Raw genomic sequence first — 123,940 nt, forward strand, 5'->3', positions numbered from 1 at the left:
AAAAGGTCCACTTTTTGTCTTGATGATCGGTACTAGATTTGTGTGCTAGTTTGAGGGTAAGGATATGATTAATTCTTTAGTTGGCTTAGATAGCAACACATTTGATGCCGGTCCACTCAAAAAGGATTCTAGAGTTGTTTTGATTTGCATGATCATTTTCTTGATGTGTGGAGGACCATACTTGCTTGCTTGATGTTGAGATTTTGGGAGATTGCTTAGAAATGTTTGAAAAATTGCATACTTGAGGTAGTTTTCTCCCAATGCTTGTTTGCAATATTGGTACCTCTTTTGAAAGAATGAGCTTAATGTTTGTGGGTACCATTTCTGGAAACCCTTACGAGACTTCACTCGTCCACTAGGGGTAACCTAGGGGTTTAAAAGGCTTGTTGCATGTGCTAAGTGCAATCGTGTTCCCTACGAAAGTAGCGTTATCCATTTATTATTTTCTAGATTCATACTTGTATAGTTGTTCATTTCATTCCTTTACTTTTTAGTTCATTGCTAGAGACTAGCAATATTTAAGTTTGGGGGTGTGATGAGCACTGAAAAGTGCGTATTTAAACCCCTTAAGCTTAGGCATTCTAGTACCGTTATCTATTTTACTTTACCGTTTTAGATTGATTTCGTATTATTTCCATTTTCTGGCACTTATTCCGAAAATAAGCTAACTCAGCCAAATAAGAGCTTAATTGAAGCAATTCTGGGATGAATCAAAGAAAGGAGCCAAGTGGAAGCAAAAGGAAGAAAAAGGTGGAAATCAACATCTTCGATCGATCTCAGATCAAAGTTCAATCGATCCAACATGATCGATCTCAGCACTTCAAGATGGATCAGAGCCATAATGACATTTTCAGAGATCTCAAAAGTTCGATCGATCCAATACCATTCTTCGATCGATCGAACTACTTTATTCTTATCAAAATGATTGATCTTATCTAGTTGTACCACCCTACCAACCACTTTTGTCCTTCTCCCAAAAATATCTTTAAAATATCTCAGATTTGTCTTTATCCAAAAAGCGCCACCAATGAAGATCGATCCAGCCTAAGTTCGATAGATCTCAGCCATGTTCGATCGATCCAAGTCCAAGGTTCGATCGATCGAACTTCCTCCAGTGCGAAAAAGTTAAATTTCCAGCTCATTGAAAGTTGTCCTTTATCCAATCATTGGGGAATATTGTGTGCACGACCCCAGCTCATTTTTTGGTGTCATTTGACCTACCTATATAAGGATAGGGATTGCTTTTTACAAAAAGAGCTAATATCATATCATATCATCTCTTGGAGAGCAAGCTTAGAGGAGGAGGAGGTTAGAGACACCATTGAAGTTCTTCATCAACAAGGAGCAGATTTCTTCCATGGAGTTAGCCCTTGAGGGTTGGAGCAACATCACCATGAGTGGCTAGACATCCTCTTGGGGCTAGAGTTAGCCCCAAACATGCTTTCTATATCTTAAACTTGTGTATTATTGAGGAATTAGTGTTGTAATTAAAGTTTTGACACTTTGATATATATAGATCTTGATTGTTCAATAATTTATGTGGTTAAATGCTTTCAATTGATCATTTTATTCTATCCATATGTCTATGTATGTTAGAATAGATGTTCATGTGCTTATCTCTAGATTTTGTGTTATTGATGCATGTTTATGTGTATTGATGCTATAGATTTAGAGATTGTCAAAACATAGTGCTTAATGGAATGCTCTTGTGATTTTCTTGATGGTTTATACTTATTCCTTGATGGATTGTGCCTCTCCCTTAGTTTATTTTCATGCTAGTAGTGTAGTTGTAGTGTAGTGTTAAATGGGAAGACAATCCATGCTTGTTGTTTGATGATCCATGCTTTTGAATGCAAGTAGCATATGTCTCTAACCTTGTGTTGTATTTGGATTGTGAGCTTAATGAAAGGATTAATGAGATACCCCTCGGATCCGAGACACGGGTTGATCAGGCCCAAGCCCAAACCCGAGGGAATATCAAACAATTAATATTTTATAATGAACACGGAATACAAAATAAATTAAGAAATGAAATTAAAGCTGGAAGGAACTAAAAATAGAATCCGCAAAATATTATAATTATTAAAATCCATCAAACCCAAACTCCAAAACTCCATCAGTTTACAACTTGGGAATCCATCTCTAGTGGACCCCTATTAAACATCCAAATGGAAGATAGAACAACTGTAATAAACGTCCAGAAATAAAACTATAGAGAGAGCCCTACATCGTCGGAAGAGTGAATAGAGACCTCTGCTCAGCACGAACACGTCTAAGCCTGGAACTATCGTGTACCTGAAAAATAGAAGTGGGTCAGGCCCACGCGCAAGTTCTACACCACTACAATCCAAACAGAGGCCCGATACGCATGTACATCCTAAACAATTCAACAATAGCTAATAGTCCGTAAATTATATATATATAGTCACACTAAAGGACTCTCACTGGACTACAGGCCGGTCTCAACCTGAATAGAGGTAACATATTAAAACGTACACGAAGTGGGCATATGTACCTATACCTAAACAGGGTACACCTCCAACCATCGTAGCCAGCTACACATCCCGATGCATATACGCTCCCTAGCCATCGGTCCTGAGGCTCAAGCTCATACCGAGGCACCATAACAGTACATATATAAAATCCATCCAAAATCCCTGGTATTGCCGCTCAACAAGTAATTGCCATGACAATACAAATCCATGGGACTTAACTTTTAGTTAATCCCATCCTTATTCCAAGTAGGTGGGTAATGGTATTGTTTTAAAAACCAAACCCATCCTTAGTATGCCACCATCCCATACCGGTGCCTACTTCCCAATCCTCCAGTAGTCAATAATACCAATAAATCAAGTATATATTAACTAAATTCCAACATCCAACATTCAATGTTAGCAGTGATAAAATAAACATTGATAAACAGGATCACAACAACAACATATACATGCCCAATTTAAGTTGTTCCCTTTAGTCTGATATAAAGACAGAATTAATTAAAACTTCCATTTAACACCTTACAAATGACATACAGATATGTAGGGTATGTATCACAAAATCCTAACCTCCACAGTTGATACTAACTGTGATAATGTAAGCATCAAAACAATATTCACAGTATATATGTAGACATGCTCAAATTATAGTGTTTCCACAAAACCGATCTATTGTTAAACTCAAATCCTCCTAGTATTTAAGTTCCAACAGTTGCTATTAAAGAAGTTAAGATAGCTATCATCTAGACCCATCCTTCCAATAATTTATACTAGCAGTGGTAAGGAAAAACGTGAACCACAGAACCACAATGTATCCACAAACATGCTTAGTCTAGATTGAACAAGCATACAACACTACTGTAACTACCAGTTTCATAGCAAAACAGATATCATTTTAGTTTGGTTTAATCTTCATTAATCCAGGAATCATTTAAGAGTGCAAAGAGTATGAAGCCTAAGGAAAAGAGTAAGGATAGAATCTTGCCTCAGAAACTTTTGTTCAAAGTTTCAACGTCGTCTTCTTAAAAAATCCCGGCAAGTTCCAAAACCTGGTTACTATTCGCCGGTACGAAACACTATTCCCAAACTCAAAATCTGATCTTCACCGTTCAGATTGTGCGACACTGAGTCATGAACCTATCCTCCAAATTTCATCTCGATCGGACCACGGACGAAGTGGGATCAGATGTTTGATGAAATCTGGGCAGAATGGAAAAAAAAACCTATGCGACCCTATTACTGTTCACGAGTACGAATCCCTGTTCCCGAGGTCAAACTCTAATCTTCACCGTTCAGATTGTGTGTCACTGAGTCGTGAACCTCTCCTCCAAAATTCAGCTCGATCGGACCACGGACGAAGCGGGATCGGATGTTTGATGAAATCTGGGCAGAATGGAAAAAACCTGTGCGACCCAGTTACTGTTCACGAGTACGAATCACTGTTCCCGAGGTCAAACTCTGATCTTCACCGTTCAGATTGTGCATTACTGAGTCATGAAAATTTAGCTCGATCGGACCACGGACGAAGCAGGATCGGAGCTTTGATCAAACCTTCGCAGAATGTGAAAAACTGCGTTTTTCCTTCTCCACTTCCACAAAACGTGTGCTTTGTTTAAAAAAAACCCTACACAGACGTCTACCTTATACTTATAGAGTTTTCCTAAACCCTAGGTTCATTTAAGTCCAATTCACAATCCTAACCGGCCCATCCAATTAACGTAGAAACCTACGACGGCTATAATATAAAACCCTAATTTATACTGTAATTAAAACCCTAGTTAGATGTATTTACCTAATTACCCTATTCACCATTAAATACTTAACAAATAATCTAATTGAACAAAATAATAATTAGTAAACCCAATTAAACCAAATAAGACACACATAAAATAAGACACACATAGAATAATTAAACCAATTACACTTAAACCATTAATGCCAATTAAATAATTAAAACACTAACAAGTAATTCCAATCAAATAACTAAAAATAAATATCATTTAAATAAATTAAATCACCACAAAAAAAAAAACAATTAAGCACCTAATAAAAAAAATAATGACACATAATCAAATAAAATGCACTTAAATAATAAATTAAATACCATTAAATACCAGGAATATCCTTTTTAAAATTAGGGATATTACAATTAATGATTTGTTTTGATCTATTGTGCCTTTCATATGTTATTTAGACAATATATGCTTCATTGCTTAGATATATTGTGCCTTTCACATGATGTTTAGACAATACATGCTTAACTAGTCATCCTTGCTTGTTGAATCAACCAAACACACACACACACACCAATATTGCAACACATCATTTGCCCTCATTAGTCACTTGTCAATGGTATAGAAATGCATTGCTTGGTGGTGATCTCTAAACCCCAAGACTCTTCTCTCTCTTATTTGCTCTTAGCTGCATTCTTTTGTTATCACTTAGTTTAATTTTGTTGCTCTCTAGTTTAATCAACTAACCAACTATTTGTTTGATCACTCGACCTACTAACCCTAATAGTGATTTCACAACCAAGTACGACTCCAATCCCTTGGGACGATCCCTACTCACCCTAACTATATTCTTAGTGAAGGTAGTAGTGGCTTCTATAAATGTAAAACTTGGTCCTCGCCTTAATGCACACTCTTTAAGCTTGTGGTGCGGCAACACCACCAACCCTTATAGGAAAAGTAGTTAGAATGACAATATGATAAGATTTAAAATAGTGCCTGAGTTTCCTTTTCGCATTCAACAGTGATAGGATCACTCGTTCTGCCTTTGAATACCTTCTTTCCAGCTCAGCCATTGTTTTGCTAACATAGAACACTGGGAACTGCTTACCTTCTTCGCACCACACCAGAACAGCACTTGTTGCAACGCTGGACACGCCAAGGTACATGAAAAGCTTTTCATCTTGTTTTGGGGTAGATAAGACTAGAGGCTTCCGCATATACTCTTTCAAACTACTCAGTGCCTATCATTGCTCATCCTCTTAGGCTTGCCTTCTATGGCCTCTTATTGTATCGAAGAACGGTTTGTAGCGATCTGACAGCTTAGAAATGAATCGACTCAATGCCGCTATTCGTCCGGTGAGTACTTGCACCTCCTTTACTGTTCTTGGTTCTGCATTTTTTATTAAAGCTTTTGCTTGGGCTGGGCTAACTTCAATCCCTCTATTATTGATCACGTGTTTAAGGAACTGCCCAAAACCCACACCAAATGAGCATTTGGTTGGATTTAGCTTCATACCGTACTTCTTTAATACCCAGAACATATCTTGCTAGTGTTTTAAATGATAGTCCTTCTTTTTACTCTTCACCACCATGTCATCAATATAAGCCTCTAGAGTCTTACTCATTTGACTTTTGAAAATTTTGCTGACCAGCCTTTGGTAAGTGGCTCTAGTGTTTTTTAATCCGAACGGCATGACTCTGTAGCAGTAGATCCCTCATTCGGTGACAAAGGAAGTTTTCTCCTCATCGTTTGGATCTATAGGGATTTGATTGTAGCCTGAGTAAGCATCTAGAAAAGTTAACCATTAGTATCTAGTAGTGGTATGCACCATTTGATCAATCTTCGGTAACAGAAAACTATCTTTCAGACAAGCTTTTGTTCAGATTGGTGAATTCAATACAAACTCTCCATTTCCCATTCTTCTTCTATACTACAACCACATTTGAGAGCCAAAACGGGTACTGAACTTCTCTAATGAATCCTGCCTCCAGCAATCTGTCAATTTCATCAAATATGATTTGATTGCGCTCTGGGGCGTACTTCCTCTGCTTCTATCTTATAGGCTTGGCGTTTGGATCTACATTGAGGGAATGGCAAGATACAGAGGGATTGATTCTAGGCATATCTAAATGGCTCCAGGCAAACACATCTGCATTCTGAGACAGGAAATCAACTAACTGCTGTTTCTCCTCCTTTGCAAGCCCTGACCCTACCTTTGTGGTTCTGTCTGGCCTATGAGGATCTATCTACACATCAATGAGGGGCTCTTCAGTAAGAACCAAAGGCTCTTCCTCCTCCCTAGTCTTTTTGGGTGGAGGCCCCAGTAATTGCTATCTTGGGCTATCAGATCGGGTTGGAGCTTTTCCCTTCCCAGCAGCTTTCAGCGTTACAGAGTAACACTCATTGGCTGCGACCTGGTCCCTATGGATATCAATCACCTTGATCCCATCCGAACTCAAGCATCTCATCACCTGGTGCAAAGTCGACGGGACACCCTGGACCTTGTGAATCCACCCTGTTCCCATTAGAAGATTGTAAGACGGATGGATCTCGACAACCACAAAGCTTTCAATCAGATCTCTTTCAGCGTCTCATACTGGCAATTCTACCATACCAATAGGTTCCACTTGTTTCCCATTGAATCCAAACAAGGGATTTCCAATGGGTTTGAGCTTTTCTGGCTTGATCTCGAGCCAGTCAAACGTTATTCTTGGCATGACATTCGCGTTGCTCCCTAGATCGATTAAAACTCTTCGCACCAAGTATTCTGCCACTGTCAAGCTAATGACTAGAGGATCTTCATGAGGGATTTGAACTCGCAGCAAATTCGTTCTGTCAAACTTTATCTGAACTGATGTGCTCTGCTGGTGCAGAGCATTTACACTACCTATCCTCTTCTTCATTTGTGTTTGACAGAGGCGCATTCGGAGCAGTTCTTCTGACTCCTCGGTCGGCTCAAGTCAGCCATGAATTGTATTTATAATCCAAACAGGTTGAGCGTTATGGTAGTTTGGCTTCTGATTTCTTTTCACTTGCTCAGTCAGTCGGTTCTGCTCTACTGCCGGCCCTTGAATGTATCCTGCATACTCTCCCTTTGCTATTAGCATCTCCACTTGCCTCCTTAAGTTCCTACATTCATTAATCTGATGACCAAAATTACTATGGAAAGCACAATGTTTAGATTGATCTCTCTGTTTGAGTGGTTGTCTGATTAATAGGGGAAAACGAAACTTATCTTTATTTTCTTGATACAACCTCGCTAGGGTGACTTTGAGTGGAGTGACCGACTCCTCCTCTCTAGGCCTCTTTTCTACTCTCTAGGAAGTCTGACGCTATGGTGGAGCTTATTTTTGTCGGATCTTTACTATGGTCTTCTCCTCCATCGTGACCACGGACGTCTTCCTTGCGTTGGCAGCTTATTCTTCTTCCAAGCACATAAAACCATCAGCTCTTTCATTTAGCTCGTCCATGGTTCTCGACGTATTCGCCACTAGACTTGTGTGGAACGGTGTCCCTCGGTTCACTGGTAGTTTGAATGCTTGAACCGCTATGGATGGATGGCATTCTATTACCATGCTCTTGACGAGGTTGAACTTGGTGAGGAAAGCTTAGAGACGTTCATCTTCATGTTGTTTTATTGTGAACAAACTTGAAATATCTTTGGCCAGACGCTTGTTCTCGTAATACTGGCTTATGAATTTGTCACGCAGGTCCCGGAAGCTATCCACTGAGCCTCTTGCCAAGTTCTTGAATCAATTGAGCGTCGGTCCAGTCAAGCTTGTAGGAAAGCACTTGCACATTAAAGGATCATTCTCCGTGTTCAGAGCCATTTTCAATTGAATATGGTAAACGTGATCGATCGGATCTCTCGTTCCGTTGAACAGAATGAAAACCGGTATGGAAAACTTTCTCCAATTCGGAGCATTCAGGATCTTATCTGTAAACGGTGAATCAACTGTTCGTGCTGCTGAACGGAGGGCTTCATTTTCCCTCCGAAAACCTTGGGAGTATCTTTTGATCAGTAGACCTCCTGTCCGAACTTTTATAGTCATACGTGGCCATTGACAGTCGGTAAGGAAGATCGAATGACCTTTCCTCCATCAACTCCTTTTGCCACGACGGTGTGGCCTTATTGCGACCGAACTCCACGACTTTTTCTCGTCTAAGCTTCTCACGGTGTAGATCAATCTCCATGAACTCTTCTCTTCTAATCCATTCGCGATGTGGATCCAAATGGACAGATCCTTCCTAATCTTCTACATAATGAACATTTGGCGGAATATCGTCGTGCCTGATCTCTTCGTGACAGAAATCTAGGTGAACGTTCCTTTCCTGTTCAACTTGGTAAGCAACATTCGTTTACATAACTCTTTCGCCTACCAGAGGCGGTCATGGAATAATCGAAACTTCTCGACACTCTATTCCAGCTCTCAATTCCGCATTCTCTCTTCTTAGAGCTTCAATCATGCTCACGAATTCGTCGAGCTTCGTTTGCTGGTCATTCTCCTGTGGATTAGAACTCTCACCTCCTATCATCGTTCCTGATCGGAGCAGAGTCATCAACCGTGAATTCCTAATCAAACCTGAACTCTACTAATGCGAATGCACTAGATCTGGTCTCGGACTGGCTGAATTCCGATCTCCTTCGGTTGGATCTGAATCTTTCCTACCGTGAGCTCATCAGATCTGGCTCCATAAAATAGATTGTGATTGTGCAGATCCGACTCTAATTTCCAAAGATCAATTAGAACTAAGCCTCTGCAAGACAGATCATGATCTCGCCGATCTGAATCCAACTTCCAGAGATCAAGCTTTTTCTTCACGAATCAATCTCGATCGTTTAACACAGACAGCGCCATTGAAGATGCAAGAAATATCATCTCTTAATTTGGACAGAATAATTTTACACTTCAAGAAAATTTCCAACTCCTTTTCCAGTCTACTTATAGACCTTTACCAACATTCTAGAAGCTTCCTAACTCTTCACGCTGGGCTGATTCTTTGGGCTCATTTTGGATATGGGCCCATTTCTTTTGCTCTGAGATCGGGCTTCCAGACTGATCCTCCAATTTTGGGCCTAACAAGTGATGATTTGATTGAACTAAGTCTTCTTTCCATACCTGTTTCCAGTAACATAGGTCGTACTCGACCCAAGTCATTTTTGGTATCCTCAGTACTGCATTGCCGGAAAACCCGAGTCACAACCACGTCTAAATCAGCTCCAACTCTGTCCTCGTCACCTTACTACTATTACACCAAGCTCGCCGAACTCGTCAAGAAGGCTCGCTTGTTACAGACACTAAAGGAATCATTGAGTCAACACAACATCACCATCTTCACGCCAAATAACGAAGCACTCGAACGCGACCTTGACCTCGAGTTCAAGCGGTTCCTCCTAGAACCCGCCAATCTCAGGTCCCTCTAGACTAGACCGTTCAATGGAGCGGATCCTAATCTGAATCCGATCTGATTAGTCAAATATGAATTGAACAAAAAAATTGGATAATCGAATTACGATCTGAATCCGATAATCCGTTAACTTAACAAATCGGATATGGATTATGCTAATCCAATCTGTTAATAATCCGATCTGATTCGATCTGATTAAAATTATATATATAAATAATTATATATATAATTATTTATTAATAATTTTACATACATATATATATATATATATATATATATATATATATATATATATCAATACTCCTATTAAAATTGTATTAGAGGTAACCCAAAAATAAAAAAATAAAAAAAAAAATTATAATGCTATATATACAATAGTGTGGTGTTCTCATTCACATGCTAATAAATCTCTTAATATACATACTAATAATATCATACTCTTTATTTATTAACAAAGAGTAAATAATTTACAATATGCTATATATCAATGTTACATATATTAGTTATATATTACTAAATTTATATATATTAATTATTTATCATTATATTCATTTAGTTGCATAGTTATATTATGTAGCATTCAATATATTAGAAATTCTCCGCTTCATCTAACTTTAAAATTATATATGTTAGTAAATATGATTTTAATTCGAATTCGAATCCGATTCGATCCGCGTCCGAACTAAATAGGATATGGATTGGGACTTTCAGTCCGAGAACCCGTTAGTGATCCGAATCCGATAATCTGTTTGCTTAACAAATCGAATATGGATTTAATCGATCTGATCTGTTGACAGGCCTACTCCAGACCCTTTTGCTCCACCACATCGTCCCTAAAATGATTCATTCAATCGAATAGGTCGACTTAATTTTCGAGCTAACTCAGCACTTCATGCTCGCTCACCAGACCGTCGGACTCAGTGGCATAGCCACAAAGGGACAAGTTGGGGCAACTGCCTCCACTGAACTTTTAATTTTTTTTAATTTTATATGGAAAGATTTTTATATTTGTATTGTTGCCCCCTCTAAAATTTGACAGTTCACACATAATATACTATATGTATATATAACCAAAAGCCCATTCACGAGAGGATATAATCGTGACACAATTGTAAATATATATAATATATCTATCAATTTATACTTTCCAAAAAAATATGATATTTTTTCCACCCAAAATATTATATTCTTTAACACTTTCCAAAAAAAAAAAAATTCATCAAGATATTCTACCACACTTTTTGACTTCACCATAAACAAATGGATTATTTCCATCACATCTTCATCTTCCTCTTCAACATTTTTCACAATCCAAATAAAGCAAGCGGAGCAACCATTTACCAGTAGACAGAGACTAAGTCAATAGTAAGCAGACAGGAAATTTGATATTTTTTTATCATCTAAATTTATTATTATTTGATATTATAATTTTAATTAGAAAATTTATTAGTTATTATTATCAAAATTATTTTAGGGCTTGTTGTCCTTTTAAATTTTAGTTTATGTTTTTATTTTTTTTCACATATGTGATATATTAGAACAGTTAGGTAATTGTATTATTTTCTTTTTCATATCTTATTCTTGATTCATTGAATATGATTTTTTTTTAGTACATTTAATTGAATGAACTCAATTTTGAAACAATAGTGAATAATTTGAAAAATTGTTGTGAATGTATTAAATAGAAATATTATGAATTAATGATTTAATTTTTACATATATTGTTTTGGTTCAAATAATATATATATATATATATATATATATATATATATATATATATATTATTGCTATTAAAGATTACCCCCAAAAGAAGAAAATTTCTGGCTACGCCACTGGTCGGACTCAATGAAAATTCGAAGCACAAGTTAGTCGGTACTGCGAGGGTGGTCATCCCGACGATGTGGTCCATCCAGATGGAATAATTCACGGAATCGAATGGCTATTAATACCCAAATCAGTACAAGATAGTTTCAACTAGAGATGGAGTTTGCGATTGATCTCCGCTGTTAAACCGGAGGTAACGCTGCAGGTTGATCCGAGGATGAACCGGCTGAAAAAACCTACACCACCGGTAGGCGATCGATCAAAAACTCATTTTACAAGAATGTTACTTTAGACGTAGATGGTAGGAGATATCTAACTCCAATCTAGAAATTCACCAGTAGTCTAGTAAGAAAGAGAAAGGTAAGAAACAGAGAGGTCAACATAGACAGTTGACTGACGTGATAAGAAATTTGGATTAATTCCACCTACACCTCCTAACGTTTGCCTATATTCCACACACACCTCTCTACGTTTCATAATTCCACCTACACCCCCTACCAGTAACCACCGTCTAGTTTACCAACGGAAATGTGTGATTTTACTGTTTTACTAAAATTCATAACTTAAAAGAAAAGACTTTAACACCCTCTGTTTAACACCATTAAATTTCTCTCTCTACTCACACACACATATATATACAAGCACTATATATATATATATATATAGTGCTTGTATATATATATATATATCTTTTTTCTTTTTCTTTTTCTTTTTTTTCCCTTTCTTCTTCATTATTGCCGGTGACAAAGAAACTATGCCACCAATATAATACACAAATAGTAAGCATAAAAAAGGATGGTTCTTATCACAGCTGAGGCGTTCTCCTTACTGCTTGCTGTTTAATTGCAAGGACACACCGCCGTTCAAATTTCAATCCTTACTGCCAGCCATTCAATTGCAAGGATAGTTTGCTGGTTCTTATCACAGCCGTCATCCTCCATTACAAGACCACCAACGTGCAGTGAACAAACTACGAAGCTTCACCGGACTGAACTGAGCTTCACCGGACTTGGGATCGCTGGACTGAACTAGGTCGAGGTAGCTGTGAACTTCGCCGCCAGCGTCTTTGATCCGGCTTACCCCGTTCTTGTCCAACGTTATGAAGATGACTACGCGGCCGTAGATTCGACGGCGTTGAAGTCCGGCATTTGGACTGAACTAAGGATTCCTCCTTTTTCAGTCCGGCGAGCAATAATTCAGTCATACGAAACCCAGTTCAGCGATTCAGTCGTTCTCAAAGCTAAAACAAACTAAGTTTGACCAAACCCAGTTTAGTCCGGCGAGCAGCGATTCCTCAACCCACCTTGGTGAAACCTAATTCAAAACGGCCATCCACACGCTAGAGCTCTGTAGAAGAATTCAGCATAGCTCTATAACTTCGTCACCATCCGAACCATCACCATTACAACCCCAAGAATCTGATTCCATTCCTATGAAGAAAAACGAAGTCGATGTCGACTCCTCCACCGCCACCACTGCCGAAATGGAAGTCGATGGCGAAGAATCGAAGGCGAAGTTGATTGCGAAAGACGAAGCTGAAGAACAAGTTGATGTCAGCGGCAGGTGTTGGATTACAACCTTTACGGTATCACAATCAATATCTCTCGGTGACCGGACGTCGGATTACAGGCTCGACGTCGGAACCCTCGACCATGACTTTCTAGCTTACGTAAGCCTGGACCCTTGGGCAAACTGAAACTTTGGCCTCTCTCAATCGACAAACCACTTTAAGAACACAACAATTAGAGCTTGAAGCCAGCAAAATGAAGGACCAATTTGGGCTCCACAATTGCTTCGAGGGTAGAGAGAAAACGATGATATAACCAATCCCTGACCCTAGAATAGAATTACATGGGTCTGTGTGCGGAAGGTTGAAAATGATATATGAATATATATATATTTTGAAGTGAAAGGAAGGGTATTATTGTACACTTGAGTTAACAAATTAAGGACAGTTTTGTAATTGCATATTGGTGAACGAGGTTAAAGACGTCATTTTAAACATTAGAAGGGCAAAATTGACTTTCTAACAATTTGCTGATGCTGACATCAGCACACACCGTGAGTTGCTTAACGTCAGGGGATAATTTGCTACACAGACCAAAACCTCAAGGGAGGTAGGTGGAATATTAAAACGTAAAGAGGGTGTAAGTGGAATATAGGCAAACGTTAGAGTGTGTAAGTAGAATTAGCCCAAGAAATTTTTATAAAAATGTTAAATCTAAGTAGAATACATGACTTAGAAAAAGTGAAAAAATAAAAATAAAAATAAAATAAAAAAATAAAAAAAAAGCAAACAAACGTGGTTGACCCATTTATAGGAAATAAAGACAAAAATGATAATAATTACTACCATTCCATTTTTATTGTTTGTAACTCACATAATTGTGAGTCACAGTTTATGAAGTGGATAACAATTGGGACAGAGGGAATATATAACAATATGTTAATGTAATACATAAAACACGTTATACGTCGCAATTTCACATTATTTTGTGAATCTTGGATACTTAGAGCTGCCACTTAGACATCCTCCTATCAATTTAATTTTTTAAATGAAATTATTATTTATTACTTTATAATTAAGAAAAAAAAATTATTTTCCCTCCCACGCCTGATCAAAAAGAGAGGTACCATCCAGGAGCGGAGTCAGGATTTTATTTCAGAGGGGGCACAATGCACTTGTTAATTTTTTTTTTTTAATAAATATGGCAATATAATTTTTTTAAATTAAAAGGGCAAATAAGAAAAAAATAGTTGTAAAATAATATATTAAATAAATACTGTAAAAAAAATATAGTTACAAATATAAGAATCAAAATATTAATTAATAATATTTTAATTAAATACAATCATAAATGTCATCGATAAAAGAAATAAGTTTAAAAAAAATAGAAAAATACATAATTATACATAGGTGAAAAAAGAAATTTTTTGAAAAGGAAACAAAAATTAGAAAAAGAAAAATATATTGTATATTTGAAGAAGGGTATGTAATTTTTTTTTTTTCAAAAGGAAATTAAAAAAATTTGAAAATTTGAGGGCGGCACTATTTAAAATTACCATGTAAGTATATATATATATATATACCAAAAATATGTACCTATGTATAGTAGGTTGGAGTAAAGTAAGGGGGGCACGTGCCCCCTTTGAGCCTTAATTGGCTCCGCTCCTAGTACCATCCCACGGTCCCAAGCCGCGTACGTGGGTGGAGCTATAAAAATATAAGAAAAATTTTTGTCAAACATTTTTGTATTACTTGGTGGTTATAAGAAAAATATTTGGAATTATATAAGAATGTTTATTGGCGAGCCCTATAAATATTAGGAATGAAGAAAAAGTAAAGTATTATGAGATTTCAATATCAACGACAATATAATATATGCTAATACTTTTCTAAACGAGAAATTATATAACTATATAAGTTACTAAAATAATTCTTACTGTGAAAAGGCTTACCTGAAGAAACCAACCCATGAAAAGGCTTGATATAGATCAATAGCAGAACCAATCAAAAAAATAAAAAATAAAATAAAAAAATAATAATAATAATAATAATAATAAAAATAAAAGAAGATGGGTCTAAGGTAAAAAGGATAATCACATTCATTAATCCAGAAACAAGGGCAATTTAAAGTAGAATTGCAGGACTAAAAGTATAAGAATATTGACCCAACCGACCAGAAATAAGTTAAAAAATATCCAAAAACATGAAATTTAAGGTAGAATGTAACCGGCCCTTAGAGAGAAATATAACAGTAGACCAACAAAAGTTTTTCATCTTGCAAATAAAAAGAGATTAATTGTTTGGTATCATGAATGTGTCTCTAAGCTCAGTCCACATTTGCTGGACCCATGACAGAGAGCTCTCCACGGTCTTCTCCGTCTCAAGGGTTGAGATCTCCTCAAGAACAGAGGACCTAGACTGTTCTAGATTAACCATCTTCCCATGCAGTTGCTTCATCTCTTTCCCAGCACTTTTCTTCTTCTCGGAAATCTTAGCCAGTTCAGCCTGCAGCCGCTCAACCTCTTGTTGAAGCTTTGCCTCCTCCGAGATCAAGTCCTTGTGAATAGCTCTCTGCATTTGGAACGCGAATGCATTAATTTTGACTTGCTCAACCAAACACTTCTGTGTTCCTCGCTTTTCTGCTATTTTTTCCTCGACCTCCTTAAAAGAATGGTTGGAAGTCAAAGTTTTGAGAACTGATGGAAACTCAACCTTGAGGGATTTCAGCTGTGCAAGCTGGGCTGGAGTGAGGTCATGACACTCTGACAAGACACGGATGGATTCTGTAATGTGTGCGGCAAAATCAGGAATTTCTGATAGGTCCCGAGATAACATCTTTATAAAGAATTTTTTGGCTTCATCAACAGTTGATTGAGGAATGGAGGCGACGACCGATCCTTCAGTAGTGGAGTCAAAATGTGCATCAGTCTCTACTACAGACACCAACTTGGAGGTATAGGCATCCATGTCATCAAATGAAGATGACTCAAGAGGAGAACCCATTGGAAGACTCCTTGGCAACTCAACTTCCTACAAATATTACAAAAGAAATTTCTTTTTAGCAACTGACTCTCAGGTCAAAGAGTGTTTTTTTTTGTATTATTATTATTTTTTTTCTCTCTCTCAAAGATTTAAAAAAACAAAGAAAAAAAAGAACATTGTTGATTGACTAGAGAAAAGCTGCTGACCGGATCTTGGGCGTGAGGGGAATTAACCATTGATTCCTTTTCAACAATTGGAGTGGCTGGTGGGACCGAAGACTTGATCACTTCAGTTGCTGATTTACTGGCAGGAGTAGGGCCCGAGGTATCAGTCTGAGGCAGGGTTGTATCAGTATCAGAATCATTCTGTCTAATCCTCCCATCAATATCCCCTTGAGATGAAGAATTAGAAGTTTCATCTCTGCCTGAGGCAGTCTTTGCCGCCTCAACCTTAAGTTCAACTGAACGGAAGCCAGGGAAATCAGCTTCAACAACACATGTATCGTTCACAAGATAACCTCTACCAGGGTCATACAGTTCACTAAGAGGCGCTAATTCAAGCCCACCCCAATCTCTTTCTCGTGCATTGAACCGGTGTTTAAAGTCTGCATAATGGAAACAGTCACAATTATCACAAAATATAACACAAAAAGGTCAAAGGCTGTAGGCTACAACTAGAAGTACAGTGAACCTCAACAACTAGGCACACACCTATAGTTTCAGTATATAAGACATATAGATTATAGACTAGTAGAGGTATGGTTTTGAAAATGGAGTGCCAAGTAAAGGATGGAAAAGAAATTGAATTTAGGATTGGAGATAAAACTTTGCAGGGGCCACCTTAATTTCTTTTAAAAGATGGCACTGAAAACTTTGTTTTGTTGGTGGTGGGGGACAATGCCTCCTTATCATATATGCGGCTCAGCCAATACATACAAAGAAGTAAAGATATAATTTGCATGAAAAATTTATCCGTTTAACATTATCAGAATCAATCTATTTTAGGGTCGATTATCCAGTGAAGTATTATGCCATATCAATCTGATAAGCATTTAAAGAAAATTAAATGTTTATATTTTTCAACACCAAAACAAAAAACATATAGTATCTCCAGTGAATACAGTCAATGCATCAACAAAATCAGTTTTGTCTCCAATATGCCTTACATTTGGGCAAATTCTAGCCTGAAAATTATAAAACTAAGGATATATTTCCATGCCATTCAACATGTGATTGCATTTCATTACAGACAATTTATACATTAACCACTTCTAAGAAAGGCTGCAGGATTGAGATTCTTACTGTCTGAGTGGCAGTTAATTGACTGTAACTAATGATGCTTATTCTGACTTATTTCTTCTCCTTCTTTAGGATGAATGTTGAGTATCGTGTTTGGCCTTCTACCACTGGTAAGGGAGAGGAGCCTTTGGTATCAGTGTAAGCTGATAGAACAGGTAAATTTCAGATTAGATCAATTGAGAACTTAGTCAGCGTTGTTGGAAAAATGGTCGTGGAGACGTATCCATTGCGGAGAAGGTTGATGAATAGGTGACAGTATCGAACTCAGTAACAGTAACAATCAGGTGGTATGTAGAGATAATTATCATTTAATTATTTAGTACATCATGACCAATTACTAAAGTAGAGGTTCACCTTATTTAATTACTTAGTCAATCCTTCACCATCACGAGGAAAGAAAAAATCAATTCACCACATCTTTTCTAATTAAAACTTATGCTAAGTTCCAAGTTCCACACCTGTGGCATTCAATAATTGTAAATTAAAATGAACATATAATTAAGAGTAGTAAAACACAGATTAGAATCATAATACCAATAGAATGCACAAATTCTGCAAAGATAAATAATATATTTCCACACAACATATAAGCCTATGCGTACATATATATATATGGGTTAAGTGCAGTAAACCCCCTTGAACTATGACCCAATTGCAAAAAAACCCCCTAAATTAAAAGTAACCCTGAACTATAAAAATGTTGCATTCCAGTGCAATCCGTCAACCAGCCGTTAATAAAAAAATAAAATTACCTTTAAGCCCTTTAGTGTAAGGGCGACGTTTTTGTGTTAATGGGAATTAATATGTTGACGTGGCAAGGAAATTTCCAATAGCCAATAGAAAAACGACAGCACACATACTTACCTTATCCTTACACAAAAACTGGCACCAAAGTGACCAAACCAACCCTTACATCAATTTATGGCACCAAACAATTCTTCCCCATCTCTCTCTCACACAGATGGCATCCAAGGGGTGGAAAACGATTCCCTCAGTCAGATATAACAACAGCGACAGCAAAGGGATCCTATCTAGGGTTTTAAGTGCTATCTCACAGTCCTCAATCGAGTACCGAGGCAAGCAAACAAACGTCGAACACTGCCTGCGCAACGATGCGCCTGATGAAGAGCATAGAAAAGGGTGCCTGGATCGCCGATTCGCCGGCACGACGTTCCTCATCGTCGTCTTGCGCTTATCGTCGAGATGGATCGCGGTCTGCAGCTTAATGAGCTTGAGTTACAGCAAGCGAGTTTACTCGGTACCCTACTTGCCTAGTACGAATTGCCCTCTTTGCTTCATGAGGTGCTCCGGCTCCTTTGGTATGGACATGGTCCGCATCTGTTCTCTTCCTTCACAGATGCAATTTCAAATTACACTCTTCTCCCAAAAAAAGAAACTCTTTGTCCTCACTCACTTGTCTATATGATTTTTTTTTTTTTGCCCTTTCTGTGAGGCTATCTCTTTGGGGATTACATAATTAGTAATCCATTGTCATAGATAAAACAAGCGTAAATGAGAATTGAGAAGCAAGATAACAAATGAACTAATGCCCAGTCAAATAAATAAGATAATTGATTCCCATGAACAAATTGTGGAAGATGGATTGAGGACAAATAATGGATGATTAATATGCCAATTACCAAGTGAGCATTTACCGATATATATATATATATATACACACAGATAGAGATATATAGAGAAAGAGAACACAAGTTGAATAATTCTTAAGATTTGTTGTTGAACATAAATTGTGATTCTTAAAGATTTGTTGTTCAACATAAATTGGGGATTTTCACGTAGATAGATAGATAGTGTATATGTATATATAATAATGGGTTTAACTGTCAAGGGTAGTTTAGGCATTTTCAAATTGGGCAAGTCATGTGTGTCACGTGCCTTAAGGTGCAAGAAAATTCATCTGCACTTTCTATAGTGACCATTAGATCTAATGTAACTGTCATTATAGAAATCCACTTATATCATTTCCTTTTAATACAAAACCACTGATACTATTTTAGTTTCTAAATTCAATATTTACCAATACCACTAATTACAACAATAAAAGGTAATTATTCCAAAAAAATTTAAACCTCTTCACCTTTGAAAATCATGTCTCTCAAACAAATAATTAGAAAAGACAATTAGAAAAAATAGATTTTAATCCATTGAAATTTATGGGGTGAAGTGTTGTGCAGAGAAAATAACTTTTATTTTTATTTTTTGAGTCGATGTTTTATATGTCATTAGTTTGATATTCCTGGTGTGAATAGGTTGACGTATGTATGACTAGGACTATGATTTATTACGAAATTGCTAAAAGGATTTGGTGAATAGTTTGTGGGAGTTTTGTAAGAATCAGAACTTAGAATTAAAGGGAGACAAATGAGATAAAGAACTTGCAAATTCAATCTATAAAAAGTGCAGATGAATTTTCTTATTCCACGGGAAGGAAGAGATCAGCACTATATAGTACAAGATATATAGATACTTGCAAATTAAACTGCAAAACACACACCTTGCTTCTTTGTGGAATTGTTATCAATTTGATTGATCACAGATAAGCTGAATTGCGCGAATTTGCTCCACCCAGATGGCAAAGTTACTGAACTTGCAGAATCTAAATAGATCGATAAATGGTCCACATTGTTCCCCTTCGGAAATATAAGCAACCGCCTTTCCCAGACCAAAAAAAAAAAAAAACTTAAAAATCAAACATAAGGATCAAAATCAAAATCTAGAAAGAGGGTAGAGATGAAAAACTTTCAGAGTATAGCTTCTGTGTATTCAGCGTGGAAAAGTTGTCAACCCTCCATGTGAAGCGTGCTGATGATGGATCATCAACTGTATTAACAGTTTTTGCTGGTGCAGCAAACAATGATTTTGGAAGAACAATAAAAAGAATCAAAGCCCAGCAATTGAATCAATTCTACTACACACAGACACATATACAAACACATAGTCTGCTTGACTTTGGGTGAACTGGTTCTATTGAAACTGAAACTAAACCCAAAATTTGAAAACTAGATTAGAGGCAATACCTTCCATGGGGCGAGGGATTGTGTTAGAATCGGAGAAAATTCACTTGAACATGTTGGAATCTAGAGGGATAAGATAGAAGTCCAAAATGCTTTACCCTTTTGTTTTTTTGGGGGAATTTGCAATGCTTTAGTTTTTCCGTACAAAGAAAATTCAACCTCATTTTTTTTTTTTTGAAGTTGATACGGAGCACGAGAATAAGCGAAGGGACACTGTTTAGAGTCCAGTTGTTCAAACTTCAAACCTGGACACAGTTCTTTTTAAAATCATTTCATATTAAACGCCGAGTGCATTTGTCACTTACAAAATTCATAATTGTAATTGTGAATTTAAAAAATAAAAATACCATATGAGATCTTCTAAGAGATAAAATAAACCATCACATACCAGATTTACGCCTCTTTTTTTTTTTTTTTTTTTTTTTTTTTTTTTTTAAATATGTTGGTATTAAAAATTAGGACAGCAAATGAATCATTTGAAATTGATTCATTTAAAATTCGATATGTGCTCATTTAAGGGCCCGTCTATTGCCGCTTTCATTTTCTTATTTTTATTTTTTCTTTAAAAGTAAAATTATATTTTTATTTTTTTCAAATGAAATAAAAGTAAAATTATGTTCAATAATTTTTTCTATTTTTAATATTTTGAAAGGATAAAAATAGAAAGTAAGTTTAATAAATTATAATTTTATTTTTGTTTCTTAGTCATCTTTCTCTCTCTGAAAAAGGTGTCTGGGTATTGTTTGGCTTCCTCAATGGCGAACTAAGCAAGCACAAATTTCAGCAGATGTATACAAATAGATGTATCTGCCTTGTCACCGAGAAATCCTATTTTCAGATGAAAGAATAGTCGGAGCTAAAGGGAGCCACATATACATATATATATATATATATATATATATATATATATATATATATTTATTATAGCCTAACGATAGATCCCTTGATCCACTCAGATATTTGGCATACAATCAAGGAATTGCAATATTAGGCATACGCTTATACATCTATACATGTATATATATGTATAAATCACAGATCATACGAATTAAAACACAGAGATTCAGAAGAAGAAAGAAGACTGAAGACATCGAATTCAAACATGGAATAGAGAACAAAACCCTAGAGCCTCAGCTATTATAAGGTGCGAACACTCCCTGCAACTCTCGAAGTCTCAATCAACTGAATGTTATATTGTCGGCAATGGCGATGGTGGCGGGTGGTTGTCGACGGCGAGGGGTTTTTTTTTTTTTTTTTTTTTTTTTTTTGCGACTAGTTGAAGTTGATTTGGATATATTGTTGATGCCTTTTGATGTGTACGAGAGAGGAGAGAGATGGTTGTGGTTGTGGCTATGGTGGGAGGAGGGAGGAGGTGGCAGTGGCAATGACCATGGTGGGGAGGAGGTGGTGGTGAGAGATGGTTAGACACTTTTTTTTTTTTTTTTTTAGTGCTACAGTCCAGGAAGTAATTTATGTGGATAGTGTATTTAAAGTGAGAACTTTCCCTTCTCTTCATAAAATTAGAAAGTACTTTCTTAAAATAAAAAAGTGAAAGTATTTTATTAAACATGATTTTTACTTTTACTTTTTAAATTTAAGAATTGACAGTAGAAATCAGGAATCATTTCTGTTAGTAAACAGGCCCTAATTAGTAATAAAGAAGCAAGTACAAACTCGATTTTTGGGGTTGGAATTGATTCCAAATATTATTAGGTTTGACTCTTAATCACACTAATAACTAAATTGTAGGCTCGTACATGTTCATAAATATAGACTCTTGAACATTATCACGAATATAAGATTGTGGAGAGTTGATTGAATAAGTTCATGAATATAATATTGAACACGAGTTCAAATTAACTTTAAACGAATTTCTTAAATAATGACAAGCCGAGTGTGTAGTCTGCACTCAAATTTTTAAACTCGTTAGAAAGTTCGAACTGAACACGCATTTAAGCAAACCCTATTTCAACTTAGCTCGAGAATAACTTGATTTTTTTCAAATAATATTATTCTTGGGATCAAATCAGTACTGTTTGAGATTTGTGGAATAAAAACTCTCTCACACACACATATATATATAAGTTATATATGCAAGTATACATATTATAAGTTTTTACTCTTGATGATAACACCATACCCTTTTAAATGTGCTTTAATAATACAAAAACAGTACCTCATACAGATCATATGATTTTGTGTTCCCTTTTAGGATAGTTCAATTAATTTATAAAAATGAAGTGGATTAAAGTAGTCATTCCTTTATTTGGTGTCACTAGTACATTTACAATGCCTTTAATAAAAAAAATCATTTAGTACAAGTATGTTTGTAAATGTAATAAATATACGAGTAGTGTTATTATGAGAGAGCGCTATCGCAAAAAGTTTACAAAATTCGGAGCTTATAAGCCATACAATTTCTATTTTTAAGAGTTTGGGAGAGACAATTAATTAAAAAAGAATCATTCGCAATTAAAGAAACAAATCAAGCTTTTTTCTCTCTCTTCTCTCCACGTTCTCTTTTTCTCTCATTGGTTGAGTCATTGGTTAATACCCTCAACTAATCTGTCTCTTTCTCTCAATGGGTTAACCCTCAAAGGTGACATATGGGGTTCTAGTAAGTTAAATTTCATTTATTATGTTCGTGACACTATTTCATTCTATTTGAGATTTTTTTTTTTTATATTTTTTTATATGTTTGCGTTTTTGAATTTTAGAATAACCTCATCACAAAAATTTTACGTCAAATTGGTTGAGGGTTAACCAAGAGAGAGAAAGAGAGAACGTGAAAAGAGAGAGAAAAAAACTTAATTTGTTTCCTTACTTGCAAATGATTCTTTCTTAATTAATTCTCTCCCCCAAATTCCTAAATATAGGAATTATGTGACTCTTACAATAGCAATGCTCTAAATATAATATTTTATACTTGTCATTATTTGACAATCTTGTATATGTAAAGCTGCCACCTTTTAATTTTTTTTCACCAATTTTTAATTCTCTCCTTCTAAAGAGTAACGAGTCCAATCCACCCATCTCTATATTTTTTTTTTCGAGTAATGATATTTACACTGATTTATTGCATCGAATTATTATACCAAATATTTCTAAATTTTTTTTCGAGTAATGATACTTGCATCGATTTATTGCACCGAATGTTTCTAATTAATTATTTATGCATAGTACATGTAAGTGGAGGGTCTCACTTATTTATTTATGCATAAATGGATCAATTAAAATAAATAGGTCTGGCAATTCATTACAACAAATCGCATAAATAAAAAAGTAGACCCTCCACTTACATGTACTATGCATAAATAATCAATCAGAAATATTTGGTGCAACAATTCGGTGCAACAAATCGGTGCAAATATCATTACTCTTTTCTTTATATTCCACTCCTGTTAAATATCCATCTCATTATATATATATATACACACACACACACACACACATACACACCATATCTATCTCCTTTTTCAAAACAAGGGGCTGCATGATCGCACTCTACTTATTGTTTATAACTTCATAATTAAGAATATGATTTATTTTTTTTACCTTAATCTTCCATCGGAGATTGTTTATAAATGAATCGATTAAAAGAAATAGGTCTAACAATTCATTACAATAAATCGCATAAATAAAAAAATGAACCCTCCACTTACATATACTATACATAAATAACCAATCAGAAATATTCGGTGCAACAAATCAATACAAGTATCATTACTCATTTTTTTTTATATTCCACTCCTTTTAAATATCCATCTCATTATATATATATATATACACATACCATATCTCTCTCCTTTTTCAAAACCAGGGGCTGCATGATCGCACTCTACTTATTGTTTATAACTTCATAATTAAGAATATGCTATATGTTTTTACCTCAATCTTCCATCGGAGATTGTTCCCGCCACTTTGAAGAAGTCGGCAAGGCCCACTGGTCGGCCCATGGGCGGCCCACCCGACGATCGCCCACGGTAATTCAGCATCCGCATTGCATTTTCCATAATGGGTTTTATGAATTTTCTCTCAAAGTTTTGATTTTTGGTAAAAATGTGATTAATTTTGTAGATTTTACAGTGGCCCACCGCGGTTTGAAGGTGATAGGCCGAGGTTTGATGACCGGGATGGATACCGTGAGGGTCCTCGAGGGGGCCCTCCCGATGAGTTTGGTGGCGAAAAGGGTGGTGCTCCGGCCGACTTTCAGCCCTCTTTTAGGGTAATTTCTATTGACTAAATAAATATAGATAATTTATTGATGTAGATTTGATTTGTGTTATTAGGGATTCCAAATGTTTTACGATTGATGTATGGTTGTTATGTTATTCAATTGAAGCTGTTACAAATAGAGGACTGTTGCGCTAGTGTGTGGCAGTTGTTAGATGTTAGTCTTTTGAATTTAACTAGAAGATCTTGTGATGTGTGTGTTCACTCGTAGTAAGTTATGCCTTTTAATCATCTCTGCTTTTATATTTCAGAACACTCCTTTGTGACTCATATTTATTTGTCAAACCGAAGCTGGTCTATTACCCAAACCACTAATGAATGGAAAGTGGGGATGTTAATTAGTAAGATTTTTTTGTTTGTTTGTGTTGGAAATCTTATCTATAAGTTGACTCAATGATTCTGCCAGATTTATTGGGTCTTCAATATAGGCTAATTTTTAGGGATTTTATTTTTATTCTGATTTGATTTGATTTGATTTTATTCTTTTTATTTTGGTTTGATTTTATTCTATTTTCCATATTTGTAATTTTCCGCTTGTATATAATGATAGTCAGGCTCTCAAATTGAATACGCCAATTTTACTAAGTTACTTTTTGGTATCAGAGCCTCAAACCTACGCCTCCTTCATCTCTCTCTCTTTCACCGCCTCTTTTAATATCTCTCTCTATTTCATTACAGCCCCTTCCCTATTTTTTTTTTTTTCACAGACCTTCTCTCTTTTTCAGGTCGCTGTTGCGACAGTCCTAGGGGGAGTCAATCTTCTCTAGGTTCAACCCCTGTAGGGGTATTCCCTTAGTCTTTTCATGCACTAAGGGTCAAAAGATGTGTTTGTAATTTTTTGGGGCTGTCGGGATATTCGGCAGCATTTTCGAATCAAACCGCCGTGTCTCCGGCTTCTTGGTTTGATCAAAATCAGGTTTATTCCTCCTTTATTTGAAATTATTGGTAATCTGTTGAATTGATCTATTTATTGTTATGGCTGAATCAAGTAATAATAAAGAAACTCTCTTTTCGGCGCAACACACACCGGCTCAACGAGTTACTAGTGTGCTGTTGAATGGTCATAATTTTGCATCCTGGGCTCGTTCCCTCCGCCTCTATGTTGGTGGAAAAGGCAAATCAGGGTAGATTTTGGGTACTGAAAAGAGGCCAGATATTAAAGATCCTAAATATGCTCAGTGGGATATAGACAATTGCACTATTTTAAGATGGATGTTTAATTCTATGGAGGAACGCATTTATAATATATTCATGTTTTATAACTCTGTTAATGACTTGTGGACTGCTTTGAATCAAATGTATGCTCATTCTAAGAACAATGCTCGTATTTTTGAATTATATCAAGGTATTGCTAAGGCCTCACAGGAAGGTCTGAATTTGTTTGTAACTGATTATTTTGGGTATTTGAGATCTCGTTGGAAGGAACTAGCTCAATATGAGCCTCTCAGTGAATTTCCTTCTAAGGCAGCCTCTCTTCTTGTCAAACGTCTTGATCGTCAGCATACCTGTCAGTTTTTGATGGGATTACGCCCAAAATTTAAACCACTAAAATCTCAGATCTTGAATGCATCACCAATGCCATCCCTGTTGGAAGCCTTTACTACTGTTAATGGTGAAGCACGCAGGCACCGTTTAATTCAGCCCTCAATTATTCTTGTACCAGTGTCTGAGCCTGTTGGGGATAGTACGACTTTTGCAACCAACTTTGGATCACGAACTTCTAGAGGTCAGATTATTTGTCACCATTGTGGAAGGGTTGGACATGTTAAGGCTCGTTGCTTCAAACTTCATCCTAAACTGAAGCAAAAATTTTCTAGGAACCGTTTATCTGGAACTGGTTCTTCTCGTACTGCGGCTGTTGCAGAAACTCCTGTTACTACCGGTGGATCTACTGTATTTCCTGGACTGAGCCAGCTTCAGTCTCAGATTGGGCATATCCAGGACCAGCTTGGCTCCCTTGCTTCTAGAGTTAGTGCTCCTTCAACTGCTCCCACTGCAACTATTGCTACAGGTACTCCTACTGCATTTCATGTTAAGGCCAAGCAGCCCATTTGGGTTCTGGATTCTGGAGCCAATGATCACATGACTGGTGAGTTATCAGTTTTTTCTTCTAATATCATAAATATTACCCAATCTGTGTATCTTGCGGATGGCTCTACATCTTACATTCACAGTAAGGGTGTTGTTTATCTGTCTCCTGATGTTACTCTTTCATCTGTCCTTTATGTACCTAAATTTGCCTTTAACCTTTTATCTGTTAGCCGGTTTGCAAAAAAACCTCCAATGTGCAGTTATATTCTTACCAGATCACTGTTTGTTGCAGAACCTTTGTTCGAAGAGGATTTGTGGCAGGGGTTATGAGCGTGATGGGCTTTACTACTTTGGGGAACCACCAGGAACGAGTCTTCAAGCTTCTGTCCTACCTACTTCTAGTGTTTATGATGTTTCTTTTCGCACTTTTAGTCTGTGGCATGCACGTTTGGGGCATGTAAACTTTCAATATCTATGTCTATTGTTTCCTTCGTTAAATAAAGCATGTAAGGACCATAAGTTTCAATGTGAAGTTTGTGAGCTTTCTAAACATACTAGAACTAGCTATATTTCTCATATGAGTAGTGCTCCTAGTATGTTTGATCTTATTCATTCTAATGTCGAGGGCCCTTCCCCAGTTACTACTTTCTCTGGACATCGATATTATGTGACATTTATTGATGATTATTCTCGTTCTACTTGGGTTTATTTATTGAAAAAGAAATCTGATGTGTTTCTTTTATTCACCCAGTTTCTTCAAATGATCAAAACCTAGTATAACACTGTTGTCCGTAATATTCGTTCTAATAATGGACGAGTATATGTTTCAAATAAGTTCTGGTCTGAACTTAATAAAAAGGGGATTTTACATCAACTCACTTGCCCCTATACTCCTGAGCAAAATGGCGTGGCTGAACGCAAAAACCATCATCTTATGTCTATGGTCCGATGTCTTCTGAGTGGTATGCATGTGCCTAAATTCTATTGGCACATGGCTGTTCTTACAGCTGCTTTTCTGATTAATCGTACTTTCAGTCGAGTTTAGGTGGTAAGACACCACTTCAGATTCTCTAGCCTGATTATACATTGTTTCACCTTTTGCCTCGAGTTTTTGGATGTACTTGTTTTGTTCATAACCGTAGTCTTTCTCGTCATAAACTTGATGATAAATCTATTAGGTGTATTTTCTTGGGGTATTCTGCTATGTCAAAGGGCTATCGTTGTTACGATCCTATGACCAAACATATGTATCATTCTCTTGATGTGACATTTCATGAAACTGTTCCTTTTTATAGTACTAATTCTGTGGTACAGGATTTTCTCTCTTGTGATTTGGAGAAGGAGATTTCTCCCATTGCCCGTCCTATTCCTCTCTTTGAAAATCACACTGTCCTAGAATCTCCTTCTCCATCCATGCAGGGTTCCCCTCTACCTTTGCAGGCTTACTCTCGTCGCCATCGCACTCAACCTCCCCTGCCAGAATCATCTTCAGAACCAGGTCCAGGTAACTCTCCTTCTCGTATTGCTCCTACAATTCCTGAGCGTACCTCCCGTTATCCTACCCGTGATCGTCATCCTCCTAATTGGTATGGTTTTTCTAGTAGCACTAACCACCCTATTTGCCAGTATGTCTCCTATGATAGTCTTTCAAGTGCATATAAATCCTTCCTGGGCAAGATTATGACCGTTTCTATTCCTCAATCTGTGTTAGAGGCCCTCCAGGATCCCAATTGGGTGTCTGCCATGACAACAGAAATGGATGTTTTACACCATAATAATACATGGGAACTTGTTGCTTTACCTTCTGGAGAGAAAACGGTTGGCTGCAAATGGGTCTTTAATGTGAAGTATTTAGCCGATGGTTCTATTGATCGGTATAAGGCTCAGTTGGTGGCAAAATGCTTTGCTCAGATTCCGGGCAAAGACTTTAGTGCTACCTTTGCTCCTATGGCTAAGTTGACGTCTGTGCGACTGCTTATCTCTTTGTCTGCTGCCCATTCTTGGCTTCTGCATCAGTTAGATGTCAAGAATGCATTTCTTAATGGAGACTTACTTGAGACTATATATATGGATCCACCCGCTGGATTTCGGGCTGAGGGGGAGTATGCTGGGAAAGTCTGTAGGCTACGGAAGTCTCTTTATGGTCTGAAGTAATCTTCTAGAGCTTGGTTTAGTCGTTTCAGCGATGTTGTTTTATCTATGGGCTTTGTGCGCTGCCACTCAGACCATACTTGTTTTATTCGACGTCGCTCTGATGGTCGTTGCATTATGTTATTGGTATATGTGGATGATATCATTATCACAAGTGATCATGCTTCAGGGATTGCTCAGGCGAAACTTCATCTTCAAAAGTCCTTTGATGTGAAAGACTTAAGTCCTCTTCGATATTTTCTTGGAATTGAGGTTGCTAGATCCCGTCGTGGAATTTCTTTGTCTCAAAGGAAATATGCTTTGGATCTTCTTCAAGATACTGGCATGCTTGGGTGTCAACCCGCTTCCACTCCTATGGACCCCAATCTTAAACTCTCTGTTGAGCCAGGGGAATTACTTCTAGATCTTTTGGTGTATCAACGTTTAGTAAGTCATCTTATCTACTTGACTAACACAAGGCCCGATTTGACATTTGATGTTAGTGTGATTAGTCAATTCATGCATGCCCCTCGCTCAGCTCATATGGATGCAGTCTAACCATATTTTAAGGTACCTTAAGTCGTGCCTTGGTCTTGGTCTGTTCTATGCCTCAGGAAATCAATCTGGACTCTCATGCTTTACTGCAGACTATGCTGGATGTAAGACAGATAAACGTTCTACCTCTGGCTTCTGTACTTTCTATGGTAATCATCTCATATCATGGAAGAGTAAGAAGCAGGCTGTTGTTTCTAGATCCTCTGCTGAAACTGAATACCGAGCTATGGCTCAAGGTACTTGTGAGCTCCTTTGGCTTCAATCAATTTTGGGAGAGTTGGGTCTTGTACAGAAAGGTTCTTCAAAGCTGTTTTGTGACAATAAATCAGCCATTATGCTTGCTTCTGATTATGTTTTACATGAAAGGTTGAAACATATTGAGGTAGACATTCACTTTATTCGAGATAAGGTTCGTTCAGGTATCATTAATCCTATTTTTGTTCCTTCTTCAGAACAGACTGCAGATGTGTTCATAAAGTCTGTTGGGCCTTCTCTTCTCCAGTCTTCCATAGTCAAGCTGGGTTTAGTCAACATATTTGCTCCAACTTGAGGGGGAGTGTTAGAAATCTTATCTATAAGTTGACTCAACGATTATGACAGATTTATTGGGTCTTTAATATAGGCTAATTTGATTTGATTTTATTCTCTTTATTTTGATTTGATTTTATTCTCTTTTCTATATTTGTAATTTCCCGCTTGTATATAATGATAATCAGACTCTCAAATTGAGTACGCCAATTTTAACAAGTTACTTTTGTTTGTTTGTTTTCATACTTAACAAATTCCCTAGATTTGATCATTTATATTTGTTCAAATTGCTAGACGATACATTTGAAGGTGGTTGAAGTGCCCAAGTGTTGTCTTGGGGATGATTTGCTGTTTATTCCTTGACACCGTAGCAAAATGACAACAACCGGTTATATTGATGAATGTGTTTCGAATTTCTTTTCCTACCTGCACTATTGCATTGTCTATATAGATAGGCTTATGGTAGCACCTTTTATTTTAACTTGATGGTAACTCTATATCAGCATTAAATATAAATCAGCTGAATAAGTGAAAGAACAAACTTTTTTTTCTCTCATGGTTTGCTTATTCTCTGTTCTTTGGTTTCTGTTAGGGTCTTGATAGTGATTTGAGTTAAATTCCTAAATCTGTTTCTATCTTCACCGTAGACTGCCTTAGTTCATGTGCATCCAAATCGGCACAATTGTTTTTACAACCCCCAAACTGACTTCATAAGGGTTCCATTATCGTGAACAAGCACCTCTCTCTGTCCACCTGAGCTTTCAAAAATAAACCCACCATAATAGGTTTCTAATGCTCAACAAATTTAATTGCACGTCTAACTTTCCGAATAGTACTCAGACTTTGATCAGTTTCAAAAGTTAAAATCAGTGGGCCTGATACTTCAGTTGTTCTGATTGAATGGGTTTAAATTTTTAGAATTTTGATAGCTCAAATAACTAAAAACCTCAAGATATTGAGCTCAAGGAGCCCTTTCGTTGTGGTACATATGAGCAAATAAACTGGTACTAGAAGCTATGATAAAAGGTATATGAATCTACAAGAAGAAAGCATCTCAAAAGCTTTCAATTAACTTATTTACGAGAGGTTGGAATTTTGATCCAAGTATTGCTAACCCTTGGTGTTTAATAGTTGTCGATCTGTCCTCTCAATGAGCAGGCTGTGATTTATGCCATTTGAATTCTCTTTCCACTTAAGGAATTGTAGAGTTGTCTCTGCGGAGACTAGTGTGTATCAGTCCATTAGCGTGGATACTTTGTTTTACGTGTTGTGTCAACGGTGTCAGACATGACTTCTCATATACTCTTCGGAATGTATTTTACATGACATCAGTGTTGTTAAAGGCGTGTCCAGGGTCACACCTAGGCGCGCTTAGGCTCGAGACTCAAGTTTAGCGCTTGTTATCATTCCAGACTCACTGATGTTTATTAGGCACTTGTCTTGGTTGCGCCTCGTCCTGTTCGTAAGGCGTGCCTCACTGATATTTGTTTAATAAAATACGATTGTTCTATTTCTTAAGCCAAAAAGGGTATTTTTGGCAACTTAATAAACGAAAAACAAAAGCACAAACATACGATAGAAGTAACTTTGGTACAAAAGAATAAAAAATAAGAAAACCCAAGAGTCAAAGTGTTAACCGAACAACGATAGAATGAAATTGTGAGATGAAGACGAAGCCCTAATTGCAGAGATAAACGACAAAGTCACATCAATTCTTTCTTTCTTTCTTTTTTCTCTCTAGATCTCCCCTCTCTTCTTATCTTTGTTTACATCTCTCTCTTCGACTAGTTCTCTTCTCTTTGTATCTTTTATTTTTTTTTTGGCTCTAATTTTTCTTTTCTTTTCTTTTTTTCTAGTTAACAATTTTTTTTTTTTTTTTGTTAACATATTTATTTCTTTTTGTGCTTTGTTTTGCCATTAAAAAAAAACACATTTTGCTTTGCCTTTCAAGAAAACAAATTTGTGCTCTGTTTTATAGTTGTTGGATACTTGTATAGTTGATGGATTTACTTTTTTATACTACTATTTGATATTAATTTTTAGAATATTAATATGACTTATGAGATATGAATATTATTATGGTAGTTTAAATTTTTAATTGTGCGCCTCACGTCACTTAGGCATGCGCCTCGCACCTCGACTCCAAAGGACCTTTAGCGCCTTGGGCCTTTAATAACACTGCAGGGCATGCATGTACGCATAAGTTTTTTTTAGAAGTTCACGTCACCAAAGCAAGTGAAGCATGCAACTGACGCCCCTTTTAAAACAGGAAAAGGAACATGTAAGTCTCACAATGAGATATGTTGACTGGAGATCGCAAAGAAAATTTGTATCAGCATATTGAATGTTATCTTCCAAATTATGCAATTTTTAATATGGAAAAATGAACAAAACGAGTAGATATAAATATATAAATTTATGTTTCTACAATATAGTCTATTTTAGAAATTCCCACATCAGCTTATACATGTTAGTTTGTGTCCATATCCTTGCATGCTTTGATTGGCTTTTGATGTGCTTTGGGTCATATCTATGTTGTAAATTATGTGTTTTCACTGCTACCGCATACTGTTGCAGTTTATGTTATATGGACCTGACTGCTAAGAATATGTTCTATGCCCATCTTGCAACTTATCATTTCATACAATTTTCATGGAAGAAGGTTTTTCCTTTAAGGCGGCTTGTTCCTCATTCTTCATACTCGTATTTTTGTGATTGTAATGAGGTTAAGAATTTGAGTTTCGCAAACACCAGTCACTGTTAATTTGTATTCTTCGAGTGTTTTAGGATTTGTCCTAGTATGCATTCAAAGTGAATTGTTTTCTGAGATTTAGATCTTTATCAAAATGAGTGAAATGAGTGCAGATTCTTCCAAAGCTTTTTTTTATCGCTTCGATGCTATCATTTGGCTTACTACTAGTTTCAATCTTTCAGGGAGCTGGAAGGGGTGGCTTTGGGCGTGGAGCTGGAGGTTACGGTGCGGCGCCTCCCAGTTCAAGCTTTTCTTGATTGTAATGTTTTAGCGAATTAAATTCAATCCTTAGAACTTACATGGTGCGATTGCGCAGACCAATCAATATCATGTCTCCTAATCACAGTTTTGAATCATCTTACCTACAATTTTGTCCTCTTTGTTATTTTAATAAAATATTCTTTGGCCATTAAGCATTCTTATCTCGGATAAATTCAATCCTTACTTCGATTTTGTGCCACACACGGGCTTAGCCTCTTGAGGACTGAACAGTTCTGTCTACAACCGAAGACTGAACGGTTGCAATGTCATTTCTGCCATGTTTCTACCTACTCTTTGCATTGTTGACAAAGTCTATTTGCAGATTAGTATGCCTAGTTAGACTGATGATTTCCTAGTATATGTTGTGAAAATTTACTGCTTATAAGGTTTTTTTCAATATTCTGAGTCCATCCCTGTGAGGATGAAGTTTGTGATGACTTTCCCTAATGAAATTCAGGCATCTGTCCTAAAAATATTATGTAATTTTATATAAAAAAATAAAAGTCCAGATTGACTAGTATCAGATTTTTTTTCCCCTAATCTTCAACCACATCCAGAAGTGGCCTGGTTTTGATTGATAATAGAGACAAGAGTGTGTGTGCAAGTGAGTTGCAAAATTGAGGCCACCATTTGAATCTAATCAGTAATTAGTAAATTAAACTCCAAAACACAGAGCAAAAAATGCACAAAATTATATGGTTAGGGTTTAGGAATGGAGGAGGAGGTGGTAGTGGAGGTTGTTGGGTAGTGGATTAGAAAGACACAAAGATTTCAATGGTGGGGAAGATGACCATCATTCGCGAGGAAAGAGAGGGTTTTATAGAGATGTAGATAATGGTGGGGAAGATGACTACCGAGATGTAGATTTAGAGAGAGACTATTAGATGGTCTTGGTCCATGTACGTGTCGGACCACCTATCCCCTAGCCCTGTGACCAAATGGGCTTGGTAAGTGACAAATTTCATCCTGATAGGGCAGGGAACCAAGTTGCCCATAAAGGGAATGGAGAAATATTATTAATATAGCACGGTAAAGCTTGGAGGCTATGTCCATACTATATATATATATATATATATATATATATGTGCAGATAAAAAAGCCATGCAATTGTCCGTAATTAGAACTCTTAGTTTAGCATAAAAAAAAAAAAATTACAACTTTGACTTGGTAAATTTGAAAATTGTCATATAAAAATTAACATCCTGTGCTTCTGCCCTCAGTCCACTTCCTCCATATTGATCTCCTCATTACCATCTTCCTCCAATGCCGGCATGTCAGCATCCTCGCCACCAACCTCTTCCTCATCGATGCTCAGACCCAATTTCAACATCCTGTGAATCCTCGCCGCGAAAGTGTTTGGATCGTCAAGACTGAAGCCAGAAGTCAGGAGAGCAGTCTCAAATAGTAGCAGCACAAGGTCCTTCACCGACTTGTCATTCTTGTCAGCCTCGGCTCTCTTCCTCAGCTCCTCCATGATTCCATTGTCTGGGTTGATTTCCATGGTCTTCTTGCTCGACATGTATGAGCTCATGCTGCTGTCTCTCAGAGTCTGCGCCTTCATGATCCTTTCCATGTTTGCAGTCCACCCATACTCTCCTGTAACCAAACAGCACGGCGAATCCACAATCCTATCAGATACAACCACTTTCTCAACTCTGTCTCCCAAAATTTCCTTCATGGTCTTGCAAAGGCTCTCAAATGACTTCTTCTTTTCCTCTTTCTTCTTCTTCTCTTCCTCACTCTCGTCGTCAAGCTTCAAACCCTCCTTTGTGGCGGAAACCAATTTCTTCCCATCATATTCCTTCAGCTGCCCAACAGCGTACTCATCAATGGCATCAATCATGAAAAGAACCTCGTAGCCTTTCTTCTTGAGCCGTTCCAAGAATGGAGAGTTCTCAACGGCCTTCTTGCTCTCACCGGTGATGTAGTAGATGTCCTTCTGACCCTCCTTCATCCTGGTGACATAGTCCTTCAAGCTAGTCAACTCTTCACCACTCTTCGTGGAGTGGTATCGGAGCAGGTCAGCCAATTTCGCCCTGTTTTGGCTGTCCTCGTGAATACCCAACTTCAAATTCTTCGAGAAAGCTTCATAGAACTTAGTGTAATCCTCCTTGTTCTCCGCAATCTCATTGAACATATCTATGCATTTCTTCACAAGGTTCTTCCTGATCACCTTGAGAATCTTGTTCTGTTGCAGCATCTCACGAGAAATGTTGAGTGGCAAGTCATCAGAATCCACAACACCCTTGACAAATCCAAGGTACTCCGGGATGAGCCCCTCGCAGTTGTCCATGATGAACACCCTTCGGACGTAGAGCTTGATGTTGTTCATCTTCTTTCGGGTATCGAAAAGATCAAATGGGGCTCTCTTGGGTACAAAAAGGATAACCTTGAATTCAAGCTGTCCTTCAACAGAGAAGTGCTTGACGGAAAGGTGATCCTCCCAATCATTGGTCAAGCTCTTGTAGAAGGAGGCATATTCTTCCTTGGTGATCTCCTCCGGCTTTCGCAACCAAATGGGTTTCTGCTTGTTAATGAGCTGCCACTCATGGCTGACCTCCTTGATCTTCTTCTTCTTCTTGGTGTCCTTGTCTTTCTCCTCATCAACCTCCTCAACATCACCCTCCTCTTCCTTATTTGGTGCATCGTCTTCGTCGTCGCTGATCTCTTTCTCAGTGGTTTTCTCAGTCCATAGATAGATAGGATAGCTAATGAATTCAGAATGCTTTTTCACAAGGTCCTTAATCCTCCTCTCCTCCATGTACTCCAACTACAAGAAATCAACAACATAAAGTAAATACCAAGCAACCGAATTTGAGGATTCAAACAATCCCAGACAACTTATCTGTTTGGTTGCAAAGAAAAACGGAGGGATTCAAACTTCCCATGGTTGAGAAACAAATATAAAAATTTGGAGTTTCAAAAACCAACATTACATTCATTACATTGCACGGGTTCAATTCAACAGTAACAAAGCAACATAACATTGAATTGGAATTTTTACCTGGTCTTCCTTGAGGAAGAGAGTGATTTTGGTCCCTCTGCCTAGTTGCTCGCCATTGACGTCCCTAGTGACAGTGAAGGACCCACCAGCTTGAGATTCCCAGATGTACTGTTCATCATCGTTGTGCTTTGTGGTCACAATGACCTTCTCTGCAACAAGGTAAGCAGAGTAGAACCCAACACCGAATTGACCGATCATGCTCACATCTGCACCAGCCTGCAACGCCTCCATGAATTCTTTGGTCCCCGATCTTGCAATTGTCCCCAAATTGTTCACCAAATCTAATAAAAACAACACATTCACAAACAATTTTCAATTATTGACCATCCAAAAAACAATTAAAAAAATACAACTACAATAATCCTAAATTTGCCCTAGAATGCTACTACATTCTACAATAGTTTCAATTTTTTCTGATGAAAATTTTCCTGGGAAACAATCATGAAATTTTAGCTTAAAATTGGGAGTCAAACTGATTATAGTACCTGCTTTGGTCATTCCGATACCACTGTCGATGATAGAGAGGGTCTTGTTGACCTTGTCGGGGACGATCTTGATGAAGAGCTCCGGCTGAGCATCGAGTTTGCTCTTGTCCGTCAGACTCTCGAATCTGATCTTATCCAAAGCCTACATACACCAAAATTAATCAATTCAACACCAAATCACACACATTCACATATGACAGAGAGAATATGTAATACATACATCAGAGGAGTTACTGATGAGTTCCCGAAGGAAAATCTCCTTGTTAGTGTAGAAGGTGTTGATGATGAGGCTGAGAAGCTGGTTGATCTCTGCCTGGAAGGCAAAGCTTTCAGCGTCGGCCATCTGAACATCCGCCATTACTACTGATTCTTCAACCAACATAGCAATGCAGAAAGAAAGCTTGAAAGAATGTTAGAGAGAAGGTTCTGTAGAGAGAGAAAGTTGTGTAGAACGAACGCTACTAGGGGATTTTGGGAGAGGATTCGAAACAGAGCTCGCTTACGAATTGCAAGCTGCTTGCGGATTGGGGTATTTATGGACAGAGAGGTCCCGAAATAGGAGGGAATTCGTGGTTCTGGAATCTTCTACTCTCCTCTCTATTACTCGGTTTTTTGAAAAAATCCTATTTAGCCAAGGTAAAGGAAAGGAACTTTACGGCGACGTTTTTGTGTTTGTTCCAATGTTCTTGAAGCAAGCCACGCTTGCACGTGCAAGTCGTGAGAGCCTCGAATGGGTGAGATGCTAATGGGCCACCCGGTTGCATGGACCCAGAGTTTTTTTGTTTTTTCAAAAGTTACATGGACCCAGAGTTCGAGTCACAATTGTGTCGCAAGTTTTAACCCGACATGCTAACATGGTTACAACACAATATAAAAATAACGATAATTGTGTCAATACGAATTAATACGATAATTATGTATAGTGTGTTTGTATTTGATTTACTAACTTATTTATTATAATTAAATTAAACTATTTAATTAAATATATTAAATAAATGTGTCGTATTTGTTTATGCCCCTTGGTGCTTTTGGTTTTGGAGGGCAAATCATATTATATTTTATTATTACAAATAACAATTATTTTTATTATTTCTAGTAATATTTAAAATTTGTTAATTTAAATTTATACTATTGATTAATATATTAATAAATTGTAGTTATATGAAATTATATACATGTTTAATTTCAAATTATGTTTTACATAAAATAATTTCTGTTAAGTAATTTTTTATATCATTTAATAAATTATGCATACTTAATATTAAATTATATGAAAGTATGAAGTCCAATATATAAAGATTATAATTGTATTTTGGGGATAATATTTGGTCATTTTACGATAAGAAAGGGTTGTATTGACATTTTAAAATTTTAAATTAATAATTGACTTCTAAACTAATGTGCTTGTAATACGTGCTTCCCTAATTTATGAACAGTTCCCTCAACTTCCCGAAAAAAAGAAAATTCCATATTGCAAAAGTGGTCATGGTCGACTTTCCTCATTGGGAAAGGAGGGAGAAGCAAAAGAAAATTTTCCGTATTGCAAAAGGAGTCGACTTTCCTCATTTGGAAAGGAGTGAGAAGCAAAAAACAAATCCCATGTTACAAAACGAGTCGACTTTCCTTATTTGGAAAGGAGTGAGAAGGAACAAAAAATAAATAGATAAAATAAAATAAAATTCCGTATTGCAAAAGGAGTCGACTTTCCTCATTAGGAAAGGAGTGAGAAGCAAAAAATAATTTTCATATTGCAAAAGGAGTCGACTTTTCTCACTCGGAAAGGAGTGAGAAGAAGCACTCTATATTTGAAAAAGGAGTGAGAATAGGGCCGCAATTCGGACAGGTTTGAATGATAATTTGAGCCTAACTCCCACCATATACAAGGCTAAACCCAAGCCCAACCCACCATATAAAAACCCAAACCCAACCCAACTCTACCCTAACTACTCAACTCTAGTCTAACACATTCTTCTACTTTTTAATTCGGACTTGTAACTCGTGCTTAGATTTCGTGTTAAAAATTAAGATGAAATCGAGTTACTCGTATAGATAATTTTCACACCAAAAATTTAATATGATCTTGAATTAATTTTAAATTAAATTACTCTTAAAAAAAAGTTTAAAGGCATTTTATAAAATTTTGAATAAATTACAAACAAATTCATTGATAAAATTTTGAATAAATTACAAACAAATTTTTAGAAAATTAATTGTCTTAAATGATAATATATAATAAGTTAAAATTTAACAAATAAAGTTTAAAAGAAGAAAAAAAAATAATCATAGTTTAAATATTATATTTAATGTATTTAAAATTAAAAATATATATAAAAATAATATTAGAATTTGGATACGAGTTTGTTCGGCTTGCTAGTACCTTAATTCAACCCAACCCTAGTTAAATTCAGATTGATATTTTTCAACCCAAATCCAATTCTATTTATGAAAATAATTGTCTAAACTTACGCAACTCAAATCGAGTTAGCTTGAGCTATGTTGAAGTTCCCAACTCAAATTGCACTCCAAACTGAGAAGCAGGGAAGTACTCTTTCTAATTGTTATAATATGTTATACTTGTCATTATTTGACAATCTTGTAGATGTAAAGCTGCAACTTTGACATCCACCTTTTAATTTTTTTAACCAATTTTTAACTCTCTCCTTCTAAAGAGTAACGAGTCCAATCCACCTATCTCTATTTTCTTCACACACGCCATATCTCTCTCCTTTTTCAAAAGGAGGGGCTGCAGGATCGCACTTGACTTATTGTTTATAACTTCATAATTAAGAAATCAATTTTATTTTCACATCTGACCGAACACCTATACATGCAGAGTTGAGTTTGTTTGATTAATTGATAATTAAAAAAGACTGATAGTTTCGTAGAATTGTTTTTGAAAAATTCAATTTGAAAAAAGTTTTTTTTTTTTAAATAATTCTTTAAAAATAATTTTGACTTTTTGAGAATTATTTTGTTGACAGACCAACAAAACAAACACTAATATCTATGAATTAAATACACTTTTATTTATTTCTTTATTTTTTAACAAAAGTGAATTGCATTTTATGAATGAATTGCATATGTTTCTGACCCTCAATGCTCCATAAAAAAATCTACTTGATCGGGCTGGGCCTCAAATGATAGGCTCAAATATTTTTGGAATTTTTTTTTATTTTATTAAAAATTAAATATTTTATTCCATAATAAAATTATATTATATTAACAAAACAAACTTTATTGGGTTTATCTAATTTAGTATTCTAAAACAATTATTGAAAAGAAAAAACTATTTCTTAAAACGGAATTGGTATTTAGCTCAACACGAATGTGAGTGGGGAGGGAGGCGCCAGTAGCATTGTTTTGTTTTTTAAAACACAAACTTTTACAATAATAAATGTTTCTAAAAGTGTTAAATTTAGATATTTGTATCAATAAGAGCACTATAAATAGATAAAATAAATCCCATTTTGTGAGTTGAAAAGCAAGTCTGGTTGAAAGGTTTTATCCGTCTTTCCTTTACCAACATGTTTATTTAAACAAATTCAAATTTTCTAGTTCTTCTTTCTTTTTCTTTTTAAAATAAGCGTTCTTTTTTTAAAATCTAACTTTTTAAGAAAATTTTTTTTATTATTTTTTATTATCTTAATGGTTAATAAATTATTAAATTTACATTGATGTAATGATTTACTAGATTTAATGTAAAAAGGTTAAATTGATAATATTATTTTTTTAAAAAATAGTCCATTGACTTTTCAAATTAGACACTTATTTTGGGATGATAAATATTAAGGGCGTATTTGGACGGAGGTTTGATATTGGTTTGACTATTTTGCTTTTCTTTTTGGATCCATACCATGTTTGGAGTGGGGTAATGTGGTATTGAATAGTGTCAAAACATATATCAAAATTGGGCCATAACCCATATCACCAATTTCGTGATATTGGGTGTTTTCGCAACTGTAGCAGAGATATCAGTGGTGGTTATCGCAGGCACCAATGTTTAAAGATACACTAAGAGTGTGAGTGTACAATGTGGCCAAGTTTTAAATTTATAAAAGCCATTATTACTTTTAACTAAAAATATAGCTAGGGTAAGTAGGGATCGTCCTAAGGGATTATGGGCACGTTTGCAATGGAAACAATGTATAGGGTTAGTAGATCAGATGATCAAAAGATGATTTGTTTGGTTGATTAAACTACAATGAAATTGAAATTAAAGCAAGTAAAAGGTAACAATTTAGAATGTAGGAAAAAAGATATAGAAGAGAGGACTTGGGGTACTAGATCTCACTATTAAGCTTGACTTCACTAAACACTAGCAATTATATATCAATGGGGGAAATTAAATTGTAACTTGTGTATGTGTGTGTGTGTGACATTAATTGAAATTAGGTATAGATGGCAAATAAGTATAGATTGTCTAGCCAATTCAAATGGAAAGCACAACCTATCAAATGAGACCAAAATCTATTCAATGAAATCACAATTTATGCACACACAACTATCTAGAAGCATACACCTTTTGCATTCATAAGTATGGAACACCAAGGAACAAGAATAGATTGTCCACCTATCTAAGAATTTAAAACAATTATACTACATCTATACTAAAGACATGGAAATTAAACTAAGTAAGCTAAAGGTGTGGCACAATCCATCAAGAAACAAGTGTGAACCATCAAATAAGTTACAAGAGTGTTCAATTAAGTACTATGTTTTGACCATCTCTAGATTCACTTCATCCATACACATAGACATGATAAACTCTACTAAATCTAGAGAAAACCAAATGAATCATCCATTCTAGCACATATAGACATATGGTTAGAAATAGATAATCAATTGAAAGCATTAATCCATACACATTAAGTAAAAACTACAAGATATATATATAAATATCCAAGATCGAAACATTTATTACAAGCAAATCCCCAAAAATATACAAAACACTAGGTCTAGGAAATAAACTTAGGGGCTATTCTAGCCCCAAGTAGATGTCTAGCCATTCATTGAAGTAGTCATCCAACCTTCAAGGGCTATCTCCATAGTAGAAATGACCTCTTTCTTGATGGAAACCCTAGAAGAATGGAAGAACTCCCAAAAATGTGTAAAAGCTCTCTAGTCTCGAGCCTCCTCTCCAAAATATGAGATATGATATATATATTGAAGATATGTTCAATCTTTTGATATGAATGGCTCAAAATCCTTATATAGGAGGCTCAAGTGTCACACCCAATGGTCTGAATTTGTTCACTAGAGTCCTTGCAATGATTGCACCATGAGCCAACTTTTAATGAGTTGGAATTTATTTTATTTCGGACTTGAGGAGGTTCGATCGATCGAACTATGTTGAGATCGATTGAACATTGGTGAGATCCATCGAATGCTGCAGAGATCGATCATACTTGGCGATGCCTTTTTGAATAAAGACAAATCTCTAAGATATTTTGGGAAAGAGACAAGAGTGGTAGGTGGGGTGGTAGGTGTGGATAAGATCGAATATTTTTGATCGATTTGAGAAAGGTTGGATCGATCGAAGATGGTGAGATCTTTTGGATAAGGACAATTGCATGGATCCATCTTGAAATATCCAGATCGATGTTGCTCTGATCGATCGAAGGAATGTTGAGATCGAAAGAACTTGCTGATTTTCCACACTTTACTTCATTTTGTTCCTTTCTTCCATTCAGCTTGGGATTGCTTCTTTTAAGCTCTTATTTGAATGAATTAACTTATTTTTGGGATAAGTATCTAAAAAGGGCAATAACATGAAAAAAGTCTAAGACAAAAAAATAAGATAGATAAAAGTCCTAAAATACCTAAGCTTAAGGGGTTTAATTGCGCACTTTTCAGCGCTCATCACACCCCCAAACTTAAATATTGTTAGTCCCTAGTAATAAACTACGAAGTAAAGGAATGAAATGAACGACTATACAACTATGAACTAGAAAATAATAAAAGGATAACGCCACTTTCGTAGGTAACATGATTGCATTTAGCATATGCAACAAGCCTTTTAAACCCCTAGGTTACCCCTAGTGGACGAGTGAAGTCTCGTGAGGATTTCCAGAAATGATACGCACAAACATTAAGCTCATTATCACAAAAGATGCATCAATATTGCAAACAAGTATTGGGAGAAAACTACCTCAAGTATGCAATTTTTCAACCATTTCCAAACAATCTCCCAAAATTTCAATATCAAGCAAGCAAGTATGGTCCTCTACACATCAAGAAAATGATCATGCAAATCAAAACAACTCTAGAATCCTTTTTGAGTGGACTGGCATCAAGTATGTTGCTATCTAAGCCAACTAAAGAAATAATTACATCCTTGCCCTCAAACTAGTACACAAATCTAGTACCGATCATCAAGACAAAGAGTGGACTTTTTATTAAAGTTTTATTGTTCTAAGTGCCTTTTTTTTTTTTCTTTTTCTTTTTTATCCCTAAAAATCAAAGATGGAAGCATGGTGCAATATGTTGATCTATTAAGCTTTCTAGCTATCCATGAGGTTGAGGGTTAGGTCAATGACTCCCAGGGCACTAGATAGTGAAACACCCCTAAGGACTTATAAGCACAAATCAAGTAAGCTTCAAATCAAAACAACCTTCATCTAATCATTTCTCACTTCTCACTTTTTGGGAGAAGTGTAATACCCCTAATTTTAAAAAGGATAGTCCTGGTATTTTAATTAATTATTTAATTGCATTTTAAAGATTTCTATTGTTTTATTTGTTTGTTACTTGAATTAATTGGGGTTTTAATTATATTTATTTGTTAATTATTTGTTTTATTGTTAATTATTTGTTTTAAATTGAATAATTTGTTTTATTGTTAATTATTTGTTTTAAATTGAATTAAGTTAGGAGAATTAATTAATTAATTAGAGTTAGGGTTTCTTTTTACTTGTAATTAAATCGTGTCTAGAATTTGAGCTGACACATATAGTTGGTTTAGGATTTAATTTAGGGTTTCCAATAAAGCCTATAAATACCTAGGTATACGTCTGCCAAGGGTTTGTTAACCCTATTCATGTAACAAAGAGAAAACACAGTGAGCAACAGAGAAAGAATTGGTGAGAAATAGATAGTGAACCTTGAGAGGTTTACAGAGAAGTTCAAGGAGGAAAGGGTGGAGTGCTTCTGGGTTGAACCAAGAGCACTGGAGATGTTTAACGGTAGCCTAAAACTTTGACGAAAACTCAGAGACGGAGGTTTAAGATTTCTGGACTGAAATCTAAGGCAAGTCTTTGTTCTATTCTTTCCCTTTAATCTATGTTCTGTGCATGCCTAGCTAGACTCCAGGGGTTTAACTAATGATGAAACGAAGTAATCATGCATGCTTAACGGACTAAAACTGAGAGTTTTGTGGTTATATATACTTATGTGTGATTTCATTATTTTCTTAGATCTTTATGTATGATTTATGGTTTAACTTGAATCTTTGCCTACTAAAATACTTAAAATAATTTAGTATGGACGTATGGGACTTAGGTTGAAGCTTAGGGGTCTTAACAATGAAGTTTTAGGGTTTACAGAGGTGGAACGGACGAAGAATAAGACCTCAGCACTAACTGAGGCGCCTAAGTTCGCAACTGAGGCGCCTAAGTTAGCAATTCAGCCCCCTTAGTTAGCAGCTGAGGCTGCTCAGTTGTAACTTAGCTTGCTCAGTTGGGATTTTTGGTTTTAAACGCCCAGTTTGGGTTTTGTGCACTGTTTGGACTACACAGAGTGTTAGCACTTCGTTTAAATTGTCTTAAATGATGTATATTATTGTTTTAGACCTATAAGAATATAGGTAAACAATGATTCATAAATGGATTAAGGTATGGACAGTGTACAGTTAGGGAAAGATCCTACATGTTTAACTTTGAATGTTAATCAGCTTACACTTTGGAACTTGGAGGATTGTTTATATGTGATTTAATTTTAATTAATCATATTTGGATAGGACTGTAAGTAACATAGATTACTTGAACTTAAGCATGTTTGTGTTGGATCAAATTAATATTCACTTTGCTTTTCAACTGCATCAGTTTATGGATATTTTGGAGGATGTGAACGTTTATACTTGTTTTAGCTGTATACATTATTGGAATTGGATTTTAGGCTCTATAATGACTGCCTAATATTGTTGGATATTTGTTAATTTATATTGAGGCATATTTTGGAATATGATTGATGAGTTATTAACATTATTTTGCCAATTATATGGACTTGTGGATTGTATACACCGGTATGGGACGGTGACATACTAGGGATGGTTCAGCTCAAAACGCTTAAACCTAACCTACCGGATTAAAGGAATGGATTGAAAAATATTGTATCCTAACTGTGACTAAGTCAAATCAACTGTGACTAAGTTGAATGACTTTCTGGATTAATTGGTTGTAGTTAAGTCATATCAATTGATTAAGTTGAGTGACTAATTAGTTTGTATATTGTATGTCAGCTCAGTAAATTATGGAATGACATACTCCGGATGGACGGATTTTAGATATATGGTTATGATACCACGAGATGAGCTTGAGTCTCAGACTCGTTGGTTAGGGTGCGTATATGCAGTGGATGCGTAGCTGGTTATAGTAGATTGAGGTGTACCCTGTTAGGTCTAGGTACTCATACCCACCCTTAGGTGCATTTTTGCATGTTGCCTTCTATTCAGGTTGAGACCCCTACTGTAGTCCAATGAATGTCCCTTAGTGTGAATATATATATATGGATTACTCTAGATATTGTTGAGCTATCTAGGATGTATCTGTGTATCGGAGTACTGTCTAGATCGTAGTAAAATTGGATTTGCATGTGGGCCTGACCCACTCTTTTATTTTTCCAGGTATTCGTCAGTTCCAGGGTTAGAGCTTGGACGTGCAGAGCAGATACAGACACTCATTCATCCGACTACGTAGGACTACTCTTTATGTTTAGCTTTAATTTTCATTTCTGTTGTTTCAGTTTCAGTTTGGGATTTCATTAGGGGTCCACAGGATGGATTCCCGAGTTGTATGGATTGGAGGTTTTGGAAAGTTTGGTTTTAATGATTAATAATTGAGGATTTTATTATTTAGTATTCGTTCAGCGTTATTATTTATTTCTTTAATTCATTATTTTGTATTCCGTGTTCGTTTCGAAATCCAAAAATACAACTCAAACTTACCAAATCGGGGAGAGAAATGGATTGAGAGAGAGAGAGAGAGATGAGATCTGAGACGAGAGATGAAGTGTCGAAGCTTGGGAAGCTCGCCGGAGGTTAGGAAGAAGGTATGCAGCGGCGAAAGGGAGTTAGGGTTGAGATCGATGTGTTAATCGATCAAAATGACCCTTGACTTCTATTTTAAAAAACTATTTCCAACATGTTCGATCTATCTGGAAAAATCTCAGATCGATCGAACATAGATCGATCTTTAAGAACACAGATCGATCTAAGCTCAAAACGACACAGTATTTTTGAAATTTTTTGTGGATTTTTAAAAAAAATATTTTTTGGATTTTTGAAAATAAAAAATAAAAAAATGTTTTTGGATTTTTTTGAAAATATTTTTTAAAATAAAATAAAAATAAAGGGAAATTATTTTTGTAATTTTGAAAAATTCCTTAAAACTATATATATATATATTGAAATTTTTTAGAATAAAATAAAATAAAAATTGAAAATATTTTTGTTTTTTTGTTTTTTTTTTATTATTATTATTTTTTTTTTTTTTATAAATTCAAAATTCAAAAAGTGCAGTCAAAGTCAAAGTCAACAAAAGGACACAGATTGATCATTCCAAGATTGATTTGGAAGATACTTCGATCGATTGAATAGGTGAAAACCTGCAGACAAGTTCGATCGATACACAGAGAGGTGATTTTCATGGGTTTCAAAAAATTTTCTAAGTATGGAATGAAGGTCGATCTGAGGAAAATCTCGATCGATCTTGGAGCACTCAGATCGATCTGAACTGAAGTTCGCTCTTCATGGGCTCGAGCACTAGGTACCAGGCTCGAGCTTTAGGTACTCAAGGCTCCAGCTTTCAATGATAGTGCTCGATCCTTGAGCCTTAGCACGAGGCCCTGGGAACTTGGTTCTTCAATAAAATCAACTTTTCAAATTCCGACGCCTTGTGCTCGAGCTTGAGGGCCAAGGCTCGAGCACCCTCTGTTAAGGCTCGAGCTCTAAGGTACAAGGCTCAAGCTTCATTGCCTTTTTGACTTTTCTTCTTTTTTACTTGCAAGGCTCGAGCCTCGAGACTTAAGCTCGAGCCTCGAGACTTAGGCACGAGCTCTGGTTCTTGAATTCTTCCAAACTTCACCATTTAAGCTCTCGGCTTGCTCTGGAGGACCGGCAACGACTCTGTAAGCTTTGATATCTTCATAAAGTCCTAATTTTAACCATTTCTCTAGAAAAGTACCTATAAACACACATTAAACATAAATCAGTCTAACTATGGATAGAATTATCACTTTAGGCCTTAACATACGTATATTTAGGGGCTCGAATATGCAAATATTCAGTGCACATCACATGCCTCCATTATCTCATCTTTGGTGATATACTCCCCCGTCACTTGCCGAACGATCAGTTGTGAATCACTTAAATCAATTAGACTTTTGACCTTCAGTTCTTTGGCCAGCTTCAATCCTGCCAGCAATACTTCATACTCTGTTTCATTATTGGTTGCTCAAACTCAAGTCTAATCGCTTGACTCAGCGTGGTGCCTTCTAGTGTCTGCAGTTTAATCCCAATTCCTGCCCCCATTTGATTGGAAGAGCCATCAATGAAAAGTTTTCATGAAGAGCTTCCAAGGTCTTCTTCTATGTTTTCTACATCATATTCCAGCAGGAAATCAGCCACTGTTTGTCCTTTTATTGTCGTTCTGGGTTTATACGTTATATTGAATGAACTAAACCCTATAGCCCATTTGTCATTCTTCCTGACAGATCTGGCTTATGCAGGATCACCCTTGATGAGCGCTGAAAAGTGCGTATTTAAACCCCTTCAGCTTAGGCATTCTAGTACCTTTATCTATCTTACTTTACCGTTTTAGATTGATTTCGTATTATTTCCATTTTCAAGCACTTATCCCGAAAATAAGTTAACTCAACCAAATAAGAGCTTAATTGAAGTAATTCTGGGATGAATCAAAGAAAGGAGCCAAGTGGAAGCAAAAGGAAGAAAAAGGTGGAAATCAACATCTTCGATCAATCTCAGATCAAAGTTCAATCGATCCAACATGATCGATCTCAGTACTTCAAGATGGATCAGAGCCATGATGACATTTTCAGAGACCTCAAAAGTTCGATCGATCGAACACTATTCTTCGATCGATCAAACTGCTTTGTCCTTATCCAGATGATTGATCTTATCTAGTTGTACCACCCTATCAATCATTTTTGTCCTTTTCCCAAAAATATCTTCAAAATATCTCAGATTTATGTTTATCCAAAAAGCCCCACCAATAAAGATCGATCCAGCCTAAGTTCGATAGATCTCAGCCATGTTCGATCGATCCAAATCTAAGGTTCGATCGATTGAACTTCCTCCAGTACGAAAAAGTTAAATTTTCAGCTCATTGAAAGTTGTCCTTTATCCAATCATTGGGGAATATTGTGTGCACGACCTTAGCTCATTTTTAGGTGTCATTTGACGAACCTATAGAAGGATAAGGATTGCTTTTTACAAAGAGAGCTAATATCATATCATATCATCTCTTGGAGAACAAGCTTAGAGGAGGAGGAGGCTAGAGACACCATTGGAGTTCTTCATCAACAAGGAGCAGATTTCTTCCATGGAGTTAGCCCTTGAGGGTTGGAGCAACATCACCATAAGTGGCTAGACATCCTCTTGGGGCTAAAGTTAGCCGCAAGCATGCTTTCTATATCTTAATCTTGTGTATTATTGAGGGATTAGTGTTGTAATTAATGTTTTGACACTTTGATATATATAGATCTTAATTATTCAATGATTTATGTGGTTAAATGCTTTCAATTGATCATTTAATCTACATGTATTGATGCTATAGATTTAGAGATTGTCAAAACATAGTGCTTAATGGAATGCTCTTGTGATTTTCTTGATGGTTCATACTTATTCCTTGATGGATTATGCCTCTCCCTTAGTTTATTTTCATGCTAGTAGTGTAGATATAGTGTAGTGTTAAATGGGAGGACAATCCATGCTTATTGTTTGATGATCCATGCTTTTGAATGCAAGTAGCATATGTCTCTAACCTTGTGTTGTATTTGGATTGTGAGCTTAATGAAAGGATTAATGACTTATTTTGATCTATTGTGCCTTTCACATGTTGTTTAGAAAATATATGCTTCATTGCTTAGATATATTGTGCCTTTCACATGATGTTTAGACAATACATGCTTAACTAGTCATCCTTACTTGTTGAATCAACTAAACACACACACATACCAATATTGTAACACGTCATTTGCCCTCATTAGTCACTTGTCAATGGTATAGAAATGCATTGCTTGGTGGTGATATCTAAATCCCAAGACTCTTCTCTCTCTTATTTGCTCTTAGTTGCATTCTTTTGTTATCACTTAGTTTAATTTAGTTGCTCTCTAGTTTAATCAACCAACCAACTATTTGTTTGATCACTCGACCTACTAACCCTAATAGCGATTTCACAACCAAGTACGACTCCAATCCCTTGGGACGATCCCTACTCACCCTAACTATATTCTTAGTGAAGATAGTATTGGTTTCTATAAATGTAAAACTTGGCCCTCGCTTTAATGCACACTCTTTAAGCTTGTGGTGCGGCGATACCACCACCAAGTTTTTGGCGTCGTTACCGGGGATTAGGCAACGTCGTATTTGTGGAATCAATTAGGAATTAGTATTCTTTTGATCGTGTCTTTACTTTTTTTTTTTTTTTTTTCTTTAGATCACTTATTGTGTTTGTTCATCTTTGACAAGGAACATTGAGCTAAGATCCAAGCAAAGGAGCTAAGCAAGCAAGGAAAAATGTTAAAAATTTAAAAAAAAAATTTGCTAAGCTAAGCTATAAATTTGGAGTTGAAGTGCTAAAGGACCTTTGTGAGCTTTTTCTTACTCAATCCCTTAGTTAAATCGTCGGCCCGCGTAGAGGCTTGTTTCTTAATTGTTCTTTGCATCATTGTTGTTAAAGCATAGGAGTATGGGTTAAGTGTTTGTGGAGGAAGTTTTATTAAAATTGTTATGAAATTGAAGTGTTTGATCATTCATTGTGTTTATGTGTTTTCACATTGTGCATGCATGGTCGTAGATCACTAAGACCAACTCTTGTCCCTCTTGATTTGCATCTTGAATCCGTAGTTAGAAATCCTAGGGGAAGAGGAAGTTCTAGTTCTACCCGATCCGTTACATCAATGGAATGCCATAATGAAGAGAATGTAGATGACCTTGGTCACATAGACCAATAAGGTATCCTTCATCCAAATGTGCACAATGAGAACATACAAGTACCATTAGGTATGCCTAGGCCATACATTCACCAACCACCACAACAACAAAGCCAAGTTCCATATGGAATGCCAAGGCCAATGTATGCTCCACAACCTCTCATCATCAATCAAGGAATTCAAAACCAAGGTGTTCATGTTGCACCTCAAGTAGCTAATCCACCACTTGCTTTAAGAGATCACTATGTGCCTAATGAGTATAATGCACCCACATGCATCCAATTGCATCCATTTAGAGCACATCATTATGAAATTAAGCGACAAACCATTCAAATGCTTCCTAACTATCATAGACTTCCAAGTGAAGAACCTTACAAGCATTTGGATGAGTTTCTTAAAGTATGTTCCACCGTAAAATATACGAACATGCCGGAAGAGGTCTTAAGACTCAAACTTTTTCCATTCACCTTAAAAGACAAGGCAAAGTATTGGTTTAACAATCTTAGGCCTTTTTCAATCACTTCTTGGGCAGAAATGCAATAAGAGTTCTTGAAGAAGTACTATCCGGTTTCTAAAACCAATGCCATGAGAACCTCAATTCAAGAATTTTCACATGGGGATGGAGAAACGTTTCATGAGGCATGGGAACGCTTCAATGAATTGCTTAGGAAGTGTCCACATCATGACATTCCCAAATGGCAATTAGTTCAATATTTCTTTGAGAGCTTATCGGACAATTACAAAGGCATGGTTGATGCTTCCATGGGTGGCTCATACATTAATAGACATGAGGATGACGTGTGGCGTCTTTATAAGAGCATGAGTGAAAATTCTTTGCATAGAACATTATCATCCAAGAATAGTATAAATTCACAAGGTAGGAAGAATGTTGGCTTACATTAAGTCGACCATTCGAATGAAATAGCCACCGAAATGAAGTCTTTATCTCAAAGGTTTGATCAATTTTTTATTAACCAAAACTCGGCGAACCAAGTATCTTCCTTCCCTAACCATTCTCATCGTGCATCAAATGAAACATGTATGACTTGTTCTAGTGTTCTTCATTCTACTTCTCATTGTCCTCACGGACAAGTGCAAAATGAACCTAATGAACAAGCCAATGCAGCTTTTGTGAACCAAGGGAACAATCCTTTTGGTACTCACTATAATCCAAGTTGGAGGAATCATCCGAATTTCTCTTGGAAAAACCAAGGAGAGGGCTCAAACCCTTCCCAATGTGATTTTCAAGGGAAGTACATTCCACCTCCACTTCAAAACCAAGGATCCCAAGGTTATAGACCTTATCAATCACAAGGGAATCAATTTGCTAATTCTCATTTTCCCAACCAATCTTATTCCCAAGGAAATACTAGAAGTCCCGCTTTTGAAGAAAAAGTTTTAAATGCTTTGGGCACTTTAGAGGCTAACACTCAATTGCTTCATTCTCACTCTCAATCTATTGTAAAGCTAGAAACCCATGTAGGGCAAATATCAAGCACTCTTAATGCAAGAGAGAAGGGAAAGATGCCTATTAATGCCCCACCTAAGCAACAATGTGTTGTGAAAACCCATTCCTCATCGGAAGGCTACACCATTGAATATGTTAATGCGGTGACTACCTTGCGGAGTGGTAGGATTGTGGACAATCAAGTTGAAATGTCCAATGAAGAGAGTGAACCTGTGCAACCTCAAGTTGTCACCCGTCCCGTTTCACATCCTATTCTTCCTTCATTGCATATATATGATCTTGTGAATGAGAAAGTCTCGAAAAATGTGTTTGAAAAAGAAGTTTTGAAAAATGATGTTGAAAAAGTTTTGCTGAAAAATGATTTGAAAACTTCTTGTATTGAAGAGAGTTCAAAAGAAAATTCTGAAAAGATGTTTGAAAAAGTTCCATTTCCGGATGCCTTAAAAGGATCCATTTCAAAAGACAAGCAAAAGGCAAAAACCAATTAAATTATGGAAATGTTTAGGCAAGTAAAAGTTAATCTTCCACTTTTGAATGCAATCAAGCAAATTCTGGCTTATGCCAAATTCTTGAAAGACTTGTGCACCCAAAAGCGGAAGAACAAGAGCCAAGCACCAAGAAAAGTGGTTTTGACCGAGCAAGTAAGCTCAATTTTGCAACATAACACTTTGCCAAAGTTTAAGGACCCCGGTTCATCTACTACTTCATGCATTATTAGTGATCATATCATTAATCGGGCACTTCTTGACTTAGGAGTAAGTGTTAACTTTCTTCCATACTCGGTTTATGTCAAATTGGGCCTAGGTGAATTGAAACCGATGTCGGTAGTTTTGCAACTTGCCGATTGATCCATTAAAAAGCCTAAGGGTATAATTGAGGATGTTTTGATTAAATTGATAAATTCTTCTTTCCCGTTAATTTCGTTGTCATTGACACGGAACTGGTCCCCAATCCTAAGAGCCAAATTCCTGTTATCCTTGGTCGTCCTTTCTTGGCAATCGCTAATGCCAATATCAATTGTAGGACGGGGATAATGAAGATCTCATTTGGCCACATGAAGTTGAAGTTGAATATCTTTAATCCCACACCCAATTCATTTGACAAATATGAAGGAAAGGTTAATGTTGTAGACAAATGTTATGATCTTCAATGTCAAGGAAGTGAGCTTTTGTGTAAAACCAAAACTTCAAAAGGATCATCTTCAACCTTGCACTCTAAAAGTGTTGTTTCAAATTCTTACTTTGAAAGGGCATGGAAGCCCAAAGATTGTTCTTGCATTGACAAGGGAACAAAAGTTTCGTTTGAGCTTAATCCAACAAGTTCTTCAAAGAACCATTTATTGGGTGGAGTTCAAAGCATCTATCACCCCAACAAGGAGGGGATGCATTACAAGATCTTCGATCTGGGCTAAAAGAGCCCAATGTCTTGCTAGAGACGTTAAAGACTAACAACGACATTTCGTAGGGTGTCAAAACCCTATTCCTCCCTCATTTCTATCTTAAATTTCATTTCTTGCGAAGTCTAGATACTTGTTTTTGGTTCATACGCATTGATAGGAACTTTGATTAGGATTGCATGATTTTTATGTTGTGATTGAACATTTTGCATAAGTTTGATCGATCTCAAATGAGAATTCGATCGATCGAACTTCCACCTGCATCCAACACTTAGAAAAAAATTTGACCTGCATCCAAATCACCTCTCTATCCCATCGTTCGAACTAATTCTCAGATCGATCAGAAAACATTAGATCGATCCAACTTTAAAGTTTGATCAATCTCGTGCTCCAACACTTAGAAAATTTTGAGCCTGCATCAACCTGCATATTTCAGCTCTCTGACTCATCGATCGAAAACATTTCAAGATCGATCTGAAGTTCTTCGATCGATCGAATATTCAAGTTCGATCGATCTCAAGTTCCAACACTTAGCCAATTTTCTGAGCCATAAACCTGCATATTCTTATTCTCTGTTTGATCGATCGAACTCTTGTTCTGATCGATCTCAGTTCTTCATTTCATTATTTTGACTTTATTTTGACTTTTCAAATTTCAAAAATCCAAAAATATTTTCATTTTTATTTTATTTTCATTTCATTTCATTTTATTTTATTTTTCAAAAAGTTTTCAAAAATACAAAAATATTTTAGTTTATTTAGTTTTTAATTATTATTGTTTATTCAAATTTTTTTTTTTTTAAAAAAAAAAAGAAACAAAAAAAAAAAGAGAAAAGACAAAGTTCGATCGATCTCAGTTGAGGTTCGATCGATCGAACTCTGTCGGAAATGTTTTTAAAAATAAAACCGAGAGTTGTGAAATCGATTACAAAGATCGATCCAATAACTCCCTACCCTAACCCTTGCTTCTCTCATTGTCGCCGTGAACCCCAATCACCCTTTCCATTTCCGGCGAGCCTCCGGCGAGTTCCAACCTTTGATTTTCTCTTTCTCCTCTCGGATTTGCATCTCCTCTTCTCTCGCGACTAGAGGTGAGATCCGAACCACACTTTGTCATTTCAAGCTTTAATTTGATAATATATGTTGCCTAGCTACATGCTAGATCTAGGATGAATGATGATGAAATCCACCATTGATGAGCTTGAAGCATGTTTGTATATATGTGTATATATGTTTTTATATTTTTTATTTTCGAATTGATTATGGGAGTATGGGTTTTGTAATGTGGCTAGAATTGATTGATGTGTTGTGTTGATGGGTCCACGACCTTGTTCGTGTGGCCCCCATGCTTCCAAAGTCACAGATCTGTGACCTTTGAGTTTTCACCTTCGCACAGTTCGATCGATCGAACTTCAATCTCAGATCGATCTTGAGAGATCAATCGAACTCATTTCTCAGATCGATCGAAGTTTTGAGATTGATCTCAAACCTTTTTATGATCGATCGAACTTCACAGATCTCATACACACACTTCATTCATCATGCCTTATGTTTATGCTATCTCATATATGCCCAATGCCTGTGATATTCCACATTGGATGCATTTCATATTTACATTGTTTAGCATGTTTCATATCTTGTCACTTGCATAGATTCATGTCATCTATATATTTTGTCTATCTTATTTAACTTGTATGTTTCTATTTTGTGCTTTCAATTTTTAATTCTGGTACTAACTCCCCTTGCAAGTTTTTAAATTATTTTTCAGGCTATGACTGAGTGCAAGACTGTTGCCAAAAGGCAACACGGGCCTCAGAGATATATCAGACCACGGATAGAGGAGCCAGCAGAGCCTTCTCATGCATAGGAGGAGCCAGTACAGCATACTCCACCTCAGTCACCTGCTTATGAGGCTGAGGATGCTCATATTCCATCCACCTCTGCAGCTTAGCCTACATTTACACCATCACCATCTCCACCACATGCTGAAGCTGAGCATTTACCAGTACCATCTCCACCACGCCAGCCAACTCAACCAGCTCAGGAGCATGATAGGTTCGCGCCTAGATATGCACATATGGCAGTAGACCATGAGTTGGTGTTCGACACAGACTTTTTTTCCAGATCGGTGCTGACCCGATCAGCTTACCATGACATTATTCAGAGGGGCCTTGCAGCTATTCTTGCCCTAATTACAGAGCCAGTCTACCCGCGGCTGGTACGGTTGTTCTTCCAAAACCTCCAACCATCCCCGTGTACCACAACAGAGCTGGTCACTACCATAGATGGCCATCAGATCACTATCACTGTGGACTCGCTAGCCCGCTCTTGCCATTGTCCAAACAGATGCCCTCCGGAGCTACAGGAGTTATATTCGAGGCTATACAGGCCTTCTTATGCCGACATGGTAGTATTTCTTACAGGTCACCATGCCGATGGCGAGACTTTCGCCACCCGCACATTCCTTCCAGATGACCTATGGTTCTTCGATTCCGTTCTCTTTCGGAATATATATATGGCCGAGCACAAGATCCAGCGGAAAGGAGACTATCTGACAGCCCTCTACGCATTCTACACAGGCCACTGCGTATCTATTCTCGCGCTCATCTGGAGCGTGATGAGGAAGCTATTTGACAAGTATATCAGCAAGGAGAAGCCCGGACGGCTTAACAAATCGGATATGGATTATGCTAATCCAATCTGTTAATAATCCGATCTGATCCGATCTGATTAAAATTATATATATAAATAATTATATATATAATTATTTATTAATAATTTTACATACATATATATATACATATATCAATACTCCTATTAAAATTGTATTAGAGGTAACCCAAAAATAAAAAAAATAAAAAAAATCATAATGCTATATATACAATAGTGTGGTGTTCTCATCCACATGCTAATAAATCTCTTAATATACATACTAATAATATCATACTCTTTATTTATTAACAAAGAGTAAATAATTTACAATATGCTATATATCAATGTTACATATATTAGTTATATATTACTAAATTTATATATATTAATTATTTATCATTATATTCATTTTAGTTGCATAGTTATATTATGTAGCATTCAGTATATTAGAAATTCTCCGCTTCATCTAACTTTAAAATTATATATGTTAGTAAATATGATTTTAATCCGAATTCGAATCCGATTCGATCCGCGTCCGAACTAAATAGGATATGGATTGGGACTTTCAGCCCGAGAACCCGTTAGTGATCCGAATCCGATAATCTGTTTGCTTAACAAATCGAATATGGATTTAATCGATCTGATCTGTTGACAGGCTTACTCCAGACCCTCTTGCTCCACCCCATCGTCCCTAAAATAATTCATTCAATCGAATAGGTCGACTCATTTTTTGAGCTAACTCAGCACTTCATGCTCGCTCACCAGACCGTCGGACTCGGTGGCGTAGCCACAAAGGAACAAGTTGGGGCAACTGCCTCCACTGAACTTTTAATTTTTTTTAATTTTATATGGAAAGATTTTTATATTTGTATTGTTGCCCCCTCTAAAATTTGACAGTTCACACATAATATACTATATGTATATATAACCAAAAGCCCATTCACGAGAGGAATATAATCGTGACACAATTGTAAATATATATAATATATCTATCAATTTATACTTTCCAAAAAAATATGATATTTTTTCCACCCAAAATATTATATTCTTTAACACTTTCCAAAAAAAAAAAAATTCATCAAGATATTCTATCACACTTTTTGACTTTACCATAAACAAATGGATTATTTCCATCACATCTTCATCTTCCTCTTCAACATTTTTCACAATCCAAATAAAGCAAGCGGAGCAACCATTTACCAGTAGACAGAGACTAAGTCAATAGTAAGCAGACAGGAAATTTGATATTTTTTTATCATCTAAATTTATTATTATTTGATATTATAATTTTAATTACAAAATTTATTAGTTATTATTATCAAAATTATTTTAGGGCTTGTTGTCCTTTTAAATTTTAGTTTATGTTTTTATTTTTTTTCACATATGTGATATATTAGAACAGTTAGGTAATTGTATTATTTTCTTTTTCATATCTTATTCTTGATTCATTGAATATGATTTTTTTTTAGTACATTTAATTGAATGAACTCAATTTTGAAACAATAGTGAATAATTTGAAAAATTGTTGTGAATGTATTAAATAGAAATATTATGAATTAATGATTTAATTTTTACATATATTGTTTTGGTTCAAATAATATATATATATATATATATATATATATATATATATATATATATATATTATTGCTATTAAAGATTACCCCCAAAAGAAGAAAATTTCTGGCTACGCCACTGGTCGGACTCAATGAAGATTCGAAGCACAAGTTAGTCGGTACTGCGAGGGTGGTCATCCCGACGATGTGGTTCATCCAGATGGAATAATTCACGGAATCAAATGGCTATTAATACCCAAATCAGTACAAGATAGTTTCAACTAGAGATGGAGTTTGTGATTGATCTCCGTTGTTAAACCGGAGGTAACGCTGCAAGTTGATCCGAGGATGAACCGGCTGAAAAAACCTACACCACCGGTAGGAGATCGATCAAAAACTCATTTTACAAGAATGTTACTTTAGACGTAGATGGTAGGAGATATCTAACTCCAATCTAGAAATTCACCAGTAGTCTAGTAAGAAAGAGAAAGGTAAGAAACAGAGAGGTCAACATAGACAGTTGACTGACGTGATAAGAAATTTGGGTTAATTCCACCTACACCTCCTAACGTTTGCCTATATTCCACACACACCTCTCTACGTTTCATAATTCCACCTACACCCCCTACCAGTAACCACTATCTAGTTTACCAATGGAAATATGTGATTTTACTGTTTTACTAAAATTCATAACTTAAAAGAAAAGACTTTAACACCCTCTGTTTAACACCATTAAATTTCTCTCTCTACTCACACACACACACACACACACACACATATATATACAAGCACTATATATATATATATATATATATATATATATATAGTGCTTGTATATATATATGTATATCTTTTTTCTTTTTCTTTTTCCTTTTTTTTCCCTTTCTTCTTCATTATTGTCAGTGACGAAGAAACTATGCCACCAATATAATACACAAACAGTAAGCATAAAAAAAAATGGTTCTTATCACAGCTGAGGCGTTCTCCTTACTGCTTGCTGTTTAATTGCAAGGACACACCGCCGTTCAAAATTCAATCCTTACTGCCAGCCATTCAATTGCAAGGATAGTTTGCTGGTTCTTATCACAGCCGTCATCCTCCATTACAAGACCACCAACGTGCAGTGAACAAACCGCAAAGCTTCGCTGGACTGAATTGAGCTTCACCGGACTTGGGATCGCTGGACTGAACTAGGTCGAGGTAGCTGTGAACTTCGCCGCCGGCGTCTTTGATCTGGCTTACCCCGTTCTTGTCCAACTTTACGAAGATGACTACGCGGCCGTAGATTCGACGGCGTTGAAGTCCGGCGTTTGGACTGAACTAAGGATTCCTCCTTTTTCAGTCCGGCGAGCAACAATTCAGTTATACGAAACCCAGTTCAGCGATTCAGTCGTTCTCAAAGCTAAAACAAACTAAGTTTGACCAAACCCAATTTAGTCTGGCGAGCAGCGATTCCTCAACCCACCTTGGTGAAACCTAATTCAAAACGGCCATAGACACGCTAGAGCTCTGTAGAAGAATTCAGCATAGCTCTGTAACTTCGTCACCATCCGAACCATCACCATTACAACCCCAAGAATCTGATTCCATTCCTGTGAAGAAAAATGAAGTCGATGACGACTCCTCCGCCGCCACCACTACCGAAATGGACGTCGATGGCAAAGAATCGAAGGCGAAGTTGATTGCGAAAGACGAAGCTGAAGAACAAGTTGATGTCAGCGGCAGGTGTTGGATTACAACCTTTACGGTATCACAATCAATGTCTCTCGGTGACCGGACGTCGGATTACAGGCTCGACGTCGGAACCCTCGACCGTGACTTTTTAGCTTACGTAAGCCTGGACCCTTGGGCAAACTGAAACTTTGGCCTCTCTCAATCGACAAACCACTTTAAGAACACAACAATTAAGAGCTTGAAGCCAGCAAAATGAAGGACCAATTTGGGCTCCACAATTGCTTCGAGGGTAGAGAGAAAACGATGATATAACCAATCCCTGACCCTAGAATAGAATTACATGGGTCTGTGTGCGGAAGGTTGAAAATGATATATGAATATATATATATATATATGAATATATATATATATATATATATTGAAGTGAAAGGAAGGGTATTATTGTACACTTGAGTTAACAAATTAAGGACAGTTTTGTAATTGCATATTGGTGAACGAGGTTAAAGACGTCATTTTAGACATTAGAAGGGCAAAATTGACTTTCTGACAATTTGCTGATGCTGACATCAGCACACACCGTGAGTTGCTTAACGTCAGGGGATAATTTGCTACACAAACCAAAACCTCAAGGGAGGTAGGTGGAATATTAAAACGTAAAGAGGGTGTAAGTGGAATATAGGCAAACGTTAGGGGGTGTAAGTAGAATTAGCCCAAGAAATTTTTATAAAAATGTTAAATCTAAGTAGAATACATGACTTAGAAAAAGTGCAAAAAAAAATAAAATAAAAAATAAAAATAAAAAAAACAAGCAAACGTGGTTGACCCATTTATAGGAAATAAAGACAAAAATGATAATAATTACTACCATCCCATTTTTATTGTCCACTTCGTAAATTGTAACTCACATAATTGTGAGTCACAGTTTATGAAGTGGATAACAATTGGGACAGAGGGACTATATAACAATATGTTAATGTAATACATAAAACACGTTATACGTCGCAATTTCACATTATTTTGAATCTTGGATACTTAGAGCTGCCACTTCGACATCCTTCTATCAATTTAATTTTTTAAATGAAATTATTATTTATTACTTTATAATTAAGAAAAAAAAATTATTTTCCCTCCCACACCTGATCAAAAAGAGAGGTACCATCCAGGGGCGGAGCCAGGATTTTATTTCAGAGGGGGCACAATGCACTTGTTTATTTTTATTTATTTATTTTTTTTTAATAAATATGATAATATAATTTTTTTTAAATCAAAAGGGCAAATAAGAAAAAAATAGTTGTAAAATAATATATTAAATAAATACTGTAAAAAAAATATAGTTACAAATATAAGAATCAAAATATTAATTAATAATATTTTAATTAAATACAATCACAAATGTCATCGATAAAAGAAATAAGTTTAAAAAAAATAGAAAAATACATAATTATACATAAGTGAAAAAAGAAATTTTTTGAAAAGGAAACAAAAATTAGAAAAAGAAAAATATATTGTATATTTGAAGAAGAGTATGTAATTTTTTTTTTTTCAAAAGGAAATTAAAAGAATTTGAAAATTTGAGGGCGGCACTATTTAAAATTACCATGTAAGTATATATATATATATATATATATATATACCAAAAATATGTACCTATGTATAGTAGGTTGGAGTAAAGTAAGGGGGGCACGTGCCCCCTTTGGGCCTTAATTGGCTTCGCCCCTAGTACCATCCCACAGTCCCAAGCCGCGTACGTGGGTGGAGCTATAAAAATATAAGAAAAATTTTTGTCAAACATTTTTGTATTACTTGGTGGTTATAAGAAAAATATTTGGAATTATATAAGAATGTTTATTGGCGAGCCCTATAAATATTAGGAATGAAGAAAAAGTAAAGTATTATGAGATTTCAATATCAACGACAATATAATATATGCTAATACTTTTCTAAACGAGAAATTATCTAACTATATAAGTTACTAAAATAATTCTTACTGTGAAAAGGCTTACCTGAAGAAACCAACCCATGAAAAGGCTTGATATAGATCAATAACAGAACCAATCAAAAAAATAAAAAATAAAATAAAAAAATAATAATAATAATAATAAAAATAAAAGAAGATGGGTCTAAGGTAAAAAGGATAATCACATTCATTAATCCAGAAACAAGTGCAATTTAAAGTAGAATTGCAGGACTAAAAGTATAAGAATATTGACCCCAACCGACCAGAAATAAGTCAAAAATATCCAAAAACATGAAATTTAAGGTAGAATGTAACCGGCCCTTAGAGAGAAATATAACAGTAGACCAACAAAAGTTTTTCATCTTGCAAATAAAAAGAGATTAATTGTTTGGTATCATGAATGTGTCTCTAAGCTCAGTCCACATTTGCTGGACCCATGACAGAGAGCTCTCCGCGGTCTTCTCGGTCTCAAGGGTTGAGATCTCCTCAAGAACAGAGGACCTAGACTGTTCTAGATTAACCATCTTCCCATGCAGTTGCTTCATCTCTTTCCCAGCACTTTTCTTCTTCTCGGAAATCTTAGCCAGTTCAGCCTGCAGCCGCTCAACCTCTTGTTGAAGCTTTGCCTCCTCCGAGATCAAGTCCTTGTGAATAGCTCTCTGCATTTGGAACGCGAATGCATTAATTTTGACTTGCTCAACCAAACACTTCTGTGTTCCTCGCTTTTCTGCTATTTTTTCCTCGACCTCCTTAAAAGAATGGTTGGAAGTCAAAGTTTTGAGAACTGATGTAAACTCAACCTTGAGGGATTTCAGCTGTGCAAGCTGGGCTGGAGTGAGGTCATGACACTCTGACAAGACACGGATGGATTCTGTAATGTGTGCGGCAAAATCAGGAATTTCTGATAGGTCCCGAGATAACATCTTTATAAAGAATTTTTTGGCTTCATCAACAGTTGATTGAGGAATGGAGGCGACGACCGATCCTTCAGTAGTGGAGTCAAAATGTGCATCAGTCTCTACTACAGACACCAACTTGGAGGTATAGGCATCCATGTCATCAAATGAAGATGACTCAAGAGGAGAACCCATTGGAAGACTCCTTGGCAACTCAACTTCCTACAAATATTACAAAAGAAATTTCTTTTTAGCAACTGACTCTCAGGTCAAAGAGTGTTTTTTTTTTTATTATTATTATTTTTTTTCTCTCTCTCAAAGATTTAAAAAAACAAAGAAAAAAAAGAACATTGTTGATTGACTAGAGAAAAGCTGCTGACCGGATCTTGGGCGTGAGGGGAATTAACCATTGATTCCTTTTCAACAATTGGAGTGGCTGGTGGGACCGAAGACTTGATCACTTCAGTTGCTGATTTACTGGCAGGAGGAGGGCCCGAGGTATCAGTCTGAGGCAGGGTTGTAACAGTATCAGAATCATTCTGTCTAATCCTCCCATCAATATCCCCTTGAGAAGAAGAATTAGAAGTTTCATCTCTGCCTGAGGCAGTCTTTGCCGCCTCAACCTTAAGTTCAACTGAACGGAAGCCAGGGAAATCAGCTTCAACAACACATGTATCGTTCACAAGATAACCTCTACCAGGGTCATACAGTTCACTAAGAGGCACTAATTCAAGCCCACCCCAATCTCTTTCTCGTGCATTGAACCGGTGTTTAAAGTCTGCATAATGAAAACAGTCACAATTATCACAAAATATAACACAAAAAGGTCAAAGGCTGTAGGCTACAACTAGAACTGCAGTGAACCTCAACAACTAGGCACACACCTATAGTTTCAGTATATAAGACATATAGATTATAGACTAGTAGAGGTATGGTTTTGAAAATGGAGTGCCAAGTAAAGGATGGAAAAGAAATTGAATTTAGGATTGGAGATAAAACTTTGCAGGGGCCACCTTAATTTCTTTTAAAAGATGGCACTGAAAACTTTGTTTTGTTGGTGGTGGGGGACAATGCGTCCTTATCGTATATGCGGCTCAGCCAATACATACAAAGAAGTAAAGATATAATTTGCATGAAAAATTTATCCGTTTAACATTATCAGAATCAATCTATTTTAGGGTTGATTATCCAGTGAAGTATTATGCCATATCAATCTGATAAGCATTTAAAGCAAATTAAATGTTTATATTTTTCAACACCAAAACAAAAAACATATAGTATCTCCAGTGAATACAGTCAATGCATCAACAAAATCAGTTTTGTCTCCAATATACCTTACATTTGGGCAAATTCTAGCCTGAAAATTATAAAATTAAGGATATATTTCCATGCCATTCAACATGTGATTGCATTTCATTACAGACAATTTACACATTAACCACTTCTAAGAAAGGCTGCAGGATTGAGATTCTTACTGTCTGAGTGGCAGTTAATTGACTGTAACTAATGATGCTTATTCAGACTTATTTCTTCTCCTTCTTTTGGATGAATGTTGAGTATCGTTTTTGGCCTTCTACAACTGGTAAGGGAGAGGAGCCTTTGGTATCAGTGTAAGCTGATAGAACAGGTAAATTTCATATACAAGGCAAGATTAGATCAATTGAGAACTTAGTCAGTGTTCTTGGAAAAATGGTCGGGGAGACGTATCCATCACGGAGAAGGTTGATGAATAGGTGACAGTAACGAACTCAGTAACAGTAACAATCAGGTGGTATGTAGAGATAATTATCATTTAATTATTTAGTACATCATGACCAATTACTAAAGTAGAGGTTCACCTTATTTAATTACTTAGTCAATCCTTCACCATCACGAGGAAATAAAAAATCAATTCACCACATCTTTTCTAATTAAAACTTATGCTAAGTTCCAAGTTCCACACCTGTGGCATTCAATAATTGTAAATTAAAATGAACATATAATTAAGAGTAGTAAAACACAGATTAGAATCATAATACCAATAGAACGCACAAATTCTGCAAAGACAAATAATATATTTCCACACAACATATAAGCCTATGTGTACATATATATATAGAGAGAGAGAGAGTAGTGATCTCTTGCTCCCCGTGGAGCAAGAAAATTCATCTGCACTTTCTATAGTGACCATTAGATCTAATGCAACTGTCATTATAGAAATCCGCTTCCATCATTTCTTTTTAATACAAAACCGCTGATACTATTTTAGTTTCTAAATTCAATATTTACCAATACCACTAATTACAACAATAAAAGGTGATTATTCCAAAAAAATTTAAACCTCTTCACCTTTGAAAATCATGTATCTCAAACAAATAATTAGAAAAAATAGATTTTAATCCATTGAAATTTATGGGGTGAAGTGTTGTGCAGAGAAAATAATTTTTATTTTTATTTTTATTTTTTTGAGTCGATGTTTCATATGTCATTAGTTTGATTTTCCTGATGTGAATACGTTGATGTATGTATGACTAGGACTATGATTTATTACGACTATGATTTATTACGAAATTGCTAAAAGGACTTGGTGAATAGTTTGTGGGAGTTTTGTAAGAATCAGAACTTAGGATTAAAGGGAGACAAATGAGATAAAGAATTTGCAAATTCAATCTATAGAAAGTGCGGATGAATTTTCTTGCTCCACGGGGAGGAAGAGATCAGCACTATATAGTACAAGATATATAGATATTTGTAAATTAAAATGCAAAACACACACCTTGCTTCTTTGTGGACTTGTTATCAATTTGATTGATCACAGATAAGCTGAATTGCGCGAATTTGCTCCACCCAGATGGCAAAGTTACTGAACTTGCAGAATCTAAATAGATCGATAAATGGTCCACATTGTTCCCCTTTGGAAATATAAGCAACCGCCTTTCCCAGACCAAAAAAAAAAAAAAACTTAAAAATCAAACATAAGGATCAAAATCAAAATCTAGAAAGAGGGTAGAGATGAAAAATTAACCATTTGTGTTCTCCAACATAGAAACTTTCAGAGTATAGCTTCTGTGTATTCAGCGTGGAAAAGTTGTCAACCCTCCATGTGAAGCGTGCTGATGATGGATCATCAACTGTATTAACAGTTTTTGCTGGTGCAGCAAACAATGATTTTGGAAGAACAATAAAAAGAATCAAAGCCCAGCAATTGAATCAATTCTACTACACACAGACACATATACAAACACATAGTCTGCGTGACTTTGGGTGAACTGGTTCTATTGAAACTGAAACTAAACCCAAAATTTGAGAACTAGATTAGAGGCAATACCTTCCATGGGGCGAGGGATTGTGTTAGAATCGGAGAAAATTCACTTGAACATGTTGGAATCTAGAGGGATAAGATAGAAGTCCAAACTGCTTTACCCTTTTTGTTTTTTTTTTGGGAATTTGCAATGCTTTAGTTTTTCCGTACAAAGAAAATTCAACCTCTTTTTTTTGTTTTTTTGTTTTTTGAAGTTGATACGGAGCACGAGAAAAGGCGAAGGGACACTGTTTAGAGTCCAGTTGTTCAAACTTCAAACCTGGACCCAGTTCTTTTTAAAATCATTTCATATTAAACGCCGAGTGCGTTTGTCACTTACAAAATTCATAATTGTAATTGTGAAGTTAAAAAATAAAAATAAAAATACCATATGAGATCTTCTAAGAGATAAAATAAACCATCACATACTAGATTTACGCCTTTTTTTATTTTTTTATTTTAAAGATTTTGGTATTAAGGATTAGGAAAGCAAATGAATCATTTGAAATTGATTCATTTAAAACTCCATGTGTGCTCATTTAGTAATAAAGAAGCAAGTACAAACTCGATTTTTAGAGTTGGAATTGATTCCAAATATTATTAGGTTTGACTCGTGATCACATTAATGACTAAATTGTAGGCTCGTACATGTTCATAAATATAGACTCTTGAACATCATCACGAATATAAGATTGTGTAGAGTTGATTGAATAAGTTCATGAATATAATATTGAACAAGGGTTCAAATTAACTTTGAACGAATTTTTTAAATAATCACAAGTCGAGTGTATAGTCTGTACTCAAATTTTTAAACTCATTAGAAAGTTCGAACTGAACACGCATTTAAGCAAACCCTATTTTAACTTAGCTCGAGAATAACTTAATTTTTTTCAAATAATATTATTCTTGGGTGTTGGGAGAGATAACAATAAACAAATACAGCGGAATAACTCTTCTCCCTATATGCGAGCAAATATAGTGTATCTCTAATTTTATATGTACTGAAAATAATAAAAAAGAAAATCAATTACACCAAACCACAAGAACACAAGCAATTTTTTACGTAGAAAATTTCCCTAGTGTGAGGAACAAAAACCACGGGACCTAGTCCAGTTGAAATCTCCACTATCAACCAAATAATGGGCACACAAAGTCTTCTCTAATCGCAATTAGATGCTACAATACATCTCATCAAGATATCATCAATCTTGGCAAAAACAAAGAGAAAATACCATAAACCTGGTTACTGTTCACGGGCACAAATCACTGTTTTCGAGCTCAAAATCCGATCTCCACCGTTCAGATTTTAACTCATTGAGTCATGAACCTTTCCTCCAAATTTCAGCTCAATCGGACCATGGACGAAGTGGGACCAAAGGTTTGATGAAATCTGGGCAGTGTGAAGAAAAATTGCATTTTTCTCTCTTTCTTTTGTGTCAGCTACGGCTGATCTCTCTTACCTTTTTATTCTGACTTCCTTAGGGTTATTCACCCTAAAAGCTGGGCTTTGGGCTTTAATAAAACCCACTTGGGCTTTCCTCCATATAGAAGGAAATAAACCTAACAAATCTCCCCCTTTCCGACTATGTGGAGAGAATCGCCATCCCGGCGATCGAACAACAAACTTTAAGCTTCTCTCTTAGTAGGGTCTTTGTCAACATATCAGAACCATTATCATCAGTGTGAACCTTCTCAAGTTTAAGTAACTTATTGTTCAACACATCTCTGATTCAATAGTATCGTACATCAATGTGCTTAGATCTTGTATGGAAACTGGAATTCTTAGCAAGATGAATAGCACTCTGGCTATCACAAAATAACACATACCTCTGCTGCTTGAAACCAAGTTCTCTCAAGAACTTCTTTGTGTGATACCCCATGATTTCGGAACACGGGTTGATCAAGTTCGCGCACAAAACCAAAGGATATCAAAATAATTAAAGTATTTAAACAAGCACAGAATACAAGATGAATAATAAAGAATAAATAAACCGCTGAAGAAAACTAATAAATAAATATTAATTAGTAATTATTCAACAGTTACAACTCGAGAATCCAGTAACTCCAGGACCCCTTAAAATATTATCCAATAATCCAATATTACTTAAAAGTACACAAGATGAATAAATGAATGACAGTCTCCCAGCTGCGGATCCTTAACCTCGAGACTGGAATCTCTACTAACCTGAAAAAAATAAATCGTGGGTTAAACCCTACGCGCAAATTCTCTCTACCAGACCTCTGAAAACCAATAAGTAGATCATATCTGATTAAAACCAAACGTACTAAAATTTTAAGGTTAATAAAGATACACATATGTATAAATAATTATATACATTATAACCTTCCCTTCCCTTAATATGTTCATTAATTTTCAAAACCATTAAGTCATGATTAAAACATAATCCTACCTCAACCAATCCACAATCTCCTTCTCTTTTAAAGAGAAACATTTTAACCTTAATTCCATTTTAAATAATTTAATAATTTAAACAATAAAATATAATTAAGAGAACATTATATTTAATTCCAAAACCAATAATGATTTTAAGTATTTAAATCACACAGTCAATATCTAGGCTTTGACAAATCATCCATATCACCACCAGTATTATTTTATTAATATGTATCAAATAATACACTAACCCGTAAGTACTAAACTATTCTAATTTAATAATATCTAATCCTAATCCAACTTATACATACAATAATCACAGATGATATATTTTAATCATCTAACAAATAGCAATATAATTACACTTGGCAAATCAACCATGCCATTGTAAATATATTTATTTATATATTGGCAACTCAACCATGCCTCTTTAAGTATATTTATTTATACTTTTGACAATTCAACCATACCTCTACAAGTATATATATTTATACAAATTAACTAGCAACTCATCCATACTTCCTATGTATGTATTTTATTCATACAAATACTTAGGCAATATATTTAAGTCTATGACAACTCATCCCATGTACAAATTGTAGGCTCAACGGCAACTAATTTATACATAGATATCTCATGCAGATTATAAAGCACATTCCTAATTTACTAACCAGTCTATCCAAATATATCAAATAAGAAAAATAATACTAATAATCTTAGTTCACATACATATATATACACATATATTATTATAATATATATGTGTATAATCTTTCCCTAATAATCCTTGATTATTTAAATCATATATATATATATATATATATATATATATATATATATATATATATATATATATATATATATCCTTCCTTCCATACTAATTATAATTTAATAAAATCCATGTATACACATATATATATGTATAATTATATATATACATACATACACCACATTCCAATATCATAAGTTATTATATTTATGCAAAATAAATTATACTAATCATTATAGTAACACTCTGTGGCTTTTAGGACACCATGAACACCTCCTCTAATGGTTGTTTTCAACCCCAAGAGGCTTAAAACCAATTCTGGAACATCCCCGGACTATACAGCAACCTGCCGAAACCCCAAACAGTGCCTCACGTGCCCTACGCACCGCCAAACTCTTTAACATTCACTGCATGCGCTTCCACGCGCCAGCTTACACAAGCAGGCGCATCCACACGCTACCACGCGCTCGCACGCGCCTGATCCACTCTCAGCGCATGTGTGGCTGCTTCTGGTTGGTTGATACTTCCCCTTTTGGTGAGCCGCGTCACACTGAATCCATCTTCCACCATTTGACTATATCCAGCATTCAGATCTTGCATGTGCACTACTCCTCATGGACCGCACCGTACAAGATCATCCTCCTCCATCTATCAACTCCATTTACGGTCTAGATCAGGTGTACACCCCTCCCATGCATACACGCCCACATTGGATCATTCCATTGCCCATCAGGACCATCTAATGGTCCTGATTTGGGCGCACCGTAGCTCTGTGAGCCGCGCCGCACAGTAACCCCCTCCGTTATGCATACACCAATTTACTAATTAGGCTCCAGTATACAAAAGTTATAATTTAAGCCCTTAAATAATTATACAACTAATTCTAATAAATTCAGAAAAATATAAAATAAATCCAGAAAAATATCTAGAAAATTCCAAAAATTACAGAAAAATTCCAGAAACTCTAGAAACCCTAATTAATCATATTGGGTCCAAGATTAACCTATAGATTGATTTTAAAATAGATACAATACATATATGTATAAATTAAAACCCAAAATTCCAAAATAATTAAAAACATAATATTTCATACTTTTAATTCATCAGATCTAACTATGATTTAATTAATAAATTTAATTAAAATATTGATACTCAAGGTGAAATATTTATGAGTTCTAAGAGGAAAGATAGTGAAAACTCGTCTGAAGGTTTCGAAATGAAATCGACGTTTCAAGGCTTGAGTGTCTCTTTCAATTTTGGCATCCTCTCTCCTAGGTCCGGCTGTCTCCTTGTCAGCCCTCTCTTCTTCGCTTTCTGTCTCTCTTATTTTTCTAACGTGACAAAACTCTTATCGATAAAACCTTAAGTGTATATTTATACACATTAATACCTAATCCTATACCACTAATAACTACTAAATAAAAAGAAACTAATAATCCTTAACTAGTATAAATATCTAGACACGCATATTTTGTATAATATATATATGCATATTTCCTTCCATAATTAATTATTAATTAATTAAATCATATATACCTATATATATTCATAAATATATATCTATATATATATTCTACCATAACACTAATTAATTAATTATATTTATAATTATACATAAAAATGATTATTTAAATAATCACAATACCATGAGCTTTATTAATTAACCCAATAAAGCTTCATTCAAGCCCAAGACCATATCTTTTGGTCCAATTTCCCTTAAGCCCAGTCCAATTAATTTAAATAAATAAAATAATTAAATAAACACTTACATTAAAATAACTAATTACATGAAGTATATAAACAAATAAGAATGTACAACTAAGTCACATCATACCAATAAAATCAACACGCCAACAATTCAATCAGTCATCATACATAATCATGAAATATAACTTAATTAAAATAAGACAATTAATCTAGCACTCAATTAAATAAAACAAATCATTTAAAAATAACAATAAAAGCAATTAAATCCAAATAAATCATTTAAAAAATAAAATAAAAGTAATTAATTATTAATTACTAATAAATATTAATAACAGAAACTCTTTAGTCGCTTTCGTTGCTGTAATAAACTCTGCCTCTGTCGTAAAAAGAGCAATACACTTTTGAAGTCTCGATTGCCAACCTACAGCCCCACCTGCAAAAGTGATCAAATAACCTGAAGTAGACTTACGAGTATCCACATTCCCTGCCATATCTGCATCTGTGTAGCCAACTAACAATGGTTGTCCGTTTCCCAAACCAAGTCTCAAACTAGAAGTGCCTCGAAGATACCTCATGATCCACTTCACTGCATTCCAATGCTCTCTTCTAGGATTTGACAAGAATCGGCTAACGACACCAACTACATGGGCTATATCTGGTCTTGCGCAAATCATTGCATACATCAAACTTTCTACTGCTGAGGCGTAAGGAACTATTTCCATGTCTTCCTTTTCCTTATCTATAGAAGGATATTGCTTTGTACTCAATCTGAAGTGGGTAGCAAGAGGAGAGCTAACCACTTTAGTGTTGTCCATATTGAACCTTTGAAGCACTTTTTCAATGTACTCCTCCTGTGACAAATATAACTTTTTGGCACTCCTAACACGACTGATTCTTATGCCAAGAATTTTCTTTGCTGGCCCCAAATCCTTCATAGCAAATGACTTACTTAATTACTTTTTCAACTGGTCAATCCTTGAAGCATTCTTGCCAACAATCAACATATCATCCACATAAAGCAGTGGAATAATAAAATCATCATCAAAGAATTTTTTAACAAATGCACAGTGATCAGAAGTTGTCTTCTTGTAGCCTTGCTATCCCATAACAGAGTCAAACTTCTTATACCACTGTCTCGGTGCTTGTTTCAAACCATATAGGCTTTTCTTCAGCTTGCACACATAATCCTCTTTCCCTTTCACTTTGAAACCCTCTGGTTGTTTCATATAAATCTTTTCCTCCAAATCACCATGAAAGAAGGTAGTTTTCACATCCATCTGCTCAACTTCCAAGTCAAGACTAGCTGCTAGGCCGAGTGCTATACGGATCAATGACATCTTTACAACTGAAGAGAAGATCTCATCAAAGTTAATACCTTTTCTTTAACCGAACCCTTTGACAACCAATCTAGCTTTATACCGTGGCCGTGAAGAGAACCCATGTGGCTTCTTCCTGTAAATCCACTTGTTTTCCAAAGCTCTTTTTCCTTTATATAGCTTCACTAACTCAAAAGTGTGATTATCATGCAATGACTGCATCTCATCTTGCATGGCCTCAACCTACTCTTTCTTGTGTTCATCTTCTATGGCTTCTGCAAAACACTGGGGCTCTCCCCCATCAGTCAATAACACATATTGCTCTGTTGAATACCAAGTGGAAGGACGTCGGTCTTCGGGAGACTTCCTGGATGGAATCTCTGGTGAAATCTTTGGCGCTGTCAATTGCTCATCAATCTCAATATCTCCCTGAACCTGTAGGGGAACATCTACATCACCTGTACACTGGTGGTCATCCTGAACATCATTCTCAACCTGAGATGGCAAATTCTTCAGAGGAGCTAGATCTACATCAGTCAAGATATCAACTTGCTGAGACATAGATTTCCCTGCTTTCTCTATATCCTGAATCGTCTGATCTTCTATAAACACGGCATCTCTTCTTCTCACAATTTTCTTTTCAACTGGATCATAAAGCTTGTACCCAAACTCATCTTGGCCATAGCCAAGGAATATACACTGTCGCGTTTTCACATCAAGTTTGGACCTTTCATCTTTTGGAATATGCACAAATGCTTTGCACCCAAAAACACGAAGATGATTATAGGAGACATCCTAACCTGTCCAAACTCGGTCTGGCACATCAAACTGTAGAGGAACACAGGGTGTAAGATTTAACACATGAACAACTGTGCTTAATGCCTCCCCCCAAAAGGATTTTGGCAACCGGGCTTGTGAAAGCAAGCATCTCACTCTCTCAACCAGTGTCCTGTTTATCCTTTCTGCTACGCCATTCAACCGAGGAGTTTTAGGAGTTGTCTTTTGATGCCGGATACCCTGCTGTCTACAATACTTATCAAGAGGACCAGAATACTCTCCGCCGTTATCAGTACGAATGCATCTCAGTTTCTTCCTAGTCTGTCTCTCAACTAAGGCTTGAAATTGCTTGAACACTGCTAACACTTGGTCTTTTAAATTCAAGGTATATACCCACAACTTCCTTAAATGATCATCTACGAAGGTCACAAAGTATCTGGAGCCACCAAGTGTTCTCGTCTTCATAGGGCCACACACATCTGAATGTACCAAATCCAGTATCTCCGACTTTCTCGAATGAGGGGAATTCTTGAAGGAGACTCTGCTCTGCTTCCCTGACAAACAATGTGTACACCTTTTCAGAAATGTACTTTTCAGTCCATATAGTAGACTTTTCTTCCCAAGTAGAGCTAATCCTTTCTCACTCACGTGAGCCAGTCTTTTGTGCCACAACTCTGTTGTATCATTATCCTCCATCGCATTAATAATGTCGTTGGAGATCTTTGTTTACAGAATGTACAGTGCAGAGTGCTACATGCCTTGAGCCACAACCATAACACCCCTAGTGAGCTTCCACTGGCCATCACTGAAAGTGTTGCAGTACCCTTCATCATCAAGTTTACCTGTAGAAATCAAATTCCAACGAATGTCAGGAATATGTTTCACATCTCTGAGAACTAACCTCATGCCATTATTCATCTTCAGATACACATCCCCAATTCCAATGACTTTAACCAAGCCATCGTTGCCCATCTTTACTGTTCCAAAATCACCAGATTTATAGGATATAAAGAAATCCTTTCGAGATGTAGCATGAATAGAGGTACCACTGTTAATCACCCAACTGGTCTCATGGTATGCAACATTTATCGTCTCATCATCATAAATAATGAGGAAGTCTGCAGGAGTGGTGGTAGCAACTCTGTCATCACCTTCTTTGTCATCTCCATTCTTCGTTCCCTTCCCTTTCTCATTCTTGTTTTCTTTCTTCAATTGCCTGCAATATTTCTTGATGTGTCCCTTTTTCCCGCAATGATAACACTCAACATTTGCAAACTTGTTGGACTTACTTCTGCTGTTATCTCTGTTCTTCGGACCTCTGCTCTTACTTCTCCCCCTCTTTTCTGTAACCAAGATCTTTGACTGTGAAGAGGGTCCCTGTGTTTTTCTTCTCATCTCTTTATTTAGCAAACAACTCTTGGCCATATCCATTGTGATTACACCTTTCGGAGCAGAGTTAGACAATGAAGTTCTGAGCGTCTCCCACGAGTCCGGTAATGAACCAAGCAACCATAACCCTTGTATTTCATCATCAAACTTAATACCTATTCCAGCCAGCTGATTAATAATTCCTTGGAATGTATTCAGGTGATCAGATAAAGGAGTCCTGTCTTGATATCTCAAAGCTATCATCTGCTTAACCAGAAACAATTTATTATTTCCAGTTTTTCTAGCATATAGCTGTTCAAGCTTACTCCATAGAGAACGTGCATTTGTCTCTCCATTAATATGGTTCAAAACATTATCATCTACCCACTGCCTCATATACCCACACACCTGTCGATGTAACAAAGTCCATTCCACAACAAACTTATTTTCTGGTTTTTCAGCACTAAACACCGGTAGGTAATAATCTTTCACATAAAGAAGATCCTCCATTTTTCCTTTCCATATGTGATAATTTAAACCATTGAGATTAATCATTCGACTTGTATTTGCTTCCATAACTTAAACTGCCAACCTGACAATCTGTCAACCTGGAACTCTGATACCACTTTGTTGGGAGAGATAATAATAAACAAATACAGCGGAATAACTCTTCTACCTATATGCAAGCAAATATAGTATATCTCTAATTTTATATGTACTGAAAATAATAGAAAAGAAAATCAATTACACCAAACCACAAGAACACAAGCAATTTTTTACGTGGAAAATTTCCCCAGTGTGAGGAACAAAAACCACGGGACCTAATCCAGTTGAAATCTCCACTATCAACCAAATAATGGGTACACAAAGTCTTCTCTAATCGCAATTAGAGGCTACAATACATCTCATCAAGATATCATCAATCTTGGCAAAAACAAAGAGAATTGGAGGGAAAATATTATAAACCCGGTTACTGTTCATGGGCACAAATCACTGTTCCAGAGCTCAAAATCCGATCTTCAACATTCATATTTTAACTCATTGAGTCATGAACCTCTCCTCCAAATTTCAGCTCGATCGGACCACGAACAAAGCAGGATCGGAGGTTTGATGAAATATGGGCAGTGTGAAAAAAAATTGCGTTTTTCTCTCTTTCTTTTGTGTTAGCTACGGCTGATCTCTCCTACTTTTTTATTCTGACTTCCTTAGGGTTATTCACTCTAAAGGGCTGGGCTTTGGGCTTTAATAAAACCTACTTAGGCTTTCCTCCATATAGAAGGAAATAAACCCAACACTGGGATCAAATCAGTACTGTATGAGATGTGTGGAATAAAAACTCTCACACACACACACACATATATATATAAGTTATATATGCAAGTATACATATTATAAGTTTTTACTCTTGATGATAACACCACACCCTTTTAAATGTGCATTAATAATACAAAAACAGTACCTCATACAGATCATATGATTTTGTGTTCCCTTTTAGGATAGTTCAATTAATTTATAAAAATGAAGTGGATTAAAGTAGTCATTCCTTTATTTGGTGTCACTAGTACATTTACAACGTCTTTAATAAAAAAAATCATTTAGTACAAGTATGTTTGTAAATGTAATAAATATAAGAGTAGTGTTATTATGAGAGCGCTATCGCAAAAAGTCTACAAAGTTCGGAGCTTATAAGCCATACAATTTCTATTTTTAAGAATTTGGGAGAGACAATTAATTAAGAAAGAATCATTCACAATTAAAGAAACAAATCTAGCTTTTTTCTCTCTCTTCTCTCCACGTTCTCTTTTTCTCTCATTGGTTGAGTCATTAGTTAATACCCTCAACCAATCTGTCTCTTTCTCTCAATGGGTTAACCCTCAAAGGTGACATACTGGGTTCTAGTAAGTTAAATTTCATTTATTATGTTCGTGACACTATTTCATTCTATTTGAGATTTTTTTTTTTTTATTTGTTCGCATTTTTGAATTTTAGAATAACCTCATCATAAAAATTTTACGCCAAATTAGTTGAGGGTTAACCAAGAGAGAGAAAGAGAGAACGTGAAAAGAGGAGAGAAAAAAACTTAATTTGTTTTCTTACTTGCAAATGATTCTTTCTTAATTAATTCCCTCACCCAAATTCCTAAATATAGGAATTATGTGACTCTTACAATAACAATGCTCTAAATATAATATTTTATACTTGTCATTATTTGGCAATCTTGTATATGTGAAGCTGCCACCTTTTAATTCTTTTCACCAATTTTTAACTCTCTCCTTCTAAAGAGTAATGAGTCCAATCCACCCATCTCTTTTTTTTTTTTTTTTTTTTTTTTTTTTTTTTTTCGAGTAATGATACTTGCACCGATTTATTGCACCAAATATTTTTGAATTTTCTTTCGAGTAATGATACTTGCATTGATTTATTGCACCGAATTGTTGCACGGAATGTTTCTGATTGATTATTTATGCATAGTGCATGTAAGTGGAGGGTCTCACTTATTTATTTATGCATAAATGAATCAATTAAAATAAATAGATCTGACAATTCATCACAACAAATCGCATAAATAAAAAAGTGGACCCTCCACTTACATATACTATGCATAAATAATCAATCAGAAATATTCGGTGCAACAATTCGGTGCGATAAATCGATGCAAGTATCATTACTCTTTTCTTTATATTTCACTCCTGTTAAATATCCATCTCATTATATATATATATATATACACACACACACACACACACACACCATATCTCTCTCCTTTTTCAAAACGAGGGGCTGCATGATCGCACTCTACTTATTGTTTATAACTTCATAATTAAGAATATGATTTATGTTTTTACCTTAATCTTCCGTCGGAGATTGTTTATAAATCAATCGATTAAAAGAAATAGGTTTAACAATTTATTATAACAAATCGCATAAATAAAAAAGTGAACCCTCCACTTACATGTACTATACATAAATAACTAATAAAAAATATTCGGTACAACAAATCGGTACAAGTATAATTACTTTTTTTTTATTTTATATTCCACTCCTATTAAATATCCATCTCATTATATCTATATATATATATATACACACACACACATAGATATAATATATATATATATATATATACACCATATCTCTCTCCTTTTTCAAAACGAGGGGCTGCATGATTGCACTCTACTTATTGTTTATAACTTCATAATTAAGAATATGTTCCATGTTTTTACCTCAATCTTCCACCGGAGATTGTTCATGCCACTTTGAATAAGTCGGCAAGGCCCACTGGTCGGCCCATGGCTTTTATGCATTTTCTCTCAAAGTTTTGATTTTTGGTAGAAATGTGATTAATTTTGTGGATTTATTTTGATATTACAGTGGCCCACCACGGTTTGAAGGTGACAGGCCGAGGTTTGGTGACCGGGATGGATACCGTGGGGGTCCTCGAGGGGGCCCTCCCGGTGAGTTTGGTGGCGAAAAGGGTGGTGCTCCGGCCGACTTTCAGCCTTCTTTTAGGGTAATTTCTATTGACTAAATAAATATAGATAATTTATTGATGTAGATTTGATTTGTGTTATTAGGGATTCCAAATGTTTTACGATTGATGCATGATTCAAAATGTTTGGTATGGTTGTTATGTTATTCAATTGAAGCTGTTACAAATAGAGGACTGTTGTGCTAGTGTGTGGCAGTTGTTAGATGTTAGTCTTTTGAATTTAACTAAAAGATCTTGTGATGTGTGTGTTCACTCATAGTAAGTTATGCCTTTTAATCATCTCTGCTTTTATATTTCAGAACACTCCTTTGTGACTTGTATTTATTTGTCAAACCGAAGCTGCTCTATTTACCCAAACCACTAATGAATGGAAAGTGGGGATGTTAATTAGTAGGATTTTTTTTGTTTGTTTGTTTGTTTTCATACTAAACAAATTCCCTAGATTTGATCATTTATATTTGTTTAAATTGCTAGATGATATATTTGAAGGTGGTTGAAGTGCCCAAGTGTTGTCTTGGGGATGATTTGCTGTTTATTCCTTGACACCGTAGCAAAATGACCACAACCGTTTATATTGATGAATGTGTTTCGAATTTCTTTTCCTACCTGCACTATTGCATTGTCTATATAGATGGGCTTATAGTAGCACCTTTTATTTTAACTTGATGGTAACTCTATATCAGCATTAAATATAAATCAGCTGAATAAGTGAAAGAACAAACTTTTTTCTCTCTCATGGTTTGCTTATGCTCTGTTCTTAGGTTTCTGTTAGGGTCTTGATAGTGATTTGAGTTAAATTCTTAAATCTGTTTCTATCTTCACCGTAGACTGCCTTAGTTCATGTGTATCCAAATCGGCACAATTGTTTTTACAACCCCCAAACTGACTTCATAAGGGTTCCATTATCGTGAACAAGCAGCTCTCTCTGTCCACCTGAGCTTTCAAAGATAAACCCACCATAATAGGTTTCTAATGCTCAACAAATTTAATTGCACGTCTAACTTTCCGAATAGTACTCAGACTTTGATCAGTTTCAAAAGTTAAAATCAGTGGGCCTGATGCTTCAGTTGTTCTCATTGAATGGGTTTAAATTTTTAGAATTTTGATAGCTCAAATAACTAAAAACCTCAAGATATTGAGCTCGAGGAGCCCTTTCGTTGTGGTACTTCTGAGCAAATAAACTGGTATTAGAAGCTATGATAAAAGGCATATGAATCTACAAGAAGAAAGCATCTCAAAAGCTTTCAATTAACTTATTTACGAGAGGTTGGAATTTTGATCCAAGTATTGCTAACCCTTGGTGTTTAATAGTTGTCAATCTGTCCTCTCAATGAGCAGGCTGTGATTTATGCCATTTGAATTCTCTTTCCACTTAAGGAATTGTAGAGTTGTCTATGCGGAGACTAATGTGTTTCAGTCCTTTAGCGTGGATACTTTGTTCTACGTGTTGTGCCAACGGTGTTTGTCATGACTTCTCATATACTCTTCGGAATGTATTTTATATGACATCAGTGTTGTTAAAGGCGCGCCCAGGGTCACACCTAGGTGCACCTAGGCTCGAGACTTAAGTTTAGCGCTTGTTATCATTCCAGACTCACTGATGTTTATTAGGCACTTGTCTTGGTTGCGCCCCATCCTGTTCGTGAGGCGTGCCTCACTAATATTTGTTTAATAAAATACGATTGTTCTATTTCTTAAGCCAAAAGGGGCATTTTTGGCAACTTAATAAACAGAAAACAAAAGCACAAACATACAATAGAAGTAACTTTGGTACAAAAGAATAAAAAATAAGAAAACCCAAGAGTCAAAGTGTTAACCGAACAACGATAGAATGAGATTGTGAGATGAAGATGAAGCCCTAATTGCAGAGATAAACGACGAAGTTACATCAATTCTTTCTTTCTTTCTTTTTTCTCTCTAGATCTCCCCTCTCTTCTTATCTTTGTTTACATCTCTCTCTTCGACTAGTTCTCTTCTCTTTGTATCTTTTATTTTTTTTTTGGCTCTAATTTTTCTTCTTTTTTTTTTTTTTTTTTTTTTTTTGGGCTTTGTTTTGCCATTCAAAAAAACACATTTTGCTTTGCCTTTCAAGAAAACAAATTTGTGCTCTGTTTTATAGTTGTTAGATACTTGTATAATTGATCGATTTACTCTTTTATATTACTATTTGATATTAATTTTTAGAATATTGATATAACTTATGAGATATGAATGTTATTATGGTAATTTAAATTTTTAATTGTGCGCCTCACTTCACTCAGGCATGCGCCTCGCACCTCAACTCCAAAGGACCTCTAATGCCTTGGGCCTCTAATAACACTGCAGGGCATGCATGTACGCATCATAAGTTTTTTTTAGAAGTTCACGTCACAAAAGCCAGTGAAGCATGCAACTGACGCCCCTTTTAAAACAGGAAAAGGAACATGTAAGTCTCACAATGAGATATGTTGACTGGAGATCGCAAAGAAAATTTGTATCAGCATATTGAGTGTTATCTTCCAAATTATGCAATTTTTAATATGGAAAAATGAACAAAACGATTAGATATAAATATAAAAATTTATATTTCTACAATATAGTCTATTTTAGAAATTTCCACATCAGCTTATACATGTTAGTTTGTGTCCATATCCTTGCATGCTTTGATTGGCTTTTGATGTGCTTTGGGTCATATCTATGTTGTAAATTATGTGTTTTCACTGCTACCGCATACTGTTGCAGTTTATGTTATATGGACCTGACTGCTAAGAATATGTTCTATGCCCATCTTGCAACTTATCATTTCATACAATTTTCATGGAAGAAGGTTTTTCCTTTAAGGCGGCTTGTTCCTCATTCTTCATACTCATATTTTTGTGATTGTAATGAGGTTAAGAATTTCAGTTTCGCAAACACCAGTCACTGTTAATTTGTATTCTTCGAGTGTTTTAGGATTTGTCCTAGTATGCATTCAAAGTGAATTGTTTTATGAGATTTAGATCTTTATCAGAATGAGTGAAATGAGTGCAGATTCTTCCGAAGTTTTTTTTTTTTTTCGCTTCGATGCTATCATTTGGCTTACTACTGGTTTCAATCTTTCAGGGAGCTGGAAGGGGTGGCTTTGGGCGTGGAGCTGGAGGTTACGGTGCGGCGCCTCCCAGTTCAAGCTTTTCTTGATTGTAATGTTTTAGCGAATTAAATTCAATCCTTAGAACTTACATGGTGCGATTGCGCAGACCAATCAATATCATGTCTCCTAATCACAGTTTTGAATCATCTTACCTACAATTTTGTCCTCTTTGTTATTTTAATAAAATATTCTTTGGCCATTAAGCATTCTTATCTCGGATAAATTCAATCCTTACTTCGATTTTGTGCCACACACGGGCTTAGCCTCTTGAGGACTGAACAGTTCTGTCTACAACCGAAGACTGAACGGTTGCAATGTCATTTCTGCCATGTTTTTACCTACTCTTTGCATTGTTGACAAAGTCTATTTGCAGATTAGTATGCCTAGTTAGACTGATGATTTCCTAGTATATGTTGTGAAAATTTACTGCTTATAAGGTTTTTTTCAATATTCTGAGTCCATCCCTGTGAGGATGAAGTTTGTGATGACTTTCCCCAATGAAATTCAGGCATCTGTCCTAAAAATATTATGTAATTTTATATAAAAAAAATAAAAGTCCAGATTGACTAGTATCAGATTTTTTTTCCCCTAATCCTCAGCCACATCCAGAAGTGGCCTGGTTTTGATTGATAATAGAGACAAGAGTGTGTGTGCAAGTGAGTTGCAAAATTGAGGCCACCATTTGAATCTAATCAGTAATTAGTAAATTAAACTCCAAAACACAGAGCAAAAAATGCACAAAATTATATGGTTAGGGTTTAGGAATGGAGGAGGAGGTGGTAGTGGAGGTTGTTGGGTAGTGGATTAGAAAGACACAAAGATTTCAATGGTGGGGAAGATGACCATCATTCACGAGGAAAGAGAGGGTTTTATAGAGATGTAGATAATGGTGGGGAAGATGACCACCGAGATGTAGATTTAGAGAGAGACTATTAGATGGTCTTGGTCCATGTACGTGTCGGACCACCTATCTCCTAGCCCTGTGACCAAATGGGCTTGGTAAGTGACAAATTTCATCCTGATAGGGCAGGGAACCAAGTTGCCCATAAAGGGAATGGAGAAATATTATTAATATAGCACGGTAAAGCTTGGAGGCTATGTCCATACTATATATATATATATATATGTGTGCAGATAAAAAAGCCATGCAATTGTCCGTAATTAGAACTCTTAGTTTAGCATAAAAAAAAAAAATTACAACTTTGACTTGGTAAATTTGAAAATTGTCATATAAAAATTAACATCCTGTGCTTCTGCCCTCAGTCCACTTCCTCCATATTGCTCTCCTCATTACCATCTTCCTCCAATGCCGGCATGTCAGCATCCTCGCCACCAACCTCTTCCTCATCGATGCTCAGACCCAATTTCAACATCCTGTGAATCCTCGCCGCGAAAGTGTTTGGATCGTCAAGACTGAAGCCAGAAGTCAGGAGAGCAGTCTCAAATAGTAGCAGCACAAGGTCCTTCACCGACTTGTCATTCTTGTCAGCCTCGGCTCTCTTCCTCAGCTCCTCCATGATTCCATTGTCTGGGTTGATTTCCATGGTCTTCTTGCTCGACATGTATGAGCTCATGCTGCTGTCTCTCAGAGTCTGCGCCTTCATGATCCTTTCCATGTTTGCAGTCCACCCATACTCTCCTGTAACCAAACAGCACGGCGAATCCACAATCCTATCAGATACAACCACTTTCTCAACTCTGTCTCCCAAAATTTCCTTCATGGTCTTGCAAAGGCTCTCAAATGACTTCTTCTTTTCCTCTTTCTTCTTCTTCTCTTCCTCACTCTCGTCGTCAAGCTTCAAACCCTCCTTTGTGGCGGAAACCAATTTCTTCCCATCATATTCCTTCAGCTGCCCAACAGCGTACTCATCAATGGCATCAATCATGAAAAGAACCTCGTAGCCTTTCTTCTTGAGCCGTTCCAAGAATGGAGAGTTCTCAACGGCCTTCTTGCTCTCACCGGTGATGTAGTAGATGTCCTTCTGACCCTCCTTCATCCTGGTGACATAGTCCTTCAAGCTAGTCAACTCTTCACCACTCTTCGTGGAGTGGTATCGGAGCAGGTCAGCCAATTTCGCCCTGTTTTGGCTGTCCTCGTGAATACCCAACTTCAAATTCTTCGAGAAAGCTTCATAGAACTTAGTGTAATCCTCCTTGTTCTCCGCAATCTCATTGAACATATCTATGCATTTCTTCACAAGGTTCTTCCTGATCACCTTGAGAATCTTGTTCTGTTGCAGCATCTCACGAGAAATGTTGAGTGGCAAGTCATCAGAATCCACAACACCCTTGACAAATCCAAGGTACTCCGGGATGAGCCCCTCGCAGTTGTCCATGATGAACACCCTTCGGACGTAGAGCTTGATGTTGTTCATCTTCTTTCGGGTATCGAAAAGATCAAATGGGGCTCTCTTGGGTACAAAAAGGATAACCTTGAATTCAAGCTGTCCTTCAACAGAGAAGTGCTTGACGGAAAGGTGATCCTCCCAATCATTGGTCAAGCTCTTGTAGAAGGAGGCATATTCTTCCTTGGTGATCTCCTCCGGCTTTCGCAACCAAATGGGTTTCTGCTTGTTAATGAGCTGCCACTCATGGCTGACCTCCTTGATCTTCTTCTTCTTCTTGGTGTCCTTGTCTTTCTCCTCATCAACCTCCTCAACATCACCCTCCTCTTCCTTCTTTGGTGCATCGTCTTCGTCGTCGCTGATCTCTTTCTCAGTGGTTTTCTCAGTCCATAGATAGATAGGATAGCTAATGAATTCAGAATGCTTTTTCACAAGGTCCTTAATCCTCCTCTCCTCCATGTACTCCAACTACAAGAAATCAACAACATAAAGTAAGTACCAAGCAACCGAATTTGAGGATTCAAACAATCCCAGACAACTTATCTGTTTGGTTGCAAAGAAAAACGGAGGGATTCAAACTTCCCATGGTTGAGAGACAAATATAACAATTTGGAGTTTCAAAAACCAACATTACATTCATTACATTGCACGGGTTCAATTCAACAGTAACAAAGCAACATAACATTGAATTGGAATTTTTACCTGGTCTTCCTTGAGGAAGAGAGTGATTTTGGTCCCTCTGCCTAGTTGCTCGCCATTGACGTCCCTAGTGACAGTGAAGGACCCACCAGCTTGAGATTCCCAGATGTACTGTTCATCATCGTTGTGCTTTGTGGTCACAATGACCTTCTCTGCAACAAGGTAAGCAGAGTAGAACCCAACACCGAATTGACCGATCATGCTCACATCTGCACCAGCCTGCAACGCCTCCATGAATTCTTTGGTCCCCGATCTTGCAATTGTCCCCAAATTGTTCACCAAATCTAATAAAAACAACACATTCACAAACAATTTTCAATTATTGACCATCCAAAAAACAATTAAAAAAATACAACTACAATAATCCTAAATTTGCCCTAGAATGCTACTACATTCTACAATAGTTTCAATTTTTTCTGATGAAAATTTTCCTGGGAAACAATCATGAAATTTTAGCTTAAAATTGGGAGTCAAACTGATTATAGTACCTGCTTTGGTCATTCCGATACCACTGTCGATGATAGAGAGGGTCTTGTTGACCTTGTCGGGGACGATCTTGATGAAGAGCTCCGGCTGAGCATCGAGTTTGCTCTTGTCCGTCAGACTCTCGAATCTGATCTTATCCAAAGCCTACATACACCAAAATTAATCAATTCAACACCAAATCACACACATTCACATATGACAGAGAGAATATGTAATACATACATCAGAGGAGTTACTGATGAGTTCCCGAAGGAAAATCTCCTTGTTAGTGTAGAAGGTGTTGATGATGAGGCTGAGAAGCTGGTTGATCTCTGCCTGGAAGGCAAAGCTTTCAGCGTCGGCCATCTGAACATCCGCCATTACTACTGATTCTTCAACCAACATAGCAATGCAGAAAGAAAGCTTGAAAGAATGTTAGAGAGAAGGTTCTGTAGAGAGAGAAAGTTGTGTAGAACGAACGCTACTGGGGGATTTTGGGAGAGGATTCGAAACAGAGCTCGCTTACGCATTGCAAGCTGCTTGCGGATTGGGGTATTTATGGACAGAGAGGTCCCGAAATAGGAGGGAAATCGTGGTTCTGGAATCTTCTACTCTTCTCTCTATTACTCGTTTTTTTGAAAAAATCCTATTTAGCCAAGGTAAAGGAAAGGAACTTTACGGCGACGTTTTTGTGTTTGTTCCAATGTTCTTGAAGCAAGCCACCCTTGCACGTGCAAGTCGTGTGAGCCTCGAATGGGTGATGCTAATGGGCCACCCGGTTGCATGGACCCTGAGTTTGTATTTTTTTCGAAAGTTACATGGACCCAAAGTTCGAGTCGCAATTGCGTCACAATTTTTAACCCGACATGCTAACATGGTTACAACACAATATAAAAATAACGATAATTATGTCTATGCGAATTGATACGATAATCATGTATAGTGTGTTTGTATTTGATTTACTAATTTATTTATTATAATTAAATTAAATTATTTAATTAAATATATTAAATAAATGTGTCGTATTTGTTTATGCTCCTTGGTGCTTTCGGTTTTGGAGGGCAAATCATATTATATTTTATTATTACAAATAAAAATTATTTTTATTATTTCTAGTAAAATTTAAAATTTGTTAATTTAAATTTATACTATGGAGTAATATATTAATAAATTGTAATTATATGAAATTATATACATGTTTAATTTCAAATTATGTTTTACATAAAATAATTTCTGTTAAGTAATTTTTTATATCATTTAATAAATTATGCATACTTAATATTAAATTATATGAAAGTATGAAGTCCAATATATAAAGATTAAAATTGTATTTTGGGGATAATATTTGGTCATTGATATTTTAAAATTTTAAATTAATAATTGACTTCTAAACTAATGTGCTTGTAAAACGTGCTTCCCTAATTTATGAACAGTTCCTCAACTTCCCAAAAAAAAAAAAAAAAAATTTCCATATTGCAAAAGTGGTCAGGGTCGACTTTCCTCGTTGGGAAAGGAGGGAGAAGTAAAAGAAAATTTTTCACATTGCAAAAGGAGTCGACTTTCCTCGTTTGGAAAGGAGTGAGAAGCAAAAAAAAAAATCTCATATTACAAAACGTGTCGACTTTCCTTTTTTGAAAAGGAGTGAGAAGGAATAAAAATAAATAAATAAAATAAAATAAAATTCCATTTTGCAAAAGGAGTCGACCTTCCTCATTGGGAAAGGAGTGAGAAGCAAAAAAATAATTTTCATATTGCAAAAGGAGTCGACTTTTCTCATTGGGAAACGAGCGAGAAGAAGCACTATATATTTGTGCGAAAGGAGTCAAAATGGGGTTGCAATTCGAACAAGTTTGAAATATAATTTGAGCTTAACCCACCATATACAATGCTAAACTCAAGTCCAACCCATCATATAAAAACCCAAACCCAATCCAACTCTACCCTAATTATTCAACTCTAATCTAACTCATCCTTCTACTTTTAAATTCGAACTTATAATTCGTGCTTAGATTCCATGTTAAAATTGGGATGAAATCGAATTACTCGTATAGGTAATTTTCACACCAAAAATTTAATATGATCTTGGATTAATTTTAGATTAAATTACTCTTAAAAAAAAGTTTAAAGACATTTTATAAAATTTTGAATAAATTACAAACAAATTCTTAAAAATTAATTATCTTAAATGATAATATATAATAAGTTAAGATTTAACAAATGAAGTTTAAAAAAAAAAAATAATAATTATAGTTTAAATATTATATTTAATGTATTTAAAATTAAATATATATATATGAAAATAACATTAAAATTCAGGTACGGATTTGTTCGGCTTGCTAATACCTCAATTTAGTCCAACCTTAATTAAATTTGGATTGATATTTTTCAATCCAAATCCAATTCTATTTATGAAAATAATTGTCTAGACTTACGAAAAATCAGACGAACTTGAGTTAGGTTGAAGTTGACCAACTCAAATTGCACTCCTAAGTGAGACGCAGTGAAGACTATTTCTAATTGTTATAATATGTTATACTTGTCATTATTTGACAATCTTGTATGTGTAAAGCTGCCACTTTGACATCCACCTTTTAATTTTTTTAACCAATTTTTAACTCTCTCCTTCTAAAGAGTAACGAGTCCAATCCACCCATCTCTATTTTCTTTATATTCCACACGTGTTAAATATCCACACACACACACACACACACCCACCCCGTATCTCTCTCCTTTTTCAAAAGGCGGGGCTGCAGGATCGCACTTGACTTATTGTTTATAACTTCATAATTAAGAAATCGATTTTATTTTCTTCATATGACCGAACAAATATATATGCAGAGTTGAGTTTGTTTGATAAATTGGTGATTAAAAAAGACTGATAGTTTCGTAGAATTGTTTTTGAAAAATTCAATTTGAAAAAAGTTTTTTTTTTTAAATAATTCTTTAAAAATAATTTTGAATTTTTGAGAATTATTTTGTTGACAGACAAACAAAACAAACACTAATATCTATGAATTAAATACACTTTCATTTATTTCATTATTTTTTAACAAAAGTGAATTGCATTTTATGAATGAATTGCATATGTTTTTGACCCTCAATGCTCCATAAAAAAATCTACTTGATCGGGCTGGGCCTCAAATGATAGGCTCAAACATTTTTGGAATTTTTTTTTTATTTTATTAAAAATTAAATATTTTATTCCATAATAAAAATATATTATATTAACAAAACAAACTTTTTTGGGTTTATCTAATTTAGTATTCTAAAACAATTATTGAAAAGAAAAAACTATTTCTTAAAACGGAAATGGTATTTTGCCCGACACGACTGTGAGTTGGGAGGGAGGCGCCAGTAGCATTGTTTTGTTTTTAAAAACACATAAACTTTTACAATAATAAATGTTTCTAAAAGGGTTAAATTTAGATATTTGTATCAATAAGAGATCTATAAATAGATAAAATAAATCCCATTTTGTGAGTTGAAAAGCAAGTCTGGTTGAAAGGTTTTATCCATCTTTCCTCTTCCAACATGTATTTAAACAAATTCAAATTTTCTAGTTCTTTCTTTCTTTTTCTTTTTAAAATAAGCCTTCTTTTTTAAAAATCTAACTTTTTAAGGAAAAAATTTTTTTATTATTTTTTATTATATTAATGGTGAATAAATTATTAAATTTACAATGATGTAATGATTTTCTAGATTTAATGTTAAAAGGTTAAATTGATAATATTATTAAAAAAAAAAAATTAGTCCATTGACTTTTCAAATTAGACACTTATTTTGGGATGATAAATATTAATGTTCTGTTCGGTAGGAAAGAAGAAAGATAGGTGGAAAGAAAATAAAAGGGAAGGAATAAAATTCCTTCATTCGGTAGGAAGGAGACACAGAGGGAAAGGATAATGGGAGGGATGTCTTATCCCTCCTCCTTTACAAATTTTCATCCGGTCAAATTTGGGCGGAAGATAGGAGAGAAAATAAGTGAAGCTATTATAAAATTATTAAATTACACTATTATCCTTTCCAAATATTAAAAATTAAACCCTACACATCTTATCTCACGCAAAAAAAACCCTATCAAGGTATGATTCATGTGTTATATATATATATATACACACACACACACACACACATGATAAAGGAGAAGTTATATATATATATATATAATATATATATATATATATATATGGTATATATACCATATATGTGGACTCTTTATTTTTTATTCTAAATCCTCTTTTTTACTAATAAGGAAATTATATAACAAATAATCCATATATATATATATATATATATATATAGATATATAAGATCCAGATTTCGACCGAACAATGATTACTTGACCTGGGGTACAAAAGCATGATAAATGAGAAGATATATATATATATGGTATACATGATTCAGAAGAGAAAATACAGAGTTTACATAAAGAACCATACAATGTCATAAAGCATTTTTTTAGAACATATTTAGAACGAAAAAAAAAAAAAAAAAGTCCATGTTCACACCTAGTTTGAAAAACAGTAGTTACTTCACTAGTATTATCATATATTGTAAGACTACAACTAGTGGTGCAAATAATTTTGAGTGTTCAGATCTCATGTTGTAATGCAAGTTAAATACAACCCAAATGGCTAAAAATAAGAATTTTAGTTTGACACGACTCTAGTGGGGTACATTTTTTTATATTATTATTTTTCATGATGAAATATGATTATATATATATATATATATATATATATATATATAATTAATTAAAGCAAACAATAAATTAGAGTGAAATTAATGGTACTGTTTAAATGAGTAGTAAAGATGTTGACTATTTACTAGGAAAAAAAATAATGAAGGGTATAATAGTAAAAATAATTTTAAATTCTCTCTTTCCTTCTCTCGCAACGAACAAAGGAATTTGGTAAGCTCTTCTCTTCTCTTCCATCCAAGTGAACAAAACGAGGGAAGTCAATAATCTCTTCCCTAGGGATGTCTCGTCATTCCCTTCTTCTCTCCCTTCCATCCAATTTACTTCATTCCTAACGAACGGAGCCTAAGGGAGTGTTTGGAAGGAGGTTTGATATTGGTTTGACTGCTTTGCTTTTCTTTTTCGATCCATATCATGTTTGGAGTGGGCTGATGTGGTATTGAATAGTGTCAAAACATATATCAAAATTGGGCTATAACCCATATCACCAATTTGGTGATATTGGGTGTTTTCGCAACTGTAGCAGAGATATCAGTGGTGGTTATCGCGGGCACCAACGTTTAAAGATGCACTAAGAGTATGAGTGTGCAATGTGGCCAAATTTTAAATTTATAAAAGCCACTGCTACCTTTAACTAAAAATATAGTTAGGGTAAGTAGGGATCGTCCCAAGGGATTATGGGCGTGTTTGCAGTGGAAACAATGTATAAGGTTAGTAAGTCAAATGATCAGAAGATGGTTTATTTGGTTGATTAAACTACAATGCAATTGAAATTAAAGCAAGTAAAAGGTAACAATTTAGAATGTAGGGAAAAAGATATAAAGAAGAGGACTTTGGGTACTAGAGCTCATCACTAAGTTTGACTTCACTAAACACTAGCAATTGTATATTAATGGGGGAAATTAAATTGTCACTTGTGTGTGTGTGTGACAATAATTGAAACTAGGCATGGATGCAAATAAGTATAGATTGTCTAGCCAATTCAAATGGAAAGCACAACTGTAATGACCCGGTCTTTTTCCTCCTTTTTCATTTTTGGTGATTTTCTTTTTTCGCATTTTTCTTATTTCGTCTTTCACCCGATTATTGTTTTTCCTTGCTTAACCTCACTTCGAGTGTTCGGATTTGATTCTGGTTTTGCATGCATTCATGATACTTGATTTCCATGACATTGGTATTTTCACTTTTGTTGAAAAGCATGCTAGTTGTTTTTATTTTTCATAAAGGGCATGAATGCATACTTTAGTGTAATTATTCATTACTTTTGGGATTTTTGTGTAATTATGTAAAAAAATTATTTTTCATCTTAGGGACCATTTTGCAATTTATTTTGGAAGATATTTTGAAAAAGGACCATTTTGCAATTTTTGAAAAATGTGATAAGTGTCACATTCTCATGGAGCCACTTGTTGGCATTTAGGTGGAGAGACTTGGGAGCATAATCCATTGACATTTGGAGGGTGGAGATTCACCCACATGTTGGCCTTTGATTGGTACACTTGTTAGCTTTGATTATTGACAAGTGTAAGCTTGAGAGTAAGCTTAATGATAGAGCCTTTGATTTGTGACAAGTGTAGGATCAAGATTTAGTCTTGCAAGTGTGTGTGTGAGAGGAAGTGTGAGAGCACATAGTGAGTGGAGGATCTCTAGCCCTTCCACTCACCATTTTTCACTTATCCTCTTCATTTTCCTTAGTTCTTCAAAGTTCTAACCTAGCCACCATTGGAGAAAAGTTTGGTTAGTAACTTTCTTCTTCAATTTTGGTGCCCTTCCATTTATCTTAGACTAAGAACCTTAACTAGTAAAAGTTTCCTCTCATTCTCCTCTTCATTAACCCTAAGCTTGTTTTCCATTTAGTGCTTGGTTGCTTGGATTATAGAGATTCAATTCTCTATTGAGGTAGGGGTGGTAGTTTGTTTATATTTTAAGTGTTTTATAATCCTTTGGGGTTTAATATATATTGTGTACATGCTTCTAATATGATAGTCTTACATATTATAGGAAATCCTTATGATTGACTTAGGGTTTATTTGATCTAAGCATGTATATTGTGTATGTATCTTGTGTAGGATTATTGATGTTGTATAGAACTCTTATTGATTTGAATTACTATACTATTGTGATGATAATTCTACATTCAAGTTGATTACTATTGGTGATTGTAATTATTTTAGAAGCTTAATACTATAAATGTTGTAATCTAGTATATAAAGCTTATTGTTGAGACATAGTTTAAATTGATGAGTTGGTGGTATTATATTGCACATTATATCATGTTAAGAACTTGTCATTTATTATGTCATTCTAGGTTTGGAACCCTAAGACATGGTTTGTGTGGTTTCAAAATTACTTGTGCATGGAAGGTGGTTTATATGCCTTAAATTATGATATATAAGTTTTGAACTTGATATATTTTGGATTCTCTTGGGACATTGTGCTACAAGTGACATGGCTAAAATTTGGCTTTAGTGTGGGAAGTATGAGCTCTCCCCAATTGAGATAGTGCGCACTAGGGTGGACTTCCCAATGGGTTAATGCCCGGAATAACCATATTGATCTTGGTTTAGTCCAAGATGAGATGTCCAAGTTTTCCATTATGTGATTTCGCATTAAATTTCAAGTTGACAACCAATGTTTAATTGTAACTTGTAATTTTTGGTTGATTGTGAATTGATGTTGTTAAGTACATTGACATTGTTATGTGTTGTTTAAGAATCATTTAAGTTAGCTTAAGATGATCCCTTAGCACACCTTGAACATAGACGTTAAGTGGAATGCTCCCTTGTATTCGTCTATATTGATCTCGCAATGATATTGAAACTTTAGGGTATACGCATATACTTCTCCTACGAGTAACTTGATTACTCACCCTAGTGGTTTGCATTGTTTTTCAGGTAAAGAGACCATGTTCATGGATGCTCATCATCCTTAGAAGCTTTTGAGCTACTTGAAGCATTTTTGTATATTAGCATGCACTTGTTTAGCATGTTTTATCTTTTGGATGTAATACTTTTGTATACTATGGATGTATGGTATTTTAGAACCTAAGATGACTTCCTTCATGTAATGTGTATCTAAGTACTCTTTTTGATGCTTGTTTTGTATGTATAGCATGAGGCCAAGAGCCATTAACATGAAAGATTACAAACATGTTCTCTTTAAAACTCAAGTATTGCCATTGTAGCTTATTTGTGAGAAATGGAAGCTTCGTATGCTAAACTTGTTAATGGAATGTAAAGAAGATTTAGGTTATGTTGGTACATCTATGTTATCATATTTTATGCACTTGCATACTCACTTTGGCAAACAATACCTTCCTTGATGAAACAAAAACCTAAAGTTGCATATTTTTTAGTTTTGACCCTATTCTGTTACAGGGGCATTTCGGGTATTTCACAATCAGTTTTTTTCATTTTTCCTCGTGAGTCACATAGAAAACTTGATTTTGAGGGGGGTTTATTTTTTGTGTTTTTCCAGAAAACATCATATTGGCCCTCAAAAATCTATATTTTTCCAGAAAATCCTTGCTGCCAGGTTTTGCAAATTTTTAGTACAAATGTAGTTGGTACTATTCATCGACTTTTTTTTTTAAAATCGTCACGACTGATCCGAAACTTCCGGAGGTCTTGTGGGTGTATTTTAAGATTGCATTTTCAATTTAGGCAATTTAAAAACCTCCCGAAGCCCTATTTCCAAAACTTGGGCAGTAGCTCGGATTTTTTTTTTCCTCTTGACCTAATTTTCTTAGGGGCATTCTGGGCATTTTACAATGCATTTTTTTTGTTTCCGTCCGCTAAACGGGGTAGAAAACTTGATTTTAGGGAGGTTTCTTCTTTGAATTTTTCCAAAAAAGTCCGTTTAGATGCCCGTTTTTACTCTCAGTTGCAGCAGTGGTGGGTTGTCCTCGTCGGGCCGCCACGACATCATTTTTGTTTTTGACCTTTCTCTTTCGTCCGGACTCCGAATAATGCAATTCTTGAGTCTATCATGATTAATTTTTCATTTTCTTCCCAGCGGTATGCTCGATAGCACCTGAATCCACTTTTTTGCAAAATGACCATTTTGCCCCTAGGTTCCTTTTTGTCCGTTTTAAAACAACACTTCCGCATTTATTTTCCTTTGGGTTCCGTGACCTCATTGAGGGTCACATTGGCGTCTTAGAGACGCATTATATCTCTAGAGACCATTGTTTCACCTTTCACTTCCGCATTTCAGATCCGTTATTGGGTCATCTTTCGGTCATCACAGACGCACCGGGCTTACAACAACTTGGGCCGTCACAATAACCTATCAAATGAGACCAAAATCCATTCAATGAAACCATAATTTATGCACACACAACTATCTAAAAGCATACACCATTTGCATTCATAAGTATGGAACACTAAGGAATAAGAATAGATTGTCCACCTACCTAAGAATCTAAAGCAATTAAACTAAAGACATGGAAATTAAACTAAGTAAGCAAAAGGTGTGGCACAATCCATCAAGAAACAAGTGTGAACCATCAAATAAATTACAAGAGTGTTCAATTAAGCACTATGTTTTGACCATCTCTAGATTCACTTCATCCATACACATAAACATGCATAAACTCCACTAAATTTAGAGAAAAGCACATGAATCATCCATTTTAGCATACATAGACATATGGTTAGAAGTAGATAATCAATTGAAAACATTAATCCATACACATCAAGTAAAAACTACAAGATTTATATATAAATCCAAGATCAAAACATTTATTACAAGCAAATTCCCAAAAATATACAAAACACTAGGTCTAGGAAGTAAACTTAGGGGCTACTCTAGCCCCAAGTAGATGTCTAGCCATTCATTGAAGTAGTCATCCAACCCTCAAGGGCTATCTCCATGGTAGAAATGACCTCCTTCTTGATGGAAACCTAAGAAGAATGGAAGAACTCCCAAAGATGTGTAAAAGCTCTCTAGTCTCTAGCCTCCTCTCCAAGATATGAGATATGATATGTGTATTGAAGATATATTCAATCTTTTGATATGAATGGCTCAAAATCCTTATATAGGAGGCTTAAGTGTCACACCCAATGGTCTAGATTCGTGCACTAGGGTCCTTGCAATGATTGCACTATGAGCCAACTTTTAATAAGTTGGAATTTATTTAATTTCAGACTTGAGGAGGTTCGATCGATCGAACTGTGTTGAGATCGATCGAACATTGGTGAGATCCATCGAATGCTGTAGAGATCGATTATCCTTGGCGACACCTTTTTGAATAAAGACAAATCTTTGAGATATTTTGAGAAAGAGATAAGAGTGGTAGGTGGGGTGGTAGGTGTGGATAAGATCGAATATTTTCGATCGATCTGAGAAAGGTTGGATTCATTTCTTTGTAACGACCTGAACCCGTGGGCCCGAACCGTTAATCGGGTCCTTACCCAAACCCGAGATCAACTAAGGGTAACACCATCCTTTGCTAGACTCATAGGTGGTACACAGATCAGTCTAAGGTCCAAGGTACTTTAAGATACAACTTGGGAGGAAAAGTCAAAGGTACTAGTCAAAGGGGCAAGATCAACTGGCTGATAGCCCTTCGTCGGCCGGTTGATCTACAGGGTCGGTTTGCTGAAATGACCATAAAATTTCATGCTCTCAGGACTTTCTCAAAATTAACTGTTGGCCGACTGGAAAAGAGGTGTCGGCCAACTGATGAAAGAGTTTCGGTCGACCGATGGTGAAGTTCGGCCTGCCAAAACAAGGTTTTCTAATACCCAACTCACTGGAATGGTCATGAAAAGTCTGTCAGTCGACTGACATGCCTTGTCAGCCGGATGATATGCCCTGGGATGCTGCTATGTGCAGCCTGAAAGTCCAAAAATCAAGGCTCGTTGTAAGCCAACCTTACCAAACCGGATACACGACAAAATTCTAAATTCACGGCAACAATGCATAACATTATACATTTAAAAGCATTCATAATTTCTCTAGGTATAATATCACATTCCCATTCAGCACGAAATATCTACATAGTCTCAATTTAGATCAAAATACTATTATGTATCGTAATTACAGTACACGGTCATGCTTTACAAAATAATTAGTTTTTTTTTTTTTTTTTTTTTTTTTTTTTTTTTTTTTTTTTTTTTTTTTTTTTTTTTTTGTAGATGACACTTTACAAAAGAACGGATTTCCAAAATACAAAGTTAGCAAAAATGAACTTCAAATCTCCAAACTAAATTTGTGGCGATTCGTCATCTATTACTTCTTCCCCGAGCCCTGAAAAATGTAGAGGAGTGAGCCCAATGGCTCAGTAGAGATTGCCTAAGTGGCACCTCCTCAAATAAAGTAAGTAACCCAATGATTAACACACAATGAATAGGAAAAAAGAGTGGGGTCATACGAGAGATTTCACATACGGCACTTAAATTTCCAAGTAATCCTCGTTACCATCACATACAATGTAACGCATAAAATGTCACTACAACCGTAAGTCACACCAAATCCTCGTTTTTTCACACATCCCGCCAATACCATCGTGTATCCACACTTCACTTCCCCACTATCTCACATCTACACCTATCATCTATATCATCACCTCTTTTATACCATCAATACCCTCATGCTATGCATATGAAACATTTTAATTTCAATCATTCAATTCTCAACATGCCTTCATCATGCAATAAACAATTTCATGGTCACAACAAAATAATTAAACAACTTAAGCATGCTTCAACATACACCAAAACGGCCATACTAGGAGTAACATATATAATCCACCACATAGTCACTTTTTAGCATGTCATTATAAATTCATGTACAAATTAAATAAACTTGTAATTCCATCAAACCCATCAATTGGGCAAAACTCATGCATAACCAAAACCCTACACTTTGCATTATTCAATTAATATCAAATTGATATGCCAAAAGAGGGGAAAAACATCAAATTAACTACTAAATCCAAGGCAGTCGACAATTAGACAAACTCTACCTCAAATTGATGTAGAAAACTCGAAATTTCCAAATCCAAGCCCTAATTTTTGAAATTCCAAGGTGCACCAAAAACACTTTTGCTCTGATCAAATCGTAGATCTTGACGAGCTCTCTGACTTGCCGCAAACGGCACAAGCAAACTCCAAATGGTTGAAGAGAAATCAAGATTTGAAATTTGAAAAAAGGAAAAAGAAAAAGAAAAGTGAAGAGAGGGAGAGAGCTTGATCGGGAGAGAGAAAATGTGAGGCCATGAAATGGCCTTTTAGCCAACAAAAGAAAAGAAATGGTGGGCCCCACCACCTTAACCAAAAAATCTCACATTTATATATATATATATATATATATATATATATATATATATATATATATATATATATATATATATATATAAAATTACATCCATACAAATTCAAGCCACAATAATGCAAATATACACAAATTAATTATGTATAAAATGAAATGAACCCACGACACCACTCCCGTACACAATAATCCCGATAGCGGGTTCCACCCGAGACTCCCCGATCCAAAAAATAGAAAAATGCCGAAATGGCCATCGACACATTTCAAAGAGTTCTGACTTTAATGGAATGCCCCGACCAACTCTTAGACACAACCGGCACTCCCCACGGTGTCCGATACGTAAAACGAGAAAAAACAAAAATACCCTCGAAAAATCAAAATTTTCAAAAAACTGGAAAATGAAAAAAATCAGAAACGTCACAATCTCCCCAACTTCAAAAGATTTTGTCCCCGAAATTAACCCTTCTCATAAGAGAAGGACGAAAGAAAACAATAAACGGAGTACGTTTCCGAGTACCCCAACCAACACGCTACACCGAAAACCTCGACACGAAGAATCCACGTCCCATGTCACTCGCAACCCTGTGTTTATGACTCAACGCAACCTCGACCGAACAATAACCACAGCTACACATGGTCACATCCCCCATAACAACCAACTGAACGAAAAAGGCACCGCAGTGCCGAACAAAACTCTTTACAGTCACCTATAAGTACAAGAGGCACAAATCCCTAACCAAACTCAGTTACTCCACCAAATCCTAACCACAGAGGGCCATTAGGATTGTCATCCTTCGAACCAGAACATACCACTAGTCGATACTAAATTTTCAAACGACGACTTCAATCAACCCACACGACAACACGTATCACGAAAAGAATCCCTCAATATAAGTCGTTACAATACCCAATCATCTATTTCCACACATGAGATTAAGGGAAAACACTCAACCTAGGTTAAAACCAATCCAATACATAAAATCGCACTAACGTGGCCCACACGAGACATCCCACCAGAAAGTGGTTGGATCCCATATGCGGTAGGTCCAACCAGCAGCGCCTCACACAATCCGCGCCAAACACCCTAAGGCACACAAAACGGTGGTCACAAAACCGCTCAATAAACCATCATACGAGCTCAACTCGCTACCCCAAAGATACCCTTAAAACCATCTCTGATAACTGCTGCCTTCAATAGCTACACTATAGCTGAACACCTACAACTAAAATCGAGAAAAACCATCCAACTTGTCAAATGTACCATCAGGTACCTGGGAAAATAACCCCTCAGCATAGCTTAAGGATCAACTAATCCAATAACTAAATTTCCTTGGACATATAGTCCCGTGTCAAGTACACCACCGTCCACGACAAGTCACCTGAACACGTACAAAGAATACCATCAATCCCAAGCAAGACTCACTCTAAAATAGGATCGCACTACCATACGTACGCAACGCACATCAGCGTACTGTGACTGTCACTAAGCATACTAAAATCAATGATTATTAACCTTTGACCCGACATTATGTTAAGGAAAGACTGACTCAGAGAAATGGTTGGCCAGACTATTCCCATCGTCGATCCGACCTCGACACCAACGTCATTCTTATCCTCAGGTTTAATCCTTAAGCACACATACATCAATCTCTACGTCTACTATAGCACATAGTTCACAACACACGGTCTAACCATTCCCAACACATGAGTCACATCACAACTACTAGATACTACTACTAGCTCCAAGACCCTAAGAAAACGTACACACCGGTAAACAAGTCATGCCTCATGTCACATCAGTCATGACCTCTCGGAACGAATCCTTCAAAATAAAAGACTCCACCTCCTGTCATGGAGGTAAGTCGGACGATTTTGATCAAACCCTCACTCAAGATCCCTAATAAAAGAAGGAACTCTATAAAGTCCTTTCATCTGTTGACACGTACAACTCATATGTGGAGATACAAAACTCACAGACAACAAAGTCCTTGCCAGGACCAAAACAAGAAGTAGGAAGATCAAGTCTCTCTACCGCAACAGAATTGAACACACACCTATCGATACCTTACATACGATATGCCAAGAAAGAGGAACTATACGGAGACGAAATAGCTCGATCTGTAACTCATACACCTAACATCCATACATAATAGGGAACAGTACCCCTTCCAGAAATGCCAGAGGTTAGACAACGAGTCCTAGGACATCGCGTTCTATCGTACCCAAAAAAGAACCTTTCAAGCGAAAATATATGCCTTTAATTCATAGAAACAACTACGTAACGCCACAACCACACCCATAACCTTTAAGGTAACATGGCTAAAACCCTTTTGTCATCAATTTATTAATAAAACCAACACAAAAGAGCCCAATTGCTCATAAAATACACATCATTATCCAATAAAACTGTTTGGAATACTCATATAGTCATACAAATACATCATTACTTTAATACATAATGGTCACAATCGGTACAACATTACAACATGGAACCCATACAAAGTATCTCGATCTATATCCTGCCCCAAGGGGTCACACACTAACCATCCTTAGCATTATCCAAATCTAGAACCACACTGTGGCACATGTCCACCATCCTGGCACAGATAAACCCGACACTGCACAAAGTGCACAGGTATCAATCCAAACTTACTGGTTGCCCTCGTTACCAAAACAACAATGTGCAGGCATCTCCTGTCACACCCAATCTCATAGGTATCCCCCGTTACACAGTCACATGTAACCCTAGTTACAACACAACACGACTCACAGGTGTCCCCTATTACAGCATAACACGACTCACAGACAACAAGACGACACGACTCACAGGTGTCCCCCGCTACAACACAACACGACTCACAGGTGTCCCCCGTTACAACACGACACGACTCACAGACAACAACACGACACGACTCACATGTATCCCCTGTTACGACGCAGTCCCCCCATTACATCATAGTCACAGGTAACCTCCCCCCCCCCCCCCCCCGCGCGGTTACATCACAGTCAATCATAGTAATGCCTCATCTCCTTTGTGGACAATCCCTCTTCCTGTGACCCTAACCATAGTCAAACTCTGATCTCCACCGTTCAGATTGTGCGTCACTGAGTCGTGAACCTCTCCTCCAAAATTCAGCTCGATCGGACCACGGACGAAGCGGGATCGGATGTTTTGATCAAACCTTGGCAGAATGTGAAAAACTGCGTTTTTCCTTCTCCACTTCCACAAAACGTGTGCTTTGTTTAAAAAAACCCTACACAGACGTCTACCTTATACTTGTAAATTTTTCCTAAACCCTAGGCTCATTTAAGTCCAACTCACAATCCTAACCGGCCCATCCAATTAACGTATAAACCTACGACGGCTATAATATAAAACCCTAATTTATACTGTAATTAAAACCCTAGTTAGATGTATTTACCTAATTACCCTATTCACCATTAAATACTTAACAAATAATCTAATTGAACAAAATAATAATTAGTAAACGCAATTAAACCCAAATAAGACACACATAAAATAAGACACACATAGAATAATTAAACCAATTACACTTAAACCATTAATGCCAATTAAATAATTAAAACACTAACAAGTAATTCTAATCAAATAACTAAACCAATTACACTTACACCATTAATGCCACTTAAATAATTAAAACACTAACAAGTAATTCCAATCAAATAACTAACAATAAATATCATTTAAATAAATTAAATCACCACAAAAGAAAACAATTAAGCACCTAATAAAAAAAATATTCCAAATTTCAGCTCCATCGGACCACGGACGAGGCGCGATCGGATGTTTGATGAAATCTGGGTAGAATGGAAAAAACCTATGTGACCCAGTTACTGTTCACGAGTACGAATCACTGTTCTCGAGGTCAAACTCTGATCTCCACCGTTAGATTGTGCGTCACTGAGTCGTGAACCTCTTCTCCAAAATTCAGCTCGATCGGACCACGGACGAAGCGGGATCGGATGTTTTGATCAAACCTTGGCAGAATGTGAAAAACTGCGTTTTTCCTTCTCCACTTCCACAAAACGTGTGCTTTGTTTAAAAAAACCCTATACAGACGTCTACCTTATACTTATAGAGTTTTCCTAAACCCTAGGTTCATTTAAGTCCAACTCACAATCCTAACCGGCCCATCCAATTAACGTATAAACCTACGACGGCTATAATATAAAACCCTAATTTATACTGTAATTAAAACCCTAGTTAGATGTATTTACCTAATTACCCTATTCACCATTAAATACTTAACAAATAATCTAATTGAACAAAATAATAATTAGTAAACCCAATTAAACCCAAATAAGACACACATAAAATAAGACACATATAGAATAATTAAACCAATTACACTTAAACCATTAATGCCAATTAAATAATTAAAACACTAACAAGTAATTCCAATCAAATAACTAAACCAATTACACTTAAACCATTAATGCCACTTAAATAATTAAAACACTAACAAGTAATTCCAATCAAATAACTAAAAATAAATATCATTTAAATAAATTAAATCACCACAAAAGAAATAAATTAAATCACCACAAAAGAAAACAATTAAGCACCTAATAAAAAAAATAATGACACATAATCAAATAAAATGTACTTAAATAATAAATTAAATACCATTAAATACCAGAAATATCCTTTTTAAAATTAGGGGTATTACATTCTTCCCCCCTAACAAAAGGAATTTCGTCCTCGGAATTCACTCTTACCTTCTTCCAATATTTCAGGAAACCGTGAGCGAATGACATCCTCTCGTTCCCAAGTGGACTCAGACTCATCGTGATGACTCCACTGAACACGAACCAAAGGAATAACCTTATTACGAAGAATCTGATCTCGTCGGTCGATAATACGACACGGTGGCTCTAAATAAGTTGCATCCGGCTGCAACGCAATCTCCCCAACATCGATATGCTGATACCGATCCTCATCTCGAAGAAATTTCCGCAACATGGAAACATGAAACACGTTGTGGACGCGATCCAAAGTATCCGAAAGTGCCAACCGATAAGCAACAGCTCCAATGCGATCTGTAATCATGAATGGACCAACAAATCGCGGTGACAACTTCCCTTTCTTCCCAGCGCATAACACCCTTCATAGGAGACACTTTGAGTAGAACCTGATCTCCAACTTGAAACTCCAAAGCCCGAGTACGACGATCAGCATAGCTCTTCTGCCTACTTTGGGCAATACGCATGCGATCTCGAATAAGAGCAATCTTTTCAGAGGTATCCTTGATGAACTCAGGACCTAAGAATCGATTCTCTCCAACCTCCATCCAACAAACAGGTGACCGACACGGTCGACTGTACAATGCCTCAAATGGTGCCATACCAATAGTCTTCTGGAAACTATTGTTATAAGCAAACACCACAAGTGGCAAATATTCCTCCCAGTGGCCCTTGAAATCCAGAACACACGACCGAAGCATATCTTCCATAATCTGATTCACCCTCTCAGTCTGTCCGTCAGTCTGAGGATGATAAGCAGTACTAAGGTGTAACTCCGTACCTAAAGCCTGCTGAAAACTCTTTCAAAATCCAGATACAAAGCTCGAATCCCTGTCCGATATAATAGACAATGGAATGCCATGTAGCTTCACAATCTCTGAAATGTAAAGCCTCGCCAACTGCTCCGAAGTGTAGTCAGTGCAAATAGGCAAGAAATGAGCTGACTTGGTCAACCTATCCACAATGACCATATGGAATTATGCCCCTTGAAAGAATTTGGCAACCCTTCCACAAAATCCATAGATATGCTCTCCCATTTCCACTCCGAAATTGGTAGTGGCTGTAGAGCTCCTGGCGGCCTCTGATGATCAATCTTAACCATCTGACAAGTACTACATTGAGAAACAAAAAGAGTAATGTCCCTCTTCATACCTGCCCACTAAAACTGCCGCTTCATATCTTGATACATCTTATCGCCTCCTAGATGAACAGAGAACTCAGAGTGATAAGTCTCAGTCATCACATCTTTCCTCAAATTATCGGCAGAAGGTACCACTAACCGTCCCTTATACCTTAAACCTCCATCAGCCCAAACATAGTAGAATGGAACCTCTCCGGAAGCTATCTTTGCGACCTTGTCGACACATTGCTGATCGGTGAGTTGTGCTTGTAAAACCTTACGAATTATGGAAGGTGTAACCACCATGCAAGCCATAAAAGCATCCGATAATTCATCCACACTCTTTAAAGCATTCCACTCAGTAGTGAATAGAGCAGAAAGACTACCAACAGGTCGGCGACTGAGTGCATCCGCCACTACATTCGCTTTCCCTGGATGGTACTGTATAGAAAAATGATAGTCTTTTACAAACTCCAACCACCTGCGTTGTCTCATATTTAGCTCCCGTTGAGTGAACAAGTACTGCAGACTCTTGTGATCACTGAATAATCTGAAGGACTCACCCAACAGATAATGCCTCCAAATACGCAAGGCAAAGACCACTGCTGCCAACTCCAAATCATGTGTTGGATAATTAAGCTCATGAGGCTTAAGTTTCCGAGATCTATAAGAAATCGGTCGCCCTTCCTGCATCAATACACATCCAAGACCCTGCAACGAAGCATCCGTGTAAACAAGATACTCTATCCCACTCTGCGAAGTAGCCAGAACCGGTGCAGAAGTCAGCTTCCTTTTCAGCTCATCAAAAGCTCGCTGACAATGTTCATCCCACACGAACTGTACACCCTTCTTGGTCAGATGAGTGAGTGGTCCTGCTATCTTGGAGAACCCCTAGATGAATCTCCTGTAATATCCTGCCAAACCGAGAAAACTCCGAATCTCAATAGGTGATGTAGGCTGTCCCCACTCAACCACCGCTGAAACCTTGGCCGGATCCACTGCTATCCCCTTTTCTGACACCACGTGACCCAGAAATTTCACCTTCCGCTGCCAAAATTCACACTTCTCGAACTTGGCATATAACTGGTGCTCACGAAGCGTCTGCAAGATTATGCGAAGATGTCTAGCATGATCGTCCTTCGACCGAGAATAGATCAAGATGTCATCAATAAAGATAATAACAAACTGATCCAAATAAGCCCGGAAGACTCTATTCATTAAGTCCATGAATACTGTAGGTGCATTAGTCGTCCCAAACGGCATAACTCGAAACTCATAAGAACCATATCGCGTGAGAAATGCTGTTTTAGGAACATCCTGCTCCCTGACCCTCAGCTGATGATACCCAGAACGCAGATCAATCTTGGAGAAATATGTGGCTCCCCTTAACTGATCAAACAAGTCATCAATCCTGGGCAAAGGATACTTGTTACAAATCGTAACCTTGTTCAACTCCCTGTAATCTATACACAGACGAAGCGAACCATCCTTCTTCTTTACAAACAGAACCGATGCTCCCCAAGGTGATGTACTACTACGAATAAAACCCTGGCTGAGTACCTGTTGAATCTGATCCCTCAGCTCTCTCATCTCTACCGGTGCCATCCTATAGGGTGCCCTAGCAATAGGCGCAGTGCCTGGAGCTAAGTCTATCACAAAATCGATCTCGCGACTAGGTGGCAACCCTGGAATCTCCTGAAATACATCCGAGAAATCCTGTACAATCGGTATGTTATCCAACGACACAGTAATCCCCTCCTCATTTTCCTCCTCCACATGGAACAAATAGGTGCTACCGCCCCCTTTAGAACGTGGCATAGCTACTACATACATATCCTGACCAGGTATGGTAAAAATAATAGATCTATCAAAACAAACAACTTGGGCATGGTAGTGAGATAACTAATCCATCCCAAGTATCACATCATAAGTGTGCATGTCTAGGACCAATAGCTTGGCTAGAAATCTGAGTCTGCCAATATCTAGTGTCACAGGCCCATCACTCTCATGTATAATAGCTGTATCACCCAATGGTGCAGAAATACCCTGAGGTCTAGTGCATACCCTCGTCCTCATCCCAGACAAAGCAACAAAAGTTCTAGCTACAAATGAATGTGTAGCACCCGTATCAAATAAAACACGTCCATGCAAACCATGAATAAGAAACTTACCCTCAATAGTCTGAGGTTCCTAAACATCCCGCGGCATGGGGTTATACACCCTGCCATAGTGCAACTGTTGTGGTGTCTGTCCCTGAGTCTGCGGCGGTGCCGGTAAAGCCAGATGTGTCTGTCCCTGAATCCGTGGAACCTGTGGAGCTGGTAGAGGCACTGGCTGCACATACTGTCTCTGTCCCTGTCCTTGTCCTGCTTTAGGACACTGCCTGGTAGTATGACCATACTCTCCACAAGTGTAACAACTACCCTGGAAAGTACCAAATGGCCTCCTCTGTCGGTTAGCCTGTGGCTGACCCTGTCTTGCCTGTGGTCCCCCATTCTGTTGCCTCTGAATAGGTACCCCATTCCGGTGAGCATCTGAACCACCTTTGTGCTTCTTCCAAGGCTGTTGTCCTTGGAACTTGCCTTTGTCATTCTGCCGGTGACCATTGCCATTCCCCTTTTCAGCTGACTGATTAGTAAAGTCTTTATCTCCCCGCTTCTCACCACGAGCCTGTCTGATGTCCACAGTCAACTGATACTGTTGTAGAGCGGCGTCTACCACCTGAGCATAGGTAGTATAGGCTGGACTACCTGTAATAGCTCTCTTGATAGACCATATCAGTCCCTTGACAAAACTGTTGCGCTTCTTCTCCTCTGTATGCACCTCCTCCGGTGCAAAGAGAGACAAGCGTGTGAACTGCTGCTCATACTCCGCCACTGTCATGTTTCCCTGCTGCAGACTTAGAAATTCAGTCTTCATAGCTGCCCTGACTGCATAGGAAAAATATTTCTCATCAAAGCGAGCACTGAACTCATCATAAGACAATGTCATCCTCTCCTCTGAGGTGGTAACTGACTCCCACCACTGTAGTGCATCCCCAACTAGCTTGAAAGTAGTAAGCATCTGCTTTTGAACCTCCGTGCACTAAACCAAACGAAGATGACGCTCAATGTCCTGTTTCCACTAGTGAGCTGCTCTCGCATCGGTTGAGCCTGAGAACACAGGTGGACTCCCCTTTGTAAAAGAGCTCCTAGCCTTTCCCCAAGAATCCGTCTGAACCACTGGTGCTGGTACAGGTGCCGGCTGTACCTGAGGCTGATTCCGAAGTGCAGCTGTTACCCCAGCCTCTATAGCCCGAGCAATGAGGTCATTGAGGTGAGGAGGAATCTCTGGATCTCTAACCTGGTCCAGAGTCTGTTGAACATTCTCCTGTTCCTCCTGAAACTGATCCATGTCATCTTGAAACCCAAGCCTTTGCTGCTCTTCCTCCATTTGCTGACGCCGTAGGAGATATTGTTGCCTACGTGCCGTTTTCCTTTCCTTCCTAGTTCCTTGCATGTTCTGTCCATTTCTAACGTTAACCATCTGTTAACACGAAAAGACAGACGTCAGTACCCTTTCTATATGAACCATAAGGAATACAATGAATCCTAACTTAAGCTCTATTCAAGAGAAAACGCTACACGGAAGACTTAATACGAAAACATCCTAGAGACACTTGAACCTGGAGTGCTCTGATACCAACTGAGATACCCCTCGAATCCGAGACACGGGTTGATCAGGCCCAAGCCCAAACCCGAGGGAATATCAAACAATTAATATTTTATAATGAACACGGAATACAAAATAAATTAAGAAATGAAATTAAAGCTGGAAGGAACTAAAAATAGAATCCGCAAAATATTATAATTATTAAAATCCATCAAACCCAAACTCCAAAACTCCATCAGTTTACAACTTGGGAATCCATCTCTAGTGGACCCCCATTAAACATCCAAACGGAAGATAGAACAACTGTAATAAACGTCCAGAAATAAAACTATAGAGAGAGCCCTACATCGTCGGAAGAGTGAATAGAGACCTCTGCTCAGCACGAACACGTCTAAGCCTGGAACTGTCGTGTACCTGAAAAATAGAAGTGGGTCAGGCCCACGCGCAAGTTCTATACTACTACAATCCAAACAGAGGCCCGATGCGCATGTACATCCTAAACAATTCAACAATAACTAATAGTCCGTAAATATATATATATAGTCACACTAAAGGACTCTCACTGGACTACAGGCCGGTCTTAACCTGAATAGAGGTAACATGCTAAAACGCACACGAAGTGGGCATATGTACCTATACCTAAACAGGGTACACCTCCAACCATCGTAGCCAGCTACACATCCCGATGCATATACGCTCCCTAGCCATCGGTCCTGAGGCTCAAGCTCATACCGAGGCACCATAACAGTACATATATAAAATCCATCCAAAATCCCTAGTATTGCCGCTCAACAAGTAGTTGCCATGACAATACAAATCCACGGGACTTAACTTTTAGTTAATCACATCCTTATTCCAAGTAGGTGGGTAATGGTATTGTTTTAAAAACCAAACCCATCCTTAGTATGCCACCATCCCATACCGGTGCCTACTTTCCAATCCTCCAGTAGTCAATAATACCAATAAATCAAGTATATATCAACTAAATTCCAACATCCAACATTCAATATTAACAGTGATAAAATAAGCATTGATAAACAGGGTCACAACAACAACATATACATGCCTAATTTAAGTTGTTCCCTTTGGTCTGATATAAAGACAGAATTAATTAAAACTTCCATTTAACACCTTACAAATGACATACAGATATGTAGGGTATGTATCACAAAATCCTAACCTCCACAGTTGATATTAACTGTGATAATGTAAGCATCAAAACAATATTCACAGTATGTATGTAGACATGCTCAAATTATAGTGTTCCACAAAACCGATCTAGTGTTAAACTCAAATCCTACTAGTATTTAAGTTCCAACAGTTGCTATTACAGAAGTTAAGATAGCTATCATCTAGACCCATCCTTCCAATAATTTATACTAGCAGTGGTAAGGAAAAACGTGAACCACAGAACCACAATGCATCCACAAACATGCTTAGTCTAGGTTGAACAAGCATACAACACTACTGTAACTACCAGTTTCATAGCAAAACAGATATCATTTAGTTTGGTTTAATCTTCATTAATCCTGAAATCATTTAAGAGTGCAAAGAGTATGAAGCCTAAGGGAAAGAGTAAGGATAGAATCTTGCCTCAGAAACTTTTGTTCAAAGTTTCAACGTCGTCTTCTTAAAAAAATCCCGGCGAGTTCCAAAACCCGGTTACTGTTCATGGGTACAAAACACTATTCCCAAACTCAAAATCTGATCTCCACCGTTCAGATTGTGCAACACTGAGTCATGAACCTATCCTCCAAATTTTAGCTCGATCGGACCACGGATGAAGCAGGATCGGATGTTTGATGAAATCTGGGCAGAATGGAAAAAACCTGTGTGACCCAGTTACTGTTCACGAGTACGAATCACTGTTCCCGAGGTCAAACTCTGATCTCCACCATTCAGATTGTGCGTCACTGAGTTGTGAACCTTTCCTCCAAAATTCAGCTCGATCGGACCACGGACGAAGCAGGATCGGATGTTTTGATCAAACCTTGGCAGAATGTGAAAAACTGCATTTTTCCTTCTCCACTTCCACAAAACGTATGCTTTGTTTAAAAAAACCCTACACAGACGTCTACCTTATACTTGTAGATTTTTCCTAAACCCTAGGTTCATTTATGTCCAACTCACAATCCTAACCGGCCCATCCAATTAACGTAGAAACCTACGACGGCTATAATATAAAACCCTAATTTATACTGTAATTAAAACCCTAGTTAGATGTATTTACCTAATTACCCTATTCACCATTAAATACTTAACAAATAATCTAATTGAACAAAATAATAATTAGTAAACGCAATTAAACCTAAATAAGACACACATAAAATAAGACACACATAAAATAATTAAACCAATTACACTTAAACCATTAATGCCAATTAAATAATTAAAACACTAACAAGTAATTCCAATCAAATAACTAAACCAATTACACTTAAACCATTAATGCCACTTAAATAATTAAAACACTAACAAGTAATTCCAATCAAATAACTAAAAATAAATATTATTTAAATAAATTAAATCACCACAAAAGAAATAAATTAAATCACCACAAAAGAAAACAATTAAGCACCTAATAAAAAAAATAATGACACATAATCAAATAAAATGCACTTAAATAATAAATTAAATACCATTAAATACCAGGAATATCCTTTTTAAAATTAGGGGTATTACAATACTCTGCCTTGCGATGTCCTGGCTCTCTATAATGATAACATACCATACTCACCCTAGAAGGCCCTGAAGAAGCACTAACAATAGGAGTAGTACCTGTCGTTCGCTGCTCCTGAGAAAACAATGAAGCACACATGTGCCTCTTCCTGTCCTAGTTCTCAGAAGAAGTATCCATACTCGTACCTCGTTCCTGAGATCCCACAATACCACTCCTTTCTTGCTAATCCTTGGTTTCTGCCTCTGCTATCAGTACTCTCGTAACCGCCTCTGAATAACTCTTTAATCCCAAAAGTGTCACCCCCGGCCTAATAGAACGATTTAAGCCATACACAAAACGTCATGTCTTCTCTTCCTCGTTCTCTAACACATCCGTAGCGAAACGTGAAAGAGAAGTAAACTTATTCTCATACTCTGTCACTAACATTTCACCTTGTTTAAGCCCGTCAAACTGTGTCATCAATTCCCGTCTCTTAGTCTGCGAGAAATACTTATCAAAGAAAGACTCTTAAATGCATCACAACTCATACTGTCAATATCATGGGCGTTAGTCACAGTCTTCCACCATACCGCCGCATCGCTAACAAACTTATATGTGGCTAAGGTGATCTTTAACCGATCATCGGGTACGGCTATTACCCTGAAATGCTTTTCAACTTCATCAAGCTAGTCGTCTGCAACTAACGGGTTTGGACCTCCCCCAAATGTTACTTTCATGAATTTGTCAAATTGAATAAGGTACCGAAGATTTCGTTCCATCTCCGTCTCCTGTGGCTGAATAGCCAATTGTGGTACCACTTGAGGAGCTGCGGTACTTACTAAATTCTGAAAGGCTGAGGATACCGCCTTTGCTAATAAGATATCGTCCACCGGTACTTGTAGATTATCATCCACCTCTCTAACTCGGCCCAATTCTAGTGAAACCCTATCCGGCTGGGATGGCCCTTCAGCTGCTCGCTACCTAACTTCATCCGGATCCATCACTTTACATAGTCTTTAAGCGCGGTATTACAAAAGAAACTCAACGATCAAAACAGGGATACATGAAGTATCTCAATCCATGAGTTATAGTGCTCATACTATCCGTTCGATAAGAACTAAAACATTCAGAAATATAGAAGTGATCAAGCCCCTCACTTACGTAGGTCAAAACCTTCCGTAACCCAACACATAACAAAACTCGTTAACAACAAAACAAACTAGTTATGCCTATAACCACTCCCTAGTGGATAAACAACCATAATGTAAACCCAAACGTGCAACTACGTTCTGAAACAGAATCATAACTATCATGTTCAAATAAAAATCATCACATCATATAATTCATGTTTTCATAGATAATAAACACTTAACAATTAGATACGTAGTCAATTAAGCATGTTTTCATCAATAGTAAACAATTAACAAGTAAACACATAACAAATCAAGCATGTCTTCACATCCAACAAACAATAAATTTAATAATAATGAACACATTATCATATAGCATACCCACATTCAATTACTAATTCATGAATTCCAAAGTCAACTAATACGTAAGCACATAATAATAAATCATTATTTTGAACTAACAAGTAATAACCACATAAATATGCAATGCTGTGAAACCTAACTCTAATCCCACTAGGTCAACCCTACCTGTCGTCCTTAGGTTTTCAAACCTAAGGTTCTGATACCAAATTTGTAACGACCGGAACCCACGGTTCCGAACCGTTAACCGGGTCCTTACCCAGATCCGTGGTCAACTAAGGGTAATACCGTCATTTGCTAGGCTCATAGGTGGTATACAGATCATTCTAAGGTCCAAGGTACTTCAAGATACGACTTGGGAGAAAAGTCAAAGGTATTGGTCAAAGAGGCAAGATTAGCCAGCTGATAGCCCTTCGTCGGCCGGCTAAAAATGCATGGTCAGCCGGCTAACTTACAGGGTCGGTCGGCTGAAACAACCATCAAAATTTCATGCTCTCGGGACTTTCTCAAAGTGAACTATTGACTGGCAGGATATGAGGTGTCGGCCGACTGATGAAAGAGTTTCGGTCGACCGATGGTGAAGTTCGGCCGACCGAAACAAGGTTTTCCAATACCCAACTCACTAGAATGGTCACGAAAAGTCTGTCAGTCGGCTGACATGCCTTGTCAGCCAGCCGATAAGCCCTGGGATGCTGCTATGTGCAGCCTGAAAGTCCAGAAATTAAGGCTCGTTGTGAGCCAACCTTACCAAATCAGATACACGACAAAATTCCGAATTCACGGCAACAACGCATAACATTATACATTTAAAAGCATCCATAATTTCTCTAAGTATAATATCACATTTCCATTCAACACAAAATATCTACGTAGTCTCAATTTACATCAAAATATTATTATGTGTCGTAATTCCAGTACACGGTCATGCTTTACAAAAGAAATACATTTTTTTTTTAGATGACACTTTAAAAAAGAACGGATTTCCAAAATACAAAGTTAGCAAAAATGAACTTCAAATCTCTGAACTAAATTTGTGGTGATCCGTTATCCGCCACTTCTTCCCCGAGCCCTGAAAAATGTAGATGAGTGAGCACAACGGCTCAGTAGAGATGCCTAAGTGGCACTTCCTCAAATAAAGTAAGTAACCCAATGCTTTACACATAATGAATAGGAAAAAGGGGTGGGGTCATACGAGGGATTTCACATACGGCACTTAAATTTCCAAGTAATCCTCGTTACCATCATATACAATGCAACGCATAAAATGTCAATGCAACCGCACGTCACACCATATCCTTGCTTTTTCACACATCCCGCCAATACCATCGTGTATCCACACTTCACTTCCCCACTATCTCACATCTACACCTATCATCTACATTCTCACCTCTTTTATACCATCAAAACCCTCATGCCATGCATATGGAACAATTTAATTTCAATCATTCAATTCTCAACATGCCTTCATCATGCAATAAACAATTTCATGGTCACAACAAAATAATTAAACAACTTAAGCATGTTTCAACATACACCAAAACAGCCATACTAGGAGTAACATATATAATCCACCACATAGTCACTTTTTAGCATGTCTTTATAAATTCATATACAAAATAAACTTATAATTCCATTAAACCCATCAATTGGGCAAAATTCAAGCATAACCAAAACCCTAAACTTTGCATTATTCAATTAATATCAAATTGACATGCCAAAAGAGGGAAAAAAAATATCAAATTAGCTACTAAACCTAAGGAAGTCGACAATTAGACAAACTCTACCTCAAATTGATGTAGAAAACTCCATAATTCCCAAATCCAAGCCCTAATTTTTGAAATTCCAAAGTGCACCAAAAACATTTTTGCTTCGATCAAATCGTAGATCTTGACAAGCTTTCTAACTTGCCGCAAACGGCACAAGCAAACTCCAAATGGTTGAAGAGAAATCAAGATTTGAAGTTTACAAAAAGGAAAAAGAAAAAGAAAAGTGAAGAGAGGGAGATAGAAAATGTGAGGCCATGAAATGGCCTTTTAGCCAACAAAAGAAAAGAAATGGTGAGCCCCGCCACCTTAACAAAAAAATTTCACCTTTATATATATATATATATATATATATATATATATATTAAATTACATCCACACAAATTCAAGCCACAATAATCCAAATATACACAAATTAATTATGTATGAAATGAAATGAACCCATGACACCACTCCTGCACATAACAATCCTGATAGCGAGTCCCACTCGGGACTCCCAGATCCGAAAAACAGAAAAATGCTGAAATGGCCATCGATACATTTCCAAGAGTTCTGAACTCGATGGAATGCACCAACCAACTCTTAGACACAACCGGCACACCCCATGGTGTCCGACACGCAAAACGAAAAAAAGACAAAAATACCCTCCAAAAAAGAAAAAAAAAAAAGAGGGTGGGGGGGAAAATCAAAAACGTCACATTCTCTTTCTTCTCGCAACTCGGTTGAGGCGATTTCATTTGCGCCTCTCATTTCTCTCTATTCTCACAGATCGTGGTTGGTAGACTACATATCAATCATTTTTGTCTACAAATCTTTCAAAAACCCTATTATTTTTATCTCAGGCTCGGCTTTCCTATCGTTTCTCTCTATTCTCAGCTTGTGTGATTCAAATCTGAAACCCTAGTTCCTGGCTCGTGACCGCGGATTAAAGATTTTCTCTGCAAATCCATTGGTTTTCCTCTCGTTTATGTCTGTTCTCTACTTATATAACGCAAATCTGAAACTCTGAAACCCTAGTTCTCTGCTCGTGACCACAAATCGAAGGTATTTCTATGCAAAAGCATTGGTTTGCGCTTGTTTAATTTGGGGGCTCTATTTCAAGTTTAATTTGTGATATAATTGTGTGTCACTCATGCAATTTATTGTTCCTGTTCTGTTTTAATGTTATGCTATGTTTATTATGTTTTTTTTTTTTTTTTACTTTTTTCTTTTTTCCCCCTTTGTTTTGAAATTCTTGAATGGGTTAGCAGTTTGGTCACTGGCACTCTCTTTACTTTCTAATGCAAATTCTTGTTTAGCCTCTTGTTTGTTTTCTATGTGGTTTAATTTGTGTGTCTGCCTATTTCCAATTTGCTACCTTAAAACTCATTAGTCTTTCTTAATGGTAATTCTGTGAGTGTGTGTGTGTGTGTGTGTACTTATATATATATATATATATATATATATGTATGTATGTATGTATGTATGTATGTATGTATGTATGTTTGATGTTGTTAACTCTGATTAAGGCTTGAAGAAGCCTCTCCTATTGTTAAAATATTTGTGCAACGTATTGTGGGTTTCCCCTTGAAATGGGAAATTAGTGTAGTAGCTAAGGAGTGAGGATTGATGTGTGTATGTTTTGATAGGTTCTGAAGTAGTAGTGATGGATCAACAGAAGCTTGGTAGAGTAAGAATGCCCAAACAGGAGGATTGAGGAATATGGATGGAGCAGTAGTAGCATAACATACACATGGATCATCTCATATAGGGCTTTGAATTAAAAGGGTTACCACTATTATGTATCTCTCTTGTTAGTGTAACGACCCGAATCTGTAGGTCCGAACCGTTATCCGGTCCTTACCCGAACCCGAGGTTACTTAAGTCAATGCCATCAAGTCCAGTGTTATTACCTCATTCTTACATCCCAAATTTGCTTCGAGAAGGTTCTAAGCATTCCACCAATATTCAGGATTAACTAAACCAAGAAGAGGAGGCAAGATGCACAAACGGCAGCCAAACCGGTCGACCGAAATGAAGCTTTGGTCGACTGAATTAACTACTTTGGTCTGCCGGTTGTGCTCCAAAATAGTAAATGAAGCTATTGGAAGTTTCGATCGACCGAAACACCCATTTCGGTTGGTCGAAATGGCCCTGCAAACTGGAAAATACTACTGGACTGCTCTAAACTTGAAAATATGCTTTAGACTAGACATGGAACCTTAAAACTGAATGAATCCTGTCCCAATGTATGTATAAACATTGAATATAACATCATAACATTCATTTGAACATGGTAATCACATACGTATAAGGGATTTCCTCCATTTACAACATTTTATATGATCCATCACATAATTCAATAACCATGAACAAGGTAATTGTATTAACGTGAGATTACAAGTCATGAAGCAAAAACTAAAGTTTATAGGAGTCCATAATTTACAACTTCCTACAAGTTACATCTAAAGTTTTACAAAAGGACTAGACCCCATATACAAAATACAACAAATCAAAAGTCCCAATCTCATCTAGAATTATGGTGGGTTGTCGTTCGCCACTTCCTTTCCCGAACCTGAAAAATGTTAATAATAAAGGGGTGAGCATAAGCTCAGTAAGAAATGTCTAAGACACACCTTTTGCGACCTTGTGAATCAAGCAATAAATGAAAAAAAAAAAAAGACAAGATCATGCCAAATTCTGGGAAAGATACAACCATAATATCAATAGCAATAACCCAAGTCACAAATAAAACATATCATTCTAAAGGATGCAATGTCATGTAATGTCTCTCCCCAATTCCCAAAACAATTTCATTTCATCGTTCCAAACCGTTAATCCAACCTGACCCATAGCACCTCTATGGCGTCACGATGAAATGGCTGGCTAACAATCCCTGACCACATGGCACCTCCAAGGTGTCGTTTGGGCCTAGGTAACTCAACTTCCCTCTAGATCATATTAACATCACGGACCATTAGGCGCCTCCTAGGCGTCTGGTTTTCATAAAATACCTTTCAAAAACCATTTTTTTCAAAACAATTACATTTGCCTTCAAAACATTTTTCCCTTTTTTCCTTCCCAATGAATGTTTCATTTTTCCAAATGTCAAATCAATAATGGAATTTCATATAAGCTACCAATTCCCAACAACAAACAATTACATCATGCTTTAATTGGACAATTTGACGTTTAGCACATACTATGGCATAAATTGCACATATATTTTATCACATCAACTCAAGCAGCAAGTATTTGAAACAAATATTTATATAAACCATATTATCAGATGGAACTCTAAAATACCATAAGCTAATAATCAAATTAAACATACTTAGAAGAAATTAGGAAAAGAAAATTCACTAAAACCAAATAATGTGTGGATTAGAACACCCCTACCTCAATGGATGCAAAAACCCCAATTCCAAGCCCTAATTTTGAAATCTCTAAGGGTGGCCAAATGGTGCTTGGTTCCAATCAAAACGACGGCATCGATGAGCTCTCTAACATTGCCTAAGGTAGCACCATCAAATTCCCAAAGGTGAGGTAAAGATTAAGCCTTGAAAGCTTAATTGAAATGAGAAAGAAAAAGAAAAAGAAGAGGGAAAGAGAGCTGTCGAGAGTGAGAGAGAAAATGGTGAAGGTGTAATGGCCTTAAGGACATTAAAAACAATAGTGGTGGGTCCCTCCACTAAAAAAAATCTTTTAACTTTAACTTTACAACGCAAAATTCATATACATGCACTAACTACCTTTCAACCACACAATTAAACTTACAACAATGAAATTATACACAATAAAAATTATGCATGAAACCCGTGACATGACTCCTGTGCATAACAGTTTCGATAGCAGGTCCCACGTGGGACCTTCCAGCCCGAAAAAATAGAAAAATGCCGAAATGGCATCCGGTGCATTTCCAAGAGTCCTGAACCTAGAGAAATGTCCCCCCCAACATCTCAGATACACCCAACACACCCCACGGTATCTATCATGCAAAACAAAAAAAGACGAAAATGCCCTCAAAATCAGAAAAATCCCATAAAATGGAAAAAGGGAAAAATTAGAAATATTACAGTTAGTACGTAATGTCACTATTAATTCTGTTCAACTCATTTGTAGAGTCAATTATGTGAGTTATGACTCCACAGTATGAACTACATTGGTTATTTCTGTCCTCATCCTTTTGGGAAACTGATTAGTCTAATTTCACCTGTTTATTTGTGATTTGTAGTGATGAAGTGAAACATAATTGTTTTTGACAGTTGCTCTATAACAAATTAAAGTTTACTTTCATCCATCTCTTATTTTCTTCTGCAAGCTACTGTTGTGTGTTGTTCATATGAATACAACCATAATCTTCCTTAGTCGAATATGACAGTATGAGCAAGATTGTTAAATTATAAACATGTTTTGGTTTCATTAATCTTCTTGCAATTGGCTTGTTATTACCTGTGTATTGAAAAATTAGGTTCTAGTCCTAGCAGTGATTCTGCATATAATTCATGTTTTTCTTGCATCCCTGTTGGAAGTTATTCTAGTTTGTACATATCATAAATCTTGCTTTGGATGGATATTCATTCTTGATTTAATGTCCATTTGTGTGTATTTGCCCAAGAATGAGGATGTGAATGTGAAAAACTATTACAGGAACTTTTTTAATCTTCAGTTTTAAAAGTCAAAACATTTTATAAAAAGAGATTATTTTTACAGAAAGTGGAGGAAATTCACAAGTCACATGCAGTTTGGTCTTTGGCGAATAATGACCACTACAAATGAAAACCACAATTTTCATTCCTACACTTGGAAGGAATGGAATGCAAGCCAAAAGAAAAAAATAAATGGAGTGCAAAGATCTTCTCTCATTGAAAGATTATTACAAAATTAGAATTGTAATTTGGTTGCCACTAATAATGTTTGTGCCTCATACTTATCTCACATGATCTTATTTATACATGTAAATTTATTCATAATTTTTTTTACCCACTCTTAATGGAGAAATTAATTAATTAATTAATTTTTTTTAACAAATTATCTCAAATCATAAAAAAAAAATGGACTATTACATATAAACTTATAATTATATTAATATATATTTAATTATTCAAAATAAAAATAAAACAGTCTTTACCAAACAGGTATCTTGTTATTGATTCAGAATTTTTGACAACAAAAAAAACTTCCAAACATGTTTTGTTTTCGGATTCCTTAAAACGCATGACATTAACAATCGTTACCAAACATGGTTCCGATTTCTACTAAAAACACACCAATACCAAAACGCATGTTTTGGTATCATACCGAACCATAATGTGTAAAACATATCGTGATCCAAATGACCCCTAAAATATTGACATTTATTTTGGAATGAGAAATATTGACTAGATTAGGATATGTATTGAAATTGGAAAATGATATTATTAACGACTTTAATACCCAACTTAAAATCGACGGACATAAAAAATATGACATAGTTATTCAAAATTTTAACTTAAATAGGCATCATTACTACTCTTATTTGTTTTCATAAAATTCTCCATTTCTCTTTCCTTTATCTTTTGTAATTTTCCATAGCCATATCATCTCTTTTTTTTTTTTTTCTTTTTCACAATAAGTTTCATGATACTCAAAATTTAATAATTTGATTTTAAAATATAGAGCAAAAATTGTAATGTTTTATAATTTTTTCTTACTTTTGCAATTTATTTTTTAAAATTTTTTTTACTTGTCTTTGTTTGTGGGAGTTAGATAGATCATTAACTTTGATCATTATAGCAATTAACAAAGGCCTATCAAAATAATAGATGGATATTAATGATAAAAAACATAATATAAAGTATCTTAATGGTCCGTCCTTACAAAGATGCAATTTGAAATATAAAACAAGTATTCAGATATATAGTGGTTGAAACTTTAATAGCCACCAAAAATACATAAATTTATAAAAAAAATTACAACTTTCAAATAGAGTCAATTACTTTATATTTTAAGGTGGGTCTCATTATATTTGACACATAAATAACCATATAGACTCGATAAAGTAGTAACTTTTTATTTATCGTGCTATATAACAGGACTCATTAAAATTATAAAAAGTGGAACAAAACCTTTACGAATAATAAATTCCTCAAAAAGAGAATACTTAGTAAGAATTTTATTGTGAGGGACCTGAGTCATATCATTTTTTTAGCAACGCCTCTCGTCTTTCTATATATGACTTAATTTTGTTACTTTTTTTTTTTTTTTTTTCCCGCTCCAACCCTACTTTATGTGACTTAATGGAGGAAGGAATTTTTTTTTTTTTTTTTTTTTTTTGGGCTCAGTGATGGTGGACTTTCTTATTAGTGTTACTCAAAATAAAAAAAATAAAATAAAAAAATTCTTGTAACTAAACATGCCCAGCAAAATCCGAAAGTTTCGAAGAAACTTCGAACCAGTGCAAATTCCTCATCTGTATATAGAAGTTAATATACAGATGAGGAATTTGCACTGGTTCGAAGTTTCTTCGAAACTTTCGGATTTTGCTGGGCATGTTTAGTTACAAGAATTTCTTTGTTTTTTTTTTTTAATTTGAGTGCGACGCCTCTCGTCTTTCTATATATGACTTAATTTTGTTACTTTTTTTTTTTTTTTTTTCCGCTCCACCCTACTTTAGGTGACTTAATGGAGGAAGGATTCGTTTTTTTTTTTTTTTTTTTGGGCTCAGTGATGGTGGACTTTCTTATTAGTATTACTCAAATTAAATAAAAAAAAAAAATTCTTATGACTAAACATGCCCAGCAAAATTCGAACCAGTGCAAATTCCTCATCTGTATATTAACTTCTAACACTCGCACAAATCTTGCTTCCCTTTCTTATCACAACTAGAAACCGACGTCGTTTTCATTAAATCATTGCCAAGAAACCCACCTAGTTTTCTATTTCGCCAACTAATCCAGTGCAATTATAGTAAAAACAACACTAGCAGAACGACAACACTCTCACACCCAAATATTCCAGAGAGAGAAAGTAGGGAGAGAAAAACTAAGCACGAACCTGCTTTCCACGCGTTCAAAAGCTCAAGGTTTCTTCTCTCCCTCTTCAACACAACATCACAAATAAAACTTCGATTATATCTTCAATGGCCGCGAACAACTCTCACTGTTATTTCACTTTACTCTACCTCTGCTTTACGAGTCGACTCAGTACTGTATTGCCGGAAAACCCTAGTCACGACCACGCCCAAATCAGCTCCAACTCGGTTCTCGTCGCCTTACTCGACTCCCATTACACCGAGCTCGCCGAACTCGTCGAGAAGGCTCTCTTGTTGCAGACTCTAGAGGAATCAGTGAGTCAACACAACATCACCATCTTCGCGCCAAATAACGAAGCACTCGAACGCGACCTCGACCCCGAGTTCAAGAGGTTCCTCCTCGAACCGGGCAATCTCAGGTCCCTCCAGACCCTCTTGCTCCACCACATCGTCTCCAAAATGATTCATTCAAGCGAGTGGGTCAACTCGCTTTCCGAGTCGACTCAGCACGTCACCCTCGCTCACCAGACAGTCGGACTCAGGGAAGATTTAGAGCACAAATTCGTCGGTACTGCGAGGGTGGTCCGACCCGACGATGTGGTCCGTCAAGATCGAATAATTCACGGAATCGAACGGCTGTTAATACCCAAATCAGTACAAGATAGTTTCAACCGGAGACGGAGTTTGCGATCGATCTCCGCCGTTAAACCGGAGGCAGCGCCGCAGGTTGATCCGAGGACGAAGAGGCTGAAAAAACCTGCACCACCGGTTCCGGCCGGTTCACCGCCGGTTCTGCCGATATTCTCGGCCATGGCTCCGGGTCCTTCAATGGCTCCGGCGCCAGCGCCTGGACCGGGTGGGCCCCACCACCACTTCGACGGCGACAGCCAGGTCAAGGACTTCATACAGACCCTAGTACACTACGGTGGCTACAACGAGATGGCGGAAATTTTGGTAAATTTGGTCGGATATCGGTTCAGGGCATTGACGGAGTGTTGTTCCCGGCGGAAGAGAAGCCAGAGCTGGAAAGGAAAGTTGTTAGTTACGTTGCAGCTGTGGTGAAGCCGAGGAGAGGTAAGTTGTTGGCTTGATTTAGTTTGGTTGTTTATTGGTTAATTTTTGGAATGTGGGTTTTGGGTGGGTCGGGTTTATTGGCTGTGGATGGATTGTGGGTGTTTTCGGCGGCGATTCAGATAATTCCGGTGATGAGGTGGTGGTAAAGGGGCTCAAATCACCTGTTGTGAGTTATCCTACAGTCCCCTGTTGTGAAATCAGCTTATTCCCCTTCTTCCCTTTTGCTTTTGTTATTTCCCTCCTTTCTTTTTCATTTTAATCCAAACCCTTATTCCTCTCTCTTTGTTCCATCAAAAAAACATATTGCTTTTGAATTTCTTTTTTATTGGAAACCCTAATTCCTCTCTCCTCTATTCTTACTTTTTTATAATCTTTTTTGAATCAAAACCCAGATTGCAGTGTGTTGATTTCTCAATGCAATGTCAACTATTCATCTAAAGGAAGAAAATCTACAATGGACCTGATGTGGTATCTACAATTGACCTAATTAATGCTTGATTGTTGGTAAGTCTTATTAATATTGTGCATTTAATATATTGTTCATTTACAGTGAAATTTTTGTTTTGAATGCAGCAATGTAGATTTAGAAAATTTATGATTCTTTCATTTGTAATCGATCTGTCATTGTAATGAATGTAAAATCTTCCATAATTGATTTTTAGAACTGAATTGGCTTCAGTAGGTATGAATGTGTTATCAAAAAAAATTGGTATTAAATGCATGCAGCAATTAGACATTTCAGAGGTTAATATTTGATATTTATGAAAAAAAAAAAATTGTGAAGTTTAACAAATACGAACTCTGATCACCTTCACCATCAAAATAAGCTATTCACACAGTACGGACTAACTTATGTCACACATAAACTTAAGAATTTATGATTATTTTATTTGTCATCTGTTAGTGTAAACTATGATATTTTTTAGTTGAAATTGACATTGGTTAAGCATTATAGTGAATCTGAAATCTTAGATATTTGTAGGGTTTTCTTCTATAATCATAAATAAGCATTCTAGTGAATGTAAAATCTTTCATAATTTTAATAAATAGGGACACTGATTACCTTCACCTTCAAATTAAGTTATTCACACAATTCTGCAAAACTAATTTCACACCTCTGTAAAACTAATTTCACACCTAATTTTAACATTTTTTAATTCTTTCATTAGTCATCTGTTAGTGTAAATTATGATATTTTTCTACTTGAAATTAACATTGGTTAAGCATTCTAGCGTATTTGAAATCTTGGATAATTGTAGGATTTTCTTCTACAATCTTCGATAACCATTCTAGTGAATATAAAATCTTACATAATTGTTTTTTTTTTTAACTGAGTTGGCTTCATTAGGTACCAATGTGTTATCCAAATATTGTCTTCTCATGTATGCGGCAATTACGCATTTTACAGGTTATTATGTGATATTTATGAGGAAAAAAACATTGTGAAGTTTAATAAGTAGGGACACTGATCACCTTCACCATCAAAATAAGCTATTCACACAGTTCTACTAAACTAATTTCATACCTCTGCAAAACTAATTTCACACCTAAATTTAACATTTTTTAATTCTTTCATTTGTCATCCGTTAGTGTAAATTATGATATTTTTTTACTTGAAATTGACATTGGTTAAGCATTATAGTGTACTTGAAATCTTGGATAATTGTAGAATTTTCTTCTATAATCTTCAATAACCATTCTAGGGAATGTAAAATCTTCCATAATTATTTTTTTTTAACTGAGTTGGCTTCATTAGGTACCAATGTGTTATCCAAATATTTTGTCTTCTCATGTATGCGGCAATTACGCATTTCACAGGTTATTATGTGATATTTATGAGGAAAAAAACATTGTGAAATTTAATAAGTAGGGACACTGATCACCTTCACCATCAAAATAAGCTATTGACACAGTTCTGTAAAATTAATTTCACACCTCTGTAAAACTAATTTGACACCTAAATTTAATATTTTTTAATTCTTTCATTTGTCATCTGTTAGTGTAAATTTTGATATTTTTCTACTTGAAATTGACATTGGTTAAGCATTCTAGCATATTTGAAATGTTGGATAATTGTAGGATTTTTTTCTATAATCTTCAATAACCATTCTAGTGAATGTAAAATCTTACATAATTGTTTTTTTTAATTGAGTTGGCTTCATTAGGTACCAATTTGTTATCCAAATATTTTTTCTTCTCATGTATGCGGCAATTACACATTTCACAGGTTATTATGTGACATTTATGAGAAAAAATACATTGTGAAATTTAATAAGTAGGGACACTGATTACCTTCACCATCAAAATAAGCTATTTACACAGTTCTACTAAACTAATTTCACACCTCTGCAAAACTAATATCACACCTAAATTTAACATTTTTTAATTCTTTCATTTGTCATCCGTTAGTGTAAATTATAATTTTTTTTTTTACTTGAAATTGACATTGGTTAAGCATTCTAGCGTATTTGAAATCTTGGATAATTGTAAGATTTTCTTCAATAATCTTCAATAACCATTCTAGTGAATGTAAAATCTTCCGTAATTGTTTTTTTTTTTTTCACTTAGTTGGGTTCATTACGTACCAATGTGTTATCCAAATATTTTGTCTTCTCATGAATGCGACAATTACGTATTTCACAGGTTATTATGTGATATTTATGAGGAAAAAAATATTGTGAAGTCTAATAAGTAGGGACACTGATCACCTTTACCATCAAAATAAGCTATTCACACAGTTCTGCAAAACTAATTTCACACCTCTGCAAAACTAATTTCACACCTAAATTTAACATTTTTCAATTCTTCCATTTGTCATCTGTTAGTGTAAATTATGATATTTTTTTACTTAAAATTGACATTGGTTAAGGATTTTAGCGTATTTAAAATCTTCGATAATTGTAGGATTTTCTTCTATAATCTTCAATAACCATTCTAGTAAATGTAAAATCTTGCATAATTGTTTTTTTTTTAACTGAGTTGGCTTCATTAGGTACCAATGTGTTATCCAAATATTTTGTCTTCTCATGTATGCGGCAATTACACATTTCACAGGTTATTATGTCACATTTCTGAAAAAAAATATATTATGAAGTTTAATAAGTAGGGACACTGATCACCTTCACCATCAAAATAAACTTTTTACACAGCTCTGCAAAACTAATTTCACACCTAAATTTAACATTTTTTAATTCTTTCATTTGTCATCCGTTAGTGTAAATCATGATTTTTTTTTACTTGAAATTGACATTAGTTAAGCATTCTAACGTATTTGAAATCTTGGTTAATTGTAGGATTTTCTTCTATAATCTTCAATAACCATTCTAGTGAATGTAAAATCTTCCATAATTGTTTTTTTTTAACTGAGTTGGCTTCATTAGATACCAATGTGTTATCCAAATATTTTGTCTTCTCATGTATGCGACAATTACACATTTCACATGTTATTATGTCACATTTATGAGAAAAAATACATTGTGAAGTTTAATAAGTAGGGACACTGATCACTTTCACCATCAAAATAAGCTATTTACACAGTTCTGAAAAACTAATTTCACACCTATGCAAAACTAATTTCACACCTAAATTTAACATTTTTTAATTCTTTCATTTGTCATCTGTTAGTGTAAATTATGATATTTTTCTACTTTAAATTAACATTGGTTAAGCATTCTAGCGTATTTGAAATCTTGGATAATTGTGGGATTTTCTTCTATAATCTTCGATAACCATTCTAGTGAATGTAAAATCTTCCATAATTGTTTTTTTTTTTTAACTGAGTTGGCTTCATTAGGTACCAATGTGTTATCTAAGTATTGTCTTCTCATGTATGTGGCAATTACGCATTTCACAGGTTATTATGTGATATTTATGAGGAAAAAAACATTGTGAAGTTTAATAAGTAGGGACACTGATCACCTTCACGATCAAAATAAGCTATTCACACAGTTCTACTAAACTAATTTCACACCTCTGCAAAACTAATTTCACACCTAAATTTAACATTTTTTAATTCTTTCATTTGTCATCCGTTAGTGTAAATTATGATATTTTTTTACTTGAAATTGACATTGGTTAAGCATTATAGCGTACTTGAAATCTTGGATAATTATAGGATTTTCTTCTATAATCTTCAATAACCATTCTAGTGAATGTAAAATCTTCCATAATTATTTTTTTTTTAACTGAGTTGGCTTCATTAGATACCAATGTGTTATCCAAATATTTTGTCTTCTCATGTATGCGGCAATTACACATTTCACAGGTTATTATGTCACATTTATGAGAAAAAATACATTGTGAAGTTTAATAAGTAGGGACACTGATCACCTTCACCATCAAAATAAGCTATTCACACAGTTCTAAAAAACTAATTTCACGCCTAAATTTAACATTTTTAAATTCTTTCATTTCTCATCCGTTAGTGTAAATTATGATTTTTTTTACTTGAAATTGACATTAGTTAAGCATTTTAGAGTATTTGAAATCTTGGTTAATTGTAGGATTTTCTTCTATAATCTTCAATAACCATTCTAGTGAATGTAAAATCTTCCCTAATTGTTTTTTTTTAACTGAGTTGGCTTCATTAGATACCAATGTGTTATCCAAATATTTTGTCTTCTCATGTATGCGGCAATTACACATTTCACAGGTTATTATGTCACATTTATGAAAAAAAATACATTGTGAAGTTTAATAAGTAGGGACATTGATCACCTTCACTATAAAAATAAGCTATTCATACAGTTCTAAAAAACTAATTTCACACCTAAATTTAACATTTTTGAATTCTTTCATTTGTCATCCGTTAGTGTAAATTATGATTTTTTTTTACTTGAAATTGGCATTGGTTAAGCATTCTAGCGTATTTGAAATCTTGGATAATTATAGAATTTTCTTCTATAATCTTCAATAACCATTCTAGTGAATGTAAAATCTTACATAATTATTTTTTTTAACTGAGTTGGCTTCATTAGGTACCAATGTGTTATCCAAATATTTTGTCTTCTCATGTATGCGGCAATTACACATTTCACAGGTTATTATGTCACATTTCTGAGAAAAAATACATTATGAAGTTTAATAAGTAGGGATACTGATCACTTTCACCATCAAAATAAACTATTTACACAGTTCTGCAAAACTAATTTCACACCTAAATTTAACATTTTTTTATTCTTTCATTTGTTATCCGTTAGTGTAAATTATGATTTTTTTTTACTTGAAATTGGCATTGGTTAAGCATTCTAGGGCATTTGAAATCCTGAATAATTGTAGGATTTTCTTCTATAATATTCAATAACTATTCTAGTGAATGTAAAATCTTCCATTATTGTTTTTTTTTTTTTTTTTTTAACTGAGTCAGCTTCATTAGGTACCAATGTGTTATCCAAATATTTTGTGTTCTCATGTATGAGGCAATTACGCATTTCATAGGTTATTATGTGATATTTATAAGGAAAAGAACATTGTAAAGTTTAATAAGTAGGG

At 36.0% G+C, this 123,940-nt stretch overlaps 6 protein-coding genes and 1 pseudogene across 10 annotated transcripts; 2 read left to right on the forward strand and 5 right to left on the reverse strand.

The window, feature by feature from the left end:
- Window positions 1–15,089: 15,089 nt before the first annotated feature.
- Window positions 15,090–21,113, reverse strand: LOC132311757 (uncharacterized). Of its 3 annotated transcripts, XM_059809835.1 has the most exons (5): window positions 20,285–20,461; window positions 19,762–19,919; window positions 16,155–16,552; window positions 15,679–15,996; window positions 15,090–15,537 (listed from the first exon to the last, which is right to left on the reverse strand). In XM_059809835.1, exons 3-5 carry the CDS (start codon window positions 16,182–16,184, stop codon window positions 15,259–15,261), a joined length of 627 nt encoding a protein of 208 aa, XP_059665818.1. In that variant the 5' UTR covers window positions 16,185–16,552; window positions 19,762–19,919; window positions 20,285–20,461; the 3' UTR covers window positions 15,090–15,258. The 3 variants fall into 3 exon arrangements, 2 of the variants coding, with proteins under 2 accessions (XP_059665818.1, XP_059665817.1); XM_059809834.1 differs by having other exon boundaries at window positions 15,090–15,996; window positions 20,285–20,456; XR_009483093.1 differs by lacking the exons at window positions 15,090–15,537; window positions 15,679–15,996; window positions 16,155–16,552; window positions 19,762–19,919 and adding an exon at window positions 19,926–20,105 and having other exon boundaries at window positions 20,285–21,113.
- Window positions 21,114–24,185: 3,072 nt separating this feature from the next.
- On the forward strand, window positions 24,186–79,556 carry LOC132314891 (small ribosomal subunit protein eS10z-like). The gene is made up of 3 exons (XM_059813667.1): window positions 24,186–24,264; window positions 76,229–76,367; window positions 79,428–79,556. The coding sequence occupies exons 1-3, from the start codon at window positions 24,236–24,238 to the stop codon at window positions 79,500–79,502; spliced, it is 243 nt and encodes an 80-aa protein (XP_059669650.1). The 5' UTR covers window positions 24,186–24,235; the 3' UTR covers window positions 79,503–79,556.
- Window positions 33,857–36,824, reverse strand: LOC132311758 (heat shock protein 83-like). Of its 2 annotated transcripts, none has more exons than XM_059809836.1 (4): window positions 36,481–36,824; window positions 36,261–36,402; window positions 35,776–36,056; window positions 33,857–35,541 (listed from the first exon to the last, which is right to left on the reverse strand). In XM_059809836.1, exons 1-4 carry the CDS (start codon window positions 36,640–36,642, stop codon window positions 33,988–33,990), a joined length of 2,139 nt encoding a protein of 712 aa, XP_059665819.1. In that variant the 5' UTR covers window positions 36,643–36,824; the 3' UTR covers window positions 33,857–33,987. The 2 variants fall into 2 exon arrangements, with proteins under 2 accessions (XP_059665819.1, XP_059665820.1); XM_059809837.1 differs by lacking the exon at window positions 36,481–36,824 and having other exon boundaries at window positions 35,776–36,006; window positions 36,038–36,056; window positions 36,261–36,302.
- Window positions 50,237–50,335, reverse strand: LOC132315240 (small nucleolar RNA R71; annotated as a pseudogene).
- LOC132311759 (MATH domain and coiled-coil domain-containing protein At3g58270-like) lies at window positions 60,513–64,767 on the reverse strand. Its single transcript, XM_059809839.1, has 6 exons — window positions 64,552–64,767; window positions 64,249–64,372; window positions 64,000–64,157; window positions 61,625–62,022; window positions 61,149–61,466; window positions 60,513–61,007 (listed from the first exon to the last, which is right to left on the reverse strand). Exons 1-6 carry the CDS (start codon window positions 64,556–64,558, stop codon window positions 60,729–60,731), a joined length of 1,284 nt encoding a protein of 427 aa, XP_059665822.1. The 5' UTR covers window positions 64,559–64,767; the 3' UTR covers window positions 60,513–60,728.
- Window positions 79,557–80,494: 938 nt separating the features above from the next.
- LOC132311760 (heat shock protein 83-like) lies at window positions 80,495–83,466 on the reverse strand. 2 transcript variants are annotated; one of them, XM_059809840.1, is made up of 4 exons: window positions 83,208–83,466; window positions 82,988–83,129; window positions 82,503–82,783; window positions 80,495–82,268 (listed from the first exon to the last, which is right to left on the reverse strand). In XM_059809840.1, the coding sequence occupies exons 1-4, from the start codon at window positions 83,367–83,369 to the stop codon at window positions 80,715–80,717; spliced, it is 2,139 nt and encodes a 712-aa protein (XP_059665823.1). In that variant the 5' UTR covers window positions 83,370–83,466; the 3' UTR covers window positions 80,495–80,714. The 2 variants fall into 2 exon arrangements, with proteins under 2 accessions (XP_059665823.1, XP_059665824.1); XM_059809841.1 differs by lacking the exon at window positions 83,208–83,466 and having other exon boundaries at window positions 82,503–82,733; window positions 82,765–82,783; window positions 82,988–83,029.
- A 33,889-nt stretch (window positions 83,467–117,355) lies between these two features.
- LOC132311761 (fasciclin-like arabinogalactan protein 17) lies at window positions 117,356–119,175 on the forward strand. Its single transcript, XM_059809842.1, has 2 exons — window positions 117,356–118,450; window positions 118,843–119,175. Exon 1 carries the CDS (start codon window positions 117,485–117,487, stop codon window positions 118,436–118,438), a length of 954 nt encoding a protein of 317 aa, XP_059665825.1. The 5' UTR covers window positions 117,356–117,484; the 3' UTR covers window positions 118,439–118,450; window positions 118,843–119,175.
- Window positions 119,176–123,940: the final 4,765 nt, after the last annotated feature.

The sequence above is a fragment of the Cornus florida genome, unplaced genomic scaffold (genome assembly GCF_030987335.1).
Source record: "Cornus florida cultivar Cherokee Brave unplaced genomic scaffold, ASM3098733v1 CherokeeBrave_3.0.0_Hap2_Chr06, whole genome shotgun sequence".
Classification (NCBI taxonomy): Eukaryota; Viridiplantae; Streptophyta; class Magnoliopsida; order Cornales; family Cornaceae; genus Cornus; species Cornus florida.

Excerpts from the sequence above, each read along its gene's own strand:
- LOC132311757 (XM_059809834.1), bottom strand. The coding sequence starts at position 16,184 with ATGGTTAATTCCCCTCACGCCCAAGATCCG. Across the intron at positions 15,997-16,154 it reads CCCCTCACGCCCAAGATCCG|GAAGTTGAGTTGCCAAGGAG; the intron begins GTCAGCAGCTTT and ends TAATATTTGTAG.
- LOC132314891 (XM_059813667.1), top strand. The coding sequence starts at position 24,236 with ATGGGCGGCCCACCCGACGATCGCCCACG. Across the intron at positions 24,265-76,228 it reads CCACCCGACGATCGCCCACG|TGGCCCACCACGGTTTGAAG; the intron begins GTAATTCAGCAT and ends TTGATATTACAG. Across the intron at positions 76,368-79,427 it reads ACTTTCAGCCTTCTTTTAGG|GGAGCTGGAAGGGGTGGCTT; the intron begins GTAATTTCTATT and ends TCAATCTTTCAG.
- LOC132311758 (XM_059809836.1), bottom strand. The coding sequence starts at position 36,642 with ATGTTGGTTGAAGAATCAGTAGTAATGGCGGATGTTCAGATGGCCGAC. Across the intron at positions 36,403-36,480 it reads TCATCAGTAACTCCTCTGAT|GCTTTGGATAAGATCAGATT; the intron begins GTATGTATTACA and ends TGGTGTATGTAG. Across the intron at positions 36,057-36,260 it reads TATCGGAATGACCAAAGCAG|ATTTGGTGAACAATTTGGGG; the intron begins GTACTATAATCA and ends TGTTTTTATTAG.
- LOC132311759 (XM_059809839.1), bottom strand. Across the intron at positions 61,467-61,624 it reads CCCCTCACGCCCAAGATCCG|GAAGTTGAGTTGCCAAGGAG; the intron begins GTCAGCAGCTTT and ends TAATATTTGTAG. Across the intron at positions 61,008-61,148 it reads CACAGCTGAAATCCCTCAAG|AGAGCTATTCACAAGGACTT; the intron begins GTTGAGTTTACA and ends TTCCAAATGCAG.
- LOC132311760 (XM_059809840.1), bottom strand. The coding sequence starts at position 83,369 with ATGTTGGTTGAAGAATCAGTAGTAATGGCGGATGTTCAGATGGCCGAC. Across the intron at positions 83,130-83,207 it reads TCATCAGTAACTCCTCTGAT|GCTTTGGATAAGATCAGATT; the intron begins GTATGTATTACA and ends TGGTGTATGTAG. Across the intron at positions 82,784-82,987 it reads TATCGGAATGACCAAAGCAG|ATTTGGTGAACAATTTGGGG; the intron begins GTACTATAATCA and ends TGTTTTTATTAG.
- LOC132311761 (XM_059809842.1), top strand. The coding sequence starts at position 117,485 with ATGGCCGCGAACAACTCTCACTGTTATTTCACTTTACTCTACCTCTGC.